At 40.2% G+C, this 144179-nt stretch overlaps 1 long non-coding RNA gene across 1 annotated transcript; it reads right to left on the bottom strand.

Annotated features, from left to right (window-relative positions):
- Positions 1 to 41869: 41869 nt before the first annotated feature.
- Positions 41870 to 122704, bottom strand: LOC140105035 (uncharacterized). The gene is made up of 3 exons (XR_011850483.1): positions 122535 to 122704; positions 44609 to 44742; positions 41870 to 42438 (listed from the first exon to the last, which is right to left on the bottom strand). It is a non-coding gene; the product is annotated as an uncharacterized lncRNA (long non-coding RNA).
- Positions 122705 to 144179: the final 21475 nt, after the last annotated feature.

Genomic DNA, 144179 nt, shown 5'->3' with positions numbered 1-144179 from the left:
GCCAACATAAAGAAAACATTGGGGAAATGTAAGGGTACATTCACACGCGGTATGCCCGCCGTGCGCGCATACCGCCTTGTGCTGGAGGTGAGGAGGAGGTGACCCCTCCTCCCTCCATAGGAAATAGCGGCACACGGCCGGATCCCCGCCGTGCCGCTATTGCCGTCTATGGGGACGTACATGGGGCCGTAAATTTGCGGCCGCATGTACGGCCCCGCAGATGGCAGTGTGAATGAGCCATTAGTTATCAGGTTATATGGGTGGTCTCACTATCTGCCTGGAAAGTAGAACATTTCAATGACACACAAAACTTATCACAAAACAACTCAGCCTTCAAACCTTGTAACAATATAGTTCATTTAAAATAAATCCTGGTCCTGAGTTTGGTAAGCTTTAAATCATTTACTCCCATGAGACCTCCTTAAACTAGTTTTAGTAAAACCCTTGCAGTCCAATCTTCAATTACAGGCAGTCCCCGGGTTACATACAAGATAGGGTCTGGAGGTTTGTTCTTAAGTTGAATTTGTATGTAAGTTGAAACTGTATATTTTATAATGGAAGTTCTAGACAATTTTTTTTCTTTTGCCCCAGTGACAATTGGAGTTTCAAAATTTTTGGTGTAATTGGACCAAGAATTATCAATAAAGCTTCATTACAGGCATCTTACAGCTGATCATTGCAGTCTGGGACTATAGTAAAACATCCAGAGAGCTTCACCAGAGGTCGCAGTGGGCAGAGGGGTCCGTCTGTAACTATGGGTTGTCTGTAAGTCGGGTGTCCTTAAGTAGGGGACCGCCTGTATTCAGCTATTTTACAGTAGCATAAGAGTTAAAGGAAATCTACCATCAAAATACAGTGTGATAAACCAGGCACTTACTTATAGATCAAGGTACCGTGACTGTAGTAATCTCTTTTTTTGTCATCCATGGCCTTCATCATTCTAAAATCACATTTTACAATTATGCTAATGAGCCAAAATGGCTCTGGAGTTGTTAGCAGAGACCCTATGTACTATAGGTTCGCAGGCTGTTAAGATGTGCAGGGAACACTTTTCCCCTTCCACTGTGTGCTAAAACTTCCTCTTCTGTGTGAGTTTACATCTGGCAGAGGAAGGTGTGAAGTGCTGATGAAGCAGAGGGGGAGAGGGAGAACGGAGGGTCACAGAGGGGCTCTGTTAACACCCCCCCAGAGCCCTTCAGGATCATAAGCATAACTGTAAATGTTGATTTTAGAAGGAAGGAGGCCATGGAAAAAAAAAATTTAAGAAGTCACGGTACCTGCATCTATGAGTGAATGCCTGATTTTGATTATACAAAATGAATAATAATGGACACCCAATGATGCCCTAAAGATGCAACATTTTAAATTGTATATGCATGTAAGGGAGCCTTCAAATTAATCTTCTCTTAAAGGGAAACCAAACCTTAATTGCAGTCATTTGTCTTACTAAAGTACAAGCAAGACATTGCATGCACATTTGAAAGCATCATTGCAGAATTGCTTGTTTGCCGGACTGATATATTTAGTTGACAGGCGGTCAACAAGTAGTTATTGAATAATATACATATAGCACATTACATAGAAAACATTCCACTGATTCATGTACCATTCCCTCAGTACACAAACTACGAGTCATTTAAATGTCAATGAGTAAATTTAATGAACAAACTGTAAATTTGGCAGCCAGCTGACCTACAGATCTCAGGAAATCCAAATAGCATTTGGCCTTTGTAACAAATTTACACCCTCACATAAGAACAGATTGTAAAGATGAACCAATGTTCCTACGGCAGAAAGTTTTACCTCAGAGAGAATGGGTGACTTTATTTGACCGCACACAAAAATCAACAAAATGGGACATAGCAGAAATTAGAATAATACATATACACATTTTATTATAGCACAATTTGTCCTCCAGAAAAAATACCAGAGTTGTCTACCTGAATCAACTCACTGAACACTAGGGTCAGAGTTTGGCTCTTTTCACAGTCCTAATTTTTAGTTTGGGGTACCAAAAATTGTTTTGTGAAGAATAGGTATGAGTATTGATCCCTTTTTAAAGTAATTTTTACTTTTGTTTGATTTGGGGTAAACTGTACTAAAAGTAAAAAAATAAACTATTGTTTACTCTCTAGTACATACTACAGTATTGCATACTAATGGGTAGGAGTTCAAAACAGGTAGAGGCGTCTATAACAATATTACAGGTTATAGATACTATAATTTTAAAGATGAAGTGTTGATCCAAGGATTTATTCTGAACACTGTATTTAAAGTTGGGAATATAATTCTCCTTCAATTAAGAAAAATTGGTTCTAAGGATTTTGCTTTTATCAAACGCTGGTGCATCGACCTGTGTAATGGGGGAAGTGGTTGCAATTGATGGATGTTTGCCAGCAATTGCGACTTGGTATGCAAGCCTTGATAAATCTCCCTCCAAGTTTCCAAATTAAATTGGAAGAGGTACATCTTTTTTGACCACACAAGTTATATTACTTACTGTGTTAGATGGAAATACAGGCAGTCCCCGGGTTACATACAAGATAGGGTCTGTAGGTTTGTTCTTAACTTGAATTTGTATGTAAGTCAGAACTGTATCATTGTAATCCCAGCCAGAACTTTTTTGGTCTCTGTGACAATTGGATTTTTAAAATGTTGGGTTGTCATAAGAATCAATATTAACACTAAAGCTTCATTACAGACAAATTTGATAACTGTTACAGCTGATGATTGTAGCCTAGGACTAAAGTACAATAAATTACCTATATCCAGAGGTCCGTTTGTAACTGGGGATCGTATGTAAGTCGAGTGTTCTTAAGTAGGGGACCGCCTGTATTTGTTTTACATATTTCCTAAATACTTTCCATTCTTTCTTTTAAAAATTGGAATGTAAAATTTACTATGAACCACTATTATGTCTTTGCCTTTTGAAAGAAGTGGATAAAGGAAATCTACCATTTAAAAAAACTAAAAAACACCTACACATACCTATGCTCCTCTTCATCTTAAACCCGGCAGTGTTTTTCTTTAATCTTGACATCCTGGGATCACCTAGAAAAGAAACTTATAATTAGCACGCTGGAGTGGGAGGACGATATGTCTGGCACTCCGCGCTGCTAATTATGCACGTCCCCTTTGTGACATAACACATCTCGCATGTTGTCACCTCCCACTCTCAGTATGGGAGAGGGAGGTCCGGGGGTGTGCATAATTAGCAGAATTAGCGCCGGACATCTGAGCTGATAATAAGTTTGTTTTCAAGCTTAGCAAAGGACACCCTGGGGTCAAGTTGAAGAGGAGCGTAGGTAAGTATGTGTAGGTGTTTTTTAGTTTAAATGGTAGATTTCCTTTAACTGCAGTGAAGTGGTTGAGCAGTGAGTAGCTAAACACTATCTAATAGAGTAGCTATGAAAGTAGATATATAATCGTAGCCAGAGTAGCCAAAAGCTGCATTTAAAACACCTAGTGTGCGCCTCTGTGTGGGATTATAATTTATGGTAAATACATTTCCATTTGTCACTACCAAAGACTCGGCTTCAATCACGAAATATCACAGCTGGCTCATTTTGGATCTTTAATGATCTTTTTACTGGGAATGACAGGATAAAAAGTTACCCTCAGAATCGGCAGAACGCTGTGCAGATGCTATATAAATTTAGTTGCATTATGGTTTGCTGTTTAAACATGCCCTAAATAATACAAGTTACATTCTCATTAAATAAACTTCTCTGTGCTTCAGTGTCTCTAGGCTAGGGGATGTAATGGTGGAATGGGATTTATCACGCTGTTCTCACATTAGGATGCTGTGCTCTATCTTTACTGGATTATATAACGTGTTTCAAGTTGGCCTGATGCACAAGCACTTTGTTTCAGGAGCACAATATGTGACTCTCACAATATCAAATCTTGTTATTCAGACTGTGACAGAATCATGTTTGTATTTGGGGTGATAATAGCTGTGAGTCTGACTGTTCTGTGCAAGGAGCATATACTTCATTTACATTAGGATCCAGACTTTGATAGAAAAAGTTTTTGTGCCATCTGGGTGGTGCCAAACACTGCATGGCAATGAAATACAGAGTCTTCTATGAAAGAGTAACTAGGGAAGCAGGCTCTTCAGAAATCATGGATTGAGTGCAATAAATTTAATAACCTACTACTTGAATCCTGAAAATGATATTAAACATGAAGCTCGTTTTATGTGAGGATAAAGCTGGAACTAATGATTAATAAAAAAGTAAGTCATTATTTTGTGGATAATTTAGCAGCAACAAGTAGTTTCAATGCAATTTAAAGTGTCCTATCTGCAGGAAGCACGTGATGGAGAAGAAGAGGATGTCAGATTGCAATATAGTTCTATGGAAAAGCCAGTCCAAAAGCTCAGAGGTGATGAAAAATCGCTAGCCGCACGTCTACTGCAGCCATTATCTGCAGCATGTAGGCTGTAGCGATTGGGCGCACTATCTACACCACATTGTAATGAGACTTTGTATATAAACAGAGAACGGCAGTGATGGAAGGTTCCCCGGAGTTGCCCTGGAGGTGAGTGTAACTTGTTTGTTATTTTTTTTCATTCTTTATTTAAGAGAAAACAATCAAATCAGAACATCACATTCCAAAAGAAGTGAATGTGACAAAACACATGGCATGGTAAGTAGTAGATGAGAACTCAAACTGAAATAACCCAAAAAGTGAGGAATGCAGAACACAACACACTCCCATATTGTTACAGTCAGCATAATATTGTCAACAAATGGCATTTTTTACTATACTATTATTTTTATACCCCCCAGGGAACTAGGGAAAAAAGCAAGAAAACCCCTTTATTACAGCAGCAAAAAATCACAATAAAAATATAATTAAGTATAATTTGCCCAGAGTATTAGCTGAGGCACCAAATTTTACCACAAAATATTGGGAAAAAACGTATTGACTCTAGTATAAGCCTAGGGTGGGAAATGCATTGGACACAACCTCCCTCAGTAATGAAATGCTAATCAGGCTTCCCTCACTTACGCAATACCCAGCAGACCCCCTTACTAATGAAATACCCCTTGCAGCCTCCCCCAGTAATGAAATGCCCCATGCAGCCCTCCTTCAGTAATGATATGCCACATGCAGCCTTCCCCCAGTAATGATATGCACCATGCAGCCCTCCACCAGTAATAATATTCCTCATGCAGCCCTCCTCCAGTAATGAAATGCCCTGCAGCAGTGCATTAAACAAGCATTGATCACTTGTTATTTTGTTGACTAGCACTTCTTTGGCTGTAACCCGGATGAGCATACAGGAATGCGCTGGAGAGCCATAATGAGGGATTGAGCCTGGCCACAAACACTGGAAAAGAAAGAGCGCTATCTTTTTCCTGTGCATGGTACGTTATGGTGACACACGTGTGTGTGCACCATGCCGCGACTGGGCGCCATAGCCGTCTACGGGGAAGTATATCCAACCACAAACTAGCAGCCAGATATTCTTCCCCACAACAACAATGTGAAAGGGGCTTTAGGCTGAGCCAATCACTTTTATAGAGGCCGATAAATGTAAACTACAGACCAGAAACTCATTAATTCTAGGGCCAAGTACGATGGACGCGCAGTGAAGCGGGAATGTACAAGAGTGGCTTCATTGCATCACTGCGCATACACCAAGAGCTGCAGACCAAGGTAAGTATGTAAGTTTTATTTTTAGTGTGTGGGGATGAAGGGAAAAACCAATGGGCAACATAGATGAGAGATGTTTAAATCTTGCACCGAATCTTGTGCCAACCAAAGACAGGTCCATGCACAGTACTGTCACCTTTTAGACCCTATGGATGTTATAGATTTAATTAATATTCACATTCTATGGCACCATTGGATGTTCTGTCCTAATATGTCTATCTCTTACATATAGCTGAGCTGATACTCACATTAATGAGAGATGTTTACTAAAATGACTGCTTCTCATGACCTATTGCTGTGGCTCTAATGGGTTGATAAGAGCCTTGTGACACATGAAGACTGCTCATTGAGAAGCAACACTTAGGATTATGAAGAAGTAACACACGCATTTATTCTGTCATAACGTCTTTTGGCAATTTGAGAACATGTCCATCATCACCTCTCTCACTACTTTTCTTTCATGATGGAGGTCACTGTGACTCAGACCTCCTCCTTTGCTACTTTTCACATTTAATAAAGCATTATAGTGTGATTTTTGTTCTGTTGAAGGAAGAAAGCTAAGAGCACATGAATGGATCAATCTGTTCTCCTCAGCTGCTTCCATGCCATTTCCACTGTTATGTTAGTGACAGATAGCCATAAGGAGAAGAGGAGAGAATGGAGTATGTCCAAGAAATGGAAACAATGAATACAAGATGGATAAAGCAGTCCCAGATCTTTTTAACCACTTGCAATCCAATCTTGTTGTCTCTGTCAAGTTGCGACTCGGTTGACTTTGTCACCAGAGAATACACTTCATAAAGATACTTCAGATACCTAAAAGTGCAATTTATTTAGCTAGACTCTCAGTACGTATTCAGTAAAGCTGTCATGGGGAAGAACATTGTATCCAGAATGATTGGCGCTGTTCTTTTCAGTTCCTGTGAGGTTAAAAAGGGTCTGAAATGATTTTAACAACAAAGCTCAAGTAACGGAATGAGCAATGCCCAAAATTGCTTAGAGACAGTTGTTAAAATTTGACCTTTGAGCATGGATTTTGAGACGGCTGCTGTAAGGATGGCGGTAGGGACATTGATTGTTGACATGCAGACACCTCTATGGGCATGAGACAAATGTAGAACAACAAATTTTGTCAGTATTGCAGAACTGTTTAAGTATGGAAACTGTACTGCAAAACTGGCTCTAAAAACCCTCTAATTCATAAATTTAGAATTTTAAGAAAAATCATCTTAAACTATACAGTGATTCTTAAAAGAGCTTAAAACCTGACTAACCAATTTAAACAAACATTTTTTTCCTCCCCAGGAACTGTAAGCACTCATACTCTAATATTGTATGAACCTGCATGACAGCAATAAACTTAAAGATAATAAATTGGACTGTCTGTAGCTATGTAAAATTGTTATATATAAAGGGGTTTTCCCATGAAGGAAAGTTATGCCTAACTTGCTGATAAGTGGGGGTCTCAGTGCTGAGACCCCCGCAGATCGCGAAAACGAGGGGTCCGAGCGGTGTTCGTCAATTTCTGTCAGCTCCATAGAGATAAATGGAGCAGAACGGTCATGCATGGCCGTCTGCTCCATTAATCTGAGGAGCGACGAAGGGTCTGACGGAGCCTTCTGCGGGGGTCTCCGCACTGAGACCCCCACTGATCAGCAAGTTAGGAACTATCCCGTGGAAAGGGCCTAACTTTTCTTTGTGGGAAAACCCCTTTAAGTAGCTTCCCCATTATTGAACAATTGTGGAGTATTGTAATTTACCATAATATTTGAAGGGTATGAGGTGCCACATATAGAATTGGGCACCTTGCTCAGTTCTTTGATGTGATCAAGAAATAAACTAAAGCAAACCTTCTTGGGATCAATGAGATCAACCCAGAAGTTACATTCCTATGTAGTAAGTGCAAATGCCCCCATGGAATCATAAATTACTGCAGTTTCAAATGCATAAAACAAAAGTTTTAACTTTTAGTACTTTTTGGTAAAATATGTTGTCTTTTTTTAACCTGTTTTATTACCTGTAGCATTTAGAATGACATAGAATCATTCTTCTTTTCTATGAAGTCTATTTGGGTACAAGTAGTCGGATACCGGTCACGACTAGCAACAGATCATTTTGGAAACGCTCTCTGAAGTGATCACACCTGTATACAAACTTCTTCTAGCATCATCAAGACAACAGTGTATAAAAAAATTCACATTATCCCCCATTAAACATTTTGTAAAACTTACTGCACGTTAAAGCCCAACATAGACTTCACAATTGGCCTAAACGGTTGTATACTCTGCATGCCACAACACCAAAATGTGATGATTTTGTTTGTAGATTATACTTACAATGTTACAATGCACACATTTATAGCTCCCCACCTGTATAAAGACTTCTACCCAGTGACAAAAGACACTTGCCTGTCAGTGTCAAGATGTTAGAGGTTTCAAGTGGGTTATACAACTATATCTGTAAGCAGGGGTAGATTAAGACTACCATGGGCCCTGGGCTGTATGGATATTATAAACCCTACAAGTATGGAAATCCCTTTCTACATATGGTACTAGAAACAGCTTCTTGGGGAATGGAGGATGCATCCTTCCTGCTGCTTTCAATCTGTGGTTTCAGGATCTTTGGAGAGCCTTCAAAGGTCCTGAAATGTGTACACGTGTATTGAGAGCAGGAACATGGGTGAAGCTCCTTATCAGTATCAAATTTGGTGCCCGGTCTTCAGTAGAAGACTTGGGCCCGGGCTACCACCCAAACCTCCTATATAGTAATCCACTACTGTCTGTAAGATTGAATGCACATAGCTGTATATTGGTGATTCTCATCTGTGCCGAGAATCAATGGGTGAATCAATATGTGAAGATGGATCCGAAAGTTTCATCTTCAAAAAATGTGCATGGAATATTTTTGGCTAGACTACACACAACTGAAAACCATGGTTATGTACTTGAAGCCTAAATAGCTTATATTATATATTATGTAAAATCCATATTTTTTAAATGCCACTTTCATGCACACAGTGTATGTCAAGCATTTCTTCTGCTATACAGTCATAGACTTCCGTGAGATTGGCATGTGTAAAATAACTCTTTGGGACTAGCATCCACAAGGCATGATATTAATATCCTGATCATGTTTTTCAACACGAAATGTTAGGGTCCATGAGAATTCATGACCTTGTCAAGATAATGTACATCATACATTTCTGCTGGAAAAGTCAGCCCCCACCATCATCGACCCCAACCATCACACTTATATACACAGGTGTGTAGCTGTATGTAATAAAGTTTATTGCCATCGAGGTCTGTAACACCACTGCAATGTAAATTTTCAGTCTTCCAATGAATCAATATCTTACATCAGTCTGCATTTCGATTTCTTCATTGTTTATTTCCTTTGGGACTTAAAGGTGTATTTTATCTTGAAAATGATCGACTATTAAATGCTCATTCTGGGCACAGCTGCAGATTAAATATTTTCACAAGTATTTTATAGCTCAATTACATTACTTTGGCAGCAAAAATCAGACATGCTGCACAGCTATTTAATGTCACATCTTACTATAATAAGCAAAGTTACCGGATAAAAAAGAAGTCAACCTTGCTTTTATGGATAGCCTGGGGTCTTATTCGCAAACATCTGGTGCCATTCTTTTTTGGCTTTGTACTATTAATACAAAGATATTGTGTGGATACGTATGCAAAGTATAAAGGATTTGGCACAAAGGTAGGAGAAATGACTAGTTAACATGTTTTACAGTGGATTATTAAAACTCTGCAAGACTAGCACTATTCTCAGGTCAGGAATGGAAAATCGGATCCTCCAAGACATTACAAAGACTTGTTGGAATAACTGAGCTCAGGTGCCATTGTCATAAGAAAGTGGTCTGACTTCAAACAGCCAATTTCCTTTGAAGTATACCAGAGTGATTGCATGGAAGAAGGATGAAAATATCTTCCAGTAAGTGAGACTGGGTAAAATCTTTCAGATTTGACATGTCTGTTACTGGCATTTGGTTGCCTTTTCTTGAGCTTGTCTCATATGGATTTCCCTAAAGGCTTTACTGGCATGCTGCATTACACAGCTTGTTTTGCTCAGCCTGTAGAATGTGCAAATCCAATAAACAGAGCCGCGCCGCTGTGTAGAAAACAAAAGTAGCTGTTTTATGCGCTCATTAGCATTTACATTTTGCATGCCCAGAATCCTTTGTGTTTACAGTGCTTTGCACTGTGTGAGATTCAGGTGACTGGAACAAGCTGTAAAAAGCCGCATGAGCCATTTGAGCAAGCTCTGGGGCGTTTTTAATCTGCATTGTGGCTGCTGTACTGTACATGAAGTTCGTGATAAAAATCATTGAACTTTACTGAACACAGTTTTGCGTTCTCGACACTAGATGCCAGTATTGGCACGTACGACGCCTGCATCTGGAAGTTAATTCTGAAAATAAAGAGAATCTGAGGGGAGAGGGGCGGTAATGTGGCTGAAAAACATATTTTCAATTACTTCCAAATAAAAATGCTTTTGCACATTTCTTCTGTGGTTAAATGAAACCCATCAAAGCCCATTAAAAGAATCAGTAAAGACTGTGGAAGCGTACGCCTTTCTCTTTCAGCTTTGTCCAAACCCTGCCCTGCTATGGGGATTTAGACAGGTGTGCAGCTGCATTGGAAAACATCTTTTCTCTGTTATCTGTGTCTCCCCGGCACAGAATGCAGGTGTTGGAATTGATTATATTTTAATCTTATTTCTCTAAGGAGGTGGATGAAAATACAAAATATGACTGCAGGACCACAGTGTTGGCTATGACATATCTCGCTTCTTCTATTTTCCTATTTCAATCCGCTTCCTCATGTTTTTCGCTACAATTCTATCCAACATGTATGAATAAAGGACTAAATAGGTCAGCAGCTAGTGATTTTTCATGAGCAGACAGGTTAGGGTTAAAGCTCTGAACATAAAGTCTGGTCTTTTCTTATGTAGACATACAATGAGTTTGTATCTTAGTAAACATGTATTTAGTAATTGTAATAAATAGATGCTGGACGAGCTACAACCACATTTAATAATATCTAGGAACACAATGTACTGGGCAGTAGGTATACATTTCTTCCAACACACATATGTTTGCACTAATGGAAAACTTTCAAATACCATATTTGGTGTTTCTTGTGTAATTCCACTTTGTACGCATTCCTTTAGATAAGGATTTGTTTCTTTCCCTGCTACTCGTATGTTTTGGCCTTTATACTCACTGGAGAAAACATTGAGTCGCTCAATACTGAAGCTTCCTCTGGGGGAGAGCATTCGAAAGGTGACATGATAACAGATGGACATTTTTTAATATTTAATATTGAGATGTTTTGACAAGTTTTTATTTTTTTGAAGAAATTCAGCTGCATTTCTCTAAATTCTAGAAGATGTAAAAATAAAAATATTGTATGTTTACAAAGTTTGATAAAAGATAAATTATCTTGATGCAAGATACGGTTCAGTATTTGTGCACAGAAATCTGGGTATGGTTATATTGTTCATTGGCATACTTCCTATTTTTTACAGGATACCTCTGGGACCTCCACCTATCTTAAAATATAACAGGCCAAATGGAGAGTGGGAATGCGCATTTGCAGTCAACTCCCCATTTAGAGTTGAGCAGATTGATGTATTGTTAATTGCGAAATGTATTTATTGTATTAATGCTATGCAATAAACCTTACTCGCCCCCACCCCCACTATTCAAAAGAGCAGTGCAGCCATCCCAGCTTACATTTGCCTACTCCCACAGATAAACCGTTCCTCAACCTTTTTCTGCCCTTGTCTATATTGGCTCGGCCCACTGATGTGTGAGGCTCTGCCCACTGCTACGTGGCCTCATACACTGTTGGATGTGTGAAATGGTGACAAAATGTGCAGTTTCCCATACAGTGATCACTGCTCAATACACCGTGCAGTGAGAGAAGCAGCATTCTGGTATGGCCAGGAAGTAGACTGGGAGAGGACTTCCTGTCTGCTCAGACGAGATATGAATAGACACAACACTGTCAATCAAAATAAGGAGATGTGGGTCACTGGCAGCCTAGAGAAAGCATGACTATTCAATTCAGAAAATTGTTTACTCATTTGCATATCAGAAAAACTACTGCAATTAAAGGGGTTTGCTCATGAAAGGAAGTTCTCAAATTTTAATCTCCTAATGATGTTACACAATAAAGCTAATTTTAACCCATCTAACTTTTGCAAACCAGCACTATTTCTTGTGTATGTGACCAAAAAAATGGATCAACGGAGGCCATATAGACATGAAAAAAAAGAATGCACACATGAGTGTATGCGTATGCAGCAAGGATAGCTGTTAGTCGCTGAGCAGCAGACTATTCTCAAGTGCACATTGGAGGGATGCACTTTGAAGGGATGCATTTTGGAGGGATGCAAGATAGGGTTCCTGTGGTTGAATTCAGTAATAACAAAAACTGACTTTTATCTTTGGGTAACCCTAATCACCCCCTTTGTACTATATTTTGAAAGTATCTCCTATGTGATGAAATTTTTTTTTCATAGTGTTCTCCTATCTGCCATGTGGATTGTTGCACTGATGCCAACAAAGTATCGCTTAGGGCTCTTTTGTTTAAATTTAGTTTTCAAAAGCAATCAGGTTGAAAAAAATTCCTAAGAAAGAGCAGAGGGAATATAGTAAAAGCATGTTCTTTTATTTGATATGTTTTAACCTGGCCATCTCATGGGCATTACAAGCTATTAATGAGAGAGCTGTTACTGCTCTGAGCTTGGCCTGTTGCCGGTCACCCAGGATGTAATCACGGTCAGACATTTTCCAAGCACTTCAGTGCCGGAGCTTCTGTCAAACAGCATAGTGAAGCACATCTGAGAGTCTCTTGCATTGAGAATGCAACTTCTGTAAAACATGAGAGGGGGAAAAGCAATCTCATCACACTAAGTAAATACGAAATTAACCAAGATGATAATAATGTTCCGCAGTTATTACTGCATTTTGAGGCTAAGAATGGAAGGTGTCTGCGATGAACCCAGGGGAAATAAACATGTTGCAATAAGCAACTAATCAGTCACTGATCACACTTAGAAGTCAGAAGATCTAGAACTCATGATGCGTGCGTTAATCCATTAGTCTCAACAATAATTGCTGCTGTAGCTTAGAGACGTGGAGTTTTATTCTTGTAAGCAACATATTACACGGTATCAGAGAGAGGAGTAACTGGATCTGCCTGCATTAAAGGCATTTACAGAAATGGAATGTTTTAAAGTAATGGGTCCACTTTTCAGTTTATAATTCTATAAATCCTAAACAAAATCTTTATTTCTATGTTTATGGCAGAGATGACAGTCACAAAGGCTTCTCGTGAAAGGCAGTAAAGTCATTATGTCTCCTAAACGTCAATAAAAAATGAGAAAGTAATGGGGTCAAGTATAAAAGAAAATACAGCTGAAAAGCAGCACTTGTATTGCTGTTCTAACCATTACTCTAACTAATGCTGATTGCAATCATTACCACTATTTTTGCACCATTTTTTCACAATGAACCAGAGGAAAACTTTATAAATGGGATGTTTGATTGTAAACTTTTGAAGCAACAGGTGAACTTATTTTGGGTCCATCTTTAGAAACCTACAGTAAGGCTCTAATAGATGTAGAGAATAAAAAGGGCTTCCACTTAGAGTTTTACAGGGAGCTAATGATGAGGTAGAAATAGAGGTCGGATTGGGGTATTAGAGACAGGATCCAGGTACATTATTGACATATTGCATGAGTTCAAAGACAGAAAGTAGTGTAGAGAAAGAAGAGGGAGTTCTTAAAAAATACATTACTGCATCAGGGTCACACTTACCTACCTTGAGCCGACCAGATGAGATGTGATGAGGATCCAGTTATCCACATCAATGTATGTTTTCTTTACTGACTTATCTTTGTTATTATCTTTATCTCTGGTTCTGGTGACGCTTGTGTTCATTATTTTGGACCCGTGATGAGGTAGAAGTAGAGGTTGTGTTGGGGTATTAGAGGCAGGAACCAGGAACTTCATTAAGATATTGCATGAGCTCAAGGACAGAAAGGAGTGTGGAGACAGGGAGTTCTTAAAAATACTTTATGTCATCAGATTCACACTTACATATCTTGAGGCCACCAGAGGAGATGTGATCCAATTATACAAAATGACACCTGTCTTCTTTGAATGTTTTATAATCTTTTTAGGACTTTTCTGTCTCTGATGAAGCTTGGGTCCATTAGATAGATAGATAGATAGATAGATAGATGGCTTGATGAAGGTGTCCTACACCAAAACGCTGCCACCTTTTCAATAAAGATCACAAACTTTTGAATTTGGAACCTTGCAGTGCTGCTCGCTTTTTACAATTTTTAGATAGATAGATACAGCTTTATTATTAACCAGAAAGAAAAATTCTTACCAAATCAGGGCTTGGGCTGGCAGTAGAATTGCAATGAGATCGGCGGTATTAGTTTGGGGGAATTTTGTTATTATGACAAATGTTTTCGATGACTGTAATGGGGCTAGAAGCAAATAGTAGATTTTACTTAGTATTTGCAGACAGTTTAGAATTTCCATAACTTTATTTACTTGCATATTTTCCCGTACTTCATTTCATTTTTGGCCTAGTATCATCATTTTTGCCATATGTGGTAAATTAGAGTCTTAATATGTTTTCTATATTTCATGGAGTGCAGTGCAGTTTGGAATCTCCCTTCATAAATTCCACCTATATTTATTTATATATTTAGTCAGGGAGCACCTGGCATCCATTTTACGACACACAATTAGACATTCATTTTAATCCAATATTTTTCCATCTGCTGTCAATACATTTGGGCCATCTGGAATTACTGAGAACCTAGTATTGTTGTTTCGCTAATGCAGACTGCACTGCAAAGTGAAGCGGGTTCTTTACAATACAAGGATTAAACCTCCTAAGAATGATAAAATGTAAAGAGATCACGAGTCATTCTGAATTAGTATTCTCTTTTATTTCTGGTTTGGCACAGATCTCATGTCCTCAAATCCATTCACAATCCCCAGGAAAGACAACAGACACTTTTCGTTTAACTGCAACCCCATTACTTATATTTATGTAGAAGGTAGGCTTGAATTGACTGAATTATTGCAGCAGATGTACTTAAAGCTTTCTGTGGTTATTTAGATTTATAGTCGAGCTGCTAACCTTGAGTTGACTGTGTTATATGACATCAGTAATCTTATAAATATCTCCAAGCACAGGAAACAACAAACTGAGGATGTTGCTACTACAGCCATTTTGAAAGACTATAAAAATATTCCTTTCAGCTAATTGCATTTATCATCTGCTTATTGTTCTTTCCGTTATCTCACTCCAGTAATTTTATCTGAATGGTCCCAGATTATGAGTCAAGCACTGGCATAATTGCAAGAACAGGCACAATGCACTGCATAAAATACTCAATAGCTGTGTTATTGTCACACTCGTGTATTGTAGTTAAATGTTCTACACCAATACAATAGATGTGAAATGTGTCCTCATAGCATTTTTTGTATTATATGTATATAGTTACAATGAATTAACAACTTATTGGGGTATTTGAGAGGTACAAAAATATTCCGATTCAAAACATGTAGTTGGGGAGGTATCAGTGTGTCACACATTTTGTCACACGCTTCTTTGCGTCAGATTTGTCACTGTGCCTGATCCTGGACTATAAATCTGGAGTTGTTTAAGACTGTTGAATCCTTTTTTGCTCTATTTAGTGGTTAGTCTTGTTTACTGCACATTTTTTTTGCCACACTGAATTAATATGTGCACAGGCTTTTGCCTAAAAATCACTGAACCACGGACACTAGCGTGAAAGAACCTTTAACTACATAGGGTTCTATAGCCTTCCTTTGTCTCCCCCATTCACTGACACATATTTGTTTTTAGCTTAATAGAACATTTATTAATAATCTCACTGTCCATGAGTACTATTCGCTAAACGACCTTTTTCTCCCTGCTCCCTATGGCTTTTATCTCCAGCTTTCCCCATCCCATACTTCTATAATAATGCTACTTGGCTATTCTGTTTTAAATAATAAAGGAAGAGAAATTTATTAAATGTGTCAAAATTAAAAGTATTTTCAAAATTATTTGAAACAGAGGCTACATTTTTAAATCTCATGCACTTTGAAATGTCAAATTCTCCCTGCCCTCCAAATGTAGCATTTCAATTGAACAGCAAGGACATAGCATTGGTGTTTCCAGGGTGTTAAAAGATTTTGTCCTGCCCCACCAGGTCATCCGTTGCATTATCTCATAAATAAAAGGGTTATGTATAGGGTACTTACACTTTTGATTGCTGGTGGTCCTAATGGTCAATCTATATTTTATCCAATATTGTTCAGTCATACGCTTAGTGTACACCTTTCAGGTTTTCTGTCAAATTCATGCACCACAAACTTACATTTGCTAGTGACTTCCAAGTACAGGCAGTCCCCGGGTTACGTACAAGACAGGTTCTGTAGGTTTGTTCTTAAGTTGAATTTGTATTCAAGTCGAAGCTGCATATTTTATAGTTGTAACTCCTGACAATTTTTTTTTTGTCTCTGTGACAATTGGATTTTAAAAATGTTGGATTGTAATGAGAACCAGGATTAACAATAAAGCTTAATTACAGACTCCTTTAATAACGATTATCTCTGTTTATTGTAGCCTGGGACTTACCGTATATACTTGAGTATAAGCCGACCCAAGTACAAGCCGAGCCCCTAATTTTACCACAAAAACCCGGTAAAACCTATATTTTTTTTTACTCGAGTAAAAGCCGAGTTTGGGTTTTCAGCACATTTTTTTGTGCTGAAAAACTAGGCTTCTACTCGGTTATATATGGTAAGCACAGTAAATTACCACTTACCAGAGGTCCGTTTGTATATAGAAGTTGTCTGTAAGTTGGGTGTTCTTAAGTAGGGGACTGCCTGTATACTGTATTATATAAGCTGTATACAGGCCAAAATGACTCTCTTGATGTGTGTTTGTATAATAAAGCCTATGGCCACATTAATGCCTTTGTTTCTGCTATTAAAAAATTCACCCAGTGAACATTACTGATGTGAACAGGCTCTAAGCTACATTTTTCACATTTTTTACCTGTACTTCAGCTATGTCATATATCATCATTCACCAATAATGTTACTCCCATTGAGATACTCTCAATCAAAGTAATATGAAGCAGTGCCCTGGAGATGACAGCGTGATTATCTAATATAAGGATGATGATTTCAAATAGGTTCTGGCAAGTATAGTTATTATACGGAACCATCCATGGATAACATTTTACACCTAGTATCTTTGGAATATTTCATGATTGATAGGTCGTGAAAAAGTAAACTTTTCTATCTAACTTCATAAATTTAGGGAATATTATTCATATGTATCGATGGGTATAACTATCAAAGACACAGACATAGTAGCTGCTATGGACTAACACATGGGCGCAACTACAGTGCTAGCAGCCATAGCATAATAGGTATATAACTTATATGTGATGTTTATATGTTGTGTATATATATATGTATATTTGTGGTGTGTATATACCGTATGTGCATATGGTGTATGGTGTGTATACACTGTATGTGTGTATATATGCTGTAAGTCTGTATATGGCACTGTATGTGTGTGTATGTGTGATGTGTATATGCTGCATATTTATGCCTATGTATAAATGTGTGTGTATGAGTGAAGAACTCTATGTTTTTGTATATTGGTATATAAATGTGTGTGAATATATGTGTGTAATATATATATTTTTAAGTGGGAAGGGGGGTCCAGATTTGAAGCCTGCTATGAGGCCCTGACTCTCATAGTTTCCCCCTGGACTAGCCCCTGGACTATGGAGTATTACTGGTGTTTTATTGTGTTTTTTATTGATATGACATAGTTTACATGGATTTTTTTTTTTGTTACAGTTACTCATTCAAAGTATGAATGTGTATTATCCTTGTGATGTAGGATCACATTCGTGCACTATGATGTTACATTCTGCATTGCCTACCTTACTGGTGATTTATTTCCTTTGTTCTATCACCAATTAAGGCCCCTTGTACACGTACATTGTGGAGACAGATATCCGGCCCCACAATTTGCAGCCAGATATTTGTCACTGTAGCTGCCTATGGCGCCCAACCGTGAGCGCACAAGTGTTTCACCTTACTGTACCATGCGACCAGGTACCAGGCGTCCCTAAAGAGAGGGGAGGGTTGAGCAGCCCTCTGCCTCTCCAGCTGAACGTATGGTATGCCTGGGACTCATGTACAAACACCTGCATGTAAGTGTGCTTGGTTTACAATCCTTCATCCTGGTGATAGATTTCCTTTAAAAGGAATTTTGATTAGGATCACACATTTTCCCCTAATGGCAGATTCCCACAAACTTTGTAATACTTATTGTTTTTTTTAATTAACATTGAAGATACCACATACTTTTAAAAGTTATGAAAAGTATACCTGGCTACCTGCAAACTGCATTGAGTCACAGGGGCATTGGATTCCCTGTGTCATCATCATCTGATCTCCAACAGGTCAGGTAACGGCTGCATGAGGAAGGGTAAGTAGCAGATCAGAGAGGAGATAATGATGATGATTACAGCAGAGCAGAATTGCCCACATGACTCAGGCAGGGATCCAGGTAAACTGTTATATAGTTTTTAAAGTGAGTGAAACCAGTAATGTTAATTTTAAAAGAAGATTGGGAATTAGTATTGCAAAGTCTATGGGAAAGTAAGGGGAAAATGTGTGATCCTGATGGCACGTACCCTTTAAGGTGGCCATGGTAGGTTGGGATCATTTGAGAATTTTGCCATAAGGCCACAGGATTACCTTTAGCAATCTGTAGCTCTTTCTTTCTCTCTCTCTGTTACATATGGGTACAATAGGGTTGGTACTTTTATTAAAATCTATTAATATTTCACAGGCCTTCGGCCTTAGCCGGAAGGATACTGCATGTTTTGTATGTAATTAACAATGGCCAAAGTTTTGTACCGAATGCTAAACTTTTCAATTGATAATTGTAATATAAATGCAAATGACTATATCCTGCAAGGTGCAGCATACAAAATTCACAATGCAATAATAAAAAACCTACTAGTGCCGTAAATCATATGAACTTTATTGAGAATTCACATAAATGCAGTGTAAAGTGCCCCGATGCGGAAAATGTATTTATCCGTGACTCATAAAAATGCTGAGGACAATTGTAAATTGCATGTACAACAGAGCAAATATAAAATTTATGTGAACGTGATGTTTTATTACCATTAACACCTGGCCGTTTTATTAGTGATTTTAGTTTTATGAATCTTCTCATTTCCATTGATTAATCTTGAATTAATTGCAGTTTTTACACGTCTCCTCATTCCTTCACTTTTTTAATAAATATTCGATAAAAGAAAGAACATATGGGACATTTAGAATATGTTCTCTTTCCTTCCTCGTGTTTACTTTTCCTGACAATGCTACCAGTGTTAAAACGCCGTTTTCCTCATATGCACTGTTCTAGCCTTGACCTGGGGCTGAATACAATCGCTGCTGATGCATCTTAGTAGTTTACAACGCTTTCGAAAAAAGATTGAAGTGTTTCTTTTTAATTCTGTAAAATACTGAAGTGTTTTCTTTTAATTCACATGGTAAGACAACATGGAGCACATGATATCATTGCTAGAGTTCAAGGACTCTTTGTAAAAGTCCTCACTGTTATGTAGAGAAAGAACTTATTTAGATATAAATAAATAAAATTCAATGGTGCCAATAGAATAAAACTGTATAAAAGTTCAAAGTCAGAGCAAAGTCATAATAGCTTCATTCTGAGCCAGATTCATCACAGTGATTCATGATAAAGCTGTAGCATCACTTCATTGTCTAGTCTTAGGCCCGTTCCACAATTGCGAGTGTGATGCGATGAACTCGCACCACACTCGCAACGCATGCTGCCGGGAACGCACGGCCCAAATGCTGCACACCGGGAGTGAACTGACATGCTGAGTTCACTCCCGCAGTGCAGCGTTCGGGCCGTGTGTTCCTGGCAGCATGCGTTGCGAGTGTGATGCGAGTTCATCACACTCGCATCACACTCGCAAGTGTGGAACAGGCCTTACTTTACATGTCCTATTTGTTGGCTTTGTAAATGTGGGACATTTTGGGACATTGCACATGGGACCATGTGCCCATGTATGATAGTCCCATCACTGCTCTGGCACAGCCTGATACACAAAGAGGCTTAAGCCTCTTGATGTATCCAGAGGGGTCCTGCGCAGGGCTTATCTCTACGCCCTGCCTGTCGTAGAGATAAACGCAGCTGTTGACTTTTCACATGTGAAAAGTCGGCGGCGGCAACGAGTGCAATTATTTCATGGCTTCTACGCACTGACATGGCACAGAGACCCTGATAAATATCTCCCCATGTCTACTTTTCCCAAAAACCAAGCCCCGATCACATTAAATAAACAAAGCACAAAGCATTTTTCAAAGTCTTTGGGTGCAATTTATCCAGGGAAAGCTGCATTCACTTTTTGCATGTGATAGTCCAAAGTGATTTATCATTTGGTTTTTTTGGCGTTGTTTTGGCACAGTTGTGGCACAAATGCTGTTTTGCGACTTTCCATTGCACCTAATGAACATAGCACAGTGCAAAGTCACTTTGACATAGACCATAGTCGCACATTTACTAAGGGCCGTGTGCCAGTTTTTTGCCAGACTTTGCACATTCTTTCTACTGCAAATAAAAAGTCTAATTCCATGGATAGTCTAATCAAGTCAGAGAGCTGAATCATCAAGGGGAATATTCTATATGCATGGAAAGAGTTAACCTTTAGCTCCTTATATTTTATCTCTGAACTATATACAAGACTTCAGATGCTGCTGTTCATTCACAGGAGAAAGAAAGCACAAAAAAGGCACATAAAACCTGTTTTATCAGGCATATTAAAGTTTACAATTATCACCCGAAATCTTCATTTCTGAAAAGAATTAAAAATGGCTTTAACGCTTTAAGAATTGAAGTTCTTGAAAAACTTTCAATTATTCCTGAAAATACTCTCTGTACTCTTTTCCTGCCCCCAATTGTTTCAAAATGAATGTCCGCTTTATTTTAGGTGTGTTTTATGATGTTGTTGCCGTACATGAGACACTATGTACCAAATGTTACTGTTGCTGAAGAACCTCTTTTTTAAAGGCAGCACTACATGTCAGTCAAACAGTAATATGCAATAGACCAGTTCTACAGGGAGAGATAAGTAGCGTCTATGTATTGCCACTCAACTCTGTAAAGTTGTCAGGAGCTGTCATCAGAATGTGATGTATATACAAATATTACCTACAGATACGTCAACTGAAAAATTCTCACTTTACAGTTTGACAATCCTCTGTAAGATAATGAGCCTGGACTACAGAATAATACTTGTTGTCATTTATATAGTGCTAACATATTCCATAGCACTTAAAAACTATAAACTGGAGTATACAAGTACAGCCAATATCAGACTTTATAAAATGAAAACTAACCAACCAAACATTTGGATAGACGGCCATACTTGCCAGAACTTCCAATTTAGGAAATAGGGGTGAAGAGTGAGAGCTTTTGCAGATATTTAGTGACCATGGCCCTGAAAAGCTATATAAGTATATCTACAGTTAGGGTTTTAGATATGGCCGGTTCGTAGGGCAGCATTTTTCCAGCTAATGGATATTGACGACCTGTTCATAGGATGGGCCATGAATATGAATTTGGGGGTGGGGAAGATGGACTTGAAGATGGGACCTTTTGATTGTCTATTCCAGGGTCCATTTTTAAGTAAGAAGGTGCAACCTCCCATATGTCTCATAGCTGGGTGCAGAAGCCAAGCACTGAAGCCAAGCTCTTCTTTTTGCTGAATATAGGACATTAATGTTTTATTAGTTCTGGTTGTGTTCATAGCACACCTATTGTTTTTGAAGTGTGGATCAGTAAAGTGTAAATCAGATAGTATTGATCACAGCTTAGTAGGGTCATGTAGAATAGTTATATGCAGCACTAACAAATAGAAGAGCCATGTACTGAGGAGACTAAAGCGCCTACTAGTTCCAGTGTGATAGGGCATTGGACAGATGCTATAAACTATGTGGAGCCCACCTCGATGACAGATTTTCATTAAGCTCGCTGTCCTCCATCAGAAGAACCACCACACTTGTTTCTGTGCTTGCTATTATCCCAAGGGCCCTGTCATCTAAAAATAGTGTTATTTGATTAATAGAAGTTGGATATCAAGTTGCACATTATGCAAAATGTTTGCTCTATATAACTAAGAATATGAAAGCTGTCTCTTTGACATACATGCTGTGATTTCTAGTCCTATTTTATACTGTACCAAATATAAAAGTGAAGCACAGCATGAAGCAAGTTAGAACAGTTAGCTGTGCACACTTTACTTTTTGACCATTTACCGTGTTTACATAGCCCAATTTATGCTGAGTTTTAAATATAAAGATCATATGTCATAAGGTGAAAACTACTTGAGGGTAATTAGTGCCAAGTGAAAGTGCCAACCTAAGACCTATAGTTATAGTTATTACCACAGCCGCACTCAGGCCTTCTTCATAACGGAGCAATGGGAAATTCAGAATCAGCAGACCATGAATTAAGACATAAACAACAACAGAATTAATTGCCTGGTTTTTCATTTTGTTCTTAACTCCTATTTCAGATTCAGGTACCGTCCATTCAGCAACAGTAAAGACGGACAGAAGAGACCATTCACAAATATTCAACACTAACTGACAGGTGAGTTGAAATAGCGCAGATAGCATCAAGACAGTCACAGACACTTTTACAATTGAAGCAGATCAGCTGAGAATTGATAAAGCCATCACATTAGTGTGACCCTGCTCGGAGAAAGAGATTGAAATGCCAGGAGCAGAAGGAAGGTCCACAGGATAAGGACTAGTGACATTGATTGTTCACAAGTGGGTGACATCAGCGTCAGCATCTTATGTCTGGAAAGTGGGAGAGGAATGTTTCATCTCCTTAGGTTGTATTCAATGTCCTTGTAATGTCTTATTGAACTATCATTTCCAGCATCATGAAAGATATCATCTTTTTGCATCTATTGAAGGTTTTTTTCTTCAAGGGCACCTGTCATATTGAATATGCAGCTCCCTCTACAGACAGAGCAAAAGAGAGGTATGCATATTAATATACAAATTGTGCAAAAAGTCTGTACAACTTGTCATTTTTTTAAATTTCCAGTATATCACAGCTCCTTCTGGACTTAGGTTCTAGTGGACATGCTTTCCTGTATAAGTATACATACAGAGCTGTCAATTGCTTAAGAGCATTGCCCAATGGACTCTTAAGATCAAAGGGAGCTGTGATTTAGATCAATAAATGACAAATTCTATTCAATCTCTCTCTGCACAACTATATATCACGTTTCCAATAATAATGTGACATGTTTGCTTTGGCTACAATCATTTAGTGTGTAAAGCATAACTAAGACTTTGAATTATTATTTTTTATTTCTTCAGAACAGAATAGAGCAGGTGATAATAGGAAACTTTGATATATACTTCATTAAAGACATCATCCATAGCCCGGGAAACAGCTGGACAGTCACATAATTTTTGGCTCTATCCTGCTGTCCTGGCTGCCTCAGCTGCTCTGTATGGGAGGGCTGGTAGGTGCGATGTGATGATGTCATTCTACCTGCCGGCTTCATGGCTGTTCACAGAAGCAGCAGTAGAGGACAGAAGTGCTAAATGTTGCAGTTTTTTTTTCATTTTTGTTTAGCAGCAACAAGAGGGCGCTGTTTGGGGTGCGGTATGAGGGGGGCCTGTTGAGGTGGGAATAATACGAGGGAAGTTACTGGGGGGCATAATATGAAGGGGAGATTCTGGGGAATGCACAATAAGAGGGGAGCTTGTGGGGGTGCACAGTATGAGGGGGCCAGAATATTAGGGGGCAACAATATGAGGGGGAGTGGCAGAGACAAAATGTGACTGGGAGTTACTAGAGGGAATTATACAGTGTGGGGTGGAGGAAAAGGTAGGGTAAAAGGCATGGGCTTAGGGAAAAGAACGCTACGCACACCACATCTTTTGTCCCTCTTAGAAGTTGAAAGGTATGTTGTTGGCCTCTAATCCCAAACATTAACAGGGTAAGTATAATACTCTGATATGGTCACCCATATTATACTTACCCTGTTAAAGTTTGTACTTGTACTAGTTTTCTCCTATGGGTAAGTGACAGCTTTTGGACCACCGTAGCCTCTTGGGCCCTGTTCTGACCGCATTCTCTGCACCTGCTGCCATTCAGTGGTAGTGGTAATGATGGAGGGGTGTGCAAATTTGCATACCCCTCCAACCACTGGCAGGGGAGTGGTTACAATGGAGGAGTCATACAGACAGTAATAGGGCACATTTGGTGCACATTTACTAAGAAAGTCGGAAACTTTATTAAAAGTGCTCTGCCTGTGTATAATGTTCGGTGCGACAGATTCATTAAGAACGTGCGACAGAGAACATGAATCTGTCGCTTCCCTGCACTGGCCCGACAGAGTTCACCAACTTTTGTGTGGTGCACCTATAACACAGGGCTTGCAACAAACTTTGCATGTTAAATACGGAGCTCGGTTCGACTGAGCGCCGGAACGCCCCCCTAATGGAGGCTAGTGTAACTGCGCCACAAAAGGGTCGTGTGCGACACAATAGCGGCGTGGACAATACTTAAATACCTGTGCTAGCAGCTTTCACCTAAAAGAACGTGCAAAGTCTGCCAGAAAACCAGAGCAAAGCCCTTAGTAAATGTGCCCCATTGTGCACCAAAATTATAATTTGCAAATAGATAAATAAAATGAAACAAAAAAGCTAATGAAAAAATAAAACTGAAGCTCCTCTAATGTATTTTATCAATAGAGCATAAGTGTTGCTGTCGTTTTTGACTTTTTTTTCATCATGCAGCACACACATATGTGAAATCATAGTAAATCATTCTTTTTTAGAACTCGTATGACATGGCATACGTCTACTTTACTGCAGGGATAAAATTGACTGGCAGAGCTGCTCCTCTCTTCTCCTGAACAAATGACTTTATGTACTTGCACCAAAGCTATTTGGAAGTCAAGCCTCCCTAGAGAGTGCAGTCCTGGAGCTCACACAAAATAAAGAGGTTGTTTTTTTTTTACTATCCACTGGCAGGTTAACCCTTAGCCCCATTCGTAATGTGCATTCTGGAGTTTGGCAAATAACGACAGCTTGTGATATATGGTTAAATAGCCGCAGAGTAAATAACAGAAGGGGCGGTCAATAAAATTAATACCTATCGCTAAATTATTCATTTTAATTACGCTTTTAGTGGTTGTGTGAATTTGTAAGTATATATATCTCCATCTCCTTTATACTTGCATTACAGCTGCCCAGACCAACTCGCCAGTCATTCTCTAGTTTGAGCTGTAGAGGGAGCTCTTGTCACATAAATGAAATTTGGGATGACTGTCACTCTTGTTATTGCTGTTTACCTTGGCCAAACTTGCATACTGTTACATTTCTAGCAGCTTCGGTTTTATCCTGTGCTTGACAATAACTTATTCTTTTAAATGCAATGAAACGACAGATTTAGGCCAGTTAAAGCACGAGAATGGATATGTATTAAATTGAAGCAGGTTTCTTTTTTTAGTCAGATGGTGGGCAATCTGGGAGAGCTCGGCACTGTAGGGTTACTTCTGGCAATTTGCTTTTAGCAAGCAGCAGAGCAGCCAGCTAGTGCTGTTACTGCCGGCTGTGTTCGCTTTCTTGATCTCAGTACCCAGTACTGTGCAATACAGAACTCAGAATCCAGTCTGAGATCACTTACCGGCAATGACCCAACAGAGTCAATGAAATTCTCTGTATTATTCCATTATCAGCAGTCATTCTCTAGAATGCACAAGGACCCGTTCAACTGTTTGATTTATTAACACTTTTGTACAGTGACATTTTTGGGCTTGACTAGCCAGACTAGTGATTTGATCTTTGGATGATGACCAGCCTTCTGATGGCCTGTCAAATTAGATTAGCGCCGAGAGGCTCGTAATTGGCTTCCTTTGCATTGGTTGCAAGGGCACAGCTAGAAATTGCTGCCTTACACAGTAAAAGTATGAGAGTAGTCCTAGTCTTGTTCCAGCGGTGAAGTCATGCTCACTCTAGGAGAACGGTTTCAGCAGATGAATGTCATGCATACCTGTATTTTATCTCTTTGCCATTTATTTCTTTTTATACTAGGGAACGTCATATTGTTTCACCTTAAGATTAAGAAAATCAGAGGCTATAGTTCTAGCTGTGGGACTTGTTACTTACATTGCTTAATTATAGTTGATCATAGATGTCTTTACAACTGTACTGTTTATCAGTAAGTGTCACGTTAAGCTAAATTTGCTTAAAATATGTGGTGTGATAACTACCCACTTACTACAACAGAACTTTTTTTATGTGAAAACATAATATATATTGCACATTTAATGGATTTACTTAACATGAATGAGCCTTCTTGCAACTTTTACAAAATACAGGCACTTCATCTAGATTTTCTATATCTTTAGAATTAGTTATTTGCATTGTTCATGGTAATGGAAGGCAGTTGATTTCTGTGTGAACATCTATAATAGAAAACATACAACAAAACCAAGAAAAATACTAACATCTTGGTCTCATGAAAAAGTAATATTTTTTTGAAAACACAGGAGAAAGGAAAGAAAACACTGAGAAACAAATTACATTTATGATTTTGTCATACTGAGCCTTGAATCCAGGAGATTAGTGTGGCCATTGTCGGCCAGGTTATGTCACTGCTGAGATGTATAGGTAAAGACAAGTAAAGTAAATAAGTAAATTACTATTAGAAAATGAATATTAATGGAAAACACTTGAGCATCAGAACAGAAACAGAGTGTGCTTTTACAGGTTTTTTTAATTGATAACTTTTTATTTTTTGTTAATTTTGACAGTTTGGGTCCCTGCACACTAATGTATGGGGGAGGAATATACAGCCACAAATTACAGACGCATATAAGTCCCCCATAGTTGTCTATGACGCCCGGGCTCGGTACGGTGAGCACAACTTGTACTCACTGTACCGTGGGCACAAAAATGATGGAGCGTGCTCTATCTTTGGCCATAAGAATGTCCGTCCTCTGGATTGAGGAAGGGTCAGATGCGAGAGATGTTCTTGAGATAGAGGCGGCAGGTTGTAGTAAGGACCTCTATGTAAGGCTTAAAGGATAAGTCAAAGATGACATCAAGGCAGCGGACTTTATGGACCGAGGAGAGTGTGGAGCCATGAATTGTGATAGTTTGTTCTAGTGGCAGGGATGTATTAGGTGGAGGAAAGATTATGAGTTCTTTTTTGTCCACATTAAGATGATAAAAAGGAGGATATGGCTGATAGACACTCTGGAATTCTGGCTAGAAGAGAGGAGATATCTGGACCAGAAATATAGATCTGTTTGTCATCTGCATAGGACTGGAATTGGAAGCCATGTGACTTAATTAGATGTCCCAGGTCAGAGTTGTAGAGGGTGAAGAGTAGGGGTCCCAGGACAGAACCTTGAGGGACACCAAAAGAGAGGGGGTGAGGTGAAGAGGTGGTGTGAGAGTCATAGAGACTGAATGTCCAGTTGGTATGAGAAGATCCATCCAGGAGAGGGCCAGGTCAGTAATACCAAGAGAACATAGCATCTTCAGCAGGAGGAATCTTCAACAGTGATGTTTTGCCTTGTCTGGCAGTAGGTCATTAGAAACTTTGATCAGAGTAGTCTCAGTGGAGTGATTGGGTCAAAAACCAGATTGTAGTTTGTCTAGAAGAAAGTTGGATGAAAGGTAGGAAGATAGTTATAGATGAACATTGTTGCAGGAGTTTTGAAGCATATGGAAGTGAAATAGGGCGATAGTAGATGGGTAGAGTAGATGGGTCCAGAGATGGCTTCTTTAGGATGGGTGTGACAGTTGCATGTTTAAAGGAAGATGGAACGATAGCAGTGGACACAGAAAGGTTAAAGAGATGAGTTAGAGCTGGAATGAGCAGAGTGGTGAGGTTGGGGATAAGATGTGACGGAATTGGGCGCACAAGCAGTGAGGATGTGAGCTTGACAGCATGGAGGAAACGTTCTTGTCGGTAAGGGAAGAGAAGTTAGTTAGCAAGAAGGGGGAATGGATTTCCTGGGTGGGTTGCAGGGGATGAAAGTTGAAACTTTCCATGATATTTTGTTTTTAAAGTGTGAGGCAAATTCTTCAGCTGAGATGAGAGAGGTTGGGGAGGGTGCTGGAGAACATAGAAGAAAATTAAAGGTAGAAAATAGTTGTCTGGGGTTGTGAGATAAAGAAGATATACGATTAATGAAGAAATCCTGTTGTGCAGATGCAAGTGCAGATTTGTAGGTGAAGACCCCCTGCTAGTATGACAGGAGGTCTTTTTTTAAGAGTGATTTCTTCCAACACCATTCAGCACTCCTGACACTTTGCCTCAGGTGTTTTGTGAGGTCAGTGTGCCAGGGTTGCCGGTTGAGTTGTCTAGTTGTAGTGAGAGTGAGGGGGGGGGGGGGGTACAGAATTTTCAAACCATTATATCTATATGAAAAAGTTGTTAGATTAGAAGATTATATCCATATGGTTCTAAACCAATATATATCCTGTCAGTTTTATTCAATAATTAACGCAGTCCATTAGTGAGTGGAACTGAGCAGCAATAGCAGTCACTGCTCATTAGTGGGTAAAAATGCAACTTTCATGAAAGAGAAATGGGTGCAAGCCCTGAACTCACTAACAACCCAAATTTCCTACCTAATAGTCTCACATACCCTAGTGGCAAGGCGCTACTGGTCAACATTCTCTACTCAGAACAAAAGAAAACTCAACAAAGAGGCAGACAGACAGAGAAATGTACAGACACAAGAGAATCAGGGAACAGGCACAGGATAGGGGTACAAGGTTCCCCTATTTAGACTGTGGTATGGGTTCGGGGTTCCCTATCAGGTTGGGATTTAACATTCTGGATCAGAAGCAAGATGGATTAAACTACCCAGCTTTCCACAGATTCCACAGATTGCCAGTTCGACCATGGATATCAACTCTGCAAGGCAGCAGTCAATCACAGCTTCAGCAGAGAAGCCCTAGCTGTGGTTAACAAGTTCAGAACTCTGCAGCCAGAGTCCACAGAGGGTTCTGACAGCAACATCTTTAAAAATTAAGCAAATTTTAGTAGTGTATTATTTAATGAAGCCTCTATACTGTGCCTAAAGTCTGTTAGTTGGTTCTCAACTATCAGTGTGAAATTGTCTTTGTACCTTTGTCCTCTGCCAATCCACTGCTCTATAGTGAGTACATTGTCTGATATATAACCATGCCAAAGCAGTCTGCTCATATTATGTTCTTTTGTATTGTGTTTTTACAGTATTTGAGTCTTTGTATACATTAAAATATGTTGATATTTTACAAAATAAAGGAAAACAATAGCACCGCGTTGCGATTTGCATATCTTTGTGCAGAATATATGAATAAACGGGAGACATCACGCAGAGAAGTTCTATATTTAGCGTTGGGCGTTACTGATATGAGAATACACAGAACATTTTAAACAATAAAGAGTGCGTAAATGGCTTTTGATTGCTAGCTCCTGGTGGGCTTGATGCTCAGCTTGTTGCCGAAAAATCAGGATTTAGTGAGTATGGCAGTGGTTAATGCCATTCCCAGTAAGAGATGTCTGTCAGTTCTGCTTATGGTTGGCACTGGGAATTGCATATGTCACGGAGAAGACTTGCTTTGTTCCTACTCATTTAAATGCAGAACATTTCAATAATGATTTCTAATGAATGTAATAATTTAGAAAAGGATTCTTAATTGTAAATCTCAGTTAAAGATGATTTATAGAAATCAATGGCTTTATTATTTAAAGTCTTAATGCCTGGTAAATATATGGTAACTTAACTGCTTTCCTGCCTAGTTTTACTGCTAAAGCTCATGTACTGTAGGTTTGATAGATGACGGATAGTGTGGCTACAGTCTCTGGGGCTACTATTTTCCGAACCTTTATGCTGATGTTTATAGTGAGGCTGAACTTTTTGTGAGTTGTTCATTCTGTGAATTATGATGATCAAATTCGGTCAATGATCAAGGATCGATTTAGATGGCGTTTTGTGTTGTGTGGCAGTTATCCAATGTAAATGGGATAACATGTTAATGTTTTAAAACACCTTTACAATTTCTTATGTAATCTGGCTAATTTTGATTGTAACAGACCATATAGGACTATATAATCACTGTTGTTCATGCATACCCCATGCGTCAGGTAACAGAGTATTCACAGGTAGATCGGGTGGTAGGTGCACTGTTTCTATAACTTTTATTATCGATAAATTTTGTTCTGCCGCTACTGGGGCGTGGAGTAGCCACAGTTGAGACTACACGGCGCGGCTACTCCACACCCCAGTAGCCTCTTTACTCCTCCTAACCACAATCTTTGGTGCACAGCTACTCGTAGCTGCGCACCCTCGTCCGACGAACCTGGCGCATGCGCAGAACAGCAGGCCCGCGCCTGTACACCTCTGGCTTCGGAGCAGTGACCGCATGCGCTGACGGCAGGTTTCTTCGGACGAGGATTGTGGGTAGGAGGAGTAAAGAGGCTACTGGGGCGCGGAGTAGCCGCGCCATGTAGGCTCAGCTGTGGCTACTCCACACCCCAGTAGCCACATAACAAAATGTATCGATAATAAAAGTTATCGAAACAGTCCTTAAAATGATTATCCTCACGTCCTATTGATCCACCTACCACCGATCTGCCTTTATAGGTAGATTCGTGGTGGTAGGTTCCCTTTAAGCTGTGCAAATAGCTGTATGTGGGTTGTCCAGAGATTGGTCGCTTTCCTAAATAAACATCACCTCTTCTGCGCATGGACCGTGCCTGGTATTGCAACTGGGCTCAATACAGGCAGAAACCATGTTAAGGTGTAGCTTTGTTTTTGGAATAAAGTAGACTTGCCTTTCAACCTCCAGACAACCCCTAGATGACTCATGATGTAACTGTACAAAGTGGGATTTCTTTCCATTTTTAATTTATATACTCCCCCGAGGCCACAGGCTGCAGGCAGGTAATAGATCAATCTAGAGCTTTCATTTAAATGCCCTATGAAAAAAGGAAAGTTCCAACTGATACAAAGCTTTAATAAGTAATTAAGAAATACAGAATATGGTGTGAACAGGTGTAGATTAAATTTAAGAATATATGCCTGTAAAGCATGGCCCACATTCAGTTGAAGGACCAGATGCATGAGGCCCCCCATCCCCTATAATATAGACATATTTGTACACCACATGTTAATGAAATCACACTCATTTAAACACTTATATATACACACATTTATACACACACATAAAGTTCTATACTCATATACACACTTATATACATATATACACTTATATACTCTTAAACACTCATACTTACAGTTTATACAAACTCATATAGTATATATGCACTGTCCTCCTACCGGGCCTGACCTAATGGCTTGAGGGCAGCTGTATTCCCTGGTACCTAAGTGGCTGGCTTTAGCACAACCTAGTGCCATACTTGTCATGGTCACATGGTCCAGGTGATAGGCCTTGTTCAAGCAGGTAGGACCAGCAAGGGGAGTAGAGGGGAGTAGCCTCAAAGAGGTGATCAGACTCCATGGACATACAGAAATCTGACAGGAGCACATTATTTCATAATGACCGCATTTAGAGGGCCATTACATACACACACACTCAGTATGTATACATCCATAAATTTATACATACATATTATATAGTACATACACATTATGTACACACATATAGTATTTATACACCACATACTTAAACATACAATTTATACACACCATATATGCACATACATACAGTATAAACACACCACATACACACATACTTTATATACATATACCATATATCATATATACACACATACAGCATATTCACTTTAACATACAGTATAAACCACATATAAACACATATACAGAATACATATATACACATACAACATATATGCACATACAGTATATACACACACATACATTCATACAGACACAGTGCAGATCCTCCATTCTTTAGTGAGGCAGGTTGAGTGCTAGATCCCCTGACACTGTGGGCCCTTTAGCGGCTGCTATGCCTGCTATCACTGTTTTAACGCCCCTGTCTGTATGTAATCTACAGTGTGCTTGGTCATCTAGGATGTGCTGAAGCTGATACTGGATAATATTGTGCCTTTCTTACACAATCTATTTATGAAGGGTGAGTAATTAATACATATAAATATAAAACTCGTCATCATTGAAGTCTTCATGGAACGGTTAACAGAGATTATGTGCAGTTATATGTTAATAGAAGTGAAGTGGAAAATGTGGTGATTCCAGCAGTTTTGGATAGGGTTGGGAGGTGTGAAATTTTTTTCAGACATGTCATTAATTCACAGAATTAGAGAGATCATTTGAGTAAAATTTCATTAGACTGGCTCATTTACATATTACATTTACATAACACATTGATTTTCTTGGCAAAAAAAATTCCCACATTCTTAATATGTGATAAAACATGCTTATGATTTAGTGAATTTTTTTAACTTTAAAGACAAAAGTAAATAGGAGATTCGGAATATGACCTCCACAAATTTTAACTCTGTGTATAATGTCATTGGTGTTGCTCCATGCATTCTAGTGTCACTGCATTTATTTTTTTCAGCCTCCACTTTTCCTGGGCTGTAGTTTCTGTTAGTTTTGGCACCAAATGTGGTGATGAGTCTCTCTACTGTCAGGTATGTGGTGCTGAGCTTGAGCAGATATCCTGACATCACCTAACTGAGAGCAAAATACTTTATTGGAAGAGAAATGGTAGCAAACCGGCACAACACGGAGACCACCACTTGAGTACGATGAAAAAATAGATCCTTCTTTATTGTTAAAATGTCACATAACACGGGAAGAAGATGGGTTAACGCGTTTCGACGGACACCGTCTTAATCATAACCTGTCTAACATACAAAAACAGCCGCCTTTTATGTTACTCAGCTGACTACTAGACCAGAGGGAAAACCCTCTGAACTGACGTCACAGAGTTCCGGTCGTGCCCCCGAATCACGTGATCCTAGCTCCACCCCCCTTAGTCACATGATCGGAGGCACATCCCGGGACTGTGCGGCAGAGGTAAGTAAACAATCAATTTAAAATGCTTGTGAATACATAAAATAAACAATATGTTAGTGCTAGATGCTATTAATGTATACAAAACTAAGTTGTTGAGATACAAAAATAGAAATGGACCATTGGAAACAAGACTATATTACATGGACTAAATTTAGCACACGATAATATACCAATAATCTAATGTGAAAGATGTAATTAAGTGGGACATAAGCCTATTGCCACTAAATTGAACATGACAAATATTATAGATATTATAAAACTGGTGTTGAAGGGGTGACAAGGAGAATTACAAACACAGCAATCCTAAAAGTGCTGCATAGTTTTTTACATGTAAAGAAATTCATAAATGCACATCGTGAAGCTAAATCCATATGTGTGTGCACACAACACGGCACAATAAGGCCAATATATGTATGCACACAATATGGTGCAAAATAGCCCAAGGTGTACTAGGAAATGAGAAATAGCGTACACACAAAACAACAGATAATGCCTTAATACGTTAAAATTATGTCTTGTCTTTTGTTCATGCCCTGTGGTATTCTACTTTCCATTACAAATATCCAATAACTCTCTCTATTTAAAAGTTTTCTCTTGATACTACCCCCTCTAATTGGGTGTAAAACTTTCTCAAAACCAGTCCATATGAAATGAGATGTGGATTTGTTATGAGATTCTCTAAAATGCCTGGAGGCCGCTGAAATGCCACTTGATTCATTAGTAATGTCTGACAAATGGCGGCGTATCCTGACTTTCAGAGGACCTGTGGTATGGCCTATGTATTGAATGTTACAACTGGTGCACTTAATAGAATAAATGGCATTGCTGGTATTGCAATTAAGATATGATCGAATAGGGTAACTTTTGTTGGTACTACTAGATGTAATACTTGTATCTACCGCAACAAATTTACAAGCTTTACATTGTGTAAATTTGGTGTTTAGCCATGTCCCCCCAGAGTTTTGACTTCTAAAAAGACTAGGTGAAAGAGCATTACCTAAGGTGGGAGCCCTCTTGGCTACACATCTAATACCACCCTCGAGTATATTTTGTAGACAAGAATCTTGTAATAAAATGGGAATGAATTTTTGAACTATCTTAGTAATTTCTTTATATTGCCTGCTATAGGCTGTAGAGAAAATTATGGGGGTCTTTGATTTTCGTGTTGTTGAGGCGTACTTACTTCTCCTATTTTTACCTTCATTGTCTTTAGATTTTGGGTTTAACTGTTCTACCAGTAAATCCTGTTGTGATATATTCAATATCTTGCTCTCAGCTTTCTCAATGTAACAATTTTGATAACCTCTCTGGAGAAGTCTAGCCCTAAGTGTGGTTCTTTCTTTTTCAAAATCGTCGTTATCAGAACAATTCCTTCTTAGACGTATCAGTTCCCCATATGGAATGTTTTGTATTACATGGGGAGGGTGACAAGAGGAAGCTAAAAGAGTAGTGTTTCTAGCCATCTCCTTCCTATAGGGTATACTTCTGACTCTATTGTCTTCTCCTATTAGGGTAACATCTAAGAATGGGATTGACTTTCCCCCAAACATAGATGTAAATTTTAGATTCATATGGTTGTCATTCAAGTAACTGACAAAATTAGTAAAGGATGTTTCTGACCCTTTCCAAACCCACACCAGGTCGTCTATGTACCGACCGAACCATACTATGGACGCCTGGTGTGGGTTGGATGATGAGAAAATGAACGCCTCCTCCCATTGCGACATGTAAATATTCGCAAGGGAGGGGGAGAACTTGGCCCCCATAGGGGCCCCCTCCACTTGCAAGTAATACCTGCCGTCAAAGTAAAAAAAATTATTTTGTAGTAGAAAGCCAGTGACGAGCAAAATGTACTCTTTCAATGTTGTGCTGTAAGTACTATAGCTATCTAGATGTCTGCGTAGGAACAATAGTCCTAGTTCGTGCGGTATGGATGAATACAAAGCGGTAATGTCACACGACGCCCAATTATACTCTTTATGCCATTCAAAATTATTCATGATCTGTAACAAATGCTTTGTATCACGAAGGAAAGATGGGGTGACTCTGGTGATAGGCTGAAGGAAATGGTCTAACCATTCGCCCAGTCTCTCTCCTACTCCCCCTATCCCTGCCACTATAGGTCTTAAAGGTGGCGGGAAGATGTTCTTATGAACTTTGGGGAGCGAATGAAAAACTGGCGTTATAGGGTCCTCCACAAACAAGTAATCTTTTTCTTTTTGTGTGATAACACCCAATGTTAGACCCTCTTCTAATATTTTAGACAAGCGTTTTTTAACTAGACTAGTAGGATTGGACTCAAGGTTGCGATAGGTGTTACTATCACTCAACATATCCTCATTGAGGCGTTTATAGAGGGCGGCATCCATAACTACTATGGCCCCCCCTTTGTCCGCCGACCTGATAATCAGATCAGACTCTTCTTTCAGTTGTTGTAATGCCTCTCTTAGGGCTAGACTTCTCCAGAGAGGTTATCAAAATTGTTACATTGAGAAAGCTGAGAGCAAGATATTGAATATATCACAACAGGATTTACTGGTAGAACAGTTAAACCCAAAATCTAAAGACAATGAAGGTAAAAATAGGAGAAGTAAGTACGCCTCAACAACACGAAAATCAAAGACCCCCATAATTTTCTCTACAGCCTATAGCAGGCAATATAAAGAAATTACTAAGATAGTTCAAAAATTCATTCCCATTTTATTACAAGATTCTTGTCTACAAAATATACTCGAGGGTGGTATTAGATGTGTAGCCAAGAGGGCTCCCACCTTAGGTAATGCTCTTTCACCTAGTCTTTTTAGAAGTCAAAACTCTGGGGGGACATGGCTAAACACCAAAGGTTGCTATAAGTGTGGCCACACACAATGTAAAGCTTGTAAATTTGTTGCGGTAGATACAAGTATTACATCTAGTAGTACCAACAAAAGTTACCCTATTCGATCATATCTTAATTGCAATACCAGCAATGCCATTTATTCTATTAAGTGCACCAGTTGTAACATTCAATACATAGGCCATACCACAGGTCCTCTGAAAGTCAGGATACGCCGCCATTTGTCAGACATTACTAATGAATCAAGTGGCATTTCAGCGGCCTCCAGGCATTTTAGAGAATCTCATAACAAATCCACATCTCATTTCATATGGACTGGTTTTGAGAAAGTTTTACACCCAATTAGAGGGGGTAGTATCAAGAGAAAACTTTTAAATAGAGAGAGTTATTGGATATTTGTAATGGAAAGTAGAATACCACAGGGCATGAACAAAAGACAAGACATCATTTTAACGTATTAAGGCATTATCTGTTGTTTTGTGTGTACGCTATTTCTCATTTCCTAGTACACCTTGGGCTATTTTGCACCATATTGTGTGCATACATATATTGGCCTTATTGTGCCGTGTTGTGTGCACACACATATGGATTTAGCTTCACGATGTGCATTTATGAATTTCTTTACATGTAAAAAACTATGCAGCACTTTTAGGATTGCTGTGTTTGTAATTCTCCTTGTCACCCCTTCAACACCAGTTTTATAATATCTATAATATTTGTCATGTTCAATTTAGTGGCAATAGGCTTATGTCCCACTTAATTACATCTTTCACATTAGATTATTGGTATATTATCGTGTGCTAAATTTAGTCCATGTAATATAGTCTTGTTTCCAATGGTCCATTTCTATTTTTGTATCTCAACAACTTAGTTTTGTATACATTAATAGTATCTAGCACTAACATATTGTTTATTTTATGTATTCACAAGCATTTTAAATTGATTGTTTACTTACCTCTGCCGCACAGTCCCGGGATGTGCCTCCGATCATGTGACTAAGGGGGGTGGAGCTAGGATCACGTGATTCGGGGGCACGACCGGAACTCTGTGACGTCAGTTCAGAGGGTTTTCCCTCTGGTCTAGTAGTCAGCTGAGTAACATAAAAGGCGGCTGTTTTTGTATGTTAGACAGGTTATGATTAAGACGGTGTCCGTCGAAACGCGTTAACCCATCTTCTTCCCGTGTTATGTGACATTTTAACAATAAAGAAGGATCTATTTTCTCATCGTACTCAAGTGGTGGTCTCCGTGTTGTGCCGGTTTGCTACCATTTCTCTTCCTGCATGTGCTATACGGCTATAGATCAGTCTTTCCGTGCACCAGAAGATCCACACAGAAGGAGTACAGCCCAGATGATCCTAAGGTTGGGTGAGCCGGCATTTTTTACGCTTTTTTCTACTTAGTAGTCAAAGTGTTATATGTTTGTGTCTAAAATACTTTATTGGTATATTGGGTATATAAATAAACAAAACTGATTGTTCATCTATACCTATTAATACTATATGCCTCATAAAAACACACGTCTGTAGTCTGAAAGTTTATGACACCAAAAGCAGGATTCCAGGTATTTTAGAGACCAAGATAGGGGCATCTGAAGTCATGTTTCCCCTTTAGCCTCTAAAAGTGACTCATCTCATTCAAATTGATTCTTCTCAGCTCATTTTTATATGACTTTAGAGGAGGCAAACAGGAAAGATTTCACATAAAAGAGGCAATGCTAGAAAAATACATCTCATACCCTGAAGGTATGGGGTAAAATCTAATAATGGAATCCCTTCAAGACCACCCCTTATCCAGATTAGATTCCCTATGACAGGTTTCCATCTCTGTCATATTGTATATTATGTATATTGCCTTTCCTCTTTAAAATCACTTCCTATAGATATAAGTATAGTATAGAAGGAAGACAGGAATATTTTATGTCCAGATTTAAATTGAAAATCTGTATCTGAGCACAAGCTCCTATCATGCATGTGTATAGATAATGTGAAAATAGAAGACAAATATTCCATCTCTGGTTTAGACCAATATAAAAAGAACAAGTGAGAAATCATCTCAAATGGACTTTCTAACCTGCCACTCATCTCACACCATCCCAAGCTGTGAAAAAGCCTCTCTCGCTGCTGACAAGCCCCACATTCAGCCTGTCAGGATAGCTACTGCTGACCACTAATGATTTATTCTCACTTTTTACATACAAAGTACTTCAATGTATCTTGTGATAATCAGTTACAACATGGAAGATGTAATGGTTGTCTATTTATCAGTGAGTTTTTCTTAAACTGACATTACCCTTTATTGACAAACATCATCATTTTGAGGTCCAAAGGTGAACATTCTTGCATTGATAAATCCTGCCCTTCATGGGTAAAAAGATCCTATAAACACATGAAAATCAATGGACTATTTACCTTGTGAGGTTTTGTACAGTCTGTTCAGAATTTTATTGACCTGTGACATATGACCTTCGCTCTATCTTCTCTCATCACTGCTACAAGGAGTTTATCCACATTTATCACATTATTTTTGAAGTCTCCCTTCCTCTGTTTGACAAGGCCACTGTCTCGCTCCTGTGACATTGCAAAGGATAAAGGGACATGCGACTGTGGCTTTTAGGCTAAGTTAAGGGGAACCTATTCCATCACTGGATGTAGTCCTCCGTCTTCAGCTCTTTCCTCTTTATAGCATTTAAACATACATGAAACTATATATTAATGAAGGTTCCATGTATGATACTAATCTCCTGTTTTAAGTGATAGGTCATCAGTTTAAAAAAAAACAAAAAAAAACACCCTTAAAGGAAACCTGTCATTAGGAGCCCTTTTTCTGGCCCCCCCATGTCCCGAAAGAGAATAGTGTGCACTTTGCCAAAGTGTTTTTATAACAAAACAGTTTTTTTTCAATAAAATGAAAAAGTTAAATGAAAATCTTTCTTTCTCTCTACAGAGCAGTGTCCCATGTCCCATGCGAGTGGCCAGGGAGAAGTGGTTTCCCCATCCTCAAGAAACCACTCCTTTATGTGTCTATTGCAAATAAAAAAACGCCCATATTCCTCCTATTTGAAATAGACGCATGTCAGGGCAGTTTCCCGTGGGTGGGCGGGTACCACTCCCCACTGGCCACTCCCATGGGAGACTGCTCTGCAGAGAGAAAGGTAAATTTTCATCCAACTTGTCTTTTTATCCAATAAAGACAATTTTATTATGAAAAACACTTTCGCAACTATTCTCCACAACACTTTTGTCTATGGGGAAATGGGGGGAAAAGAAAAAGGGCTCCTGATGACACGTCCCATTTAAATATTACGACCAATCTCCCTATGGACTTCCATGTGTTCTGCTGTGATATAAAACTACACATGATAATAGCAGGATTGCTTTCTTCCTGCAAATCCTGCAAAGATAATTTGCACTACACATAAAAAAAGAAGAGATAACTGTTTTGAAGGCTTTTATCTCCCCACATATTTATTTCACAGGTGTACAAGTGCTGACAGGTTCTCTTAAAAGTTCACAAATGCTAATATCTGCTTTATAGAGCAATATGCAAACAGAAGCCATCTCATTTGTCTACCATTGCATTACAATAATAATATAAGCCATCGATCATTAAGAGCATTAAGGAGTTGTGTGCTTCCCAGCCGGGGCTCCGTACCTGCAATCTATTTTCCAGCTTTTAGTATGGATTATTTTTAGGATGAGTTGTTTATTAATAATAATGCAGCAGGTGGCCTGTAGGGAAGTGTCATCTTGCTTGTAATCCATCCCAGCATGATGTGTCGCTCTGCTTGCTATAATCACATTATGTGACAGGTTATTACAGCCTAATTCTTACTGTCATCTTCCTCCATTTCAAAGGCGTAGTCCGGGTGAAGAGACCCTAAATCACAGCTACAGTTATATCCACATTAATAATGGAGGGAAGATGATAAGGCTTTATTGTGTTATGTGGAAACGCAAGGAAAAAGATATTCGGCGGGTCGTCCCCTTCAGCCGTGAAAGGGTTGCAGAAAGCCATAGCTTGGAGCTAGGAGCAAGGAGATTGAGCTATGTTTGTGTAGGAATAAACAATGATTTATGGTCTTGGAGTGAATCATTAAGAACCTTGAGATCCATGTATCAATGTGCTATGATGAAATCAGGGGTGTGATATTATAGTCTGGGATTCTGAAGAAGCACAGGTCACACTGGACATGTAAAAAACAGTTTAGTATAAGAAAGCGAAGCGCAGCTCTGCTCCTTCAGCTCTCATCTGAAGAGGATCCATTCTCCCTCCCACACTGCGATGCTCTGCAGATCTCCATGGTAACAAAAAGGGATCATTAGAGCAAACATTTGCAGTCACCAGCATGCAAATTCATCTCTCACTTTTTATGTATCATTTGATGCTACGGCTGATTCCGGCTATTCTTTCCTGGCAATCTAACTATCCCTGTCCTTTACAAGGATGTTGGGAGTGGGTTTTCTCCAGCTTGTGACCGTAGTGGGGAAATAATGTAGAGCTAGTTGAATTCCAAGTCTAAAGCCTCCGTTCCCTGTTCTCGCAGCCCTGATTTGAGCTCAGATCAATCACAGAAACAGCATGACAGAAGTACTCATAACCCCATGTTCCTGTGATGTGTGTAGCGTGCACTGGGGCTTGCAGTTCAATGTGGTGAATTAGTGCAAGTCTAACTGCTCATCAGACACTGTAAATGACAGATGGAGGATCTCATGGTGAGATTATACATCATGGCGTGCTATGTAGGTTTGTTTATACAGCGAGGCTCGGTAGTGTCTGGAGCTGGCTTGCAGTTGTTGGTAGATTTCACATGAAATGCTCAAACATTTAACAAAATTCAAATCAGTCGGCTTTGGAGGTTTGGGAATTCATTGACTGGCTTTGAGATCTCCTGCCATGGTGCTCTCCGCTTTGCTGATTCCAGGAAGACATCACAGAGCAGAGAGGTCAACGAGGCGGCCAGGGATCTGGCAATGTACAGAATGGCTGTGTAAGACAGGGCTGCAAGATCACTAGGGACATCAGTGCAGGCATAAAGACATAGCCACAGGGGACAGGACTGCATATGCATCTCAAATCCAGAAAATGAGACTTTTATAGGAAGGTAGTCCCTTCTGTGCTGCTAATTTATGTTAAAATATTTACATATCAGTTTAAATTCAAATAAGTTGCATTGCGATCGGACTAAAAGACATTTGCAAAATGAGAACAGTAATGATAATGCTACCCATAGGAATGCAATGAGTACTTGAAATAATTGGGGGCCACGGCTGATGTACAGTTGTTATTTGAATGTCATTTCTCCTGTACAAATCACGATAAGAAAATATTTGTCTTAAAATGTACCTCACCTTTCATCAAACATTGAATAAATCAGTAATCCATTGTTTTCACATGAGGAATAATTTATGGGCATTATGTTACTTCATCTCAGCAGTATTTTAATTTCAACTACACACAGAATAGGGAATAATAAGCTAATTGGTGAGGGTGCAGCTGCTGTGACCCCACACATCACAAGAACAGGACCCCCAGCAATTCCAACATGTGGTCCCGTTTTATCTAATGGGTACAAAGTGGGTTATCCCACTGCCCCACTTTACAGAATGGGAGTGTTGCAAATTGCAGGTCACAGGACTCAGCTATCACCAGCACTCAGAATGGAAGCACCGCCGATACTCGAGCAATGTGCTTGGCAGTTTCTGACTCTCCCATGCTATGGGGTCCTGTCACATAACAAATATATGAGTATAGTACAGCAATAGGGACCAGCAATCCAGTTTTTTAGGTAGAGATGGCTCCTTTAATAGGTTTTTATTCTTTTTCATTAAACACCTATAGCAAGAATAAAAAGTTCCAGAAATTGAATGGGAGCTGTTTCTCTTAGCATCAACTAACTTGACATTGTAAAAAGTTACATTTTTAAACTGTCATCTGTTATGCTACATATCATATAGAGTAAGACCCCTTAAAGCCTTTTAAAGAAATACTTCCACATTATCAAAATGAGCAGCATTTATTAATACTGTGCAAATACAAGTATTTATGTGCAAAGAATGGCAGAAAACTGGCACAGCCTCATTAAGTATAATTCAGTTCTTTTTCTTTGCATTCTGATATTATAGATCTAATAACTTTGGATGAATTCGGGAACAGAAGGATCCAGTTATTTTATGTTCTAATCAAAATCATACACTCCAGTAATATTATTCAGAATTCATATATTCAGTGTTCGGTCTTTCGTAGTGCACTACCATGGTGCTGTTGCATCCTTTGTGTTTGTTTGCTTCTGCATTCCAGCCATGGCAGTGTGCACCTGCATACATTTGGTCCATTTAGTTTTTTTGTTTAAATCCAGTGGTATTACATATTTAGTGCCATAGGAAGAGTAAAGAGATAGATTCCATACATTTCAAATACAAAATAAAACTTGTTGGAGAGTGCTTCCTCTCAACATCAAATATAAGAAGACCTTGGGTATTAGCCAACAATAATGTTATTTGTGTTTGCAGTTTACTGTAGTTATAGATAGTGTTTACTGTAGTATCCAGTCATGTTTAATGGGGAGATAACTTTACTAAAGAATTTTGCTCAACGTTAACAGCTTTCAATATTGAAGACTGGTGGAGCAACCAGCCCCCAACACTTCCAAGCGTTCATTATGCATTTAAGTGTCCATGTAATGACTTCTTCCCCCTTTTTCTCTCCCTCCTTATGGGATCATTCTCCTTTGCACTGCAATGTTATCATCTTGACTGTTGTGTTTTCATTATTCTTCACAGGTCTTGTTCCTGTTGCTGGTTTTTGCATCTGTTTTGTTTTTCTTCATCTTGTATTTCATATAAAACTTCTAAAAATGTGAACATAAAGACCAAAATATAAAAATAAAGTTGTTCTGGGATTAATATTATTATCCTGTTAACATACGTTCTAAGGACCTTGTACACCTGGGTATATCCTTTCAATAAACAAACCTATTTTTAATTATTATCAATCTAGTTTCTAGTGCAATCTTAGTTTTATAGTGTTATTTATAATTAAGTATTATTTTTATCCTATGTTTGTCTCACCATGATATTAGCAAGTTTATAGAGTAACCATGCACTACCTGCCAATGAATTTGTGAACGAGGGTCTAACAATTTTTGGTTCAGAGGGTTTAACTGTTACTGGGCACGTAGTGAGAGGGCAGCACATGGCTGTCACAGTTCAACACAACAAAGGAAGAACACAATACAACTCATGGGCAGATGCTGCTGGTCCCTGTGTTCATCTGACAATGATCTTGGCAGCCCTGTGTCCTACAGTGCATCTGGACAGGGGCAATGGCTGTTGCCAATCACCGCATCTTCCCCGCTAGTGAGCTCTGAACAGTACCACAGCACTACACTCCCTGTTCTGTCACTGTGCACAGTAGTGAACAGGACATAATGTAAGACTCCTGGCTCGAGCAGCGTTATGACAATCCACAATAAAAGCTGCGGTATGATTCAGAGCTTAGCCCCAGCTAAGGTCTGAACTGTTAGACTCCATTCACATGACGGCAACGGTGGCCGTGATCAAGCCACACATAACACATAACATGGCCACCATTTACTTCTATGGTACCCTATTCATCCTCACAGACTGTAAGCTCTTGCGAGCAGGGCCCTCACTCCTATTGTTTCATATGGCAATGTTAATACTCTGTAATGTCTTTTTTATTTGTATTTGTTCCCCATAATCTATAAAATGGTATGGAATTTGAAAGTGCCGTATAAATAAATATTATTATGATTATGGCATCCGAGGAACAGTGTGTTTATTGCATCGTGACCAAGCCGGATTGCAAAATATAGAGCAGGTCCTATCTTTGTGCTGATTTGTGGAGCTGCTGTTCAGATTCCTTTGGCAAGGCTAGGGGTGAGGAGCGATCACCCCCTCCCAGGGGCGAAACTTGAGGGGGTGCAGAGGATGCGGTCGCAATCGGGTCCAAGAGGCTTTGGGGGCACATAAGGCCTCACTTTCCCATATGAGAAGACTAGTACTATGAAGCATACATTATAGTCGGGGGGGCCTTGCACAGACTTTGCACTGGGGCCCAGGGGAGTTATGCCAGTGCCCCCTCCCCTTCTCCACACGGCCGTGGGCTTCAACCGATGAGCACATGGTCGTGTGAACGAGGTCTTAAGTAAACCTGCAACATCAGTTAATGAATGTCAAAGACATAGCTGAATGATTGTGAACTTTCCCCTAATGGATAGAAGCTTTTTTATTTTTTTCTGTATTTTAAAGTGTGAAGTCCAAACCAGAGAATATGAAAAAACAGTCCAATTTAGATTACATAAACTTTTTCCTGTTTTATGTCGAGCCGGGCATGATAATCCTGAAGAAGAGACTTTGCATTTTTAAAAGTCTCTCCGGATAATTATGGTATTTTGTTTCCTAAATCAGTTCCATTAAAAGGTATGTTAATCCCTGAAAGCTGGAAAATTATGATGATTGGTCTACTGAAGCTTTTACGTTGATTATGTTTTCTAATTAAAAATGAAACAAAATGGTATGCACTCTAAAATAATAGACTGCGGACTGTGAAAGACATGTACAATTTATCCTAATAATGTGGAGGAGACTTTATGATGTAGATTTTTTTTTATCATGCTTAGCGTTTTCTATTAAAGTCTCATAATACTGTGTGTTTTTCAGTCATTTAAATTGTGTTGCTAATAGCGGATGCTATGTACTTTTATTTATATTGGTTACAAATATGATTTACTTTGCATCACTTTTGCTTGTTTCTATACAGTTGTCTAATGTTGTGGCTATGGTAAGTGCAGAACATTTCCTAATGGTGAGTGTACAGCTATCGTTTGGCTCAAAGCATAAAAAAAAACATAAAATCCGCTAAAAATGAGTCTTTCACTTACTATATAATTGTATAGATTTGGATGTATAGCGCTTGATGAGAAATAGATAAGGACTGTCCATAATGTTCCCAGTCTTGTGTGATGTATCTCCCTTTTCCTGCTGCACGGTGATAATAATCATCTATTTGCTGAGTCTGAGAAACATTGTCAGATAAGACAATACTAATTAGTTAAAAGATATAAAAACAGCAAATAAATAACACAAAGTCTATAGAAGATAACAGATCTTCCTATAAAAGTGCAAAGAAATTGAAGTGGTGTTCTGTAGCACAAATGCAGTCAAAATCTATTTAAAAACAGATACAAGAACAGAACAAGTTGTCAATCGGCAAAACTACTGTAGGGACGCTCATTTACAACCTATAGAAAAGGCCTAGAGATCAGCTGACAGATGACAGAGCACTTGTTAATCACAATTTAGCAATTTTAGGAAGGATAAACTGTGTGGGACCTGAATAATGACATTATTTGTTCCCAGGGCCGCATCTGCAATGAGGTGTTTCCATTTACAAATACATTTGTAAATTAAAGTGCATATAATAAAGCAAAAGAAAGTAGAAAGTGCAGTATGTCAAAGTGACAACCAATGCAGCACCAATACCCGACAGGTATGTGCAAAAAATATAATCATAGAGTTATACCTGCACACACAATAGAGGTTAAGGATGTGGACACTCTGCCTGGTTCCTACCCCAACGCGTGTTTCAGCCGCACAGGTCTTTCTTTTGTTTTATTATTTGCACTTTAATTTACAAATGTATTTTTAAATGGACAACAAACTTGATGTGGACCACGTGTCTCCATCTTTTGCTTTGGTTGGGTATGTGATGGGGACAGTATACATGTGTATGTGTGAGCGGGCTGTATATATGTGTGTGCGACAGTGGCTGTATATACCTATATATAAGATAATATAATATTTGCTATGGACGGCTCTATAGACTAAAACTATGGGGGGGCTTTATCTATATATTAAAACTACGGGGGCTATTTCTAATTAAGGGGGGCTGTATATAGTTAAACTATAGGGACTTTATATGGGGTACTGTATGCATTTTTATGGGGGGCATATCAACACTGTTGGATAAGTTAGAAGGGTGCTTTTTATAAAATTAGGGGTGTAGATGCAAATTAGTAGGGACCTGTACTTAAATAAATAATAAAGGGGGTAAAATAATTAGAAGACACATTATATATGTTTAAACACATTGAAAACACATATTAGTTTTAAAAAGTAATATGCTTTGCATTGGTAATAATTATTACTAATGTTAAAACTCAAAACGTGTTATTCAGGTGACATTACACTATAAATGACTGTGGTATTTTTTGGTGCACAGTGTGGAGATATGCTGCATGGAGCTGAAGACATCTGGTGGTGGTATCAGCAGCCATGGCCGGGAGAAGTCATAATGAAATTTTCTTCCTGATGGAGCAGATCATACCCTGTAAGGTACTTGATGCCACTAATATCACTGATGTTGGAGTGTGAGACATTGTCAGTCTGTGTAGTGCCTGTGATATGGTGCCGCTGTCTGGGAATGTTCTCAGCATTTTCAGATCCGGATGCAGCTGCCCTTTTTTTGCCTGTAAATTCATTGGGCCAAACATAGCAGGGGCTCAGGGTATGGGGTGAGAGGAAGCCAGCAGTTTAATTTTCGCCTCAGGCAACACAAAGCCCAGGATCTGCCCTGTTTGTTCCCATGCTTTCATTGTTGCCAGGTAAAAACCCTTTTACACAAACGCTAATCAATGTTGATCTGGCTAGAAATCTACACATGTAAATGAGTTACCCCAAAATACAATATTTTTCCATTCACCTAGCAGAGAACTAGAGCCCAGTTACCCTCAATGAATACAATGGAAGGTCTGTAAATAGGGGGATTATGGTCCCTGTTGATCAGCATGTTGTTGCCTCTCTGAGGATAGCACATGATTTAGCTGTTATAAATATGGGGGCAGTTATTGATAATAAGTTTCTGGCATAACCATCATTTATCATGATCAGCACTAAACAATGGGAGACACCAATGCATTTCTGTGTGGGAAGTGCATTAATTAAGACACAGTGGGGCACATTTACTTACAGTGCATTGTCCGTCTATAATGCAGCATTTGATTGTGCACCTGGTGATTGTGCACCTGAAATCATGAATTAAAAGGATGCCAGCGCAGCTTCACCACAAAAAGGGACGCGTGTGCCACAATCCCAGCGCACCCACTACTTACATACCTGTGCAAGCCATTTTAGCCCCAAGAAAGGTGAACAGTCCGACAAAAGTGCTCAGACACGCAATGCATGTTGGGGGCTCTTTCTCTATTATTGATATGCATGACTATTTTTGCTATTTTGCATTTTGTGTAATGTAATTTTTTAAATTAACCATCTTAATCTGATTAGTAAAATAATGATTAGCAGATTTTTAAACATTATTTGACCTATATTTGTGCAGTGTCAAACTTATCGCCATCATCTCAGGGAAGAGTCATGTCCCTGCCCTGAGTGGACAATGTTTCCCGACACGGGCTGATGCGATATAGTCATATGCCTGTGCCTGTTTGCAGGAGGTCTAGGCCTCTGCTCTGAGTGTACTGTGTTCTGGCCTATGTGGTCTCAATGATGTTATACACTTGTGCTATGCCAGAACATAGTTTACTCATGAAAGGGGCTTGGTAACTTCTGTGGTCTGAGCTAACAGCTAATGACGTCATCTTGTCCTCCCATGCAACTTGGGTGGGTGAAGTGGAAAGGGCTACTGTAAACAAGAGGTAAGTATGTATATATATATATAAATGTATAGATATAGATATGTATATATATATATATATATATATATATATATATATATATATATATAAAAAATTTTTTCTTGGAGGTTTTTTTTGCTATACTAGGGGCTCCTTTACTTTACGGCTGCTAGGGGGTCCTACTGCAGTGACTACATTGTAACTATTTTGACTTTGGGGGGCCTCTGGACTTTGGTTCTTTGGGGCCCCATGTGACTAGATAGATGTGGCACTGTGACTACATAGGTGCGTGGGGGAAGATCTAGTATCAACTCTAACAGTAAAGAACAGAATGAAAGAATATACAAAAGGCTTACAAACAAGAAACTGCTTAAATGAAACACCAGATGAGCTGTTTTGTTGCTTAGACCAAGTGCCTGTGACCTCTTGGAATGACATGCTGTAGAGCGCAGCCATGAGAGGGATTAAGTATTATTAATAGGAGTATAGCAGGGGTTCAACTGTTTATACATTCAGCATTCGTACATGCATTTGATGTGTTTTGCTGTGATCATTGAACATACAGTAAATGCTCCTAAGCCCTAGAGATGCTGCATATGGCTGGAAGAGGAGCAATGATATGTAGGATTAGTGTACCATTAAGTAATTACATAGTCTTCCCCACAGGAGTCGGCTCATGCGGTGTGACACACACATTAGGCTTTGAGATGTAATAAATGCATTAATTGAAATATAACCTCTATGAATGTTGTTATATCATGGAAGAAGGAATGATTCGAAGGTGCAATCTCATGTGGGCCAACACTTTTATTTATTGCTCCATGTGGTTTCTGTGCCGGTGTACCACTGACAATTTAGCTCAGTCTCTGTTTGTGCTAAGAATAATGGGTAAAATACTAATGAACTATACAACATGTACTGATACAATAAATGAACCTGCAGCAATGCTAGCGGCACAGAAATGGAGCTGACTCATTTAATTCATATTATTATTTCAAAATTATAATAGTAGAAAATAGAATAAACAGTTCTGTGCGGTATTATCTAGCAACGCTCTAAGGGATAGAAAGCAAAGATGGGAATTCTAAAGAATAATGCATATGTAACAGAGAAAGCATGGGTTCAAAATGTAAAAATAAATCTGTCAGTAAAAGTTACCACATTACGTTAAACTAATGGTTTAAGCAGATACAACATTTTGGAGAGATCAATACTCCCTGAACTATCACTATGATCAGCAAGGGGTTGTCTATGTGAGGCTTATTATGCCTGTTAGGGCTTAAAGGAAACCTACCACAAGGAATCCACTATCAAAAGTAGATCTGATGGTAGATTCCTCCTGCCTGGAACCTGCCCTACTCTGTGATTTAATAATCCTGGAACCGAACCTAACTTGTTAAAAACTTTATTATAGTTAATATGTAAATTAACTCCAGAGGCTACTGGGGCGTGTACTGGGGGGGGGGGGTGTCCGAGGGCTTCCCCTGCTATATCACAAAATGGGTAAGACACTGGTCTTTTATTTCTAACTTCACCATTTGTGTATACCTTAATTAGCAGTGCATATCAGTTCAGGATTTATGTACATTGGAGACGTTTTTAGAGGCACTAATTTGGCTATATGTTACTTGCTTGGTAGATATACCCTACAGTGTTATGCAGGGGTTTAGTCAACTCGGACCTGTAATATTGGATATCTTCCATTAAACATCCATTGTAATCGATTTTTTAATATTATTGAATATATTTCTGTGCATTTTTTTATCTGAGAACTGAGTGGCTCCTTTTTTCTTGTGGTATGGGGCGTGTACTAGCCTGGACGGCCACTGGGAGCCCAAGTAGCTCTACTCCTAAAATCTCATTCCACATGGGATGCAGTTTGCTCAATTTAATCTCATTGATCCTGTTGATGTGGTAAACTAACAAGAGAAAACTGCATTCTATTTGTTATGAGAATTTGGGAATTAAGCTCCAATCGTTTTAATCTTCAAATGTGGTCTGGTAAACTTATGCAAGGAGTACAAGTCCAGACACAGCGTAGAGATTGAAAAAAAATATTTTACTTTATTTCAGTGTGACTAAATCCAAGCTGCAACACCAACACCTGTTAGGGTGCATTCACATGCGGTATGCCCGCCGTGTGCTGGAGAGGAGGAGGAGGTGACCCCTCTATCCTCCATAGAAAACAGCAGCGCACAGTTGCACACCAAGGAAAAGATAGAGCAAGTTCTATCGTGAACATGTGTGGCACCGTACCGCCCCCGTGCTGCCATTGCCATCTGTGGAGTCGTATATGTGGCAGGGATTACACAAAATATGATTCTGGATCAGTATAGCTACAGCATTCTCAAGGTATGTTTGGTTCCTAATACATGAAATCAAAAAGTATATTTTCTTTAAGAACAAACCGATAGGGGGAGATTTATGGTAAGTGTCTGAGAGCAGAACTGTTCTAGTCACCAATGGCAATGAATTAGAGCTCAGATTTCAATTTTCCACAGCTGAGAGCTCTGATTGGTTTCCATGGGCACCTAGAACAGTCCCCATTGAGGACAGGGACTGATTTGGCAAGTTCTGTGCAGCGCTTTCGAATAAGTATGTGCTATATAAATAAAGGAATTATTATCATTATTATTATTATTATTATTATTATTATTATATGTGTTTGGTGCTGCTGTATTATTTCTATTTCTAGTATCAATTCCTTTCTGCCCATAAATATAGGTAGACTTTGAAAAGAATTATACGAGACGCATGAGTACTTTTCTTTGTTACTTCTGTTTCTGATTCATCAACCCCCTCTCCCATATCTGCTTCCTACACATAATTTATACAGTGGGTAGGGAAAGTATTCAGACCTCTTTAAAGTGTTCACTCTTTGTTTCATTGCAGCCAATAGGTAAAGTCAAAAAAAGTTCTTTTTTTTTTGCTTTTTAGTATACACTCTCCACCCCATCTTGACAGAAAAAAACTGAAATTTAGATATTTTTACTGATTAATTAAACAATAAAAAAAAAAATATCACATGGTGTTCAGATCCTTTGCTATGACACACACATATTTAACTCACATGCTGTTCCAATTTCTTCTTGAGATAGTTCTACTCCTTTATTGGAGTCCAGCTGTGTTTAGTTTAACTGATTGAACTTGATTAGGAAAGGCACACACCTGTCTATATAAAACCCCACAATGAATGTCAGAGCACATGAGAATTATGATTTCTAAGGAACTGGCCAAGGAGCTTAGATACAGAACATTGGCAAGGCACAGATCTAGCCAAGGTTACAAAAGAATTTCTGAAGCACTCAAGATTCCTACGAAGACATTGGCCTCCATAATCCTTAAATGGAAGAAGTTTGGTATGACCACAACACTTCCTTGACCTGGCCTTCCAGCCAAACTAAGCAATCATGAGATAAGAGCCTTGGCGAGAGAGGTAAAGAAGAACCCAAATATACCCACCGTATATACAGAATCAACACTCAAATGTCTTTTGAAATACAGAGTTTTCCCTCTTCTAGGACACCTTGCCGATTATTACTGCGTATGAACCAGAATCAGATGCTGTTCTGTGAAAAACTCATTACATATGCATAGTTATCGCTTTGTACCTTACTCTACATACAGTATGTGCAGAGGTGATAAGATTTCATTATTTTGCAGTGGCCACCAGGGACATATTTTCCAGAGACAGTTTTGAAACATGAGAGCCTTTATTTTATCAGCAGCTGACCTATACCTGGGCTAGAAATCCATAACACCTTTCTGTTGTAATTTCTTTAAAAAGTTTTCAATCTTCTCTAAAATTAAATTATTATTCGCTGTCAACAACCTTTCTATAATTCCCACTTCTCTGTGAATGACATAAAGATTTTTTAAGAAGGGGATTTCTGGTTGAGTGAAGTTCTATTGTGCTGTCTGTAAATTGCCAGATGAAATATGGTGCTATGCGGCTATTACTTGGGGATTGTGAACCATGGAAATTCATAAGAAAAAGTGTGATCAATGGGTGTTTTTCCCTCTCAGGATTCCCCTGTTTAAACCTGTCTGAGCTAGAGGCTCTTTCAGCATAAGAAAGGCTCATTCCCTCATACAATCGCATGCAGCCTTGTAATTGAAACTTACAGCTGTTGCAGTGTTTTAGGTAAAATGTAACATGTCACTTGTCGCTAGTGTTTGGTAGAAAATCTCTCCTGGGTTTTATTGTCAAATAATTTAATGCTGAATTCCAGAAATCCATCATACCAGCGCTGCAGACGTTTCACTTCGTAATATAATTTATTGTATAATGCCACTCTCCATCTTGATGTATGTGTCTGTTTTACCTCTGCTAGAGTGTTGCATTGAGTCTATACAAGGCAATTTATATATGTAATAAAGTATTGCTCATCATGTACACAAGATATAAGTTCTTCACTTACTGCGCTACTCAGTTAACCTATTCTCCACACAATAGAAACATGCACACAGTTATCAAGATCAGGAGTTATCACAAAAAATCTATTAATTAATATAGAATCTCCATCCAACACAGACCATTTAGTTTTTGTTGGAAAGAAACTTGAGAAAAATAAAGATATTGTAGGGTCTGATGAGTTTTGTTTTAGCAATATTTTCATTGAATACATTTTTGTAATATTGTGATTTCAGCAAATAAAACAATATATGTATATGTTAGGTTTTCATTTTTTGTTATATATATATAACAAAAAATTAAAACCTAACATTGAAAATTTTTAATTTACCATTCCCTAATTTTAACACAAAAAAACTGGAAAAACCTATTGATTGGTCACAGCCTCCTAGTAAATAGCCTGCCCCTGTAGTATATAGCCTGCCATCCCCCTGTAGTATATAGTCTGCTAGCCCCCTGTAGTATATAGACTGCCAGCTCCCTGTAGTATATAGCCTGCCCAGCCCCCTGTAGTATACAGCCTGCCCAGCCCCCTGAAGTATACAGCCTGCCCAGCCCATTGAAGTATACAGCCTGCCCAACCCCCTGTAGTATACAGCCTTCCCAACCCCCTGTAGTATACAGCCTGTCCAGCCCCTGCCTGCAATATAATTCCTGTAGGAAAAAAAACAAACACTGTACTCACCTTCCGATGCCCCCCTAGCAGGTTCTCTTCTATATCGGGATGTTTGTTTTTTTTCTCATGACCCGAGTATGAGCCAAGGTGAAGTTTTTCAGAACATATTTTGTGCTGAAAAACTCAGCTTATACTCAAGTATATACTGTATACAGTCCTATTTTATTTCCTCTTTGCACAATATATTGTGGTTGCTAAATACATATGAGAACATCTCACAAGTTGTATGTACACGAGTACAAAATTGTAGGTACCCCTCATTTAATGAAATAAAACCGCACAATGGTCACAGAAATAACTTGAATCTGACAAAAGTAAAAATAAAGTACATTTCTATGAAAATGAATAAATGAAAGTTAAACATTCCTTTTCAACCTGCGTCAACAGAATTAAAATAAAAAAAATAAAGGTCATGAAAAAGGCCGGGACAGAAATGATGGCTCTCTTAACTTAATATTTTGATCTAGTTTTCTGGGGTCTTGGCCATTCTTGGGTGTTTTTAGCTGTGTGTTTTGCGTCATTATCCTGTTGCAAGACCTATGACTTGTGACCAGGGCAGCCATCAGGAAATTCGGGGCCCCATACAGCAAAAGTGTCTGGGCCCCAACACACCCCAAAACCGAACAAGCCTCCTGCCCCCCGCAGTGACCTTTCACAAACAGGGTTTGAGGCCTGTTGCTACGACAAGGCACACTCTTCTGGTAGATTGCCAATAGGAGTCATACTTTTGGTCAAGTATATTTATTATAGTGCAAATATGGCATCAAAAACTAAAGCATGGTGAACAGTAAACATATAAAAGTGTTTAACAGACAACATATAACAAATATAACATTATAAAGTGCAATTGCTAGGGCCGCCACTATCTTTTAATGTTTTAATAAAGAATTGTGTTAATTACCAGTGGGGGTGCTCCAGTGCACCTAAGGGCTCTTTACGTCACCCTGCCACCAGTCCTGAGGTAATCTGAAGTCCTGGTACCTGTGCCTGCTCAGCAACCTCTGTGAATCACTGCATAAGGGTCAGGACTTCATATTTCCTCAGAACCAATGGGAAGGAAAAGAAGGAGCGTTCATTGCATGCCCCAAGGAAACCTAAAGTCTCCTTCCATCAGTCACATTAAATTACAAAGCACATGTTACTACTTGCAGAGCAATGCATTTGATGCATTTTGCCCAAATAATTTCAATGGCAAACATATCATCAGAAAGCGGCCTCTGACTGCGTTCACACTCTGCACTTGAATTACATTTAGGAAGGCAATTCCAGTGCAGTGCGGTGTTCCTAAATGCAATGTGTGAACACAAACATCAGGAACCTAAATGTGGCCACTAACCCTAAGCCAACTATACCCAGCCTGACTAATTGTGCCCCCCATTACCAGCGGGTTGTATGTATACAGAGGCGCAGCAGTGACATCACAACCAGCAGCCGCGGCAGGTCCTGGCTGTGGTCAGTGTAACACTTACAGGCTGCAGGCAGAGGCTGCACAGGGGGCGCTATGGTGGTGATGTCACTGCTGTATCTTTGCATACATACAGACCGGGGCGGTTGGGGGGTACAATCAGATGGGGAGACACTGTGTAACACCAGCAATTACTGTAAATCCAACAACTCACACACTCACATGACGTCTATAGTTGAAGGAATTCTCTTTAATTTCTCTATCCTTCTATCTGGAGGATACATCGGCTTCTAGCAGCCAGATCTCTGCTCTAAAGGTTAAGAAACACAAAAAGTTAAGTTCCTCCTTTTGTCATCATCTCACCCACCTTCTTAAGACAAATGTAATAATGTCATGTTCTTCCCCTAGAGATCACAATTATTCTCCTATAGTGGATATACTCTTGACCCCACATACCCACAATTCTTGCAGAGCAATGCCCCCCCCCCAAGTAGTGAAGGTGCATGTCACCCTGCACCCCCACATTACAACCATGTCACCCTGCACCCCCACATTACAACCATGTCACCCTGCACCCCCACATTACACCCATGTCACCCTGAACCCCACATTACATCCATGTCACCCTGCACCCCCACATTACACCCATGTCACCCTGCACCCCCACATTACATCCATGTCACCCTGCACCCCCACATTACATCCATGTCACCCTGCACCCCAACATTACACCCATGTCACTCTGCACCCCCACATTACACCCATGTCACCCTGCACCCCCACATTACATCCATGTCACCCTGCACCCCTCATTACATCCATGTCACCCTGCACCCCTCATTACATCCATGTCACCCTGAACCCCTCATTACATCCATGTCACTCTGAACCCCACATTACATCCATCTCACCCTGCACCCCCACATTACATCCATATTACCCTGCACCCCACATTACACCCATGTCACTCTGCACCCCACATTACATCCATGTCACCCTGCACCCCACATTACATCCATGTCACCCTGCACCCCACATTACATCCATGTCACCCTGCATCCCCACATTACATCCATGTCACCCTGCACCCCCACATTACATCCATGTCACCCTGCACCCCCACATTACATCCATGTCACCCTGCACCCCACATTACATCCATGTCACCCTGCACCCCACATTACATCCATGTCACCCTGCATCTCACATTACATCCATGTCACTCTGAACCCCACATTACATTCATGTCACCCTGCAACCCCACATACATGTCACACTGCACCCCTCATTACATCCATGTCACCCTGCAACCCCACATTACATCCATGTCACCCTGCACCCCCACATTACATCCATGTCACCCTGCAACCCCACATACATGTCACTCTTAACCCCACATTACATCCATGTCACCCTGCACCCCACATTACATCCATGTCACCCTGCACCCTCACATTACATCCATGTCACCCTGCACCCCCACATTACATCCATGTCACTCTGCGCCCCCACATTACATCCATGTCAGCCTGCACCCCACATTTCATCCATGTCACCCTGCACCCCACATTACATCCATGTCACCCTGCACCCCCACATTACATCCATGTCACCCTGAACCCCACATTACATCCATGTCACCCTGAACCCCACATTACATCCATGTCACCCTGAACCCCCACAATACATCCATGTCACCCTGCACCCCCACATTACATGCATGTCACCCTGCACCCCCACATTACATGCATGTCACCCTGCACCCCCACATTACATCCATGTCACCCTGCACCCCCACATTACACCCATGTCACCCTGCACCCCACATTACATGCATGTCACCCTGCACCCCCACATTACATGCATGTCACCCTGCACCCCCACATTACATGCATGTCACCCTGCACCCCCACATTACATGCATGTCACCCTGCACCCCCACATTACATCCATGTCACCCTGCACCTCACATTACATCCATGTCACCCTGCACCCCACATTACATCCATGTCACCCTGCACCCCCACATTACATCCATGTCACCCTGCACCCCACATTACATCCATGTCACCCTGCACCCCCACATTACATCCATGTCACTCTGAACCCCACATTACATCCATGTCACCCTGCACCCCCACATTACATCCATGTCACTCTGAACCCCACATTACATCCATGTCACCCTGCACCCCCACATTACATCCATGTCACTCTGCGCCCCCACATTACATCCATGTCACCCTGCACCCCACATTACATCCATGTCACCCTGCACCCCCACATTACATCCATGTCACCCTGCACCCCCACATTACATCCATGTCACCCTGAACCCCACATTACATCCATGTCACCCTGAACCCCACATTACATCCATGTCACCCTGAACCCCCACAATACATCCATGTCACCCTGCACCCCCACATTACATGCATGTCACCCTGCACCCCCACATTACATGCATGTCACCCTGCACCCCACATTACATCCATGTCACCCTGCACCCCCACATTACATCCATGTCACCCTGCACCCCCACATTACATCCATGTCACCCTGCAACCCCACATTACATCCATGTCACCCTGCACCCTCACATTACATCCATGTCACCCTGCACCCCACATTACATCCATATCACCCTGCACCCCCACATTACATCCATGTCACCCTGAACCCCACATTACATCCATGTCACCCTGAACCCCACATTACATCCATGTCACCCTGAACCCCCACATTACATCCATGTCACCCTGAACCCCCACATTACACCCATGTCACCCTGCACCCCCACATTACATCCATGTCACCCTGCACCCCACATTACATCCATGTCACCCTGCACCCCACATTACATCCATGTCACCCTGCACCCCCACATTACATCCATGTCACCCTGCACCCCCACATTACATCCATGTCACCCTGCACCCCCACATTACATCCATGTCACCCTGCACCCTCACATTACATCCATGTCACCCTGCACCCCACATTACATCCATATCACCCTGCACCCCCACATTACATCCATGTCACCCTGCACCTCACATAACATCCATGTCACCCTGCACCCCACATTACATGCATGTCACCCTGCACCCCCACATTACATGCATGTCACCCTGCACCCCCACATTACATGCATGTCACCCTGCACCCCCACATTACATGCATGTCACCCTGCACCCCCACATTACATCCATGTCACCCTGCACCTCACATTACATCCATGTCACCCTGCACCCCACATTACATCCATGTCACCCTGCACCCCCACATTACATCCATGTCACCCTGCACCCCACATTACATCCATGTCACCCTGCACCCCCACATTACATCCATGTCACTCTGAACCCCACATTACATCCATGTCACCCTGCACCCCCACATTACATCCATGTCACTCTGAACCCCACATTACATCCATGTCACCCTGCACCCCCACATTACATCCATGTCACTCTGCGCCCCCACATTACATCCATGTCAGCCTGCACCCCACATTTCATCCATGTCACCCTGCAACCCCACATTACATCCATGTCACCCTGCACCCTCACATTACATCCATGTCACCCTGCACCCCCACATTACATCCATGTCACTCTGCGCCCCCACATTACATCCATGTCAGCCTGCACCCCACATTTCATCCATGTCACCCTGCACCCCACATTACATCCATGTCACCCTGCACCCCCACATTACATCCATGTCACCCTGAACCCCACATTACATCCATGTCACCCTGAACCCCACATTACATCCATGTCACCCTGAACCCCCACAATACATCCATGTCACCCTGCACCCCCACATTACATGCATGTCACCCTGCACCCCCACATTACATGCATGTCACCCTGCACCCCCACATTACATGCATGTCACCCTGCACCCCCACATTACATCCATGTCACCCTGCACCCCCACATTACACCCATGTCACCCTGCACCCCACATTACATGCATGTCACCCTGCACCCCCACATTACATGCATGTCACCCTGCACCCCCACATTACATGCATGTCACCCTGCACCCCCACATTACATGCATGTCACCCTGCACCCCCACATTACATCCATGTCACCCTGCACCTCACATTACATCCATGTCACCCTGCACCCCACATTACATCCATGTCACCCTGCACCCCCACATTACATCCATGTCACCCTGCACCCCACATTACATCCATGTCACCCTGCACCCCCACATTACATCCATGTCACTCTGAACCCCACATTACATCCATGTCACCCTGCACCCCCACATTACATCCATGTCACTCTGAACCCCACATTACATCCATGTCACCCTGCACCCCCACATTACATCCATGTCACTCTGCGCCCCCACATTACATCCATGTCACCCTGCACCCCACATTTCATCCATGTCACCCTGCACCCCACATTACATCCATGTCACCCTGAACCCCCACATTACATCCATGTCACCCTGAACCCCACATTACATCCATGTCACCCTGAACCCCACATTACATCCATGTCACCCTGAACCCCCACAATACATCCATGTCACCCTGCACCCCCACATTACATCCATGTCACCCTGCACCCCACATTTCATCCATGTCACCCTGCACCCCCACATTACATGCATGTCACCCTGCACCCCCACATTACATGCATGTCACCCTGAACCCCCACATTACATCCATGTCACCCTGAACCCCCACATTACACCCATGTCACCCTGCACCCCCACATTACATCCATGTCACCCTGCACCCCACATTACATCCATGTCACCCTGCACCCCACATTACATCCATGTCACCCTGCACCCCCACATTACATCCATGTCACCCTGCACCCCCACATTACATCCATGTCACCCTGAACCCCCACATTACATCCATGTCACCCTGCACCCTCACATTACATCCATGTCACCCTGCACCCCACATTACATCCATATCACCCTGCACCCCCACATTACATCCATGTCACCCTGCACCTCACATAACATCCATGTCACCCTGCACCCCACATTACATGCATGTCACCCTGCACCCCCACATTACATGCATGTCACCCTGCACCCCCACATTACATGCATGTCACCCTGCACCCCCACATTACATGCATGTCACCCTGCACCCCCACATTACATCCATGTCACCCTGCACCTCACATTACATCCATGTCACCCTGCACCCCACATTACATCCATGTCACCCTGCACCCCCACATTACATCCATGTCACCCTGCACCCCACATTACATCCATGTCACCCTGCACCCCCACATTACATCCATGTCACTCTGAACCCCACATTACATCCATGTCACCCTGCACCCCCACATTACATCCATGTCACTCTGAACCCCACATTACATCCATGTCACCCTGCACCCCCACATTACATCCATGTCACTCTGCGCCCCCACATTACATCCATGTCAGCCTGCACCCCACATTTCATCCATGTCACCCTGCACCCCACATTACATCCATGTCACCCTGCACCCCCACATTACATCCATGTCACCCTGAACCCCACATTACATCCATGTCACCCTGAACCCCACATTACATCCATGTCACCCTGAACCCCCACAATACATCCATGTCACCCTGCACCCCCACATTACATGCATGTCACCCTGCACCCCCACATTACATGCATGTCACCCTGCACCCCCACATTACATCCATGTCACCCTGAACCCCCACATTACATCCATGTCACCCTGAACCCCCACATTACACCCATGTCACCCTGCACCCCCACATTACATCCATGTCACCCTGCACCCCACATTACATCCATGTCACCCTGCACCCCACATTACATCCATGTCACCCTGCACCCCCACATTACATCCATGTCACCCTGCACCCCCACATTACATCCATGTCACCCTGCACCCCCACATTACATCCATGTCACCCTGCACCCTCACATTACATCCATGTCACCCTGCACCCCACATTACATCCATATCACCCTGCACCCCCACATTACATCCATGTCACCCTGCACCTCACATAACATCCATGTCACCCTGCACCCCACATTACATCCATGTCACCCTGCACCCCCACATAACATCCATGTCACCCTGCACCCCCACATTACACCCATGTCACCCTGCACCCTCACATTACATCCATGTCACCCTGCACCTCACATAACATCCATATCACCCTGCACCCCACATTACATCCATGTCACCCTGCACCCCCACATAACATCCATGTCACCCTGCACCCCACATTACATCCATGTCACCCTGCACCCCACATTACATCCATGTCACCCTGCACCCCCACATAACATCCATGTCACCCTGCACCTCACATTACATCCATGTCACCCTGCACCCCCACATTACATCCATGTCACCCTGCACCCCACATTACATCCATGTCACCCTGCACCCCCACATTACATCCATGTCACCCTGCACCCCACATTACATCCATGTCACCCTGCACCCCCACATAACATCCATGTCACCCTGCACCTCACATAACATCCATGTCACCCTGCACCCCACATTACATCCATATCACCCTGCACCCTCACATTACATCCATGTCACCCTGCACCCCCACATAACATCCATGTCACCCTGCACCCCACATTACATCCATATCACCCTGCACCCTCACATTACATCCATGTCACCCTGCACCCCCACATAACATCCATGTCACCCTGCACCTCACATTACATCCATGTCACCCTGCACCCCACATTACATCCATGTCACCCTGCACCCCCACATTACATCCATGTCACCCTGCACCCCACATTACATCCATGTCACCCTGCACCCCCACATTACATCCATGTCACCCTGCACCCTCACATTACATCCATGTCACCCTGCACCCCACATTACATCCATGTCACCCTGCAACCCCACATTACATCCATGTCACCCTGCACCCCACATTACATCCATGTCACCCTGCACCCCACATTACATCCATGTCACCCTGCACCCCCACATTACATCCATGTCACCCTGCAACCCCACATACATGTCACACTGTACCCCCACATTACATCCATGTCACAATGTACTCCTACATTACATACATCCACATTTCCCCCTTGCACCCCCACATTACATGCAGATTACACTGCACCCCCACATCCCCCTTGCACCCCTTCATTACATGTATATTACACTGCACCCCCACATCCCCCCTTGCACCCCTACATTGCATGCATATTACACTGCACCCCCACATCCCACCTTGCATGTAATGTAGGGGGGCAAGGGCGCATGTGGGGGTGCAGTGTAATATGCATGTAATGTAGGGGGGCAAGGGGGGATGTGGGGGTGCAGTGTAATATGCATGTAATTTAGGGGTGCAAGGGGAAATGTGGGGGTGCAGTGTAATATGCATGTAATGAAGGGGTGCAAGGGGGAATGTGGGGGTGCAGTGTAAAATGCATGTAATGTAGGGGTGCATTACACTGCCCCCTTTCACCCCTACATTACATGCAGGTTACACTGCACCCCCACATCCCCCCTTGCACCCCTATATTACATACAGGTGCAGTATAACTTCACATACCCCAGGGCAGCTCTATCCGAGGACATGCTGAGTGGCTCCTCCCCGTCACATGGTAATGACCTCATCAAAGGTCCTTTACCATTGTACATTGTACAGTGTGCAGGAGCCTGTGGGGAAAGTGAAGATGCGCCCTGTGCCTGGTCCCCGCAGCCCACCCCAACCACCCCCCGGAACCCCGCCCCCCCATCCCGCGGGGGGGGGGGGGGGGGCTTCGGTGCCGATTTTTTTTTTTTTTTTTTTATCTTTTAATGAAAAAAAAAGTCCGACACTGCCCGGGCCCCCCCCTAGTGTCTTAGAGTCCGGGCCCCATAGGGCAGTACCAGTTGTACTGCCCTATCGGCGGCCCTGCTTGTGACTGAGATCAAGCTTTTTCACACTGGGCAGAACATTTCTCTCTAGAACCCCTTGATGGTCTTGAGATTTCATTGTACCCTGCATAGATTCAGGACACCCTGTGCCAGATGTAGCAAAGCAGCCCCAGAAAAAACCCTCCTCCATATATCACAGTAAGCACAGTGTTCTTGTCAAGACATGCTTCATTTTCCCATCTGTGAACATAGAGCTGATGTGACTCGCCAAAAGTTACATTTTAGTCTCATCTGTCCATAGGAAATTCTCCCAGAAACTTTGTATTCCAGGTTTCAGCGATGGTGTCCTCCTTGGTCGACAGAAGGTGCGATCTGACATCGATGTTCCCTGAGCTTGAAGTTCACCCTTAATCTCTTTAGAAGTTTTTCTGGGCTCTTTTGTTGTCATTCGTATAATTTGTCTCTTTGATTTGTCATCAAATTTCCTCCTACAGCCACTTCTAGGGAGGTTGGCGGTCGCATAGATGTTTTCAACTTTTGAATGGTATGTTCCCAGGAACATCAAACTTCTTGGAGGTGGTCTTATAACCTTTACCTTTAACATGCTTATCTATAACCGAGACAAATCTTTCCTTCACTTACTCTGGTCCACATGTATACAGTACAATGAGTAGCTGTAGCGCTATATACAGGCCACTTGATCATTACAAGATTATAGATTACCTGTGATGCTACTTAGTGGGCACACCTTGATTTAACATGTCCCTATGCACATATTTTCTCAGGGGTAACATCGTTTCTGTGTAGGCATGTTTCATGTGTTTTATTTTTTTTTTAATTCTGTTTAAGCATGGTTGAAAAGATTGTTTTTTAATTAATTTTGACTTTTTCAGATTCCAGTTATTTCTGTGACCATTGTTAGTTTTTTTTTCTTAAATTAAATGAGGGCTGTCACCAATTTTGTCCATGTAAGCATATAACGACAACATTGGATATTCAAAATTTTGTGCTGTCATGGGAACAAGGGTTATCAATAAAACTTAATTACAGACACCTTACAGCTGATCATTGCAGCCTGGGACTAAAGTAAACCTCCAGAGAGCTTCCCCAGAGGTCATAGGGGGGAGTGAGGTCCGTCTGTAACTAGGGGTCATCTGTAAATTGGGTGTCCATAAGTCGGGGATTGCCTATATTGTAACTTTAAGACATACAATCAAAGAATGAAACAAATATATACAAAATGAAAGAGATTTAAAATGATATTAACAAATGGAAATAAAATTAATTTTGGAAAATGTTCCTTTTTAGAGTGTAGCAGATTGGATGAATCAGACTCATGCAGAAAGAAGGGAAGAATCCTTATTAATTCAATGGAAAACGACAATGCTGCAGCTGCTTGACTATAGTACCCATTGCATTAGCTCACCCTTATTTGAGCCTATGAGCTAATGCAGCCCTCAGATAATAAATGAAAACCTTTCTGGCAGGAGAAGGGAGGGGGCTGCCATAGCTCATCTTGGGTCATGCAGGTGCCAGCATTAACCATATTTGTAAGAACACATGTTCACAGTAATTCTTTCCTTACATTCATGATACATTATGGATAAAAAATTTTAAGGAGTGTGTATATATGTGTAAGCTTATTATAGTGTATTCAATCGGATGCACTATATCTAAGTGTACATGAGTGATGGGACATATGCTTGCAGTCTTGTCCCGCAGGATGTACATCTATCAGTCAATTACATGTACTTTGTGAGTAGAAATTGATCACTTACTCAGACATCACGTCTCTTGTCTGGGTCATACATCTGAAAAGTTCGAGGACACTGAAGATATATGTAATTTATGTCAAGAAAAGTATTCTTCCAGAATCTGTCCTCCCCCTCACCCATAAGATACAGATGCGCAGGCTCCTGTATGTTTATTTCTACAAGGAGAACAAATCTCCCAGGAAATCAAGGAAAGGTATATTTTGAAATCCCAAAGGGATTTCAATCCAGCTACTCTACTTCATCCATATACTGAATGTTTTAAGACAACGAAACAATTGTGAGGATAAAAAGTTCTGATATTTTTCCAAGATAATTGTAAAGAGAAGGAGTAAATGGATATTTTATTGCTCCAATGCATCTAACATTAAAAAATGTAGATTTGCAGCAGGTCTTCATTAAGTTTCCTTGTCATTTTGGTTCCAGAACTGTTAACATACAAAAAACAAAATACTTTATAGTCTTACAGGCCAAACATTAGAGCCAAACATGCCGAACAAACTGTGGTGACAAGCCCACGTGGGTGACCCATCAGTGACTAAAACTCTGGATTGTAAAGGGATGTACAGGATGAAGCTTCAAATGAATATGTATGAGCAGCTATTTTTCTAAAGAGGACAGACACTCCTTAAATAAGTTTAGCAAATGCCCCTTATCTGCCGGACAATAAACAATGTAGCTGCACATAATTTTCAATCATGAAATATGGAATGTTCTTTTTTTTTTTTCAATGATCTTTTAATTGAATTTTTTCAAAATATTTAACGATGTAAAACATACAAAACTCACTTGCTGTAAGAGAAGGCCAAACATTGTACATATAAAATATCATTCCTCAGAAACATGAAATTACGCAAAACATGAAACAACGGGTAGGTTATTTTCTTGGTCCTTAATATATGACAGCATGGAATGTTCTTCTCCCATGACTCTCACCCTTGCCCCTGCTGCACTTCCTCCCTCCCTCTGCCTGCTGTGGTCTCATGGCAATATAGGAAGTTTCAGCACACAGTGGGTGGGGGGAGTGCTCCTGCATAGTGTAACAGTCTGTGAAGCTTTTGAAGGAAGTAGATTTTTGAAGGAAGGATGCAATTGAAAACAAATAAATAACATGGTCATGGTGCCTGGAGCATGTGTCCATGGTTTATTATGCTTGATTTTGATTTCCTTTAAGCAGTTAAGGGGAATATAGGAAAATGTTTAGAAATGTGGACAATCTCTTTTAGAAAGAAAGTCCTAACTTTGGAAAGTTGTAGGTTTATTTACTACATGAAAACCACCAAGAGCTTAGTGCAGAATATATTTATCATATGATTCTATATTAATTGGAACCAGAGACCTAGAAAAACAACACTTTGGTGACAGACACTGTTTAAAGTGTCTCTTTCCTTCAAAGACGCCTAATTAAATAAACTGTGAGTCATGAAAAGTCCAAGGGGGGTTCACAGTTTGAGACTTAAATTTTTTTTGTATCATAAACCAAGTGTAATCATTTCAATCTATGTTATATGGGTCAAATGAAGCCATCACCATGGGATCTGTGTATTGCATTGTTCGTGCTTTTGGCAGGGAGTGAGTCAGTTGCACTGTCTATTTGGTAATTATAGTGTCAAAGCAAGGTCACATTCACAATGCAGTAATATTCATTATTTAAGAAGTATGGTTTCTATACAACGCTTTATGGCCTCCAAATAACTCATGTGAAAACAATGATTTGCATATCACAAATGAGAACAAAAGATTTCCAATAAGAGTCTTAAAATAAAGCACTAATTGTTTTTTCTCAAGAGGACATCTCAGGAACGGATTGTAGACAAAGCTTGTGCTTTGTTTTTATTTCCCCAGAGGGACTGTCGAAAGCCTCTGTTTGTTCCTTCATCTGTAAATTCATATATCTTCATATCTCAAGCAAATGTATTACAATGTCACTGCTGCTTTTGGTAAGAAATTGAATAATTACACCCTCTTCTGTGGGCACCTCGGGTGCATCTTGGCTGCTAAAAGTTTCAAAAGTCAGTATGTTCCTTACAAAACAGCAAATTGATTTAAAAGCGCGCGAGTGAATAATGAAACCCTCAGGCAGATCCGGCTAACCTGACAGGACATGAACTAGATGCCCAGTTGGCAAGTTATCTGTGTTTAGCACCTTCTTCATCCCGTGTGAAGGAGAGATGATAGTCAAGATGCAATGATGTGTGAAGAAATAATTGTATTTTGGCCAGGAATTCTCTGCGGGAATAATTGTTAATAGGAATGATGGACATGTGATTGACCATGCCCACCAGGGATATATTTCAAATGGAAGGTGGATGAAAGCTGTGCTTGCCAGGAATAAACCATCTTCTTACTTTCCTATTTAAAGGGGTTTTCCCATTTCAAAATATGAACATTATTGTTTGTATAATTAAACAATTTTCCAGTATACTTTCTGTATAAATTCCTAATGATTTTCTAGATCTTTGCTTGCTGTACTTCTATAGAAAGCTTATATGTTTACTTCCAGCAAATAGAAATCTGAACATGGTCACACAGGTGCACGGCTCATTAGCATCATAGAGCGTAATTAGAGATGTGTGTTATAATGAGCTGTGCATCTGTGTGATCATGGTCAGATTTCTACCCACTGGAAATAAACAATGAAGTTTTCTATAGAATGACAACAAGCAGAGATATAGAAACTGTGAGGAATTGTAAACAAGCAAGATTTGGGCTCTCACAGACCTGTAACTTCTTCTGTGAGTGGCTCATTTGTCCTCTACCCATTACCTGTAGTAATCTACAATAGGCAAACAGCTTGGTGTGAAGAAATCAACTGTGGGAGCAATAATTAGAAAATTAAAGACATACAAGAACACTCAGTGCCAGACGTGTCCACCTGCTTAAGAAGCTGATAGAAAGGCAACAGTGACTCAAATCGCCACCCGTTACAACCAAGGTAGGCAGAAGAGCATCTCTGAACGCACAGTACGTCAAACTTTGAGGCAGATGGGCTACAGCAGCAGAAGACCACACCGAGTGCCACTCCTTTCAGCTAAGAACAGGAAACTGAGGCTACAATTTGCACAAGCTCATCGAAATTGGACAGTAGAAGATTGGAAAAACGTTGCCTGGTCTGATGAGTCTCGATTTCTGCTGCAACATTCGGATGGTAGGGTCAGAATTTGGCGTCAACAACATGAAAGCATGGATCCATCCTGCCTTGTATCAACGGTTCAGGCTGGTGGTGGTGGTGTCATGGTGTGGGGAATATTTTCTTGGCACTCATTGGGCCTCTTGGTACCAATTGAGCATCGTTGCAACGCCACAGCCTACCTGAGTATTGTTGCTGACCATGACCATCCCTTTATGACCACAATGTACCCAACATCTGATGGCTACTTTCAGCAGGATAATGCGCCATGTCATAAAGCTGGAATAATCTCAGACTGGTTTCTTGAACATGACAATGAGTTCACTGTACTCAAATGGCCTCCACAGTCACCAGATCTCAATCCAATAGAGCATCTTTGGGATGTGGTGGAACGGGAGATTCGTATCATGGATGTGCAGCCGACAAATCTGCGGCAACTGTGTGATGCCATCATGTCAAAATCTCTGCTTCCAGCACCTTGTTGAATCTATGCCACGAAGAATTGAGGCAGTTCTGTAGGCAAAAGGGGGTCCAACCCGTTACTAGCATGGTGTACCTAACAAAGTGGCCGGTGAGTATATATACTCACATCAGTATGGAGAGTTTGCTAGAGAGCATTTGGATGTTCCAGAAGAGTATTGGGAGAATGTCATATGGTCGGATAAACTCTCGTCATGTTGGAGAGTGAATGCTGAGTTGTATCCAAAGATTACTATACCTACAATGAGGCATTGGGGAGGCAACAGCCTACTTTGGGGTTGTTTCTCTGCAAAGGGACAAGGACGACTGATCCTTGTACATGTAAGAATGTATGGGGCCATGTATTGTAAGATTTTGAGTCGATAATCCCATGCACCCTCCAGGACAACAAAGGAGTGGCTTTGAAAGAAGCATTTGAAGGTCCAGGAGTGGCCTAACCTGTCTCCAGATCTCAACCCCATAGAAGACCTTTGTAGAGAAATGAAAGTCTGTGTTGCCCAGCAACAGCCCTAAAACATCACTGCTATAGAGGAGATCTGCATGGAGGAATGGGCCAACATACCAAAAACAGTGTCTGCCAACATTGTGAATACTTACAGAAAACCTTTGACCTCTGTCATTGCCATCAAAGGATATATAACAAAGTATTCCGCTGGACTTATTTTCCACTGTAATTTGCTAATACATATTTAAAAAAATCAGGCAATGTAAATTTTGGGATTTGTTTTCTCATTTTGTCACTCATAGTTGAGGTTCTACCTATGATGTGTATATATATATATATATATATATATATATATATACCGGCAGTCCCCGGGTTACATGCAAGATAGGGTCTGTAAGTTTGTTCTTAAGTTGAATTTGTATGTAAGTCGGAACTGTATATTTTATTATTGTAATCCCAGCCAGAACTTTTTTGGTCTCTATGACACTTGGATTTTAAAAATGTTGGGTTGTCATAAGAACCAGGAATAACAATAAAGCTTCATTACAGATGCCTGTGATAACTGTTACAATTGTTTATTATAGCCTAGGACTAAAGTACAATAAATTACCAATATCCAGAGGTCCGTTTGTAACTAGGGGTCGTATGTAAGTCGAGTGTTCTTAAGTAGGGGACCCCCTATATATATATATATATATATATATATATATATATATATATATAACAGCAAAAAAAGGCAGCACTCCGAGATTTGTGGAAATCAGAAAAACATACTCATTTATTCACACATGTGTCAAGGCTACGTTTCGGCTCCTTGCATCTGGAGCCTTTCTCAAGCAAAGGTGCATGTAACACAGTGAAAAATTTATACAAAATACACAGGAAGTGACATCATCTTACAGGTCATGTGATCACACAGCAATACCAAGTTTAAATCACATATTTGAATACAAAAAAGACTTTACAATTACATATAAACATTAAGTTAGAGACCTAGTGCAGTCATGTGCATAATAAAAGGAAGATCTAGCGCCTACCTAAGGATCAGTAGCTGGCAGGATGTGGAATAGTGGCGTGCCCCCATGGAGCACCGCCTCTGACACAATCATGTGACTCATATAAACAGAGCTGGCAGTCACGTGACGCCATCTTGTGAAAGGGAGAACCATGCAGTGTATAATAAATACGAGATTATTGTCTCAAAAACGGGTGCCAGATCTCAATGGGTCCACAGAGTGCCATGCACAGACATCAGTCACATTATTGTGACTGAGTTATCAGCACGGCCCGATCCGTAGCTACCCTTTCAGGACCGGAGTCCAGCGGGTGCATAATGCAGGTCAGGTTATCACTCTATATCTGGCCCATAATAGAGACCATTTGCAACCCAAAATAAGTGCAGTCTCCCTATAGATCAATAAAGGTTACTGAAGGAGGTGAATCATGATATGTAGTGTCTGATCCTTAGGATAATCAGCGGAGATCACATCTGCAGAGTGAAGAAAACAGTGGGGTGCCTCTAGTAAAGTGTTTGCGAGATCTAAAAAAGAAGAAAAAGTGGTAAGTATACGGCTTGGTAGGAAATAATCATTATAAATATACAATATCATACACCAATGTTTCACTGATTCAGATAAGGTGACCAAGATTCCAACCTACATAGGTTTACGCCCATTATAGAGCAACTTCCATGGTTCTAAATTCAATATTGAGACCCTTGGGTTTCAGAGTGTCCAATCTATGGATCCACTCCAATTCTTTCCTACGAAGTCTATGTAGCCTATTTCCCCCTAATCTATGAGGTGGGACATGGTCAATAATTCTGACTCGTAGTTGAAATTCCGTATGTTTGGCCTCCACAAAATGTTTTGAGACTGGTAAGTCAACTCTCCTGTCCCTGATGGACTGCCTATAATTATTCAATCGCAACTTCAGTTCTGTGCTCGTTTCCCCAACATACCATAAGCCACAAGGGCATTCCAAAAGGTATATAACATAAGATGAGGAACACGTGAGATCTTTTTATTTCTATGTAGGTGTTCTATAGTGTAGTTGGACATGTTTTAATATATAATTTTCTTTGTGGTGTAGTAGATTACTGCATGATCATTTCGTACTATGATGCAGCACTCCAGTGCTCTGTGCTGTTAGCTCTGTGTCTTCCTTAGATCTGCTTGTTCACATTTATGTGAATTCCCTCAGAGATGTGGTCTCCCTGCCCTTAGCTGGTGTCACAACCAGGAAGTTGTGCCCACTTCAGGAGAATCTGAGAGAATTTTACAGATAGGCTCACTATATCTATTAGCCCTATACCCAAAAAAATTTGTGCTAAAACTATTATTTGTGAAGTAAATTTACAGTTAAATTTACAGTTATGCTTTAATTCTTGTATATAAGCAACATAAATGGTAGGTTTCACAATCTGTACTGTGTTGCTAATGCACTTCTTTGGGACTATAGTAATGTAGCTGTTAATTTTGATGTATTAATTGTCTTGATGCCTGTCTTGACAATAGAGTAATCATCAGCTTATTGATCACATGAGTAACATTATCTTTTCTTGACTACTTTCCATTACGAGGATTGTGCGTATTTCTCATTCATTGTCATTCCCTTTTAGTGGCAATAAGTGTCACAGTCAAAGGATGGTGTATTTTTCTTGATGGGATAGACGCGATTACAACATTCTCTTTTATTAGCTTACAATTAATTAATTGAAACTGGATGTTAAAAAGCCTACATGTTGAAAAATATATAATGTTTCTATTAATTTCTGTAAAAAAGTAAAGGGAAATAAAAAAACAAGTGCGCACAAGGCCATTACTAATAAACTAAGACTAGTTAGAATTGTATTAAATTGGCCCCACACAATAACAATTTGATGTTATTACACATAATCTTGTGTAACTAGGCCTATTCAAAAGAACAACAGATTCTGTGTACTTAACCCTTTATCTCAACACCTATATTTGACCAGGTTATTTCTCAGTTTCCCATCAATGCCTTCCATGAGCCATAACTTTTACATTTTCTGTCACTATTGCTGTAGTTTTTAAAAGCATGTTTTTGGATTTCATATACTGATAGACTTTTATAAACCAATTCTGTTCAGTATATTTTTAAAAGGAATCCAAATCTTCTTTGTCCCCCAAAGGGACTCTAACATGGAATATATTGATCCTCTGTATATTACCATGCACTACTTATGTTGCTGTCTCTGGAATGACCTAATAGAATTCTGGTACATGCAGTCCTTGGATTCTTCAAAGGACCCAGGTGACATCATTGTCACCCAGCAGCTGCAATAATTGGGTGCCGATGATGTCACCTGGGTCCCTTGAAGAATCCCAGGACTGCTTATACCAGAATTTTATTAGGCCATTCCAGAAAAAGTGGGAGCTCCCTCCCTCTATAGCCTCTTAGACAGTGGGGTTCTTATTTGATTTCAGTATCTAAATGGTTAAACACCCACATCCTGCAAGTTCTACTGATGGAGCGCGGTGAAAACCAAGCACATCAGAAAAAGTATTCTTAAAGGGGTTTTCTCACGAACAAAATTAGGCCCTATCCACAGGGCCTAAATTGCTTACCAGTGGTGGGCTCAGTGCTGAGACCCCTCATGGTTCTGTCAGACTTATGGAGCAGACAGCGGCGCATGGTCGTTCTGCTCCATTAACAGCTGCCGTTTTTCAGCTGCCCTTAAAAAACCTGATGATTGTTAATGGGTTAAGTCATCCCTTGACAAATACTTTCATGTGAAGTAAGCAGTCGAGTTTTTTGCTATACTCCTGCAGCCTATTGCCAACGATTGAGTTTGATGCGTCCAACTTGCATCGAACTTGCATCATGTGCTCGCTGGAAGGCCAAAGATTGCGTTGCTTTATATGGTTGTAACTAGAGATAAGCGAGCACTAAAATGCTCGGGTGTTCGTTATTCGAGATGAACTTTTCCCGATGCTCGATGCTCTTCTCGAATAACGAACCCCATTGAAGTCAATGGGAGACTCGAGCATTTTTCAAGGGGACCAAGGGTCTGCACAGGGAAGCTTGGCAAAACACCTTGAAACCTCAGAAAATGATGGAAACACCACGGAAATGGACAAGAAACAGCCGGGGCAGCATGCATCGATGCCTCTGAGGCTGCTTATTCGCACCATTATGCCAAAATTATGGGCAGCAGCATGGCCATGACAGAGTGACCGAATGAGGCTAGATAGCATCTAAAACATCTAATAATTGACCCTGACACTATAGAAGATGGCAAGCAGAGGCAGCAGCGGCAGGCTAGAGAGTGGCATGGCGACATACCCCGAATGGACTCAGGCTTCAAACCAATTTAAGAAATTCCTTTTGGCGAGGATAACGTGTAGCACTGTATGTATCAGTATTTTGCCTGGTTAAGGCGGCAGAAAGGAACCAAAGGCGGTGAGCAAGAAGCGCTGAAATGATTTCGTATGTGAACAAAAGGTTGGCGGTATATTTAGTCGATAACACAGCATGGTGGCGACATAGTGACCAAGTTCTATAACGTATCTGGTGAAATACCCGAAAAATGAGCCTGACACGGCTCGTTTGATAAGGGAAAGACATGTGGAGGCAGCCATGGAGACGTCTTCCATGAATAAGAGCGACAGTATGGGGCATCCATATTGCGCTGCTATGATTGAAACTTCAGGTCTCCAGCATGGCGGCGACAGATGGACCGAGTTCCATTATGTATCTGGTGAAACACCTGAAAATTCTGCCTGACACAGCTCATTTGATAAGGGGATGATGTGCTGTATTTCCTCTCGCGGTCCAGCGTCTGGGGTATAGACAGTTGAAAGTTGCGCATGGAGACATTGGTGGACGCTGTGGAGGATTGTGGAGGCGAAATGGACAGGAAACAGCAGGGGCAGTATGCGTGGATGCCTCTGAGGCTGCCTAATCTTGGGATGGAGCTGGCGGTCCGCTGCCAGGTGAGCTTTTGCCTGTCCAAGCCCCTGTCTCTCGGCTCCTCCCCACCCAAAATGGGCCTGGGGGCCAAAAGCGTTTAATTTGAAAAAATTATAATTTTCAAAGCAGACGGGGTCGTTTGAATATTTCATCTAGGGATAATGGAATAGCATAGCGCTTCTATTTTTAATTGTTTTTTGGAAATGGTTCCATGATTAAGAGCGACAGTATGGGGCATCCATATTGCGCTGCTATGATTGCAACTTCAGGTCGCCAGCATGGCGACGACAGATGGGCCGAGTTCCACTATGTATCTGGTGACACACCTGAAAATTCTGCCTGACACAGCTCGTTTGATAAGGGGACCATGTATGGAGGCAGTGAACTAGTAGTAGATTAAAGGTGCTGCAGTTAAAACTATGTTAGTTGGATCTTGGGATGGAGCTGGCGCTCCGCTGCCAGGCGAGCTTTCGCCAATCCAAGCCCCTGTCTCTAGGCTACTCCCCAAACAGCACTTCTAAGAACCTTTTGTATAAGATCAAGTGTAGTAGCGTTCTTATAAGTTTGGGTTATGGCGGGTGAGGGGAATGTAAACAGATGCGCAAGAAGCGCTGAAATAATATCGGTAAATGATAAAAGTTTGCCAGTATATTTTGTGGATTACACAGCAGGGTGGCGACAAAGTTAACAAGTTTGATGTGGAAGCCATGAAAACAACCCAAAATTCTGCCTGACACAGCTCGTTTGATAAGGGGACCATGTATGGAGGCAGTGAACTAGTAGTAGATTAAAGGTGCTGCAGTTAAAACTATGTTAGTTGGATCTTGGGATGGAGCTGGCGCTCCGCTGCCAGACGAGCTTTCGCCAATCCAAGCCCCTGTCTCTAGGCTATTACCCAAACAGCACTTTTAAGAACCTTTTGTATAAGATCAAGTGTAGTAGCGTTCTTATAAGTTTGGGTTATGGCGGGTGAGGGGAATGTAAACAGATGCGCAAGAAGCGCTGAAATAATATCGGTAAATGATAAAAGGGTTGCACTGTATTTCCTCTTGCGCTCCAGCAGGCCTATAGAGGGCTAGGTTCCAGACAGGGTGGCAACTTGTTAGGGCTGCGGTCCCGTGTTGAGGCATTAGGGTTTATTCAGGATCCTTCCCCATACGTTTAGGGACAATTAGGGTCAATGTTGTGCACCCAGGACTATTAAAGTGCACCCCTGCCCCAACTATTTAATTCATCTCCATGACACTCATACTTACCTTTTACTGTCCTTTGGTGGCTACTCTTCATGATTCACTTGCACATGGTCTTATCAATGGTCATTATTTGTAGTTCCGAAACTGAGGAAACACAGCCTTGGAGACTTATCTATCAATCCTGTATTGAAACAGGTATGTGACCGATCATATTGATATGTATGCTGAGTGGTATTTAAACTAAACTAACAGCATCCTTTACCATACACGTACTTCTTTGAATTATCATTTTCCGGACGGCTGACTAAGAATTGCTCCCTTGGGGACTATAATTTTAGAACCAAACTATATCTATATTTTTATCTTTTGTTATTGTTAAATTAAAAGTTAAGACAGTTTTACCACCCAAATGAGTTACTAAATAACATTTCCCATATGTCTCCTATGGGGGTCATTTACTAAGGGTCCGAATCGTGTTTTTGCGACGTGTTTCCCGAATATTACAGTTTTTCCCTGAATTGCCACAGATTTTTGGCGCACGCGATCTGATTGTGGCACATCGGCGCCGGCATGCACGCAACGGAAATGGGGGGGGGGGCACATGGGCGTCGGAAAACCCGACGGATTTGGAAAAATCATTGTATTAAAAAAAAAATGTGTCGCTTGACACGCTCTTACCTGCACCAAGCCTAGCTTGGTGAACTCCGGCAGACCTCGGCGGACTTCAGCGCAGCAGTGACACCTGGTGGACATTGGGCGCACTACCTTAGTGAATCGCCGGAAGACACGAATCAGCGTTGGAGAACCCGCCGCTGGATTGCGAATGGACCAGGTAAGTAAATCTCCCCCTATGTTTTCATAATTTTTTAAATGTCTGGATATTTTATTTTGCTCTCACTGTACAGCAAAAAATATTTTTTTGTATTTTCAAGGAGATTTTATAATTGATTTTTTTTTTTTAGGTATCATCATTATATTATTAATATTATTTTTTCTAATGACATTTGAAATAAATAATATTAGAAACCCCGTTTATATCAACCCATTTTCAAATCTGCACAACTCAAATTATCAGAAACAGCTTTTAAATGGAAGAGAAATTTAGAATGGTCCGGTCAGTAATCCGTTCATTAAGCTCTACAATTTACACATTCACAATAAGATTTGTTACTCAATTTCTCCCAAGAACGGAGACACCCCACATTTGGCCATTACTTGTTGTATGAGTGCACAGTAAGGCACAGAAGGGAAGGAGGGTCATGCATTAGCCAGTTTAGCATTTAGTGGTTTTTAGTTGGTTCATGGGCACACTCCATGACATACTATTAAGGTGTGAAGCACTATTTGTGCGAATCTATGCTGTAATACTATGGCGTGGAGCATCAACAGGTTACTATTATTATGGAGGTATGTTTTAATGCGGCACACCTCAGTATCATAGTTAGTGATGATAAAAAAATAATCTCGAATACAGGCAGTCCCCGGGTTACATACAAGATAGGGTCTGTAGGTTTGTTCTTAAGTTGAGTTTGTATGTAAGTCGGAACTGTATATTTTATCATTGTAATCCCGGACAGAACTTTTTTGGTCTCTGTGACAATTGGATTTTAAAAATGTTGGGTTGTCATAAGAATCAATATTAATACTAAAGCTTCATTACAGACACATTTGATAACTGTTATAGCTGTTTACTGTGGTTTAGGACTAAAGTACAATAAATTACCAATATCCAGAGGTCCGTTTGTAACTATGGGTCGTATGTAAGTCGAGGTTCTTAAGTAGGGGACCGCCTGTAGTTACATTAGGTGACCCCTCTCACATTTTCACTCATGCGGCTCGTACCATTGAATCTTCTTCCATCGTTTGGCCACTGGTTTAGATATAGAAAATGGAATTCCAAACAATTCTTCATTTATTCTGGAATAAAACTCAGTAAAAGATTCAACATGTTACAAAAGCACATTTCTTGTAGATAAAACAAGAGCTGAAAAAAATTCACTGAAACGATCTAAACCAGCTGTTAGTTTAGTAGCTTAACAACAAGGGTGACAATTAGGATGAGATGCTCATTTTTACGCCGTTTCTTCAATTGCAAGGATAGACCAAAGGGAATGTTTTGGTTACTTATATTGTATTCATTTATTTTACAAACTTATAGTAGATTCAAATAAAGATGTTTAAAAGACAGTAGGGCATATTTATCAATCTGTTCAGGACAATTCCTCTGTATTTACAAATGTTACATTTACCAATAATTTTAGATAGATTTATACAATTGAGCAACTTGTATAACTAAAATAGGCTATGGCCTCAGTAAAGTGACATGAATCTGGAGAGGGGGCATAACTTTAAATGTGCCAAAAATTATGAAAATGCATGAAAATTGTGTCTCATTCTTTTGGTTCCGATTTATCATTCAGCATTATAGACAAAATCTGGTGCAGTATAAGTAAAAATGTGCCCCGGTATGATTTTGTATTAAAGACAAGTAAGGTGAGGTTTATACAAGGTAAAACATAACTTTTAGTAGCTATGTGTTAAAATGTAAATAAGCTCCAACAATGACAATAAATCATTTACATTGACAAAATGTTGATTGCACCATTAGCTGCCACTTCAAGGGTAACAAACACTTAGCAATCATATACAAAAAGGTTGGATCTTACCCAATTGTGCTATAGCGGAATAGAAGAAAATTTGTCCCGGTACGAGATATGTTATCCAGGGTAAAAAGGATGTCTTATATGGGATGAGAGATCCTATAATGCCCTAAGATACTGATGAGCTAAACTTTTGATGCCCCAATAGCTCCTGACAAGGTCAGTTCTCCCCCTACTTTCCTTGTAGCTAATCCCCTTATGAAAGTGGCAGCTACAATACTGCTCCAGAAATGCATCAGAATGAATTAAGAGATTAATAGGGTAAGAACAATATCCTTGGAGGGTGAAAACTAGGACTGCCTTTTTTAGAGCAGGAGCTAACGGGGCATCATAGGGTTTAGTTCATTAGTATCTAAGGGAATTATAGGGACAGCTATCCAATACAAGACCTCCTGTTTACTTATCTGATGTACTCTGGAGGACACAGCTACTGCCAGGACTAATTCTCTCCTTTTCTGCCATCACACAATTGGGTTAGATCTAACCTTTTTATATATATTTGTTGAGTGATAGTTACCCTTGAAGTCTATAGCTAATGGTTCGATCATGGTTTTGTCATTACAAATGATCTATTGTCATTGTTGGAGCTTATATTTTAACGCATACCTAATAAAAGTTGTGCTTTAGTACCTCACCTTACTTGTTCATTGGTTGGTGATTCTAGCCTTGGGTTCTTCAGGTATTGTTAGGACCTTGAAGACTTGATTGGTTTTCTTACCCATATTTTTGTAGGCCGGTATGTTCTTCCTATACAAGAACCCATGAGGAGAAAAGATCAAGCATCAGGCGCCATGACTTTCATCTTGTTCCAGAATGTGAAATAGTACATTTTCTCTACTATTTGACATTAAAATTTATTGGAAAACAGTACAGGATATTCTACTGACCCATCTGCACCTGGTTGTCAAGTATTGAAACTCATTTTTATATAAAGATACGGAAGACATGAGACAACAGATAGGCGATAGTGTTCAGCCGGCAGTTATCACCCCTGTCTCTCTTGTGAGATGTGTGTTTAGGTTGGCTGAACATGCTTCTTTGGAGTGAGGAGAGGTGAGTAGCTGTCAGATGTCTCCAGCACGTTTAATTACAAGGTGCTCAATACAGGAACTGGTGAAATAAATTAATCAGGTACAGTCCCCCAGGAAGAGTCATCAGATTCTGCTGATATCTATAGAAAATCAGATTGACTGTAGATGCTAAAGAACCTTTTTGTGCTATGTTAATGTGTTAAGATAGTTCTAAATATATGCAATTAGTTAACAAGTGTTCTTCGGACAATTACATATAATATTCAGAACCAATGCTATGTCAATACCTATGTCTGTATATGTACAGACATAAAAAAAGATCCAAAAAAACTATAGTCTATGAGTGATGTCTGAAATTCTTTGATATATTGGGCCACATTTCCCCTCTCAGGTCAAGTGACATACAGTATACTGTTGAGTCATTTGTTCTTGAGCATTGGACCTCCCTGTTATGGCTGGCACCAATCACACCCTCCATATGAGGTTTCATTAGTGGTCCTAGTTAGAGATGGGCGAATCGATTAGAACGAAGTGGAATTCGATACGAATTTTCCAGAAAATTTGATTCCTCACGAATTCGAAGTTTACACTGATTTTTAAGAATAAAGTTTTTCCCACCTTTTTAGCTAAATGGCCTGAGCACAGCGTGTTACATGGGGCAGAGAACTCTTGGAAGGAGAACGGAACACCTTCGATGACATCTGCCGACCTGTAAGCGACCGGCAGGCTTATGTTATGTCACACAGCCCTATAAAAACTGTCAGCCATTTGCAATCTCAGCATTTCACACTGCATGTGCTGTCTGTAGCGTCCAGCTGCTTCTACTGTACTGTGCTGTAGCGATTTCTGCTCCAATCCCAGGGTGTGCGTTGAGGGGAACTATATACACTGAAAAGCAGTTCTTTTTTTGTTACTGAAGCCACTAGGAAGAAATAGTTTCATATCCACACAGCTGCTGTAGTGATTTCTGCACCTCTCCCAGGGTGTGCGTTTAGGGGGATCTGTACACCCCAAATAGCAGCTATTTTTTGTTACTGAAGCCACTAGGAAGAAATTTGTGTCATATCTGCACAGCTGCTGTAGTGATTTCTGCCCCTCTCCCAGGGTGTGTATTTACGGGGATCTATATACCCCACATAGCAGTTCTTTTTTGTTACTGAAGCCACTAGGAAGAAATCTGTGTCATATCTGCACAGCTGCTATACTGATTTCTTCCCCTCTCCCAGGGTGTGCATTTAGGGGGATCTGTATACTCCAAATAGCAGTTCTTTTTTGTTACTGAACCCACTAGGAAGAAATTTTGTTTCATATCAACACAGCTGCTGTAGTGATTTCTGCCCCTCTCCCAGGGTGTGTATTTACGGGGATCTGTACACCCCAAATAGCAGCTATTTTTTGTTACTGAAGCCAATAGGAAGAAATCTGTGTCATATCTGCACAGTGGCTGTAGTGATTTCTGCCCCTCTCCCAGGGTGTGTATTTACAGGAATCTGTATACCCCACATAGCAGTTCTTTTTTGTTACTGAAGCCACTAGGAAGAAATCTGTGTCATATCTGCACAGCGGCTGTAGTGATTTCTGCCCCTCTCCCAGGGTGTGTATTTACAGGGATCTGTATACCCGAAATAGCAGTTATTTTTTGTTACTGAAGCCACTAGGAAGAAATCTGTGTCATATCTGCACAGCTGTTGTAGTGATTTCTGCTCCTCTTCCAGGGTGTCCGTTGTAAGGTATCTGTATAACGCAAATTCCCATACTTTTGTGTTGCTAAAGTTGAGAGCAAGAAATATGCATCAAATCCACATAGTTATGGAGTGATTTTCGCCCCAATTACAGGGTATCCTTTATGGGGTATCTGTATAACGCAAATTCCCATACTTTTTGTGTTGCTAAAGTTGAGAGCAAGAAATATGTATTGAAGACCAAACCACGTTCTCTATGCATATTTAAGCATGGCACAAAGCTCTACAACACTCTACTGGCTCTCTGCACCCAGGAAATAACTGTTTATTAACGTGATTTGTCATGATTCTATACAGGTCGAATTTTTTCAAAAAATTCAGCGTATCGGGTCGAACCAAACTCAACCAACTCTAGTCCTAGTGGTGGTCAGCCAAAATGTAAGAAACATGTCGGAGGAGGTGGTGTGGGACATTTATTAATCCCAGACCTGTTCACTGCATTGTTGACTATTGCAGACACTTAGGATGTAAGTAGTTAGTATAAACCTGTACTATTTAGCAAGTCAGAGCAGTTTATGACATTATTGATCAATGCAAAATTTGAGAAAAAAGGCAACTAAAAGACCCTCAAAATTACGAACAGTTAAGTCACGACCCTATTTCTAAAATTAAAAACAAGTTGGAATCTCTATTGAGAACCTACGTCATAAAAGGCGTAATTTCTCGTACTACAGCAGAGAAACTAATACCCCCTTACCCAAATAAACCAGGATGGTACTTCCTACCAAAAATTCATAAGTCCAAGACAAATCCGCCAGGACGCCCAATCGTAGCCGGTATTGGTTCAATCACCGAACCACTGTCCAAGTATATTGACTGGATGCTTTGACCATTACTATCAAAAATTCCATCATATTTGAAAGATACAAATGACTTTCTAAAAGCAATAAGAGACAGCTCTTGGCAGGGTGAAGTATATCTAGCAACAGTAGACGTAGAAAGCCTGTATAGCAGAATTCCATACTCAATCAGTATAGAAGCCATTAAAAATATACTTACAAGAGCACAAAAAGATAGTGACATAATTTCTTTCATATGTGAGGCTATGTATTTCATACTGTCCAACAACACATTCCAGTTCGCAGATACATGGTTCAAACAACTAGTAGGTACCGCCATGGGTACACCAGCAGCATGTACGTACACTAATATTTTTCTAGGTTACCTCGAAGATAAATATGTTTATACACCTAGTAACCCATTTCTTAAAAATATTAAAATATATCATCGCTATGTGGAAGATATTTTTATCGTCTGGTAAAGCACCACAAATGAATTTACAAACTTTATGTCCAACCTTAATCACAATTCAATGAATATGGCGTTTACCCACAAAATAGACCCCCAAAAAATAGAATTTCTTGATGTAGAAGTATACATAGAAAATAACAGCATTACAACAACTATGTACAGAAAACCAACATTGACTAACTCTTATCTACACTATTCCAGTTACCACCCAAGCTACGTGAAAAAAGCGATCCCATATGGGCAATATATCCGTCTTAGACGTATTAATAGCAATGACGATCAATTTCTAATTCAAGCAAGGGAACTAACAGACTGCCTGTTGAAGCGAGGGTATCCGCAATACCTCCTTAAACAGTCAACGTAGAAAGCCTTAAATACCACCCCAGAACAATTATTGAACAAATCTCAAAAATCTAAGAAATTAGAAAACTTTGTTTTTTCATTTGAGTACAATGCCCTAGCCCCAAAACTCAAGAATGCCATTAAAAAGAATTGGTACATGATAAAATCCGATCCTTCACTTAAAACAGTGGCAGAAAATGGACCACTAGTCACATTCCATAGAAGCAAAACGATCAAAGACCACTTAGTTCTCAGCAGACTCCCAAGGCTATCAAAAGAAGAGAACTGGCTAAATAAAAGTACCCCAATCGGAAACCACAAATGCGGTAGCTGCAACCACTATACACAAATGATACACCAAACAATATATGGGGGTGGTCGTAGGGCAAAACACACCACCTCCCTTCCTAAAACATACACCCCTATTGAGTATGAGTAAATAACCAAAATACCATATATAGTTATCAAAAATTCAATAAACTTTATTAGTTAATCAAAAAAGCTTTGATTCCCGTAGGGATAAAATGGAAACACAGAGACAACACACAGACTAATATACAATGCACAAAACCCAGATGGTAATATGTTAAGAAGTGGTATTTTCACTCATGATGCATAGCTACTGTCAGCAAGGACCCTATCAGTCCTATCCAGTTAATACAGTGCACAATCGCCTAATAAAGATACATTCCTATATACCTCATTGGTCTAGGGAACCCACAAGGAACAAATAGATATGGGGGATCATCGGAAAAACCACTAATGTAAAGTATATACAGACCGCAGTGATGTGCAGGGACCCCGACACGTGTTTCGCCTTCAAGGCTTCTTCTGGGGGAGTGCCACATACACAGTATTCCACTAATTTATTCACAGACCAGCCAATGTCTATATGGACGTAATTAGTCATAAATAACCTTAACCTGAGAGCGCTATCATCACCATGCATGATATGGTGATGATAGCGCTCTCAGGTTAAGGTTATTTATGACTAATTACGTCCATATAGACATTGGCTGGTCTGTGAATAAATTAGTGGAATACTGTGTATGTGGCACTCCCCCAGAAGAAGCCTTGAAGGCGAAACACGTGTCGGGGTCCCTGCACATCACTGCGGTCTGTATATACTTTACATTAGTGGTTTTTCCGATGATCCCCCATATCTATTTGTTCCTTGTGGGTTCCCTAGACCAATGAGGTATATAGGAATGTATCTTTATTAGGCGATTGTGCACTGTATTAACTGGATAGGACTGATAGGGTCCTTGCTGACAGTAGCTATGCATCATGAGTGAAAATACCACTTCTTAACATATTACCATCCGGGTTTTGTGCATTGTATATTAGTCTGTGTGTTGTCTCTGTGTTTCCATTTTATCCCTACGGGAAGCTTTTTTGATTAACTAATAAAGTTTATTGAATTTTTGATAACTATATATGGTATTTTGGTTATTTACTCATACTCAATAGGGGTGTACACTATACACAAATGCTGACAGGAAAATTGATTAACATAGGAGGTATTGAACACAGGTTAAAACAGTTCATAACGTGTAGGACATGCTATGTCATTTATGCCATTTTCTGCCCATGTAAGTGGTTTTACATAGGCCAAACAACCAGAGCTATGTTCACAAGGTTTAGGGAACATAAACATTCAATCACAAGCGGCAAAGGAGCACCGCGCTTGATCGAACATATACACTTAGTACATAAAGGAAATGTTAATTCATTGACATTTGCAGGTTTAGAACAAGTTCCCATACCTATATACGGAGGTGATAGACATAAATTACTATTAAGAAAAGAAGCCCAATGGATCATGAGAACAGAAGCGATGGGCCATCTAGGGTTAAACGATAAAAATGACATGGGAGTGTTCCTGTAGAAATTTAAAAAAAAAAAGGGGTATAAAGGCTATCGATATCGCTACAACTGTATGGACCTGCATTTCCCGTTCCTCTTCCTTTAAATATGTATGTCTAGAATATAACATATATGACAAAAATGTTATTTGCGAATAAGTATGATAATATAGATAGGATCTAAATAATGGAATGCCCAATGTCTAAGTAATGCCTAAGTAAGCTAATGCCTAGTGTTTAAGTAATGCTCAAGTATATTATGCAATATGACAAACTGCTATGCTGTGTCTTATGCCAAATCCATGTAACTGTATGAGATATGTAATAAGCACTAGGCTTCCGAATACTTACTTTAGACAACTGCTCTGCATAGACCCATCCTCTCTTTTCGTAAAAACAAGGAGTCACGAAAGTAGAACCACGTCCCCTCAAAGTCAATCCCTGCACTTCTAGTCTACTTTCAGTCTCCTTTCTAGTCAGACTGCACGAAAACGTCCCTATTCAGGTTCGACAGCGGGTAACGGTTTTCATTTAGGTCCGCCTATGCTGCTCAGCGAGGCTCCGCCTGCCCGTTGTAAGGACCCGATCCAATTGGCTGCGAGCAGTATAGCTGTTTTCCTTCTGGCCCAACAATGCATCTTGCTAGATTAAAGGGGCGGAGCTGACGCTAGGTCACTCCGCCTCATTCTGTTTTTAACCAATCACATATCTATTATGGTGAAGGTGTGTCCGAGCTACGTAGTAGCTACTTTTGGCGACCTGATTTAAAAATCAGGTGTGAACGCCAAAGGTTTCAGGCAAGATGAAATGTTGACAGTAACGCAAAACGACTCGTCCCTGGAACGCTCCTTAGCATTATATTCTCTTCTCCCTATGAACACATGCCAATTTTAAAGATGTTCGAATAAACGAAGAATTTTAAGAAAAGTGGTGAGTGCCTACCTTTCCTTTTTTCTCAAATTTTGCATGAACAAACAGTCCTATATCTGTCAATGTATATAGGCATGAGCACCACCATATAAAAAATGTGTAGTCAGTTCTCCAATAAAAAGGCTTAAAAGAATTGGAGGTGAATCATCTCAACAAGAAAGTCTTTGGGAGTGCCCCTTATCCCTACATGTTTCGACTTATTATTGATCAATACTATCAGATCAACTAGGTCAGATACATTGACAGGGGCTACAGTTTTTAATACACACCCATTAAAGTTAATGTAAATAGCATTTAGCATACATGTAGACACTTTTCAATTGGTGGTGCTTAAAATTGGTATTATTTTTGTCTTTTGACAAAATAGAGTTTAATTACTATGCAAAGCTATGGGCTCCAATAATTTAGAAATGGAAATTATATTTCGAAAGGGAATAGTTATACTTTAGTAGAAAATAACCAGTGATTATTTTATAAATCATTCAAGATTTTGTAAATGGATTTTTCTTGGTAAAAACAATTATAAAAATAGAATGACCAGAAGAAGTTGTAAAATGGATTTGTATGATATCTTACAAAATATGCAAATAAGTTTTCGAGGCTGGTAGGAGGAAAATCACACCTCTTTTGCTACCTTGTAAGGCAGCCTCCTTAAAATCAAGCATAACTTTCAGGAAGCCTAATGACAAGATGTGAAATTAAAGCCAAACCAGTATATGTATTTCAGAAGGAACAGATTCCCAATTGTAGTCAGCAATATTTCAATGTGGTTGAATCTCTTTAGTACAGTGTAGATATCCTACTACAGCTGCAGTAGTGAAGGCACCACTGAAGCCCCACACAAATTGACACATTGGGGCACATTTACTAACAGAAGCGTGGTGCATTTTTGTCGGACTGTGCATGTTCTTTATGGTCAAAACGACTTGCACAGGTATTCAACAAGTGTTTGCGCTGGGATTGTGTCGCACGTTTTGTAACGCAGCTGCGCTGGCTTTCATGCAACACTAATTGGGGGTGGTTCCGTCGGACGGTCCGACTGATTCGGACTGAGTGCCGTATTTAACTTTCAAATCTTCAAAAAAGATGGTGAACTCTGTCGGATCAGTGCGGGGAAGCGACGCATTCATGATTTCTGGTGCGTGATCTTAGTGAATTGCCGCAGGTAGCATTATAGACAGACAATGCACTTTTAGTGAATTGTCCAAATTTGTAAGTAAATGTGCCCCATAGTGCAGAAGAACAAAATGGCAGCCTATTACATATTGGCAAGCACTAGATAAGATGTTTAGCTTTGTGAATGGTAACTGTACCAGTCCACAGCCATGTAAACATGCTAATAAACCATTGCATTTTTGCCTGAATGTGAATTGTGTAGCGTCCCTTTAAGAAAGATGCTATGTTACATTAAAGGCATGGCGGCCCTTTCTAAGATTGGAGCAGTAACACATTGTATTTATAATTTTACTAGAAGCGGCATTCTTTCCTTTCCTATTTTTTTGTCATTTTCTCCATAAAAAGTCTAATTACAGGCTGCAGAGAAGTCATTTGTTCTTCTTTAGGAACTTCTCGATTCTGTCAGTAATTTCAAGAGAGCACTTTCCTCTCCACTGCTCCAGTATCACAAAACCCCTCTCTCTTGCCATTATCTAAAAATTCAGCTGTTGATTTTCTCTGTCATAATTTATCATTTTGACTTATGTGTCTCTCAACCTCCCCCTCCTCCTCAAAAACAAAACAGTTTTGTATATAAATCCCAGAGGTACGGCTCAGAAGAAATATAGCCACCTGTAACAATTTGACAGCATTTCAGTAACAATTATCCAGGCAGATAAAATAACACCTCCTTCCGCCACCCCTCCCCCAGCCATCTTCATTTGCTGCAAGGAAAAGTAACGATAAGACTTAACTGATTTGCCGATGTGGCGGAAATCTTTTATTTCTATAATAACCCGGACTGTCTATCTTTAAATAAAGGTGCGAGTTGAAATGATTAAAATGCATCTCAGGCTCATTTTTTTCCAACCCTAAATTTTATTTCCCTGGCATCAAGGACTATTGTGACAGTCCTTCACACACTTGATTGAGCCGGGAAAACACATGGGACTGTATCTTAGGCACTGAATGCAGAACATGTAGTCCTCGGAAAGCAGAGAAGTCTCAAGGAGGAATGAATAATCATTCAAGCTTTTTTTTTTTTTTGCTTGCAAAAGATTTTAACCCCTTGGCTGCTATTAGCAGATCTATCTTATGTTGCTGTAGGCAACTAGAAAACATTTTCAACATCAAAACTGTGAAAGACCAAAAACATAGGAAATGAAAGGGAGCAGAAAGCAGAAAAAAATGGATAAGGTAGAAAAACATGTAGCAGCTTGGGGCTGTTTGTTCTCTCTCAGACTACAGTGATTGAGATACTGAACAGTTTGTCGAACACACATTAAACAGTGAACTGTCTTCATGGGTTTTGAAAGGAATCAGGTTAGAATCAACTAATCTTGTGAGATGGTTGAAAGATACATCTATGCCAGTCTAAAAATCTTAAATCTTTAAATATGTTATGCTGCTGTAAAAAAGATCACATAGTATGAGATTTCAAGTATAACCTTTTCCTCAGTTTACCTGTGATATACATACATTGGGCAAAGGTCTGTGAGCAGATGACTAATACAATGTCACATAGGGGGATATTTATCATACACTGGCGCTCGTGCGCCAGTGTATGATCGCCCCGCCGCTGCGAATTCGCAGCCCGATACATCAAGAGGCTTCTGCCTTTCACGTATGAAATATCGCCGGCAGCAGTGAGTGCGCAGGTGCGGGGACAGTAGCGCCCCGCACCGGCCCACTCCCGTCCGGCCGCGCCCCCCTTTTCTGGGGGCGTGAAGGTGGCGGATTGGGAAAAATAATCGCAAAAGCTAGCAATAAGCTAGCATTTGCGATTATTTCAGGGCCTCTGCGCCACTGGCGTTGCGCAGAGGTCCTGATAAATATGCCCCATAGTCTCTAACTGGTCATTGGCTTCCATCACATCAGGGATTTGGCTTGTTTGCAATTTTTGTCTCCAGACATAAAGTCATTTAAAAATATTACTTCAGCTCTTTAACGGTGAAATAAGGAAGCCATTTTGAGATTATTTAACATGTTACTTTCTTACTATCATGGTGCAGTTTTGGTTAGGCTGCATGGAGAGGGCTAAGGAGCTAACCAAACATGTACAGGTTTTCTTGTATTTACTACTTAAAGGGAACCTGTCATCAGGCATCTAATTTCCAAGCATTTGCATTACAATATAATTGAGTGTTATAACTTACCATGTGCCCTGACAGAATCCTTTGTTAAAGGGAACCTGTCATCAGAACTTGGCCTAATTAACCACTCCCAGTATATTGTCAAGTAGCTGAACAGCTACTACACAATGTTTCTTTCATGGCCCAACTTGGTGGCATCATCCAGAAAATCATATTTGAAGTGAGATGCTAATTGGTTGTATACTGTAAAGTCAGGGAGGCTGAGAGTCAAGTTCTCTCTGCCTCTGAACACCTTCTCCCCTGTGATTGACATCAAGTCCAGAGCTTGAGGAGATCTGGTCAAATCAAATGGTGTCCCTTACCGTGAAGGAGAGTTCTGAGGCAAGGAGAGCTTGACTTTAGTGTTAAACTCTCCACCTCCATGACTTTTTAAAACCAATTTACATCTCACAAGTTGATTTTTTGGATGATGACACCCTACCAGTCCATGAAAGAAATATGATCAAGAAGCTGTTCAGCTGCTTGATAACATACTGGAAGTGGTTTATTAGGCCAATTTCTGATGATGGGTTCCCTTTAAGTCTCAGGGGTTGGACTTTGGTTTGGATGCATTTCAAAAAACAACACATAACTTTTGTGCTCCTGTACAGCTCCTCCCACCTGCTCCTTCACGGAGCTCACAGGATAGTGAGCTGACATCAGAGGGGGTGGGAGGAGTTGTACAGGAGCACAAAGGTGGGGGCTAAAAGCTGAGCTGATAAGTCACATGTTGTTTTTTTAAATGCATCCATACCAAAGCCTAAAGCTTTGGACTAACGAGAGGATTCTGTCAGGGTGCAAGGTATAACACAAGGAGCTATATATACGTGGTATTAGGGTAAAATAGTGTGCCCCTTAAAGTGTTTAACTTGATGACCTAAAGTTTCACTAAAATACTATTGAGCTCCTGCCTAAGCTACTGCACCTGATGGAAAGATTCAGATAAGACATTGCTCTGTACACTTCCCTACAGGATTAGGATTATTTATTATTTGTTAAATCCTCATTTTAACTTTTTTTTCACTGTTTCACTAGGGTACTTACACTTGGGGTGTCATGATACCTGTTACAATACATTGCAATACTTCCGTAACTGTCAGGCTTCAGTAACTGGCTGTCACAGATGCAGTGATCTGGCCTCCGGCAGCCATGGCAGCCCAACCCAGGGAGAGCCTATTTTCTCTCTTTTCTCCTTATATGCTACAGTCAAAGATTTTAACTGGCCTGCAGACGCAGCAGGGTCAAGGCTTTATATAAAAGCCAGTTTAAAGCTACAGATCTTACTGACACACTGGCCACAGTGATCTGTGGGACTAGTATGTGCAACATCCCCCACTGGGAACTAGCCTTTCTTCAGTGGTTGTAGACATCTGGGGCCCAGAATACTGGAGTGGCTCGCTATTGCAGCCTAGGGCACGCTATGGTCATGGTGCTTGGTATTGGCACCGGAAGACGGGCCTACCACCTGGCAGGTCTCCAGCGGGTGGTGTGTGCAAGAAAAGTGGAGGGAGAGGCAGGGTTGTTGCATATACTTTTCCTGCACCCTGAACCAATTAAATAAAGTGTAATTTCAGAAGGGATAAAAATAGTTATAATGTACTGAGTTGAGAAATATGTAACATAAATATTGGAGAATTTAAGAGGGGGGGGTGTAAGGGTAAGATGTTTAATTACAAAAATATAGACAATGGATAGACAAAATATTGGTTGCAATGAAATTACGATTACAAAATGTCGACAGCAGAGTCCACCCTTTAAAGAAATGTCCAGAGTAGAGCCCCCTTTAAAGACACCTCCACAGCGGGGCTCCCCTTAAATGAAATGTTCACAGCAGGCCCCCTCTTTACACAGATGTCCACAGCAGGGCCCCCCTTTAATGAAATGACCACAGCAGGGTTCCCCTTTTACTCAAATGTCCACATTAGAGATTCCTCCTTACCCATTAATGAAATGTCCCCTTTAAAAAAAAAAAACCCCAACTCTATACTCACGACCATCTCTTTTAAAGATATCTTTACAATAGGCCCCCCTTTAATGAAATGTCCACAGCAGGCCACCCTTTAAAGAAACCTCCACAGCGGGGCTCCCCTTGAATGAAATGTTCACAGCAGGCCCCCGCTTTACACAGAAGTCCACAGCAGGGCCCCCTTTTAATGATATGTCCACAACAGGGTTCCACTTTTACTCAAATGTCCACATTACAGATTCCTCCTCACCCATTAATGAAATGTCCACATTAGAGCCCCCTTTAAAAAAAAAACTCTATACCAACTCTATACTCACCACCAGCTTCTTCTCCTCGTGGCTCCATCTTCTCTTTTTGATGCCCGTGCACACACACTATGACGTCACACGGCAATGACACCATAGCACACTGAATAGGCCCCTTTTTAATGAAATGTCCACAGCAGGCCCCCTTTACAGAAACCTCCACAGCGGGGTTCCCCTTAAATGAAATGTTCACAGCAGGTGCCCCTTTTACACAAATGTCCTCAGTAGGGCCCCCCTTTACACAAATGTCCACATCAGAGATCCCCCTCCCCCGTTAATGAAATGTCCACATTAAATCCCCCTTTCAAAAAAACCCAACTCTATACTCACCTCCAGCCTCTTCTCTCCGTGGCTCCATCTTCTCCTTTTGCTGTCCGTGTACACACACTATGACGTCACGTGGCTATTACACCACAGCGTCATAGTGTATGCATGCCGGCAGGAAGTGGAGAAGACATAGCTGTGGGGAGAAGAGGTCGCAGTTAAGTATAGAATTTTTTTAATACTTGAAACTATTTGGCCACGCTATGGCCTTATCCTCGACAAGTGGTGGGCCTTCATATAGGGCCTGGGTTTGGGCTGACGCCCATACCGCCTATATGAAGATCCGCCATTGAGAGCACCAATAGGGACACCACAGGGAGAATGGCTCGATAAAACAAGGTCGCAGGCCTGATATGGCCCAAGGGCTTTTTAATTAACATCTGTACCAAAGAGAGTACCTCCCCTCCACCTGTCCTCTCACCTTTCTTTCCCTGTATAACTTTTAGTATATGTCAGAAAGTGAACCCCCCTCCTTTTTACTTATGCATTTATAAATATTTAATTGACAATTTACATAGGTTTGAGTTTATTTCTAGGCACCACTCTAGTGCATGTACTTATACCGTAATAAAACACCCTCTGCCTTGGGAGTGTTGGTGTGTTGTGCCAACTTTCTTTTATATATATTTCTAATACATATTTCTTGTGTCTATTTGGCACCTACATATATAGTTAGACTCCCATTGTTGCTCACTAACACAATTTCTCTGCTTCAGGGTATACACTGGGGCAGTGTCGGACTGGGGTGTAGAGGGCCCACCAGAGGAACCAACTCTATGGGCTCACCTTCTATTTCAACAATCTTGGTTTATTTTTTTCCCCTGACGGCGCGTTCACACGTTCCGCTAGAGTTGCGTTATTAGCGCACAGGGGGCGGGGCTCGGGCGATCGCATATTCGGTTAGCGGGAACCGCATGCGATTGATAACCCGATCGCATGCGTTTCTCTGGAAGCACATATGCGATCGCCCCGAGTCCCGCCCCTCTCTGCACTAGCGTTGCGTTATGAACACGCCCTCAGGCTCCGATCACACGTTGCTTTTCAACCACGTTTTAGGGTGCGTCCACACTTTCAGTTTTTAAAGACAAAAGCAGTTGCGGAGCATAACAGGCGAGACAAATAATTGAAAGCTGCTGCTCCTCCTATTTTTACTTCATTCCTGGTACAGGCATCAAAAACTGCATCTGAAAAACCTGGTCGCACCCTTAATATGCAGCTGAGAAGAGGTGATTTGCCTATTTACATTGCTATTAACATGTGTGTTCACAAAACAAAATTTTAATGCAATGTTGACACATGAATTAACATAGTGTTAATGTTTCAGTTTCATGATTACATGTTAACACATGTGTTAACACCACATTCAATTGTGTTTTTGAAATGCATTACAACAGCTGACGAGAGGTCATTTAACATTTGTGTTTACAAAATGCAGCGTAAGTGCAATGTTAACTCATGTGTTAACTCACACTGCATTTAGTAAACGTAAATGTTAATAGTAATGTAATTAGGCATATCACCTCTCCTCAGCTGTTGGATTGCAGAAAAACGCTTTGAGGGTGCTGTCACACATTGCATTTTGGTTGCGTTTTCACACGCAACAGTTGCCCAATTACATTACAGTTAACATTTTTGTTTACATATAGCAACATAAACAAGCTGTTAACACTTATATTAACATGGTAACAAAACACATATTTTAACACATTGCTAGTATATGCGTTAACATCATGTTTATATTGCGTTTTGTAAACATAAATATTAACAGTAATGTAATTGGGCAAATCACCTCTCCTTAGCTCTTCATTCACACATGGTGTTTTGTATGGGTCAAAAAGCATGTGTCAGACCACATGCGTCTTTAAATGTTATAATGCATTTGGCTACACTGGAAGCGTCATTTTCATTGTTGGATGTGTAAGCAGATTAAAAAACGGATTAAAACAAGCTAAATGCATGGTAAACATGCAATCACGCTTGCATTTTCAATGTGTTTAAAAACCCATCAAGAACCTCATAATGTGACCGCAGCCTCATACGTAAGCATTACATTTATATACAACCTTCATGAGCATTTACACTTTCGACACAAATACACATATAAATTGCACTTTTATTCACACTAAATACCACCTGTACATGAACATTGCACATACATACACATTCTACATGCATACACGTTAGATACAGTATATACAGTACATTCATACATGCTTGAGAATGTCTTTATAGAAAAGACGAAACTTCTCATCCTTGGTGGAATAAAAACACTTTTCACTTAATCTTTTTTGGAGTACTCCTTCATCCGTTTGCCTGGTACTACTGCTGGAGGGGTTGTCGGACCCCTACGAAGACCTGCACCCTTTGATTTTCTTCACGGTGCCCCTCCAACTTTTTTGTTTTGCTGTCATACAAAAGAGTCAATACTTACCTTTCTTACACAATGGATCTTGTAGTTTTGCCTTCACTGTTGGGCGGTAGTTAAGGCAAAGATATTTGATCTGCAGCTGGGGCTTGGAGGGGACAAGAAGGCTGCTGGGGGTGATCAGATGATAAGACTGAAAAGATGAGGGGTGGGGGGATGTGGGAGTAAAAGCAGCTTGGGGGGGGGATATCACAAGTGTACAGCAGGGGTTAAAACATAGAAGTGGGCAGCTGAGATGAATCACAGGACTGAGTATGTGGAGAGTGATACAGGTGGATAGGGTAGGGGAAATATAAGGAATAATTCAGAAAAGCTGAGGTTACAGGTTAGGAGTAAGAGTACAGTAGAGAGGAGGAACCAGCCTGCAGGACACTGCCATAATCTTCCTGTCTTCTGGCTCCGTTCCACATCCTGTGTAACTCTTTCAGCCTCCCCCTCCTGTCACTGCCGACTGCATAACAATGTAATCAGCGCAGCGTAGGGCTGGAGAGGAAGGGGCTAGTGAGAAGCAAGAGGGAGGGAGACAGGATCTCTAGCCAGAAGCCTGTACTGAAGCCAGAGCTCCGGATGTACTCAAGAGTGCAAACAGCAGCAGCTCTGCTGAAGCTCCGAGCTGGTGGGCGGGGCTTACTCCTCTGTGGCCTCTCCTGCCTGTAAGTTTAGATAGCAGGGCCCACCGGAGGTTTCTCCGGTGCTCCGCCGGGCCAGTCTGACACTGCACTGGGGTCATTTGAATTAGGAAACTGATTTAGTATCTGTAAGTGCTCAGAATGTGATAGGAAACACATATATATAAAAACACATAGATACTCCAAGTAGACACTGGCCTTGGCTAGATTCAAACCACAGTGCCAACCACTGAGCCACCATGCTTAGATGCTTGCATTATTTGATTGTTTGCATAGCATAATATTCAGCTATGTATAATATTCTGACAAGTATGCTGCTGTAGTTATACATCACAGTAAGACATAGTAGGAGACAGGTAAAAGGGCAGAGAAAAATGAATATTTATTTTTGTCTAAAAATCTTCTTTAAGCTATGGTTGTTTTACTTGCCTACTGTCCATCTATTCCACCAGTATAAACTATCCACATCAATGCCTCACTTCTTCACTCACCTATGTACACCACTCACACACTCTATTATTTATGTTAACCATACTAACTTATCACTAAACGCTCTCCTCTATGATCTTTTCTTAATGCAGCTGCCAGGCACATCTTTCAGAGCAAAAGCTATACGGATGCCTCCAGTTTGTGCCAGTCACTGCACTGGTTGCCCATACCCTTCCAAATTCAGTTTAAAATAATAACACTCATCCACAAAGCTCTGCACAATGCTGCAACTCCCTATCTCTCTTCTCTCATATCAGTTTATCATCCAACAATCGAAGATCATGATTTTCGATCTGCCAGTGACATTAGATTAATCTCTGCCTTAATTTGAATCTCTCATGCTTGGTTCCAGGACTTCTCCCAAGCTGAACCGATTCTCTGTAATGATCTTCCTCAGACTCTTAGACTACTACCCAACCTCTAAAGTTTCAAATTGACTGTTAAAACCCATCTTTTTAGGCAAGCCTATCACACTCACTAACTGCATGAAATGTCAACTCTCTTTACTAATCCATCCTGTATCCACCTCCGATCTGTTATCCGGCAAACACCAGCTGTATACCGAGCTCTAGGCTTCTCTGCAGTCAATATCACCTTGGATGTGTATCTAAGATGGCAGCTTGTTTGGTTAGGCAGCAGAATTTTTATTCATTAAATTATTTTATACTGTTCACTTGCAAAGTATAGCTGGGCCATTATACAAGCTCTTATACCTTTTTTGGCACCCCCTTCATCCTCATAGACTATAAACATTTGTGAGCAGGGCTCTCACTCCTATTGTTCCTTATGACTATTTGTACTATGTAATGTAATATTATAATTGTATATGTCCACTATGATTTTCAAAGCGCTGCAGAATTTGATGGCACTATCTAATAAAGATTATTATTTTTGTGCAGGCTTACAATGGCATTTGGTGACATTTGAAGCAGTAAACAAGTAAGGATATTTCGTAGATGGCAGGAAGTCTTTAAAGAGTTAAAAGTCTTTTAACTTGAAATGCAATCGATTTGCAGTTTGGGAGGTAACCAATTTCTGAAAAATATTCTTTAGGCCATGTCTAAACTTCACATTATAGGTTCTGTCATCTTGGGGGGGAGAAAGTACCACAAGAAAAAGTGAAAAAGACAAAAAAGAGCAAATAAAAGTGGATAAGTTTTTACTAGAAAAAATGATTGTGTAATCCAGCCATAGCCAGAGGAGATGAGCATGTAGCAGGATGAGGTCTCTAGTGTATGATTACTAATAAATTCTCTCTATTGCTCACAGAAGCAAAAAGCCACATTTGTAAAATTAAAAAGTCGATGCCTCTTTGATGAGAGGATTTACAGCTGCTGATGTCCTTTATCAACTACAGTATGCTTTGAAGACGTAGCAAATGAACCTAAAAAGCTCCCAGCCAAGGACACCAGAATGGATGATGTTAATTCTACCGTCTAAGAGAAGGTTTAGTACTTTTCTAATAAGAGATGACTCAGTGTGATGTGCGAGCTGTCGGAGGGGAGCAGCTCCATGATCATGTCACTCTGGATGACGTGGATGACACCATTGATGGATGCAAGGAGCGATGTAGCACTTGACATGTTATGGTGCCTGGTTTCATCTCAGTCACATGTAGTGGGGAGTCTTGAGTGCAGAGGTGAAAATTGACCTGTGATTGCAGGAGCCTCTCTTTGATAATAATGAGAGTAAATACTTCAACTTCATTCACAATCACATGGGATACGGTCCTTGAGCATACATGCGTGACAGAACAGGACATGTTAGTGAAATATCTACAGCTGAATTTTCTTTTTTTATGGCATAAGCTTGGCTGACATTTTATGCCTGATGTTATGCCACTGTGCGCTTAGCATAAAGGCAAACTTAAGTATCAAATTCTGTTTCAAGAAACCTCATTAATAATGTTCATATAAAACACTTTGTTTATCTGCGTTTTTTCAGTTCTGTAAAATAGCAACATGCAACACCAAAGCTGTGAAAATCTTGTCAGACAGAAATCCACCAGGGCTTACATCACGTTTTTATGGTTTTTATGAATTTCAACTCCCAGCGTATATTTTGATAGTGTATATTTATAGTGGTTTTCTGGCATGAGAACATGGATAACATATCCATAAAATAGTTCTAAATTTAGATTGGTGAAATTACAACACCTAACACCCACACATATCTACTGTTTAGATCAACAGTTTTTATCAATAGAGCAGTAAGCAAGCAGCTCTGTGTCTGTAAAGTGGTCAGATGAGGTTATTGTGACCACCTTCCGTTCATTTGATGGTAGCTGAACTGAAGCAACTTATTTCAGGCACTACAATACAACAACAAGCTGTCTGCTTCCTTCTATATTCGTTATCAGGTGTTGAGAACAGTTTATCTGTGGGGATACCCGGTGTTGGACCCCACGATCAGCGATGGGAACCCTACTGATGATCAAGTAAAGAACAGGGAATAATTTGCAGTGATGAAATTATGATAATTTGCACTTTTAAGTGAGATCAATTATTGGAAATTATATTTCCTAGGAACATTATTAAAACTTCATTTTTTTGGGTATTTACACTGTAGGTATAGTGGGTAAGGAAAGTATTCAGACCCCTTTACAATTTTTACTCTTTGTTTCTTTGCAGCCAATTGGTAAGATTAAAAAAGTTTTTTTTTTGCTCATTAACTTACACCCCGTCTTACCCCATCTAACTCTGCACCCCATCTTAACAGAAAAAACAGAAATGTAGATATTTTTGCTAATTTATTAAACAATAAAAATGAAAATATCACATGGTCATAAGTATTCAGACTCTTTGCTCTGATACTGTCTATATAAGACCTTATAGCTCACAGTGCATACCAAAGCACCAGAGAATCTTGAGCTCTAAGGAACTGCCCAAAGAGCTCAGAGACAGAATTATGGTAAGGCACAGATCTGGTCAAGGTTACAAAAGATTTTCAGCAGTACTCAATGTTTGTGAGATCACAGCGGCCTCTATAATCCTTAAATGGAAGAAGGCCACCATAACTGTTCCTTCACCTGTCCTTCTACTAGGCAATCCTGGGAGAAGAGCCTTCGTGAGAAAGGTAAAGAAGAACCCCAAGATCACTGTGGCTGAGTAGGGAGATGGGAGAAAGTTCCACAAGGTCAACTATGACCAGTCGGGGCTTTATGGCAGAATGTGAAGATGGAAGTCTCTCCTCAGTGCAAGACATATGAAAGCCTGCATACAGTTTGCAAAAAAAATACATAAGGGACTCACAGACTATGAGAAATAAGATGCTATGGTCTGATGAGACAAAGAATGAGACAAAGATTGAACTTGCTATGGGGTGTTTTTCAGCTGCAGGGACAGGATGACTAGTTTCAATTGAAGGAAAGATAAATGCGGCCAAGTACAGAGATATCCTGGATAAAAATTCCTTCAAGAGTGCTCTGGACTTCAGACTGGACCACAGGATGACCTTTCAACAAGATAATGACTTTAAGCACACAGCTAAAATAACAAGGCAGTGATTTCGGAACAACTCTGTGACCATTCTTGAATGGCCCACCCAAAGCCATGACCTAAACCCAGTTGAGCATCTCTGGAGAGACTTGAAAATGGCTTCCATAAACATTCACCATCAAACCTGAGGATCTGCATGGAAGAATGACAGAGGATCCCCAAATCCAGTTGTGAAAAGCCTTTTGCATCATTCCCAAGATAACTCATAGATGAACTAGCTCAAAAGGTGCTTCTACTCAGTACTGAGAAAAGGGTGTGAACACTTGACCATGACCATGTGATATTTCAGTTTTTCTTGCTTAATAAATCAGCAAAATATTTACATCTGTTTTTTTCTGTCAAGATGGGGTACATAGTGTACATTAATGAGAAAAAAAAAACTTTTTTCATCTTACCAAATGGCTGCAAAGAATGAAAAATGTAAAGGGGTTTGAATACTTTCCGTACCCACTCTAGAAGCGCTTATTCCTGCTTCAATACAGAGAAATAATTGCTACGTGTGAATGCAACTAACCAGCATAATAAAAGTTGCTGGAAACATCCATTCCCAAGTAATGTGTTGTTTGTCAGTTTGCTTAGCAAATCTTCACATCAGAAAACATAAAATGCACCAGACTTATCCCTTATTAATTGGCCTACATTGCACTAGACTTTAGTGCCAGATTTCTGGATTTAGTACATTATACTGTAAGCCACACTCAATCGCCTGTTAATTTATGCCCCCACCTATGCTCATCTGGAGCATGACATAACTTTACTTAAAGCACTTTTAAGCAATTCAATACAGAGATCTCAAAGCACAACAGTGTGAGGACAACTAATAAATTGTAAAAAATATGCATTAGTAAAGACTGTAATAACTTAAAAAAGGAACTCATTTCTTTTAACAAAAACACCAATTATCCCCTCCCACATTATAAATAAATGTACGTTCATTCACAGTTGAATGATTGGAAAATTGTGATGGTAGAATGGATGTGTTAGGAGTCACAGCAAAGTCTGGAGGTTTGCACTTTTAATACTTGGCTCTATTAATATATGACAGCAATTTCACTCACTAATTATCTCTTAAGCAAAGAGTGTGATCATAGATGTAGAACCATACATCAAGAGCTTGACAAAATACGTTATGATGCTCTTGTTTGATGGTTAATATTTTAGCAATTATATAGCAATAAGGCATTTTTTAGATTCTTCATATTTACTTTATTATTCATATTTGTATAGTGGTAACTATGCCTTAACCATTTGAGACTATTTTTCACCTTAATGACCACTAATTTATTTAAATATTTTTTAAAAAGCCCAAAGCTTTTTCCTATTTCTATTGCCTTCACTGTATGAGGGGTTGTATTTTGCATGACCATGTAACATCTGTGTAAACGTCATCCTCAGTTAATGGTGTGTGAGTGAGGATGTCTTAGGAGGTCATTTATCTCTGTGCCTCTCTTGGCACTTGGGTTTCACTTGCTTGCTCCTTTTATCAATTAGCAACACAATTATTTCTATCCTACCACCTAGCTTTGGTCCATCGGTAGTTAACCCAAGGCGACTGACAAGCTTCAAGCTCCTCACCTGTTCTCTGAGTTCTGACCCAATCACTATTGAAGATGGGCTTTGAGATCACATATTAATCCTGCCTACCCATCCTTTACTGCTGGTTATAGAAGTTTTGTTATGAGCTCCGAGCCTTCCTTGTGATTTGTAGCTTTAATTTCTGGTATCCTGACTTTGGCTTGTTATTCTGACTTCTCTGCCGTTTAGATTTTTTGTACTTGTATCTGTTCTCATCCAGCTCTGTCAACTCCTCTTATCTGTTTGTACTGTTTTCTCCTTATGTCTGTGTTTTGCAGTTGGCATACAGAAGAATTGTCATGCAGTTGTCCTGTAACCCCTAGGGTATGAGAGGCAAGTAGGTAGGGCTTTTGGAGGGTTCACTATCAGGGATTATTTTCTTGTCTATGGTTTTGTATCTGATTCCTGTATTACAGACCAGTTGCGTTTTTGAATGGTTCCCTGTTCGGGGTACATAAAAATAAATTAATAACCCTCTCTATGGGAGGGTGGAAAGCAAAAATGCAATTCTGACCTTGAAAGTGACCTTGAAAATAGAGGAAATGTTTACCATGTTCTGGACTTAAAAGGACATTCCAACCAAAACAGAAAATTCCTATGCACCTACGTCCATGTGTCTGTCTCTAAATATCACATAGGGAAGGTGGTTTAACAGTAGTGTGGATCTGACTCCAGTGAAAAGCTTTCTATACCTAGAGACTAAGTTGTCACCCTTTACAGGCTTCAGATCTTCCTGAATGGTGGAGTGTATGACATAAACTCTCCACAGGAGTGCATTTCACAGTGACTAATAACAGTGAGACAATTTTCATATCTTGGGATCACATGTGACATCTTATTCCTATGTATGGAGCAAATATTCACAATGCATTCCCAGTTAGCAGAAATCGGTTTGCATTTGGTTGGGCTTGCGGTTATTGCTAACTTAAATGGCCATTTGGTGGCAAATTCTTTGCACCAAACTATCAAAGGAGGAGTCCATTTTTTTTAGTTTTTTTGTGCCACTTTCTTCTAAATAATAAAGAAGTATTACTTACCTTCCAGCTCCAGTATCATTGCTCTACTGGCTGGCGGTGTCAGGTCAATGATATTTAACTACTGTAGCCAATCACCAGTGTTAAAGGGCTATTCCCACATAGGTAAAATTCTTAAAAAAGGCTCAGAATAGCAAAATAACATATTCTGTAATCTGATGTCTTTAACAAAAATATATCATTTAACAGATATAATTCTAAGCTTTCTCTATCAGTCCTGATGCTGTGAGTTTTGGTTGTCCCTGGATATGGCTGTAAACTCAGTCCTCTTTATGGTTGCGCAGGTCTTCTCTGGTCAGATTCCCACACATCTCCTGCAGTGTTTTCCCTACCTCTCACTATGATCTACTCTTCCTGCTCCTGCCTCTCAAAAACATTGTGACATTAATGGATGAATCGTCTTCTGTGGGGTCTGCAGTGTGATGTTGGGCTGTGGAGGGTACTGGTAAGCATTGTGGTGCAGTATACATATAGGTTCTGTGTACGCTGTGATAGGTGGGCACATGTACTGTATTGCACCGTATAGTTTTGACTGGGCTGTCATGATGTCCCTCTGCTTCTTTCCCTCTCCACAATTCCCAGAGTGTCTGCAGGAGATACAAGGTATGGAATAATGCACCTCTCCCTGTATAATACATACATGTGTAACCCTAACATTGTCCCTGTATATGGAGTTACCCCTGTGAGGGGTACATGTGCATTTAGGTCAGACCCACACATCAGAATTTAACAGTTACCTAGCTGATGCTGAGACAAAAGGAAAAGCAGCAATAAACTGATTACAATTGCAAAGTAATTGGATAAAAGTTATCTTTATTATGTTAGGATCACTAAGGGATTAGGATTAGAGAACTTCCGTCTGTGGGCAAACCCCTTTAATGGTCATGTTTTGTCAACACAGCATGACAACATGTGACCTCGGAGGCTTGTGAGATCACTTGAGATCACCACTGTAGCTGGTCTAAAAATTCTCAGTCATTGGAAATCATAATGCAGGAACCAACTATTGAATAGGTATAACTTATCAGACTATCCATGTTTAAATAATATGCTTGATTATGTCCTTAAAATTAAAGGCCAATTCTAAGCAAAAATGGTGTTTTCCCTTTAAATACTTAAAGAGACCCTTGGCTATTTGGAAAAAAATAAGGAGAGAATACTTTCTGTTCCTACCAAACAAATGCAGTGTCTAATTGCCAATCAAAATCTAGTTGTGCATCAGCTTCTCATTAATCAAGAAATTAATTCTGAGAAAATTGATAAAATCGTTGATGCAGTACTTGATTTAGAGAAGAATCATGTGCTGCACAGTCACACAAGAATAAAAGTTCTTATAAAACCTCGATTAGGGAAAGAGGAGAAATGTGTATATGATGTGTTAGGAGAGATATATCTAATTAAAATGGGAGATAAATTCCAAAAGAATTTTTGCTTTAATGCAAGTAAACATTTTACTAATTAACACCTACAACAAGTTGTTTTGTAGTCTCATTCTGTGATCCTCTTCAAGGTGCTCTTCCCTTTCAGGCTTCAGACTATGCTAAGTTTATAGTTGGTATATGTGAAAAAAGCTAAAAGGGCTCAAAAAGCAGTCACACATAGAAAAAATGTACATATTATAGACATATTGGGGCACATTTACTTAGGCTGTGCGACACACTTTTTTTTCGGACTGTGCCCTATCTTCAATTGATAAATGGCCTGCACAGGTATGATGACTGCGACCCTTTTTTTGGCACAGCTGCACTGGCTACCATGCAATACAATTTAAGGGTCGTGCCGTCGGACGATCAAACTGATTCAGACTGAGCGTGGGATTTTAACTTTCAAATTGTGTTGCAAGCCCAAATACTTAGATGCACCACTAAAAAGAAGGTGAACTCTCTCGGGTCTGAGCGGGGAAGCTACACATGCAGCATATCAGGCGCACAATCTTAGTGAATCATGGCACAGCGCCATAAAACGGGGTAAGACAGGACATGTCCTATCTTTTCCCTGTGTACAGAGTGATACGGTGCCACACGTGTATTGAACCGCACGACTGCAGACCATTGCAATATATATGTATATATATGTCCCCCAATGGTCATGTGAATGCGCCCTTAATTGTACAATTAAAAACTATTCACAACAAGAACATCTGGCGCCAAACAAAACGTACCATTAGCAGACGCGGCCTATAATGATCACAGAAATAGGCAGAATAATAAGAAACATTCTTACAAGCCCGAAGAGTACATAGTCTGCCACAGGTTTGGGAGCAGGTTCAAGGGAAACCACCATGGGATATCCAGGCAAGGAAATGAGTATCATGGAAACGAGTGTACACGTTTTATAAATGTGTGGTTTTTGTATTTTAACTATGGATTGAATTTTTTTTTACATTTGAGCTGCTGCCTATGGAATCCCTTTTTCTTTGAATATTACTACTATAATACTGCCCCCTATATACAAAGAATATAACTACTATAATACTGCCCCCCATTATACAAAGAATATAACTACTATAATACTGCCCCCTATATACAAAGAATATTAATAATATAATACTGCTCCTATGTACAGGAGTATAACTACTATAATACTGTCCCCTATGTACAGGAATATAACTACTATAATACTGCTTCTATGTACTAGAATATAATTACTATAATACTGCCCCCTATGTACAAGAATATAACTACTATAATACTACTCCTATGTACATGAATATAACTACTATAATACTGCCCCCTATATACAAAGAATATAAATACTTTAATACTGCTCCTATGTACAGGAATATAACTACTATAATACTGTACTGGTATAAAAACTCCTATAAAAACTCCTCACTCAGGTAGCCCCCTCCAAGTCTTCTACTCCTTCATACACAGCAAGCCCCCCCCAGGTGTAGTTTCCCCATACCCCATCTAGTTCCCCCCGCCCCTAAGTCGAGTTCCCCTCTGCTCCAGGACTAGTTCCCCCTGCCCCAGAACTAGTTCCCCCCCTGCCTCCAGGTCTAGTTTTCCCCTGTCCCCAAGTCTAGTTCCCCGTCCTCACTGTCAGCAGCCCTGTTCTTTTGGCTGCTGTGTAGAGAAGAAGCCGGAGGGTCATCACAGGGCCTTTTGCTAGTCACTTATATAGCTTATAGCAACTTGTGCAGCGGGACCTTGAATGATGTCTTTCGAGGTCCTGAAGCACAATCCTGTTTGCTTACTGCACACATGTGTTTTTTCATTTTTTGGCAAAAACACAATGAAAATGCGGCCCTGCTGCTGCACTGGGAGCTGCAGGCAGCATGGTGAGGGCCACAACCTGATGCTCTGCAGGCTGGGGGTAGTGCACCACAGCATTAACCATTTAGATGTTGTAAATTAGATAGGACATTATAAAGAAAGGTTGTATTTAAGTGGCTGACAATGAATGATAAATTCAGTACAACTTATTTATTTGCTTAATTACTTAATGTTGCCACATACTGGCAATAAAAAAGTTATTGCTGTTCAATCACTAAGTTTGGTCTTTGGTCTTTTCAGCAGGTCTCCACTCTTGCTCCAAATTATACTACTTTCAATGGCAGTCGAGTCTTTACGGATGTGCTATATTTTTTTGTACAGAGTCTGTGTCTGTTGTTTTTTGAAAAGAGCCCAGTGCTTGTGATTTATCCCTCTATTGAGCCTGGTTCTGGTACTGCATTTATGAATGGAGCCCGATTCTGGTGCTGTATTTCTGTATGGACCACTTGGTGCACTGGACGTTACTTGATTTGTCCCAACAATGAAGAAACTTCGATCCAGCATGGCAGGCTCGATCCAATCTTTAAAATATCATCCTTATTTCAAACATGCCAATTTTTTCAAAAATTTTCAAAATTATGCCAATGCAGTCAGTATGGCAAGTATGCACAGGATGAAAAAAAAGCAATCCTGTACATAAGCAACAGTGACCATTGTGGGGTCGGTAATAAATTGATAAAGTTATTTTGGTTTTGTTTTTTACTGATGATTTTTGTTACTAAAGTGATGTCCCGTGGTCCAAGGGACAAGAACCGATTCGGCACGCTCTGTAAGCGCTGCATAATCTGTGTGCTCTATGTAAATAAAGGAATTATTATGATATTAATTTTTATTTTTTACATTTTTTTTGCCTTTTTCTAGGCCTTATATGGTGCTTAAATCTTGTGTGGATCAATATACTCAGCTTTACAGCTGCTCCTTTCTGTCATAGTGACAGTGCCCCCTGATGACATCATAGAGGTGATGATCGAGTCCAAGATGGCCAATGGCAGCCAATATTTAAGTGCCACATCGGGTATGATCACAGCACAAACTTCAATTGAACTAATCATGGGCACTGTCAAGAGCAGCCGGATACATCAGCATTGATCACAGCACTAATTGCAGGTATAATACGATTAGGTTTATAGATGGAGCTTTACATAGCATTGTATTTTACATAATTATTGTAATTGTAAATTAAGAGTAGGATGAAGGGTGGTAAAGGTTGTCTAATTAGTAGCTTGGTATTGTGTTCCAAGGCCAATAAATTGTAAGATATGTTAATATGAAACCACCAATTTAAAGGGGTTGTCCACTTCAAGCACATTACAGCAGATATTGTTTGTGTAATGAAAAGTTATTACATTTTTCAATATACTTTCTGTTTCAATTCCGTGTCGATTTTCTAAATCTCTGCTTGCTGTTTTTCTATAGGGAGTTTCTATTTTTACTTCCCTTAGATAAACACTGGTCCATGTTCATGTTATGTCATACAGGTGCGGGGGTCATTAGCATCACACAGCTTTGATTACACTGTGGGGGACATTTTCTATTGTGTTTCTGCCAGTTTTGTGGTGCTCTCACCGCATGTCCTGCTTACCGATGTATTTATTAGCAGGCGGTGCCAAAAAAAAAAACTTTTTCCGCCTGCTCCGACATAGCAGGGACATAAAGCTCTGCTACTGCACTCAGCTTACACTAGAATACCTGGAAAAACACTCACCACATTAGGATATCTGCTTATAGAGATAAAGAAAACGTGAGGGCATTTTTCTTCAGGCACATTTTCCTTAATTACATAACCAAAACATTATATACTAGGGGAGAGGGAGTGATGCATGCAGTGCACAGCAAAAACAGTGGCGGCCGTTTTGTGCGATATGCGGGATGTGCATCTTCGGGCCTGCGTGCATCACTCCCTCTCCCCTGGTATGTAACATTTTGGTTATCTAATAAAGGAAAATGTGCCTGAAGAATAATCCGAAACTGCATCTTGGTGAGTGCCCTCCAGTTTTCTTTATCTCTATATGTTGCTAGTTCACTGTGAGGATTGAGCACCCTTAAATAGGGTCCATGATGCAAAAGGTGTTGACTCCAAAGTGTATAACAATATAGTCGCATGGATGACAAAAAGCTGCAGTTGTATATGAAATAGGGGGTAGTCATCTTATGCTTCTTTACATTATTAGGATGTCTGCTGCCTGTCCTTCTGGCTTCCAATTCAGACTGGACGAACTCTCGGAGTGGTTATTGCTCCAGATCAGGGTGCTTAGCTTCTTCTACGACTGCTAAACACATTTCTGGAGCTCGGGACAGATTTTGGTTCCAGAGACAGAAAATGGGTCTTGGCGCCAGAAATATATTCCGCACAGCACCACAATATTAAATATGTGTCTCCTTTCTGAGAGCAAGTTGGTAACAAAACCAGTGGAGACACCGACACTTTATGTAAATGTCCCCCTGTGTGTCATAACGAACCATGCACTTGTGTGAGATCACATGACCATGGATCGGTATTTATCTACGGGAAGTAAACGATGTAGCTTCCTGTTGCATCACAGCAAGCAAAAAACAAGCAGAGATCTTGGAAACCATGAAGATATGATATAACTTTTCATTACACAAACAATATCAATTATTTGCTGGAATGTGCTTAAAGTGGACAATGCCTTTAAGGATGCGGGATGGCCAAATGGAGAAGTATTAAGGATCAAAATAGAATTTATAGATAATAAAATTAAATCATGAGGTTCAGAACTGGAACATTCCATCTCTATATCACTTGAAAATCAATACATTTATAATTGGAAAACATGATTTCAGATAAATTGACTTTTTCTGCCAGTATTAATCACACATTACAGCCGGCAACTATCTCAAACAAATATATACCCTTTTTTTTAATCAGATCATTTTTATTTAACAGAACAAAGTTAGATATTCCTTTTCCAAGACAAATCGCAATGACACAAGTGACAAATACAAAAAAAATCCCAAGCCTTTTATATTGTGATGAGATGTTCAATGCTGGACACACATACACTGTATATATATATGTTACCCTTTCTGGCCTGAAAATATGGATGACTTCTCTTTTGTAATGGATTACCAAAGTAGAAAACTGCTCAGATATGAAAAGCTCGAGTCTGGCAAAAATAGGGAAAAGAAAATAAAAAAAAACTAACTTGCAGCCACCTTGAAACAAAGTGACCGACATTTCTATTTGTATGGAAATGCAGGAAAAAAAATGTCCATGGAGCGGATTTCTGCAGATCTGAATGTTAAAAATAAACATTGTGAGGATTTTGTGTGCAGAAAGAAATGTGCGAAAATCACAGAAAATACAAATAGATATTTTTACTGCGACACATATAATCATTATTTCAAGTTACACTGGTGTTCTCTTCAGAAATTTGATCATTATTGAGCTCTTTACTTACAAATTGTAAGTGACTGTGCGGAAGAAAGAAGTGAGATATTGTACTTAAAATTTTGCCTGGATTTCTCAAATATAAAAGATTTTGTGATTTTTGAAACAGGTATCGACTTAAAGCATACATCTGACTTCTATGTTCTTAGCAACAATATAAATGAACAAAAATGCTTTTTCAAAATATTTATAACATGTCCTTAGAATAAATCCTCAATTTCGGCCTGTCCCTGGTCCTTGGACTGTGCTCCCAGCTAAATGGCCGAGCAGTGAGAGAACATCGGCGATGAATTCATTTTGTAGCTCAGAACCATTTTCTCTCATCTTAATTTAGTGTTTCAATCTTAGACAACATCTCGCTCATGGGCTGAGTCTAGCATTATAGCAGCAATATCAAACACCACCTATGGACAAGAAGGGTGAAAATTTCTGCAAAAAAAAAAAAAAAAGAATTTTCTATCTCCTTCAGTTTCTTTGTACACAAATTGCTTGCCATTCATGAAACAACCCCTGCCAGGAGTAAGTTATAGCTTATGTCCATGTCTCCTCTCTGCTCAGGGTGTGAGGGTGACATAGGGGGACACAATGGCTGGGAATTGCAACATTTTCATGGTTTGTATGCCAGAAAACTGTCATACAAGCCATGAGAAATCTTCCCATTGACTGTAAATGCCATGAATTGTCACATTAGTAGAATAACAATGTTATTTTAGGGCAATACAGTCATTGAAATAGAATGAAGGTATTTTAGCTACAAGGCCAAAATTTTTATTTTCCTTGTAGCAACAGTATCATGAATCTGCTGAACTGATTCATTATTCCACTTATTACGGTACTCCAACCTTCATTTATCTGTAAGTTCTGACCTGCATTCATCTGTAAGTTCTGACCTGCATTCATATTACTGGAAGGTTTTGGAAATGTTTCTTCTATTTTACTATATTTTTGTTCATGTAGCCTCAACATTCGTTTTTCTTTTGATGAAAAGTTTCAATTAGATGAATCAAAAATTTCCTTTGAGGAGGAATTTTAAAGGTTTAAGCAATGGCGGATTAAGTCAAAGACCCAGGGCTTTTCACAGAGCTTGGGCCTGCAGCTGAAAAGGTTTAATGCTAAAAATCCATGACTGTGGTCGGTCTGGGAATCACAGACAATGCACTGGATTTCATGGTCCACACACTATGCAAAGAAAGGTACTCTGAGCAGCATATTGACATAAAGGGGCACGTTTACCTACCTGTCCCATCGCCATCCCCGCCGTGCGTTGTCCGATGAATATTCGGGTCTGCCGCGATTCACTAAGACCATGCGTCCAATTTCCTGCATGTGTCGCTTCCCCGCTGAGTTCCGCTTGAGTTTACCTTCTTCTTCCCGGTACATGTAGGTGCTGGTCTTGCGACACAATTTGTGTTGCATGCAAGCTGGCACCGATGCAACACAATCCGATTGCGTGCTCCAAAAACCCGGGGCAATTCAGGGCAAAACGGAAAAAAATTGCGGAACCCGGCAAAAATGCGGCGACCGTACCCTTAGTAAATGTGCCCCATAATGTGTATAGTCCCTTCTTCCCCGCTGTAATCTTTATGACAATTTAGCATTGCTGTTTTGCAGGGAAGCAGGGACTCCTTGAATCATAAATAATTATGATGCACAGAGTCCAGATCAGTTCTTTAAATCTGGCCAGCGTATGGTCCATAATTCACAGAGAGAACATGGTTGTGTAATTTTAGCCTAATTGTACAGCAGAGACTAGCAACAGATTCCATGTAAGTTCTGCTCTATTGTAAGTTCCTCTAGAAACTACTTTGCACAAGTTGGTAAAGTGCAAATTGGAGATTGAAACTGTTATATCATTATGTAAATGCAACATCCCCCACCAGGGCCTAGCCTTTTCTTGAGGCCTGGAGGAAGCCGGGGCCCAGAATACCGGAGTGGCTTGCGGTTGGGGCCTAGGGCACGCTGGTGTCACAGTGCTTGGTATGGGGACCGGAGAGCTGTCCTACAGCCTGGCAGGTCTCCAGCAGGTGGTGTGTGCATTAAAGATGGAGGGAGAGGCTGATGTACTGAATCTCCGGGCAACCCCTTTGATGTCTGTAGTATATATCCTTGGGTAATGGATGGGGAGCACTTGGTGTGACAGCCATATCCAGGGAACAGACGGAGGGAACGTTGTGCAAAATAACTCACGGTTCTTTATTAAAAACAACTGCAGGCAACAGGCCTTGTTACAGATGCCAGATTGTTGGAGATTCCAGATTACTGGAGTGGTCATGGAGAGTGATCCTCAGGAATAGATTCATCATCCTGGTAGTAGGTGCAGGCTGGGATGTAACTGTGTCCAGATATGGAAGCTTCAGCTTTGTCCTGGATGTTCTGTGTGTAGCACTTAAGGTGTGCGTCACACTATTTCTCTGCTCACTGATAATCTGCAAGCTGTGCTCTCTGGGAGAGCTGGATTCCAAGGGGTGCTCCTCTGTCAGGAGCTGGGGCCTAAGAGATGCTCATAAGGTGCTAGCCTGGGCCTAAAAGGCCTTGCCCCTTCCTGTCCAGGGGTTTTGTGAGACCCTGGTCAGGTGGTGGCTCACTCTCCAATCACACTCCAGTTCACAGGAAAGAATATCATTGGATAACAATCATCACATATCTTAACCCTTGCTGTACAGGCAGGGTCTACCACTGCTAATTACCTATATACGATTGTATAATACCTGAGGTGAGTTGTGCAGGCTCACCTGTTGGGAGAGACACAGACTGAGGGGCTTATTTGCAACACTCCTCTGCCTTCACATTGGCAGGGGTGTTGCATAAGCAAGCTGTTTGAGATGGAATTCTGACATAATTTGCACCAAATGTATTTATGAAGGAGGCATCACTCAAAAAAGTCAGTGGCCTCCTTCACATATCAATCATACCCCTTTCTATGCAGCAGCTTAGCAAGAAGTGAGTGCAGGAGACATGGGGAAGGGGACGTTGCAGCCTGACTCAGCTCAGGAACACCCAGCCGTCTCAATTCACAGGATTTCAAGTGGGGGTGCTTTTAAAATTCACAGGAGCCGCTGACTCATGTCAATATCATCATGCAGTGCAACTCACTACAGTTAATGAGGTAGGACCTTTGGTTTGGGGGAGGAGATCAGGTTCCCCCTGACAGGTTCCCTTTAAAGTTGTTGCCTAGTGGTTGAAAAACATGACTATTTTCTAACAAAAACAGCTTCACTCCGGGCCCTGGTTTGTGCTCAGCTGTATAGAAATGATTAAAGCTTAGCTACAATCCCACGCACTACTTTTTTTTGTAAGAAAGGACCCATGTTTATCAACCTCTGGAAAGCCCCTTTAATTTATATACTTCATACAGGTCCATTAAATCGTTACTTTTCAGTGTAAATGCCAATTTTGAACAATGGTGTCTGTGGAGGTCCCTTGCAAAGTGTATTAACCTCCTGTAACACAATCTAAATGGTAGCCGGAAGATACTGTCCTGGTCATCATGTTGCTGAAGGTATTCATCCTCAGCCTGGGTGTTCTTGTAGTGTATGTATCATGTCACCATTGGGAGTAGAAAGGCTGAATAGAGCAGGTCCAGCAGGTTATAGAGAAGATGCAGTGTGAGAAGCAGAAAGGGTTTTAATGTCACAGCAGAACCACACAAGAGGCTGCCAGAGGGGGTGAGAAGAGCAGGATCCAATGAGAAAGAGTGTGAGAAGGACAGAGATTTAATGTTTTAATACTGCAGACCATTTCTGTTTTTGCATTTTTGCTTCTTTTACTCCTTACCTTCCAAAAGCCTTAACTGGAAGCTGGAAAAAAATATGGTGGAACTTGGGTGAACATTTTGTTACAAGCATTTTCTATGCCTTTCACTGTCATTTCAAATTGACCTATCCCCTCCATACTTTGGGTTATTAAGATCATAAATGTTACTAAATGTGATTTATGTTGTATTTTAAAACCTTTAAATATCGGACAGCTCCGAAGTACAGCTTAATCCCTTTAGTAGGTAACTATCCACATATTGGGCAGCTGTGAATGGATAAAAAGATATGCTATAAAGCAGTGGCGCCACTAACGCTGTAGCAGCCATAGCAACTGCTACGAGGCCCGTGAGGTTAAATAAGGCATGTGGCCAAGTCATAATTTAAAGATGTCATGTCCCTGGGCCCCTCCCTCTGTGTCCCTGCTGCGCCCTTAGTCTTATGTGCCTAACCCGCCCACTGCTTCCCAAACAGCCTCCCATTTGCCGGCCGACACAGTTGACCGCCAGCCCACCCCGTACTTGACAGACACAGTGCATGGGCCTCCAAGCCCGTTCGCCCGAACACTCAACTTCCCTCCCAGGCTAGTACAACAAACTTTCCGCTCGCCCAAACACTGAACTTTCCTCCTGTCCGACCGCACAACGAACTGCCCGCAGAACTTACCGCCCCGACCACCGAACTTACTGCCTGGGCGAACACTGAACCACCCGCCTGCTGACCCACACCGCCACCACACTGAACACCAAAAAAGCAAGTACCATCATTTACATTATTTCACTGGCCATACAGAGACAGAATTACACTTCCAACAAGTATTATGCCTACCAACTTTAAGACATCAACCCCTTTTAGAAACCCCTTCATAATGCAATTTGTGATCATCTCAGGTTTCACTAAATTTAACTCAATCATGTAATTTAAGAAAATAATTACATTTGGAAACACATAATATGTAGATTTTTTGTAATGTGAAAAATTTATAAAATGTGAGGCACATATTAGGTCCATGTGGATAGAAATGATTCTATAATAATAAATCTGTATACTTCTCTTCGCTCATTAGTAACAAAGTAGCCATGTAATATTTTTCTAGCTCTGAAAGAAATTATCTCACTCTGCCATTTTTTTTATTATAAAAGAGGATTAGAAGTGCTGCTTTCTCTTTGAAGGAGACATTAAACTGATAAAAGATTAAGATTAATAACTAAGATCATTATGTTGTGAATGCAATTCATTAATGTATTCGTTCTTATTTCAGTGCTTGAAACAGGATGTTTATATGAAAGTGCTTTTTAGCACATGGCCGGTAATGGTGACTTTTCCCCACAATTGTTACAAAATAAGATGTTAAAGAAATTTGTATAATTAAGTACAAAATAAAAAAGTAGGTTTTAAAATTTGAAGAAGGCTGTCAGGATCAAAATGCCTCACAAACCAAACTAAAGGATTGCATGGAGTTTCTGAGTATCATCAGAAACTTACCTTTCTTGTCGCATAGGATTTTGCAATTAGAAGAAAAGACTTGTGCATGTAAATTATGCAAAAATTACAAATGAGGCAACCCGACTGTGTAAGTGGCCCTGCTCTTCTCCTATATCATTGTATATCACAGGGTCATCTCCTTAGTCGCACATGTTAGCTAGAAGACTTGCAGACTTTGCCCTGCATTTGTTGCACTTGTTAGTTAAAGGAAACCTACCATGAGGAATCTGCCATCAGAGCTAGATCTGATGGTAGATTCCTCCTGTCTGCCCTTGCCCTAATCTGTTATTTGATAATCCTGGAATTTAACCTAATTTGTTAAAAACTTTATTTTCAGTAATATGTAAATTAACTACAGAGGCTACTGGGGAGTGTTCTAGCCCGGCCGGGCACAGGCTACTCCACTGCTAGTCCTGCCTGCTCCCGCTCAAGTAGAGAGCTGGTGGTGTCAGAGATACGGGGCTTGAAGAGTGCGGGCCCAGAGTGGTCTCCTCTCTTTTGTACATAACGTTCCGGCAATTGTTACACAGATAGAGATAGACTGAACATTACAGATACATAAATATCTGTTAAAGGTCATAGTCAATTTAAAACATACATAACAGCCATTTTACCCCTTTGCGGCACCTTCACCCTTAACTTTGGCATATCTGCACTACCAATGGGTTGCTTGTCAGTTACAAGTGAATTTATATTGCATTGGTATACTGAATATTGCAATATGATGTCTCCTAGTTGAAAAGAAAAGACAAAAAAAAAAACAATGAAGAAGGAATTATTTTTCAAATATAAAAAATTACATATGTAATCACATAAATTTCATATTTTCCAGCATTGCTCCTGATGTATCTTTAGAACCCAAATAGAGACATTCAAAAAGTTTTCATGCGTTAGCGGCAAAGTCACATATTTTTGCATAAAATAACTCCACTCAAATAACACAGACTCATAAGCCAGATGTGTTGCCTTCAAAATAGATCAAACAAGCCCAACGACTTCTAAATGACCGCCTTTGTTTCAACTTCTACTGTACCCACAAATATACTGTATCTTTTCCTGCAGAAATAAGTTCTATATGGGTGCACTGACAATAAAATCTTCCTGTATACTGTACCCCCAGGTATACATACATATATTTTTACACCCCCCTCCCCCAAGAAATAAAAGAAATAGATATATAGAGCCCCCCAAAAACACATAGATATATACAGCCCCAGGATGACAAGGTCCTGCACACGCCCTGGTCTATGGCAGAGCAGGGAATATATTGTTCCCTCCATCTGTCATAGCCGAGTCTATAAGCTACCGCCCGGTTCTCGTCTCCGGCTGTTATTTTAACAGCTAGTTCAGAAAAGCTGCAGATATAGTAGGCGACTCAAATGGCCATGCAACCACCTGAATCACCCACACTTAGGCACGCACCCCAGAAGTCCATCCTACAATCCACCCTGGCAAAAGATAAGTACTTTGAAAACAATATAGTGACCTCCTAGATGGCCGCATTCTCACTACAGGGCATTCAAGAAGATAAATGGAAAGGAACCTCTGACCCCCTGTGAAGATAAAGAGATAAAACAAAAATGACAACAGAGGAGGACGGCCCCTCATGTGATAACGTTAATATAATGGGTCCAGGTGAATAGCAAAATTGCTCACCGTTATCACTTGTATAGTTGCGATAACAAAAGGGGTATGATGCCTCGTAGGTCTAATGTATGTCGTTGATAGGAACAGCAGCTCTCAAGCACTCCAAAGACTGGTATTCAATGGAACCATGAAGAACGTATAGAGTCGAAGACAAAACAAGGCTTAATGCGTGCAATAGTAACCAACTTGTTAGACAGTAGATGCGGTGAATAGATCAACTGATATTTATTTATTTGTAAATATAAAGTATTCCAAACATCTAATTGAATGTTTTAAATACTTTCTATTTACAAATAAATATCAGTTGATAATTTCACAGCATCAATGTAATGTTTAGCAAGTTGGTTACTAGCGCATCCGTTAAGCCTCGTTTTGTCTCCTGTGAAGATATAAGGGGTATTCGGCACTGGACACCCCCTGTCATCACCACTGGGTCAGACGTTCATCTCTAGAAAAAGTTAAATGACCCTGATCTGTATTTAGACTGACTGTGTCCATTAGAGTAGGTTGCTGGTAGTCCTGCAGTAGATGCACTGTGTACAGCTTCTGCGCCCATATGGTCAACAAGATGCAACTGTACTTTAAAATTTGGGAACTACATGCAGATTTGGTTTATCCTTTTGCAAGAAGGGGTTAAAATACAATTCCATTTAGATTTGTTCAGTTGCATCCCTCATTAATGGCAGACCATTTTAATACTGTTTTCTCCTATTTTATACTTATATGGAAGCGCTGCGATGAATATTAAAATAGAACAAGCTAAAAAAGATTCATTAGTTAATTGAAATGAAATTGAGGTGAGACGTCAGTAACAAAGTAATTATAGATTAAAGAAACAAAAGAGAGGAGAAATGAAAATGGAAATACTGAAGATTGGAGAAAAGAAGATAAAATATATATAAAGAACAGTGTAATAAAAGGTCAGGAAAATGAAGGAGAAGCAGAGACCAGGAAAGCCAAATAGCTAGGAAATGAACCATCGAAATGAAACTGCAAGGAAAGTGAAAGAGCTTCGTTGGTAGAAAAATGAGCACATTATGCTGGAAATGAAAGGGGAAAGAGCAGAATGAAAAGTGGAGGAATGAAAGAATTGTTGTTGAGCAGCAAAGAAAAAATCCTGAGTATGAGGCAAAGAGAATGACGTCCTTCTCCAGGATTGTAGGCCATTAAAATGGAGAGTAGCTGATTATACTTTCATTTTTAATGGTCCACAACAAGCTCAAAGGAGGCAAAAAATTCTGCTAATTTAATGGTAGCCAAAAAACACTAAAAGCTAATAGAAAACTTGAATTGTAGGCTGAGATATTGTAAATCTTACATCCTTATAGTCTAAATATCTATCATCCCACATTTTATCCTGTGATTGATGTACATGAATAATTTCTGTTTTAGCTTTTTGTCAAGTGATGTACACGCCGTTACGATTTTTAATTTCAGTACCCCGTGCTTAAAAATCATTGTGAGCTGGAATAGAAAGTAGGGGAAGAAAAAGAACAATGTCTATTGCTATTTATGTGGTTACTTCAGGCAGAAATGTGTGTTTTATAGAATTCAGAATCCCTCCAGAAACTCCGATTTGAAAGCTTATGCTTCTTAATTAATGTGGCCCATCTGCAGGGCCGATTCTAGCATATTTGCTGCCTGAGGCAAATATTAAAATGCTGCCCTCCCTGTTAAGTAAATCCTGAAACTTTACTAACAATTAACATCCCTACAGACAATGCACTGACACTGCGTGACTGACTACAGGTTCTGGGAGTCATTAGTTGCATCTAGTACCTTATAGATGACAATCTCTTCCATCAGGAGGACTTTATTCCGGGTTCTCCAAACCATGACGTATCACAGCTGAGTTCACGGATGGATATCTTCAGCTCCGTGCAGCATCTCCACCCGGCGTCCCTAAAAATATCAGAGTCATTTACAGTATAAAGTCTCCTGGATAACAACACTGCGCTCCTAAATAATATATACCCCTCCCAACACAACTGACCGCACGCTACCCCACATATAAAACATACCTTCATTTTATATATATATATATATATATATATATATATATATATATATATATTTCTACTGGAATTATAGCACGCACAGGACTCCACCCTATTATTATGTTACATGATTTTACATACAGTACTCCCCTGATCAAATATATAGCACCCTAATGAATATATACTATACATATATATATATATATTTTTTATATAGCCCTGCTCTCATATATTTAAAGGCCTCGTTATTCAACCCCTCCCCCCAATTAAATTATATACAACTCCCATATACCGATCCCCTACAGCTTAAATAAAATCTTGCCCCACATATACAGTCCCCTCCCAGCTTAGTAATATACTGTATCCCATATACAGCCCCTGCAGCTAAGTAATATACTGTACCCCATATACAGCCCCCCCCCACCTTAGTAATAGACTGGACCCCATATACAGCCCCCAGCTTAGCAATATACTGTATCCCATATACAGCCCCCAGCTTAGCAATATACTGTATCCCATATACAGCCCCCAGTTTAGTAATATACTGTATCCCATATACAGCCCCCAGATTAGTAATATACTGTATCCCATATACAGCCCCAGCTTAGTAATATACTGTATCCCATATACAGCCCCAGCTTAGTAATATACTGTACCCCATATACAGTCTCCAAGCCTAGTAATATACTGTACCCCAAATACAGCCCTCCAGCTTAGTAATATACTGTACCCCAAATACAGCCCTCCAGCTTAGTAATATACTGTAATCCATATACAGCCCCCCAGTTTAGTAATATACTGTTTCCCATATACATCCTCCCAGCCTAGTAATATACTGTACCCCATATACAGCCCCAGCTTAGTAATATACTGTACCCCATATACAGCCCTCCCAGCTTAGTAATATACTGTATCCCATATACATCCCCCCAGCTTAGTAATATACTGTATCCCATATACATCCCCCCAGCTTAGTAATATACTGTATCCCATATACAGCCCCCAGCTTAGAAATATACTGTATCGCATATACAGCCCCAGCTTAATAATATACTGTATCCCATATACAGCCCTCCCAGCTTAGTAATATACTGTATCCCATATACAGCCCCCAGCTTAGTAATATACTGTATCCCATATACAGCCCCCCAGCTTAGTAATATACTGTACCCAATATACAGCCCCCCAGCTTAGTAATATACTGTATCCCATATACAGCCCCCAGCTTAGAAATATACTGTATCGCATATACAGCCCCAGCTTAGTAATATACTGTATCCCATATACAGCCCTCCAGCTTAGTAATATACTGTATCCCATATACAGCCCCAGCTTAGTAATATACTGTACCCCATATACAGCCCCCCAGCTTAGTGATATAGTGATATATAATATACACACCCCTCCCCCCCAGTATAAAATGATTCTGGCCCCATATAATATATACTGCATCCCCCCCAGTATGAAATAATTATAGCCCCAAATAATATATATAGCATCTCCCCCCTCCAGTATAAAACAAATTCTGGCCCCCAAATAATATATACAGCACCCCCCCACCCCCAGAGTATAAAATTATTATAGCCCCAAATAATATATATAACATTCCATCACCCCCCCCCCCAGTATAAAATAATTATGGCCCCATATGATATATATAGCGTCCCCCCCAGTATTAAATGTTTTCTAGTCCCATACAGTACAGTACCCCCCCTCCCAGTATAACATGACACCTCCCCACACACGTATTAGCCACATTTAATTATTAAAAGTACATGAAAAATAATAAAAATCATACTCACCTGCAGACAGACTGTTCCCTCGGCGCGTGGCTCTGTTCTTCTTGTGGCTCTTCTGTGAGCCGCTGCTCCGCACAGCAACACAGGCGGCGTGACATCATGACGCCTGTGTCACTGCTTAGAACGGAGCGACGCAGCTGCCGGAAAGGCACTGCGTCGCTCCGCATATAAATCGCGCCTGTGTCTTAAAGAGACAGGCGATTTATTTCGCTGGTGGGTGATTTGGGCGTTAATGGACGCTAATTTCGCTGCCCTTTACAGGGATCCGCATTATGCCGCCTGAGGCGAGATTTTCATCTCGCCTCATGGCAGATGCGGCCCTGCCCATCTGAACCTCAGAATAAGAACCCTATATCGGCTAATGTAAGTTTATGAAAAACCTTATAACAACAGCTGGAGCAATTTATATAAAAAATAGAGCAAAAAAGTCCCACACTATTTATGTATCCTGTATCCACAGTATTGAGAATGTGTGTTTATTGGACCTGGGGACCTGACCTTTGGAGTTAAAAGAACACAGATCTGCAAGTGTCCTGAGTGCCCCATGTAACATCTGTGTCAATGTCATTACTCTTGCTCACCTGGCACCCTTCACTGGTCAAAGAAGGTCTCTTGTCAGCTCCTCATCTTGCGTGTATAGTGATTCTGTGCTGTTTTCCCTTCTCTGTTGTGACCCAACTTTTGGCAACCCCTCTTATTTATTATTTGTTTTTTATTTGTCCAGTTTTATGTTCAAAAATTGACGTAGGAAGGGACTGTCTTCCAGTTGTCCTGTATCACCTAAGATACACAGAGGCAAGCATGTAGGGTCTTTGAGGGGAGGGGGTGGCTGGAGTTTAGAGCTCACTGTTTTGTTTGTCCTCCCAGTGTCCCCATTACATGAAGCAGTGGTTGGCCATCCCTCTATCTCTTTCGTGACTTTATCTCCTGCAGTCCCACAGACATGAATAAAGACGCGCAAGAGCAATTTTACCACTAGTGTCTGAGCACCATAACCACTTTAAGATATACAAGGGGCACTTGAAGGCCTTCCGTTCTAAAGGTGAATGGTGTTTAAACTTCTTACATTCAGTTTTTTAGCCCTAAATATTAATCACAATTAATAATTTCCGTTGTATTATGGTAATGTATATATGTAATATAAGCAAAGCAGCTATAGTCTTAGGGTTCATTCACATGGCCGTACCGGGGTAAGTGATCTGGTTGCATGATTTGCGAGCAGATTATGGTCCCGATAGACCTCTATGGCTCCTGGTCACATTGTGGTGAGCACACACTGCATCACCGCACTGTAACCAAGTTGGGTGACGTCTGCCTATAGAAGGAGGAGGGGTGAAAGGAGCGTACCCCTCCTCCTCCAAGGCCCTTTGCTTGCCGAGATCTGTTCTGGGGTGAGCACACGGCCGTGGGAATGAGGCCTTAGAAGATTATATCAGTACTTGGAATTCACAATACAATGACTATGCATAAGTTATAGTTAACTCTTACTCATTTACAAGATATATAGCTAAAGGCACCGATCAATAACTCAAAGAACTGTATATTTTCTCATTTGTGGCACATATTACTGATATCCCAGTTGGCCAGTTTGTGAAGGTCAAACAGAGGGAAATGGGGTCAGGTCATATAAAAACATAATGTTTGAGGAGTGAATAGGATATTTCTTGTTGGAGAAAATTGGAACGTGCTAAAGGACACTTTTCACTTAATGGAGAGATACTCACATGCATTTTAATGTTGCTCTCTGACACGGACTGATAGAAAAGTTATCAGTGCATACAATTAGTCCATCCAGTAGATGTTAGTAAATCTTCTGTGCTGTAAAATTCCACTAATCTGTCAGCCCATGGTCTAGAGATGCAGGTTCACAAATAATTACATTTTAGCTCCAGATAAAAGATGAGAATTAGCTTTTTCCTATTATTATTTAGAAATCTTAATGTTTTATCTCTCAGAAGGGAACTAGGTGCTAAAGCAAATCTACTGTATAATGTAGGTTGTACACCCTATGCTGACCCCAGTATGTGTAGCATCAAGTGTTGGCCTATGGTGTTCCTCACAAAGCTTTCTGTTGCTAAGAGTCGACTAATGAGCTTTATTCACCTTAGATTGGCATATGCAAATGTACCTTAATTATTCATGGGAGAGCTTCGTCTAGTCATGCATTTATTATTATTATTATTATTAAAGTCATATTTGGCTGTTTGGGAGTATACCAGGCGGATGCTGGTGGAAACTACATCTCAAGGTTTGATTGGTCACAATGTTATAAAAGTAGATGAAGGTACTTCTTGCCCCTTACTATTGATACCTTAGTGTGAGGAGCAATAGGAAAGGTCATTCCTTAATTCCAAATGGCATATTCTGAGGATAGTTTACAGTGGTAAACACATCTTATAAAACCTCCCTTTAAAATCTAAGATCTGCATTTTCAAATTTACCTTAAAGAGAACCTTTCCCCAGGTTCTACCCCACTAAACTACTACTTCCTCAGGTAGGGTATGAAATGTGCTTTTTTATATGAAATCTCAATCGTTTAACTATAAAAAATCCCCACCAAAGTCAGTCAAATATGACTCTTTTCACCTTATTTTCACATGAGATGAATCAAGTTTAGTGGCTGCAAGGGTATTGCCACTTCAGTTATCTTCTGTTTTATAGTACCTATTGTTTGTGTCATATTAAAGAAAAGAATTTAATCTTTTAGATCACACCAGGCTTATGGTCCTGTGAGCTACAGAACTAGGGATACAGGCAGCTAAAGACAATTGGAAATGCAAGAAGAAAAGGATCCATATTTTTAATGTCTGTGGGGCACATATACTTACCAGGTCCTGCGGAGTTCACGAAAGTGCATTGTCCAACGATCATGCACTGTACCGCAATTCACTAAGATCGCGCGCCCGATATCCTGCAAGTGTCACTTCCCCGGTCAGGTCTGACAGAGCTCACCTCCTTCTTCCTGGTTAGGTAAATGCTTGATCTTGTGACACAATTTGAAAGTTAAATCCCGCGCTCAGTCCGAATCAGTCGGATCGTCCAACGGCCACGCCCCTCCAATTTCTCTGGCCTGAAAGCCAGCGCAGAGTACCTGTCCCAGCGGCGCAAATCCCGAAAACATCAGAAAAACCAATGAAAGTGCGACCCCGCACCCCTAGTAAATAAGCTTCAGTGTGTCCAGTTCTGTAGCTCACAAAACTGTAAGTTTGATAGGATCTGAAAGATGAGATTCTTATTTTTAATATGACATAAAAGTATATTTCAGAAGATAGGGGCTTCTGAAGTAACACTACTCCTGCAGCCACTAAACTTGACTCATCTCATGTGAAAATGGGATAAAAAGAGTCACATAGGTTTATTGTTTTTAGGGTTGCTGTCAGCTGTTGGAAGTCTGCAGAGGTAAGCAAAGGCATCATATTTAGTCATAGAAGCCACAGAGTCAAGAGTTAACCCCCAGCTCTAATTTCCTACATGGCTACTTGCATGGTGACAACATACTGTACAGTGCTACATCTGCCATCTGGTGAGATGGGAAAATATGCAAAAACATGGCTGCTAAGGCAGCCTCCTTACCATCAAGCATGACCTTCAGGAAGACTAATGACATGATGTGGGATGTGGAGTGTCAATAACTATAAGTCTCCTCACACCTACAAGGCGGGCTTAATTATCAAAGTCTCCGTAGGGAGAACTCTTACTTCCCGACCCTATTCACAAGCCTCTCACACAGCCAAACCAGTTCCCTACACTGTACTGAAGAGATGCAACCACATTGAAACTGTGCTGTCTACATTTGGGAGTCTGTTCCTTCTGGAATAAATCTACTGGTTTGGCTTAATCCCACATCATATAGTTAGGTTTCCTGAAAGTCATGCTTATTGTTAAGGGGGCTGCTTTACACGGCAGCAAAAGAGGCATGGTTTCTTTTTCTCACCCTGGAAAACGTATTTGCATATTTTCCCAGAATCCTTTGGTAGGCGTCTCCACAGGCCTACAAGGCGGCATTGATTGGCAAAGTCTCCGTAAGGAGAGCTCTTACTTCCCGATCAGGTTACACAAGCATCTAGCCTCAGGTGTCATATAGCAGAGCCCTGGGGGGAGGGTGCAGAATAAATACTATGCAGCAAAGACCTTCTGCTCTCAGACAATCAAATAAAACTGTGACATGTGCTCTTCTGATATCAGAAACAAGGCCCTTACTGTATTGTAAAATGTGATATGTGCCTTGTATAAAGAGCCATATAGGGGCTTGTTTATTCTATACTATTCTATTCTATTCTATACACAAAAGGACCTAGGTAAACCAGGGGCTCTTACTCATAGATACACATAAATCAACTTTTGAAATTATGCTTATGAACCAGAAGGGCTATGGAGGCTTTACCAGGCTTCACAGGCTGTTACACTCTGCAGGAGCAATCCCCTCCCTCTGTGTGAGATTACAAAAGGCAGGGGGAGGACAGAAGTGCTGAAGGAACAGAGGGGAGTGTGAAGGGTGCTTCTGCACAGTCTAACAGCCTGCATATGGAGACTCTGGTAACTACTGTATTGCCACTGGCTCATTGTAATAAACCTGCAGAAACCAGACAGCCTCGGGTCTGACAAACGTTCGAGGTAGCGACACCGTCGGCATCGGATGAGTTAATAAGCGGTTATTAGCGGTGGGTGCAACAGACCCCACCTGTGTATGAAGAGGGCTCAGCCTGCGAGCCCTCTTTATACACCCCCTGCACCTCTGCGCAATATATCTACAGCGTGTCAAGGGGTCAAATACATAACTTATACATATGCATTTGGTGATAAGCTGCTGTGTTTCCACTAGGGTTGATATCACAAGCAAATGCATCATATAATTGCAGTTTTAGGTGGGCTCTACATTAGCGAATTAGGGGTGCTGTATATAATATTTCAGTTTTTGTCTCAGGCAGCAAAAAGGCTAAAATAGTATACACTGCATAGTATACTCGCATTGTGTAGAGGGAGCCAGGCCTGAATGAGATAATTGTCCACAGTTTCACAATCCTGGACCGAATCGAGCTCTGGCCTACTGACTTCATTTCATACACCAAAGGCAGAACTCCACAATTTCCAATCTCTGTCTTGTGTCTTTCTCTCTCTCATCCTCTTACTATTTATCTCATACATATACAGTTTCTATCATGTCAGAATCTATCTACCTATAATTAATATAGCAATAGTAATTTAATTCTCAAAAATTCCAAGTCAGTCAAGGCCCCCTACCTTGATTTTGTGGAAAATATATATTCCATAACAATAACACAAGTAAAATCAGCATATTTGTTTCGAATGGGAAGAGGTTCCCATATATCAAATATGTAGAGCTTTCTATTCTGTAGCATATTATATTACCAATACTTTATCTCTGTTTATTTTTGCTTAGGGCCAACCCCCTTCACAGCAACAATCATGAACAAATTACTTTCGAGTACAGGAAGATTGAATTGAGCTCTGTGCACTTTGTGACAAAATACCTCAGCCCGCCACTGCCATAAATCTCGCTCCATTATTTGTTTATGGGAGATGATACACATTCTTATTTCAGTGCTGGAGATTTTCTACTAGGCCCAAGTTGCATATATACCCGATTCAATTTGTGCAGAGTAGGGACAGCTCGAGATTTATTTATGGAACAATAGAATGATCCTTGAGTTCTTCTGTTGAGGGCGATGGAAATAGTCGCATAATGATCCCTTGACATCCTTAAATATAAATACACATATGTGGCTTATATACATAATAGTACATTTCTGATTTGAAGGGTCAGGAGCATGACACAAAACACTTACAATGCATTAATTTCTAAAGCACTACAATTTTCATTGGAGATTTTACAAAGCATTTAACAATGATTCGAGCATTTCATGTGTATCTAACAATGGTTGCTATTGACCTGAATAGTCGCTATTGATCATTGTGAGATTTCACATTAGTTGTTTTTGAAAAAAAAATAATAATAAATAAATGAAAGGTTATGGCTATTCATTCTCCTAATTACATCTACATTAGGTTGTTTCAACATTGAAAATAGAGCCTTGCACATATGCCTTTCTGTTTTCTCTAAGCATTTGCATTACAATATAATTGTGTGTTATAACTTACCTTGCACCCTGACAAAATCCTCTGTGTAGTCCCAGGGGTTGGGCTTTGTTTGGATGCATTTCAAAAAACAACATGTGTCTGTTCTGCAGACTGCTTAGCTCTTAGCCTCCAACTAAGAATGGCATATGTGCAATACAGCTGTAATGGGCTTCTGAAACATCTCTTTAGTGAAAATAAGGTCCCTGGTGACAGGTTCCCTTTAAAGAGATTCAGATTTTAGTAACAGAGCTTATTTGCTGCAGAAGGGAACATTACACATTTGTATTATTTGTTGGTTGTTATGATTGTTTATCATGTTATAGATACAATGAATCTGCAGCCACAACATCGGTCGCTTTCCAGGGAACTGCTGGTTCATGTTACACTCTCTTCTAATCTGCTTGTTACTATAGACACACACATACGTTGTTATTCCTTGTTTAGTTTAGTTATTCAAGGTCGACAACTTCCCCCATTTCTCTTGCAGCAGAACTCTAAAGGTAAGTATCCTCCTGTTATTATCCATACCAGAGGTTTTGACGAGAACAATAGGTTAGTTTAGCAGACCCCACTGTTTAGATTTCAACCCTATCTGTGTCCCCAGAATATAGAATGGGTTAAATGTAGTGGACCTTGTGTGGCCCTCGCTCTTGACACATGAGTATTACTGTATATCTTCTAGGACCTGTGATAATTCTCCATAGGGCTTGAATGGACAACACTGCATAGAAATGAGAAATAGTTGATGTGTAAGTGTGGACTAAAACTATAAAAAATGTATGTTCTATTTGGTTTTAATATGGATTTCGTCTTTAACTTGTTTGTTGTGAACCTCCTCTCTATTAAAGGCAGGTGTCTGTTGTACTTACAGTCGACTTCCGCCCTTAACACCCTGTATGAATGCTGGCATTAATTGTGGGTGTCAACCATTTAAGTGCTGCGGTTGAAGCAGGGCATGAAACTTGGCCCCAATTATGGCTTTGCCCTTAAGATAACATGAGGTGCTCACCAGGAGCCATGGCTGTCAGTCATTTTCACATTTGGACACATTTTTCAAGCTTTCAAGTATATTGCACAGAATATTGAATTTTCCATCAGTACTAAAAAGTACTATTTGTTATGCAGAAAACAAGCCCTCATATATCCCTGTTAATGGAAAAATAAAGAAGCTATTGTTTTTGGAAGGTTGAAGTAAAAAATAGAATTGCATAACCAGAAAAGCGAAAGGTTAACGTAACTTGTAAAACATAGGGGCCATAACATAAGAACAGTACTTAGTTCTCCTCTGCTCCTGCTCCTGGGTCTTCTGGAGTGACATGCACATATGGGAGGAAATCTTTGCGGACACCTGCTGAACTCATCATTGGAGGAAGGATTCTCCAGATATTTCCTGTGGGTTTTGAATAAAGTAATATATTTCTGTTGTATTAGTCCTCTACTGATTAAATATTAATGTGCATAAAAATGGAGCAGCACAAATGGTTTTGGGGCTTTAAATGGGAAAGTCTGCATAAATAACATTTTGACTAGTTACGAGTTATATAATTCCTAACAACATTAATTCCCCACTTCCTCATTTAGTTCTGGGAAAAGGGAGAGTAACTACCAAAACAATAATGTTAATGGTTGGGACAAGAAGTATTTTAGCATCATGTAATTCAAAATTAGAATATTATATGCATGTATGCATGTAGTAATATAAAAGGTTTCAACACACCACATGTATGCATACTCATCTTTGCCAGTTCTTGCACTTTGTATAGGCCATACTGAAGACGGAGTCCTACTTCGATAGTTAGTACATTGTTGAAATTAATGAGTCAGATAGATAGCGTTATTTTATGTATTGTCTTATATGTGTGTACGTTGAACCGCAATGTTGCTAACTCAGGTAGATAGCGCAGTAATGTAAAGGAAACTATTCAGATAGGTGGTGTTGTAACTCTACGACTCTGTTAGTGTGCTATACTCCAATATGACCAGTCAGGCACCTTTGATGAAGTACTATGCTTACTGATAGCAGGGAAACGCAGTAGGTGTAAAGGGTGTTTCATGTATTGGGGTCTTCTATGAACATAGATGTCGTAACACAACACCTAATTTATCAAAGGAATTATCTTGGAGTTCCGATATTTAACAGAGCCTTCTCTATCCACATGGCTCTGCTTTAGCACCTTTGTAGACCTACTTGATGGACTCATGAGGTGTGATATATAGACAATAATTTCCACAACTAGGAATATAACTTATTGAGAGGATTTATTCTAGATCTATTTCGACATGGATCATTTTTACCTGAATGTTGATAAATCTGGCTAGTTGTGAATACACATGGTAATCAGTGGATCTAAGCCTGTATTTGTGATATATTTTGATTGGTCTTTTTGGCTATTTTTGGGCCTTGTTTTTAATGAAATAAATAAAGCTATGATGTTTTACATGTTCCTCTGTACAGGCAGTAATTGTTTTTTTGTTATTTAATTGATTGGGAACTGATATATGGCATACCTACAGCCCATTTTTGTGGTTCTTGCACTGTGTACGGTCAAGTAGATTCTGCCTACCTCTTTCAACCAGATGCTTCGTCTACCATTTCTACTGTAAAGTGTTTGGTTCTGGTTGTAGCTCAACTTCTTTCCGTGTCACTGGATGATAATGTTCCTGGCTTATCTACTACACCTCCCCCTAGTCTAAACAACATTAAGTGGTTTATAGTTTAGTAAATCTACAATATGGTATGTGACCATAACACATACTAGGGATTTTCTGACAATTGATCAGTAAAGTGAGTAACATAGATTAAAAGGTAAAGGTAAAAGAAGTGGAACACTTTTCAACACCATGTTGGCGTCTTTATCGAGCCAAAGAAAGGTGGATATGCAGTATTGTGCAGTGTACTGTGATGCTGAGAGTGTCAGCTGTAAATGAGAAATTGCACCAGTAGTGAGGTACAAGCCTAGCGCTTATATAGGGGTAATCCATAAACAGCCTATTAGATTTGACTTAATGCACTAAAAAGCAGATGTGCAAATGAGAAAAATAGAATTCAAGACCATAGAGTAATTTACTATACTGTAATGGGTGTGATTAAGCCAACTTACCACTTGAAACACTTTCCACATGTTAAAATAAACCTACAAAACTATACCTAACCATTTTCAAAAAGATTGGTATATATTTAGTTGACTAAGCATACTATGAAATCTTTCTATTTTCTAAAGCTCTCCTAAAATAGCAATCTAACTCGTCAGTATTGGCAATCCCCCCATATCTAACAATCACCTTACATATTTTGCTATAAATATATTAAAATACCATATAAAGGTGAACTATACATTGTTCTATTTTCCAAATCAATGAAATACAATGTAGTATGTGATATCAGATTTTGCAAAGGCTAGCTAAAGAGCCAGAATAATATCCCACATCCTGCTGTATACCTCTTACAGTGATTCTTATCACTGAATCATAAAAAGCACACTGTTTGTTTGTGAAGCAAGAGATTTATTCTTTCAACTTGAAGATGTCCAACAACATCTGATTTCCTGACCTCTATGTTGCCAAAGTACCTCTGCTAGCTTCCTATCAAGAGAGTGACACAAAGAGTACTCAAATATATTTCTCTCTATCACAGCATGGTATTTCTGATAAATATGTCCCCTATACATCTCATCTCAGCCTTTACCATCCCCTCAAGGCAATTTTTTTGGAAATCTTTCTTGCCTAAACATATCATAAAATGCATTCTCTCCTTTCTTAAGTTTGAACATGGCTCCAAGCCACAAGTAGCAAGCATAATGCTGTATTTAAAGCGTAAGTAAACTTTTAATAAATAAATAATGAATAAAAAATAACATAAATAAAGATTGAAGATCATAATAAACTTTATAAAATGTATATATATATATATATATATATATATATATATATATATATATATATATATATGTCCTTCTTTTTCCTCCTTCCTTTCTTTCCTTTCAATCTGTTTGTGTAAATCAGCTTTCTGTCCTTCATCCACTGACAGCTGAGAGATAAAGTAACCTGATAAATAGTCTAATAACTTAAAGGGGTATTCCAGGAATAAGCATAATCCATATAGAAATGGGTACTCAAAATATAAGCTAATGTGCAAATAGTTGTTATTTAAAATATTGCTCCCCTTAGAAAATGCTGGTGAAATAGACTGTAATGAAGAATTAAAATGCTACTGGCCCTTTAATCAGTCCGTTAATTTCCTCCACGCAATCCGTTGCAGAGCAGATGCAGGACAGAAGATGCCGCTGGTCACATGTTCACATCACATGTCCTGCACCTGCCTGGGTAGGTCATGTGATCACCACTACGCTTGGCTGTAGTCGGTTGGTTGCAGTGCATCCAGTATGGCCAGTGTTATGGCAGTTGCACATCATTACTTTGGTAACAGAGCAAGAAAGTCTGTTATATCATCACTGGGAGCAGAGCACAAGAGGAAGGAGCAGTTACTGAGAACTAAAGGATCATGGAACTTGTAGTTTCCAGTGGTGGCAATCTTAGTGATAACTCCACCTTCTTTCGGGAGGCCATAAATTTTGTAATCAGAAAATCAAACTATTGTAGCTCCATTTTGTGCCTAATGACATTGAATATTGTTGTACTCATTTAGTTAAATCATCAAGGTTTTTTGTGTCAGATATTCATATTCCCGGAATACCCATTTAATTCTTTAATTACAATCCCTGGATAGTCAAATCACTAAGTCCTTATATGTCCAAAGAAAATGTACTGTCTGAAGTAGACTGATCTCAGAAGACGTTCAGATGTGCTGCTCACTACAGGAGAAGGAGCAGAAAACAAAGCAGAGCAAAACTTAATTAAGTATATTACTAAGTACACTATTTTTACATGCACTGTTCATTTCTAAAATAAGTTACGCTTTAAAGTATAATCTTATAGTTCTAGTTTATAAATAATTGCAGTTTTTGAGGCTATTACTTAAGAATCTCTCAAACCATTCAATTCCATGTACAGATACAGTAATTGTCACAATTATACACAATTATATAAATGGCCTCCTGAAGTGCAAATCAGACAACATGAACATTATCTTGCACTAGTTGAGTAACTTAAAAACCTCTTTAAGATGTTTTACTATAAAGGACCTTTCATAATTAACTATTCGTGTTCAGAATAAGGACAGTTGAAGTCAATTAAACTAAAAATACTAGGGCTCTATACAGAAATGGTGACCAGATTTTGTCCCATCCCATCGAATAAATACTTGTAATGTGTACAGACACAGTTAAAAGTGTTTTTTTCTGGAATTTGGGTTTGATGAACTATCCTTAGGCTACCCCTTGAATTTCTGTTTTTCAAAAACAGCCCAAATAAAGCAAAATTTCCAATACACATTATATTGGTTTAATAAAAATAAAAAAGATGGCTAAGAAAATGCCATACAAAAAATTTAGCAGTCTCCTTTCAGAGAAGGCTCTAAACAGGGTATAAGTAGCATAGAAAAAGAAGCAAGAGACCCCAACACCAACTGGAGAATAGAATGAATACATCAGAATGTTAAGACTGAGGACCGATCAATCCATCAAGAGGAAAACATTATTCAGACATATAAGACTCTGGTCCATCAAGTCCAAAAATAATCCTTCTCAAGCTCAATATAGAGGTGAAAATCACTCCTTTGATCAACACCAAAGTGACAAAATGTTTTTTTTTTTTCAAATACAACGTGATATTATTGCTCTCCAGAAAGGCATCCAGGCCCCTATTGTACAAGTTCAAAGTGTCAGCCATTACAACCTCCTGTGTGAGTTTCACAATCTCACTGCTTGCACAGTAAAGAATCCCTGCATACGAGTATGGTGATGGTAGAACTGCCTCTTCTTTTGGAGAAGAGGATGTCCCCTTGCCTGGGCCACAGGCCCAGATATACAAAGATCTTTGGAAAGATAGCGCAGCACGGTGGCTGTGTGGGTAGCACTTCTGCCTTGCAGAGCTGGGGTCCTGGGTTCAAATCCAGGTATGTCAAAAGCATCTTTATAAAAAAACACAATACAGTTTTTAAAGGATCAAGAACATGGATATACATGAACACTTGAGTATCCAGATTAAAAGACCTAGCCACCCAGTCCTAACATCTACCAGGAGGAAGCAAGTAGTAGTGTTTTGTTCTTATGCTATGTAGAACCGTAATATCAAAGCATTAGATATATTTAGAATGTGAAATAAAGATCAGACCAAACAACCATTAATAGTATTGATTTTCCTTTAGTGTTACTTTTTCTATGGATATTACATATACCCTTAGATGGGATGATGGTAGTGATATATGCATTTACAGGTGCAGGTTGAGGTTTAGTATTACTTTATTACATTCTTAGAAAGGTAGTGCATATACTTGCAGTTGCAACATCATCCTTTAACCGGTTAAGGACCGGGCCCTTTCCTGTTTTTTCATGTCCATTTTTCACTCCCCACCTTCAAAAATCTATAACTTTTTTATTTTTACACGTAATGGCTTGTTTTCTGCATAGTAAATTGCACTTCATAGTAATGGTATTTAATATTCCATGCCATGTACGCGGAAGTGGGAAAAAAATTCCAAATGCAGTGAAAATGGTGAAAAAACGCATTTGCGCCATTTTCTTGGATGTTACGGCTCTCACTGAGCGCCCCAAATGGCATGTCTACTTCATTCTTTGGGTTGGTACAATTACGGGGATACCAAATATGTATAGGTTTCATACATTCACAAAAATTAAAACCTCCTGTACAATTTTCTTTTTCTGGCGCTAATAACTTTTATATACTTTGATGTACGGAACGGTGGGTGGTGTCATTTTTTGCGACATTTGATAATATTTTCAATGATATCGTTTTTAGGACTGTACGACCTTTTGATCACTTTTTATAGATTTTTTTTCTATTTTTCAAAATGGCAAAAAAAGTGCCATTTTTGACTTTGGGCACTATTTTCCGTTACGGGGTTAAACGCATTGAAAAACCGTTAATATATTTTGATAGATCAGGGCATTTTTGGACATGTCAATACCTAATGTGTTTATGATTTTTACTGTTTATTTATATGTATGTGAGTTCTAGGGAAAGGGGGGTGATTTGAATTTTTAGTTTTTTTTTATTATAATTTTTTTTTAAAACTTTTTTTAATTTTTCTTTTTTCTATTTTTCAGACTACCTAAGGTACTTTAACCCTAGGTTGTCTGATCGATCCTATCATATACTGCCATACTACAGTATGGCAGTATATGGGGATTTTCCTCCTCATTCATTACAATGTGCTATCAGCCGTGAATACACGGCGGGCGGTCGTGAACCAGTTAAGTTTTAGTTTACTGGGACAGTAGTCTCTAGAAGGTCTTTTATGTTAACATATTTAAAAATAATAACTAGAAGCAAAATTATGATGAATGTAGGGTTGAAGACCATAATTACAAATGTGTCCTAAGACAGAATAACACCTTATCGGTCAGGCCTAAAAATTAACTTTTATTAAATTATGAAGTAAGACATAACCTAACTGAAATCACACTAATTTCTAATAAATTAGTGTGTCGGGGGGCTAGAGTGTGTTTTTTAAGAGTCATGCTTGTTGCTGCTAATAAGTAGGATCACTGCAGTGATGCAACAATGAGATTTACACATTGAGCTTACACTCATCCTCTAATGCTTATATAGTTACGACAGCAGCCCAAACATGCAGTTTTAAAGAAATTAGTGTGATTTCAGTTAGGTTATGTCTTACTTCATAATTTTATAAAAGTTAAGTTTTAGGCCTGACCGATAAGGCATCATTCTGTCTTAGGACAGATTTGTAATTAAGGTCTTGTTCTGCCTTGGCAGTCCTAATAATTTTGTAGAATTGAGGGTTGAAGACCACAGTACATATATTGAGGGGGGATTTATCACAAGTTTCTTAGAACAGTACTGTTCAAGTTGCCAATGGCAACCAATCAGTGCTTGGCTTTCATTTTCCCATAGGTGTTTATAAAATTAAAGCTGAGCTCTGATTGGTTTCCATGGGCAACTAGAACAGTTTTACCTCAGAAACGTATTATAAATCTCCCCCAATGATTGAGCAAGGGAAAACAAGCTGGAGGACTGGATGATTTCCAGTCTAGCATGGAGGATAAGTAAATGTAAACGTATGTGATCCCTGTGCTACTAGTTAGCTGGTAAATGTAGAGAGTGTACAATAAAGATAGTTTAACACTTGATTTTGGTCATGTTATGGCACAATATTGCTATAAATTTTAACATGTGACAGAACTATATTTGTATCCAGATTTCTGAAAATATTTAGGAAAGCCAGTGAAAAATGCAGGACTGTATTTGAAAATAATCCATTGTTTTAAAAGCATATCCTTGGTATCTCCACACATTTATACTTTTGTGTATTTGCCTTTATAGACATGTATTGTCTACGGTCTAGACAATCTTTATACAGCCCTCAAACTCTTATCGTAACATGGGGTGTTGAATATTTTATTTCCAGTTGTTACTATTTGTTGTCTTTACGGTATTTCACTATAAATAAGATTATTTTAAGTGCAGCTTTACAAAAATCCATAGCACAGTGTCTATACATTGACCTCTGGGAAGGCAAGTAGATACCCCAGAGACACTAGCCAATTACATTTCAAAAGGCAATTGTTTCTTCCTGACTCCATTATTGACAATCATATTTCTGCTTAGCTCCCAGTCCTCCTCTCTTGTACCTTGTTAAGGCTTGTTTAGTTTTCTTGATGTGTATACTGGAAAAGCAATGATTTTTATGTGTCTCCTGCTCAGCTATTGTCTTTTTCGTGAGATGTAAGCTATCTGCATGGTTCTAGCCTTGTGCTTCTTATAAACCCTGGTGACTACTCAGAAACTGGCCCACAGAGCCGAAGCAAGAGACGTGCTCTGACTATTAAGTGATTGTTACAGAACAGGAAAGATATGGAATATTCCATCGTTATATATATTAAGTATATTCTGTGAAGTTCTGCCCTTTGCTGTCCCTTTACCTTCAGAAAGTGCCTGTTCAGGTAATGTAGATGAGGGGTCTTTGGTGGTACAGAATCAGCAAGATGCTTGAATATGGTTTCCTTGCAGCCTCATCCCCTGTGAAATAATAGACAGTTACTTGAGTGAACCACTTGCAAGCATAACAATTAATCTCTGCGAATACAGGAGACAGAAGAGGGTGATATGACCTTCTGCTTCAGCCTTGGCTGTAATCCTTATCAGCTGTCCACCCACTGCTGTTTGCTGTGAAAATTCAGTACAATCCTGGACGCTGCTCGAAAAACACAAAACAAGCAAAACCTGGAGAGATGGGCAAAACCTAAACAGCAGATAACTCGCACATTTTTTTTTCTTTTCTCTAAATGAAAATCTTCATTCCTGTAACCGTCTGAGAATTGTGGTTACAGTAACATGAAAGAGACAACAATAATGTGGACATAAACAGCAACCGGTAAAAGGGACGTCTAAATAGCCACAGTCTACCAGTCTCAGTGCTAAATACCCGCGAGATTGCCAAAGGTCCCTAAGATGTTGCTCGCTATTGTTACCATCATTGATCGCTGTTTGTTACTTGGATAAAAGGTACTTATAAATTTAGCTGATTGCTTGTGGCAGATAAATGCAACTACAAAGTGGATTTATGTTCCCGGAACATCCACCAGACACATAGAATATAAGTAGTGGTCAGAAATATGGCTCCCAGGTGGCCTTGTTTTTTTTAAAGAGCCATTATCTTTTTAACATCTGGGACTCATATTCAGAAATAGATTTCTGGTAATTCAATAACAGATATCCACAGTTTTGAGAACAGACCTTTGTTAGAGTCACTTTTTGCCCTAGATGCATCAGTTTTAGAGGCTGGATGGGCAGCAACGCTTTAGATGCCAATATCTTGGCATTTATAGCACTTAGTACAATGTCTAAAGTGAGGATTGTATCTTTATCTGCAACTTACATTCTTATTCTTCAACCATGTTTTACTGCCTGTATCTCTGCTTTTATAGCACACAGAACCACAATCCTGATGCATTTCGAAAGATTACATTTTCATATTTACGGGGACATCAAAAGACCCCAAGATAGAGGTGTGGAGAAGCTCCCTCTCTAGTCTTGCCTGGCATCACAGGCAATTTTGCTCATATGCATATGACTTTAAGGTGATTTTTTGGGCCAACTTTTATAATAAAAGACAGAGTTCTAGAAACAATATTTAATACTGTACCTTTACATGCTGTAAATTTAGCGGTATAAAACAGTACCTATTTCAACCATTGTTTTAGTGATTTACATATGGCAAAAACTATACATTGAGCTTGTAAGCAGGTCTGATCCAGTGAGTAGTCTGTAAAACCGAATTGAAATTATATTTCTGCCAAGACCCCCAAAGCACCATCATAACCACATATACTATTGAGCCATATTTTTTCTGTCAACATCATTTTTTCAACACCAATATAGCAAAATATCAGACATTTCCTATTTAGTAAATTAAAGACTTTGCAGATTACATAGTGTTGTAAGTCATGAATATTTCATGGTCCAATGACCGATCACAAGAAATCCACAACAAAAAGACTTTTATTACCCCATTTTTGAACCTGTCCCATTTTACGTTCTATACCTATTTCCATACACCCTTCTTCAGTTGTTGGTCTGTTTTATTATAGTCACGGGTATGCTTAACCTCATCTTCTAGTCCCAGGAAGTTGAGGTTCTATGAGCACTTTTTCCAGCATTCCCGGGATGATAAACAGCCCAGAAAACAGCAGCTGTGTCAGATGGAGTTCCTTGGGCCCACCAGATTTACAAAATTATATACATTAATTATGCCCATTAGATTTAGCCCAGCAGCCAACAAATCAGATTGTCTTTTGCTGTATGTAGTCCAGTACAGGCAGTCCCAACTTAATGACACCTGACTTACAGATGACCCATAGATGGACCTCTCTGCCCACTGTGACCTCTGGTGAAGCTCTCTGGATGCTTTACTTTAGTCCCAGGTTACAATGATCAGCTGTAAGGTGTCTGTAATGAAACTTTATTGATAATCCTTGTTTCCATGATGGCACAAAATTTTGAAAATTCAATTGTCACAGGGGCAATAAATAATTTTGTCCACAGTTACAATTAGAAAAATACTAGTTCAGATGTACATACAAATTCAATTTAAGAACAAAGCTGACGAGTTGTTCCTCCTCATCTGTGCATAGTAATGTTCTGGTTGACTGTATGAGGTGACCTGTGTACTGCCTTCTTCCAGGGGTTACTTGTTTTGCATACTTTTTTTTAGCCCAAATTATTTTACTAAAAGTTCTCTACTATCTGTATCTCTGCAAAAATCAGTACCTTTATCTTCTCTAAAGATTTTCTGCACACACTGGGGAAGATTTATCAAAAGTAACTCAAAGTTAGACAGTGCAAAGTTAGGGGGCCATTCTTATACGCGCCAGATTTGTCAAAGCGATGCTGAATGATAAATCTGGCATAGTTTATGACTGTGTTGGTGTACTTTACACTTCCTATTAGCCAATGCAAAAGTATGCATTTTTGTAGCTTTCCCATTAAAAGAGAAAGCTCACTGGGGACATGGCTCTTTTACCTAGTACATGCCCCTTTTACCTAGTTCATGCCCCTTTTATCTCGTACATACCCCTTTACCCTGGATACCTTTAGGTAGCACTAGGTAAACAATTTTCTTACTTCACTGGTTATTTAGCACATATGTAACCAATTTTCAGTATGATCTCATATTTCACTTGTGAGACAAAGAACAGAAGATTTAGTAACTGGCTTACATACCAGAGGCTGAGCCAAATTCACTATGTTACTTCCTATGTTTTGTTATGACTCCTTGTATGTAAATTCTAGCCCAACCAGGGCCGATTTTAGCATTTTTGCTGCCTGAGGGTAAAATTGAAAATGCTGCACCCCCTGAACTTCAGCACCCTGCTAATTTATATAGACACACGGTTTACATACAGTTTCCCTAATTTATTTATAACAGCCCCCATATACATACGCCCAAATTAAATTATATACAGTATTCTATATAAAGCCACCCAGTTTAATTAAAATCCAGCCCCTATATACAGATTCCCCAATAGACAGTACATAGTGCCACGCCAACCCCAGTACCACATAGCCCCCCAGTATATAACACCTGCCACACCCCAGTACACACAGCCTGTCCCCCAATTACATACAGCCTGCCCCCCCAAGTAAACACAGCTTGCCCCCCCCAGTACACACAGCTTGCCCCCCCAGTACACACAGCCTGCCCCCAAGTACACACAGCCTGACCCCCAGTATATAAACAAGCCTCTCCCCCTCAGTATACAGTCTGCCCCACAGCATATACAGCTCCCTCCTCCCAGTATACATAGCCTGCCCCCGATATATACAAGATTCCCCCCCCCTCAGTATACACAGCCTGCCCCCCAGTATATACAAGCCCCCCTCAGTATGCACAGCCTGCCCCCAGTATATACAAGCCTCCCCCCACAGTATACACAGCCTGCCCTTGTATATACAAGCCCCCCTCAGTATACACAGCCTGGCCCCTAGTATATACAACCATCTCTCCTCCCCTCAGTGTACACAGCCGGCCCCCAGTACTATTATATACAGCTGAGCGCAATCTGGCGCTTCATGGCAGATGTGGCCCTGAGCCCAACACCATATAGATTGCACGCATTCTGTGAACAACGACTAGCATCCCACATATATTCAGCTCTTGTTTGAGAAATGTATTTTTTTTTCAAAAATGCCTTTTTTTCAGTTCTTTAATCAAGTCATTTTGCCAATGACCAGCTGCTCATGCATTTATAACATAATTGAGTACATGTGTCCTCAGTAATTCATTAAATATTCCTAAAATGCTGCCTGGCTTGTGTTCCCCGAGGAGTGGGCTGAGACACTGTATCAAGTCTCTTTGGGTGGCACAGCGTTGATTGCATAAATGCAGGGCAAAAAAATCTTTACAATTTGTTTGAAATATGGATAATACATAATAAGAATCTGCTTTCACGAGAACTAGTTGATTATATAGAAGAATATCCGACTCTGTTGTGGTTAATATGCAACCACATTGCCTAGAGGGGTTTTATAAATCGCTTATGCAGGGACCTTAACATGTCGTAGTGAATTAATTAAGTTAGGTTAAATAAAATGAAGATGAACCTTGATTAAAAACAAAGGTAGACTTCCTAATGTGAAGGTAAAGAAAGCTAAAAAGCTGTAATTTCCATTCCAATTTCCCAATTTTTTTCTGAAAATGGTCACTAGATGGCAGTAAAGTCATTTGGAAAATTTCCGGCTCCTTTCTGTAATTCTGCTGCTGTCGCTCAGGGATACTTGTAGGTGAGACCTTGATCATAAATCCCATACGCAATAAAGGGTTCATAATGCTTCCCACCAACTACATGTAAGATTATTATTTTTTATCTTGAAATAAAGTTTCAGTCTCGATAACAAGAAACTCACATTATAGCATCTCCCTCATTCTTTATGTAAAAAATACATGGGCCTCAACAGCAGGCAAGTTAAGCCTTTAGTGATCGCTGACCAAAACATTGAGCTCTGCAGTGGAATACTGAATTGATAGGGTGAAGGAATGAAAACCTATAAGCCTGATGCTTGGCAGGTTGGATATACCATGTTAGTCCCGTATAAAGAAATATGACAGTTTCACTTGTCAAGATGTGTAAATGTTGATCCTTGCAGGTGTAGGTCAGGGAGGTAGGTTTACTGCAAATTCTAGGCACAAGGTATGACATTTGGAGCAGAGTACATAAATACAGAGTTACTACTAGATCATTTCTATTGCTTTTTGTTTGTTCTCTTCTATAATGTAACATGAAAAGATTATCTAATGACAGAGGTAGCTTGAAAGGTCTGTACTGATTCCAGCCCGATGCCACATCCCGCATCACACAGATGCCATTCAGCCCGTTCTGATCAATATGAACTCTTTTTATTCTTGGCATACATGAGATTGACATAGAATGATCAATCTCTTCTAATTACTCCACGTGTTAGTCTTTGGTTAAGGATCATCAAAGTATTTTCCCTGTATATAAACCTAAAAAAATGGTAGAATCCATTGTCTGTTCTGGCCTTCATGTACATGGCAGTGTTACTGACCTTCTGTTTCTATGGGTTATACAGATGGATGTGATTACATATGACAGCTCATTTATCTATGGGAGAAAGCGTTTAGTGCTGTTTTAGGAAGCAGCCACAGGGCCTGACAAAGCTTTTGCAACAAAGAATCACAAATTATGTATCACAGTTGTGGCGCACTAGTTTCGTTTTTGGGCCTAAATGAAGTGTATGTTGTGCCCAAATTTTCTGCTAAAATCATCTGTGATGAGTTGAGGTCATAGTATCATAGTATCATAGTTTATAGGGTTGAAAAAAGACACTTGTCCATCAAGTTCAACCAAGGAAGGGAAGGGATTTAGGGGATACAGTTCTATATAATATAACCATCAATGTTATTTAGGTGTAAAAAGGCATCTAGACCCTTCTTAAAGCTCGCATGTCTCTTATTATTCACTTGTGAGTCTCAACATGATTTTGCGACTGCACTTAAGGCACAATATAGGCACAATCTTTGATTTGAGGACTTACATGTAAGCCTCCTACAAGCTCCACTTCTCTCCCACATCCCCGCATGAAAAATAGCAGTGCCCAGGTGTGTGACAAGCAGAACCTAGTGATCTCCCTCAGCAGTGGCTTCAATCATCTCCTGGAGGGGATCATCCAGTGCTGACCTTCTGTTGCCCTTCTGTAATTCTGACCAGTATGCTCCTCAGACAATGCTACACGGGGCACTTCTCTGTCCTGTCTGCACGCACATCTTTTCTATCCTGCTTTGAGCTGCTGCTTTTGCAGAATATTTGTAAACTGAAGCTCATGACTAAAACAGTGGCTGCATGTACTGTAAACACTGAATGAGCTCTGCTGCTTTAATATACAGGTGCTGCACTGCTCTGCAGAAGAACTCAGGGTCTTGCTTCTCAGTCTGATTTTGAAAGGACCACTCTACTAGCTAAACAGTATGGGATTGTCACCAGTGGCAGAAACCCATATGCTGAATATCCCATGAGTAATCACTACCAGAGTTGTCTAGCATCAACTGCTTTCAATCTCCCCTACATGCACCCTTCCGTATGAGCAGATGGTTTCCTGGGAGCTGCACACCGGCTGCAGAAGCGGGGGTGAGCTATGGTTGATCAGACTCAAATCACAATGTGAAGGTTGGGCCCAACATTGTGGGTTCAACCTCATACCAGATCTTGTACTTAAAGAACCTTTCATGGCAGTTTGGGAACTAAACCACCCACAGTTCCTTATGGAGCAGTGTTCACTACACACGTGTCGAAGGTACGTAGGATGCAGTTCCGCATTGTGAGATAAGGCGCTGGCGTGGGATCTACTGATATGAGTTCGATGTGTCTCATCAGTGTCTAAAGGTAGGTATAAAAGTTTTTTTTTTTTTCATTTTTCACCTTCTACTGACTTCAAAAAGCTCAATTTGAGACCCTAACCCGTAACTGTTATTCTGAGCAAAAAATAAATAAAATACATAATTATGCTCCAGGTGTCCCTGGGAATCATTAATCAAAGTATTTTGCCTCTCGGTCCTCATTTAGTACCTCTTTTGGCCCATAGCAACCAGGGTTTCCAGCTCTCAAAAAAACTACAATCAGCAAGATGCCTCCTGTCACCTCATCACAAGCACATGGTGCTGACCAATGACACCAGAGGTATCTCCTATCTATCTCATATCTATCTATCTATCTATCTATCTATCTATCTATCTATCTATCTATCTATCTATCTATCATATCTATTATCTACTCATATCTATCATCTATCTAGTATCTTTCTATCTCCTATCTAACTATGTATATCCTATTTATATCATATCTATCTATGTATATTCTATCTATCTATCTCATATCTACCTATCTAAGTAAAACTTCAGCAGGGCACATGAGGGGGCAGCTTGAAGACTTACAGTGTCTCTCCTGCCACTTCCTGCCTTGGAGTGTGAGGTGATGGGGAAGGGGGATTTTGATCGATGTGCAGTTGTGGCTGTGTGGATTATTTGTTTATACACAAGTGTAGGGAAAGCTGAAGGGGAGAGATGAGAGTTTAGGTGTTTTGTCTCTACATTAGTTAGGGCTTAGTTAGTGACTGAGTGCTGGAGCAGTGAGACATGAGGTGATCAGCTGATTGTAGGGAGAGAGATGAGGGCGTGTCTCCTGCTCCGTAGTCTCTGCTCCTTTCTGAAGACGGAATGTCCCTAGCAACAGCCATATGTGAGATTACTGACATCTAGGGGAAGTCTACTGAATACTAGAGGAAGGAACAAGATTCGAGTAACTAATCCACTTGCAAAGGGGCTTTAAATTACCTGCCCTACAACATATCAAAAGTTTTTTTGAAATGACAGTTACACTTTAAAGGTCTTCTTTAAGCTGAACCAGAAAAAGCTGAAACGAAAAAAAAACTGGTTGATGGGCTGCTAAGCATGGGCTAAGCCCTCTTTAAACACCCGCATGTAACACCGGCTATCAGTGCTGGCACAGATGGGAGATATTAACCCTTTAAATGCTGCTGCTGTGTGTTCTGCCATTTTACCTTGGATCCCCCCCCCCTATAATGTACGGGGGGGGGGGGGGGGACGATCCTAGGGAAAACCCTAGTGGCATTTAAAAGGTTAACACCCATGATACCAGTGGGTATTTGCAGAAGTCATCACAGTCTGGAGACTGCATGAGACTCCAGACTGTCATCTTTCATGATCTGTAACAGTGTGGCAGAGGCATCACTTCTGATGACTTAAAGTGATCCCACACATTCCCAAAAGGTCAATATTCTTGAAAATGTAGCTCGAAAATTTTCCCCATAGAGAAACATTGAGGGATATATTTGAGAAATAAATGAAAAAAGGTTTTCTAATTCACCACTTCTTAGCCTTCCAGCAAGACGTGGTTTGTTGAAGAATGCAAACCTAAGTCTTTACAACCAGGCCAATTTGTACAGAAAATATGATATTGGAATGCTGATTGTCATCTCTTAACCATTAGCTACTTCAGTAGTCATTTCTCTAACTTGAATGTCTTCAAGTTTTTTTTCACTTCAAACCAAGGTTCAATCAATAAAAATAAGAAATCTAGGAGATATTATCAGGAATATTCTATAAATATAACACTGTGGTCAATTATTTAGCTATCCCTTGTATCTTAATATGTTACAACATACAGTAGTCTGGTCATAGATAAACCTGACAAGCAGGACAAGCGGCTGACACAAAAGCTCACATCTCCTTCCTACCTGGATCAATACAATATAATTTGTTGTCTTTGTTAAATGTATGTATTGTGTATAGTGTGATGCTTTGTAAGTCAACTTTTAGAGGCCTTCATTTTTATGATGTGCTACTATATTGTACAAGTGCAATTCTCTGAGATTACGAACAATGTTATTTTTTTGCTTTTTGAAGTAAAATGATATTTAAGAGTGTCCTTGTACATAGTAAAGTCACTTGTAACAGGGGCTGAAAACAAATTGGTAAAAAAGCAACAAGATATAGCTATTCAGCTTATTTTCCAAGATTCCTCATGATGCCAGTGCACGGATAAAAAGCTGTGTCAGGGTCAGTAGCGTTCACTTGAAGGAGCAGAAAAAATCCAGCAAATGGCCAAGTCCGTAAAAAGAAAAAAAATGACATTGTAAAAAACATTGTCGCGCCAGTGACCATAAAAAACTGACACGTTTTGAATATTAAATGGTTCTTAGTTAATGTCAACTTTTTAAAATGCGTCAGTTTTTTGTTCTCCATGGTGCCATGATGTTTTTTTTTTAATATTATAATAACTTGTGTTCTTGTGGTGTACTTTTTTCTTTTTGTGGACTTGGCCATATGAGCATTTATATTTACCTCTTATAATATGTGTCTGAAACTGTGCAAAAGCCACAACATTCAGCTTTACCCTAATTAAGTCTTTTGTTTGCCTCTTACCCATGATAAGATAGTCTTAAAGAAGACTAAAGTAAGCAACTCCTAGTGCTTTATCAGAATCCTCTGTTAACGCTAGCAGACACTACCGCGCTGCCCTATAGGCACGCCGGACCAAGCTCACAGCAGTCTAGCGTATTTATGAGGGGGCGGGACTAGGATACGGTGACTGGCACATGAAGCCCAGCATCACCTCTGGCCTATGGAGTGGGAGGGGAGGTTCGGAGGAGAAGCAGCGCCTCGGATCGCCCCTCATGATTACGCCAGACCGATGTGAGCGCGGTGTGGCATTCCTATTATACTGGTTTTGATAAAGCTAGCAGTGTAACACTTCTACATCTGAGGTAGCGCTAGGAGCTGCTTACTTTGATAAGTAGCTCCTAGTGCCTTTTTAATGGGTGACAGGTCCTCTTTAAGAATGTATTGTAAAATTTTAATTTAATATCTATATAAACCTGGTAAGTGGGTCAAAATATTTTAATTTGATATTGAAGATCTGTATATATCTGTATGGGGGCTACTGTTGTTTTGCCTTTGCCCCAATATGTAACATAATGGACACTATCAGAGCCTAAAAAGCTGATTGCCTTTAATGGGGTCCTCCACAATCTTTTTATACCTGATTTCTGATGGAATCTTTAATGTTGACCTCAAATGGAGTCTCTGACACAAATGTGAATTTAACCTTGTACAGTACTAACACAGTTTTGTTTTTGTTTTTTTTAAATGCTCAGGCACAAGTGCTCTGGCACAAGTTTTTGTTTAGAAAAAATGGTACCAATAATAATATCCTGTGGCCAACTGTCCTTTTTATATACTCTATTAGAAGCATTTCGCATTTGCATTTGCGTCGCCCCTCCTAGGTTTTAATCCAGGACACGAGAATAGCCAAGTAGCAAGCCAGCTCAGATACTAACATAGAGGACTGGCAATCCAAATGGGCTCTATAGGGAAAATAAGGGGGGGGGGGGACCAGCAGGCATAGGATACGGCAGACTGGTGAAATGTATGCATGATGTGAACTACCCTATCCCAATCCTAAATCTTCCCCAACCCTACTAACATCCCATGTCAGAGTGCTGATCATGTGTCTGAATGCTACTCAAAGCAACAGATGACAATACAAGCTAAAGACAGTCCGATAGGAACCTGACAGGAAAAAGGGATACTCACAAATACGCTAATCTCGAATCCCTGACAATTTTAAAACAAGAGAGTACTGAATCAGCAATAAAGCTTTATTCACATTTTGTTTTTTGTTTTCCTTTTACTAGATAAGAATTAAAAGTTACATTTTAATGTGCACTTACGGGTTAAAATGGCCGATTGGCCCTATGTGGTTGTATGCTATAAGTATCACATTATGTTCCTCTTTAATAAATCACATCATTATTTTTATGCATCTCCTTGTTTCTTTTTACAGATCTTTAGAAAACATTTCACTGATTTCCTGTTTCCTGAAATCAAGGAATGAAATAGTAACCTATTGTAATACACAGACAGCTTGAAGGAACACACAGTATTTTCATCCAGCATGTTTCCAATCCAGATGGTCTTGCTTAGGCCTATGGTCCTCCATAAATCTAAATCAATGTGCAAACAGCAAAAAAATGGTCTTGGTAATATTTTGCTTAAGAGAGCATATATATTTATAGATGCTGAATATTGAAGGAATCGGAGGCAAAAGGATAATCTCATCAGCCATTCAGCCGCTGCATCGTACAATTACAGGTTGATAATTAGGACACTGCGTGTAATTAACCATTCCTCCATGTAGAATGATGCAGAAGTCTTTGTACAGCAATTCACTAAAATCACAGCATGATTTGTGTCTCCGCGGGGAACACTATGGGTAAGACTGATGTATCGCCAGGAAACACGATCCTGAGAGATAACTACTTTATATGGTGATAGATCGCAAATAGCGGCATCTAGACAAATGAAATGGGTGTTGCAAAATATTCCCTACTGAGTAACTTTGCCTTTTTCTCTTTTTTTCTGCCTTGTTTCAGGTCACAGATTTAACACGCCATACTTCCTCTGTTTGAAAAAAAAAATCAATTCCCGAAGGAAATCTAACAGTAAACTGGCCATTGTATAGAAAAATGCAAGTGCTGTGCTCTATTGTTGTAAAAATAGTTGCAGCAGAGTCGCTGTGTGAATTTTCTGGTCCTCTATCTGCCATTTAGTGACACAGTTCTGGAACTGTCTGTGCATTTATTTTCAGCACATGGATAGCTGGGGCCAGATGACACAGGGTTTACCACACACAAACCTACTGAGGAGAAAGGCATGAAATAAGACACATTACATGGAGCCGTCAGACTGCTCCTCGCGATCGGGAGAATAATGGCAATGAAGAAAGGATGTGTGTAGGTTACAGAACACAACGGTATCAATGGTCTGCATGTTCTGCCCTTAACAAATACAAAGGAATTCTCTTTTATGTTATAATTTCAGTGTTCATGATCTGCTAAAAGGAAAAGGCCAAAGACTGTACTTGATGGCTTGAGAACACACCAAAGAAGGTTTCTGTGGTCCATAGCACACTTTAAGGGACAGGTTGCTAAATTGGACATCTATCTATCTATCTATCTATGTATCTATCTCATATCTATCTATCTATCTATCTATCTATCTATCTATCTTTCTACAAATATCTATCTCATATTTATTTATCTCAGTCTCAAACCTCTACAGGACGCAGACATTTATGGGCATCGGGGTATAAAAAATGTTTTATCTTTACTCTGTAGCTCTTACCTACCAATAAATATATATTATTTACCATATATACTCGAGTATAAGCCAACCCGAGTATGAGCTGAGGCACCTAATTTTACCACAAAATTCTGGGAAAACCTATTGTCTCAAGTATAAGCCTGGGGTGGGATATTCATTGATCACAGCCTCCACCCAATATATAGCTTTTTAGCCCCTTGCTCCTTGGTATATAGCTAGCCAGCCCCTAGCTCCCTAGTATATAGCCAGCCAGCCCATTCCCTTTAGTATATAGCTAGCCAGCCCATACCTCTAGTATGTAGCCCGAAAGCCCATACTTCCTTGTATATAGCTAGCCGGCCAATGCCTGATAGTTTATAGCCTGCCAGCCCATGCCCACAGTATATAGCCAGCTGGCCCTTGACTTTTAGTATATAGCCAAGCAGCTTATACACCCTAGCCAGCCCATGCCCCTCAGTATATAGTCAGCCAGCCCATATGCACTATTATATTAGCCAGCAGCCCCTACCCCCAGAATATAGCCAGCCAGCCCGTCCATGCCCACTAGTATATAACCAACAGCCTGTGCCCCAAGTATGGCAAACCTATTAAAAAATTAACTCTGTACTCACCTTTCCGACACCCCCCAAAGGTCCTCCTCTTTCTTCCAGTGCTTTGGCCCCATATATGGGTCCTCCTGTGCTGTGGACCTGAAGATGCAGCCAGAGCACCGGAAGCAAGAAAAAGATCTGCTGGGGGTGTCGGAAAGGTGAGTACACAGTTAAATATTTTTATACACTCGAGTATTATCCGAATTAGGTTATTTTAGCACATTTTTTGTACTGAAAAACTTGGCTTTTACTCAGGTATATATGGTATATGTCAAAAAGTAT

Source organism: Engystomops pustulosus, chromosome 1, assembly GCF_040894005.1.
Source record: "Engystomops pustulosus chromosome 1, aEngPut4.maternal, whole genome shotgun sequence".
In the NCBI taxonomy this organism is placed as follows: domain Eukaryota; kingdom Metazoa; phylum Chordata; class Amphibia; order Anura; family Leptodactylidae; genus Engystomops; species Engystomops pustulosus.
The sequence above is the reverse complement of the archived record's forward strand: the minus strand, read 5'-3'. Positions and strand labels throughout refer to the sequence as shown.